Source organism: Pan troglodytes, chromosome 19, assembly GCF_028858775.2.
Source record: "Pan troglodytes isolate AG18354 chromosome 19, NHGRI_mPanTro3-v2.0_pri, whole genome shotgun sequence".
NCBI classification, from domain to species: domain Eukaryota; kingdom Metazoa; phylum Chordata; class Mammalia; order Primates; family Hominidae; genus Pan; species Pan troglodytes.
The window spans coordinates 88,190,961-88,293,940 of record NC_072417.2 but is presented as its reverse complement, the minus strand read 5'-3'; the positions used below and the strand labels follow the sequence as shown (position 1 = coordinate 88,293,940).

The 102,980-nt window shown below is 50.0% G+C and overlaps 6 protein-coding genes across 44 annotated transcripts; 3 read left to right on the top strand and 3 right to left on the bottom strand.

Annotated features, from left to right (window-relative positions):
- Positions 1-9,075: 9,075 nt before the first annotated feature.
- On the top strand, positions 9,076-25,970 carry SLC25A19 (solute carrier family 25 member 19). 17 transcript variants are annotated; one of them, XM_016930549.4, is made up of 9 exons: positions 9,511-9,838; positions 10,470-10,543; positions 11,898-12,016; positions 12,129-12,298; positions 12,472-12,627; positions 15,341-15,511; positions 20,571-20,754; positions 21,424-21,554; positions 25,313-25,970. In XM_016930549.4, the coding sequence occupies exons 4-9, from the start codon at positions 12,167-12,169 to the stop codon at positions 25,499-25,501; spliced, it is 963 nt and encodes a 320-aa protein (XP_016786038.1). In that variant the 5' UTR covers positions 9,511-9,838; positions 10,470-10,543; positions 11,898-12,016; positions 12,129-12,166; the 3' UTR covers positions 25,502-25,970.
- Positions 25,971-26,049: 79 nt separating this feature from the next.
- Positions 26,050-26,906, bottom strand: LOC100608209 (uncharacterized; the record flags this gene model as incomplete). The annotated part of the gene is made up of 1 exon (XM_003315725.6): positions 26,050-26,906. A coding segment is annotated over one exon (714 nt), but the record flags the coding sequence as incomplete, so codon positions are not given.
- Positions 26,907-27,459: 553 nt separating this feature from the next.
- MIF4GD (MIF4G domain containing) lies at positions 27,460-32,775 on the top strand. 15 transcript variants are annotated; one of them, XM_009433257.4, is made up of 7 exons: positions 27,460-27,835; positions 28,732-28,863; positions 29,513-29,635; positions 30,811-30,920; positions 31,102-31,257; positions 31,373-31,552; positions 32,036-32,775. In XM_009433257.4, exons 2-7 carry the CDS (start codon positions 28,782-28,784, stop codon positions 32,261-32,263), a joined length of 879 nt encoding a protein of 292 aa, XP_009431532.1. In that variant the 5' UTR covers positions 27,460-27,835; positions 28,732-28,781; the 3' UTR covers positions 32,264-32,775. The 15 variants fall into 15 exon arrangements, with proteins under 15 accessions (XP_009431532.1, XP_003953233.1, XP_003315772.1 ...); XM_003315724.5 differs by having other exon boundaries at positions 27,740-27,835; positions 29,534-29,635; positions 31,373-31,465; XM_003315723.6 differs by having other exon boundaries at positions 27,740-27,835; positions 31,373-31,465.
- Positions 32,627-37,406, bottom strand: MRPS7 (mitochondrial ribosomal protein S7). 2 transcript variants are annotated; one of them, XM_054670648.2, is made up of 5 exons: positions 37,281-37,406; positions 36,321-36,512; positions 36,142-36,205; positions 35,505-35,672; positions 32,627-33,301 (listed from the first exon to the last, which is right to left on the bottom strand). In XM_054670648.2, the coding sequence occupies exons 1-5, from the start codon at positions 37,361-37,363 to the stop codon at positions 33,080-33,082; spliced, it is 729 nt and encodes a 242-aa protein (XP_054526623.1). In that variant the 5' UTR covers positions 37,364-37,406; the 3' UTR covers positions 32,627-33,079. The 2 variants fall into 2 exon arrangements, with proteins under 2 accessions (XP_054526623.1, XP_523718.1); XM_523718.7 differs by having other exon boundaries at positions 37,024-37,350.
- Positions 37,386-62,552, top strand: GGA3 (golgi associated, gamma adaptin ear containing, ARF binding protein 3). 4 transcript variants are annotated; one of them, XM_016932924.4, is made up of 17 exons: positions 37,386-37,459; positions 52,336-52,420; positions 52,548-52,623; positions 54,421-54,519; positions 55,568-55,691; positions 55,972-56,075; positions 56,227-56,307; positions 56,665-56,802; positions 57,442-57,523; positions 57,622-57,738; positions 58,081-58,326; positions 58,725-58,795; positions 59,030-59,349; positions 59,564-59,760; positions 60,054-60,223; positions 60,374-60,484; positions 60,747-62,552. In XM_016932924.4, the coding sequence occupies exons 1-17, from the start codon at positions 37,420-37,422 to the stop codon at positions 60,855-60,857; spliced, it is 2,172 nt and encodes a 723-aa protein (XP_016788413.2). In that variant the 5' UTR covers positions 37,386-37,419; the 3' UTR covers positions 60,858-62,552. The 4 variants fall into 4 exon arrangements, with proteins under 4 accessions (XP_016788413.2, XP_016788414.2, XP_016788415.2 ...); XM_016932926.4 differs by lacking the exon at positions 37,386-37,459 and adding an exon at positions 50,145-50,313; XM_016932925.4 differs by lacking the exon at positions 54,421-54,519.
- An 839-nt stretch (positions 62,553-63,391) lies between these two features.
- NUP85 (nucleoporin 85) lies at positions 63,392-93,697 on the bottom strand. 5 transcript variants are annotated; one of them, XR_010153076.1, is made up of 19 exons: positions 93,306-93,654; positions 90,482-90,575; positions 89,119-89,281; positions 87,043-87,113; positions 86,015-86,058; positions 83,286-83,355; positions 80,803-80,924; positions 73,884-74,018; positions 73,657-73,779; positions 73,292-73,423; positions 72,962-73,068; positions 67,700-67,783; positions 67,485-67,550; positions 67,144-67,295; positions 66,160-66,277; positions 65,970-66,070; positions 64,361-64,512; positions 63,948-64,214; positions 63,392-63,571 (listed from the first exon to the last, which is right to left on the bottom strand). XR_010153076.1 is itself a non-coding variant. In XM_024350603.3 (19 exons), the coding sequence occupies exons 1-19, from the start codon at positions 93,336-93,338 to the stop codon at positions 63,470-63,472; spliced, it is 1,971 nt and encodes a 656-aa protein (XP_024206371.1). In that variant the 5' UTR covers positions 93,339-93,697; the 3' UTR covers positions 63,392-63,469. The 5 variants fall into 5 exon arrangements, 4 of the variants coding, with proteins under 4 accessions (XP_024206371.1, XP_063655320.1, XP_054526619.1 ...); XM_024350603.3 differs by having other exon boundaries at positions 63,948-64,049; positions 93,306-93,697; XM_063799250.1 differs by having other exon boundaries at positions 63,948-64,049; positions 90,482-90,598; positions 93,306-93,428.
- Between the last annotated feature and the right edge of the window lie 9,283 nt (positions 93,698-102,980).

The window sequence follows — 102,980 nt, the reverse complement described above, 5'->3', positions numbered from 1 at the left end:
CGGTGGATGTGGGACATGTCAACCCTTCCACACACAGACACCTCTACCTTCACGACAGGGCTGCACTCTGTTCTCTGTGTGCATTTGATGGCAGGCAGGGTGAAGATGGGCTTCCCACAGACACAGCAAAAATTCCTTTTTTTTAATTTTTTGAGACAGAGTTTCGCTCTTGTTGCCCAGGCTCGAGTGCAGTGGCGTGATCTTGGCTCACTGCAACCTCTGCCTCCCAGCTTCAAGCGATTCTCCTGCCTCAGCCTCCCGAGTAGCTGGGATTATAGGCACCTTCCACCACGCCTGGCTAATTTTTGTTGTATATTTAGTAGAGAAGGGGTTTCACCATGTTGGCCAGGCTGGTCTTGAACTCCTGACCTCAGGTGATCCACCCACCTCGGCCTCCCAAAGTGCTGGGATTACAGGCGCCCTCCACCACACCTGGCTAATTTTTGTTGTATTTTTAGTAGAAACAGGGTTTCACCATGTTGGCCAGGCTGGTCTTGAACTCCTGACCTCAGGTGATCCACCCGCCTTGGCTTCCCAAAGTGTTATGATTACAGATGTGAGCCACCGCGTCCAGCCAGAAAATTCTTTCTCACAGAAGCTCAGAAACAGGTGATGAGTGAGGAGGCGTGGTCACCCACAACAGTTGATGATCTGGTCAGAGAGAACCAAACGCCGAAAACCACAAAGCTGGAAGCCTTGAGACCCTCCAGCAAACTTGGGAACCCTTCTTCTCTGGCCTGGTATTGACATTTCCTGTAGCCTCTTTTTGGAATTTCCTGTAGCGAAACAACGGAGTTTCGCTCTTGTTGCCCAGGCTGGAGTGCAATGGCGCGATCTCAGCTCACAGCAACCTCCGCCTCCCGGATTCAAGCCATTCTCCTGCCTCAGCCTCCAGAGTAGCTGGGATTACAGGCAGGTGCCACCACGCCCAGATAATTTTTATAGTTTTAGTAGAGACGGGGTTTCACCATGTTGGCAAGGCTGGTTTCAAACTCCTAACCTCAAGTGATCTGCCTGCCTCGGCCTCCCAAAGTGCTGGGATTACAGGCATGAGCCACCTCACCCAGCTAGTTTTTTATTATTAGTAGAGACAGGGTTTCACCACGTTGGCCAGGCTGGTCTCAAACTCCTGACGTCAGATGATCCGCCCGCCTCGGCCTCCTGAAGTGCTGGCATTACAGACGTGAGCCACCACACCCGGCGCCCTGTAGCCTCTTGATGTTTGACTCCCCTGAGAAGAGCAACAGAAGAAAGTCAAAATGCATAAGAAATCAGCTATTGAAAGTTACTGGACAGTGAATCCTCTCTTTCTTTCTTTCTTTCTTTTTTTTTTTTTTTTTAATTTTAGTTTACTGGTGTTTGAGTCATTTGCTGAGTAAATCTGAAAGAACAAAAAAAAAAAGGAACTGTTGCCAAGGTGCCCCCATCTTTGGGGCTTGCAGCCTATCAGAACTTCCTCCAGAATCCTCCAGCAGTGGTTGGCTTCTCATTATTTCCTCAGCCCTTTAGCTCTATTAAGTTTTAAAAAATAAAATGGAGGCCGGCCATAGTGGCTCACGCCTGTAATCTCAGCACTTTGGAAGGCCAAGGTGGGTGGATTGCTTGAGGTCAGGAGTTCAAGACCAGCCTGGGCACACCCCGTCTCATTTAAAAATAAAATAAAATAAAATAAAATGATGGAGATTTATATCCATGCAAAAACCTGCACATGAAGGCTTATGGCAACTTTATTCATAAATGCTAAAGCTTGGAAGCAACTAAGATGTCCTGTTTTTTTGGGTTTTTTGAGACGGAGTCTCGCACTGTCACCTGTGCTGGAGTACAATGGCACGATCTCAGCTCACTGCAACCTCCGCCTCCCAGGTTCAATCAATTCTCCTGCCTTAGCCTCCTAAATAGCTGGGATTACAGGCGCCTACCACCACGTCCAGCTAATTTTTTGTATTTTTAGTAGAGACGGGGGTTTCACTATGTTGGCCAGGCTGGTCTCGAACTCCTAACCTCGTGATATGTCCACCTCGGCCTCCCAAAGTGCTGGGATTACAGGCATGAGCCACTGCGCCCAGCTAAGATATCCTTTAATAGGTGAATGGATAAGCAAACTGTGTGCTGGAACCGCACAATGAAATGTTATTCCGCACCAAAAAGAAACACACTATCAGGCCAGGAGAAATTGTGGAAAAACCTTAGCTGCATATTGCTGAGTGAAAGAAAGTCAGATCCAAGAGGGCAAGAATTCTGATTGGTTCATTGCTGAATCTCCAACATCTAAAACAGTGTCTGGCCAAAACAGGCCCTCAATATTTGATGAGTTTTTTTTTTTTTTTAAGTCCAGGCATATGGTGGCTCAAACCCTTGATCCCAGCACTTTGGGAGGCTGAAGCGAGGTGATTGCTTAAGGCCAGGAGCTCGAGACCAGCCTGGACAACATAGTGAGACTCCATCTCCATTAAAAAAAAAAAAAGGCCGGGCACAGTGGCTCACGCCTGTAATCCCAGCACTTTGGGAGGCTGAGGCAGGTGGATCACGAGGTCAAGAGATCGAGACCATCATGGCTAACACGGTGAAACCCCATCTCTACTAAAAATACAAAAAATTAGCTGGGCGTGGTGGCAGGCGCCTGTAGTCCCAGCTACTCGGGAGGCTGAGGCAGGAGAATGGCAGGAGAATGGCTTGAGCCCGGGAGGCAGAGCTTGCAGTGAGCCGAGATTGCGCCACTGCACTCCAGCCTGGGCAACAGAGCGAGACTCTGTCTCAAAAAAAAAATGCAGATTATATTTTAGAACTGTGGAGGTGCAGAGGCAGCAAGGCTTGACCTACCCTGTAGTCCAACTCCATCTGAACAGATGAAGGAACTGCAGTCCAGAGAAGGAAAGTTACTTGCCAGAGACACACAGCAAGTTGCCTTCTGACTTTCAGGCCTCTTACAGAGAGCTGACCAACTCAGTTAGATGTTAAGAGACTCATTTGCCTCAGAAGCATCAGCTCAAGCAGCTGCTAAATACCAACTCTATTTGGTCAAGGCCAAGGAGATATTTACTCCTTCTTAGGAGGCGGGGGAAGTCCAAAGGAGCTTTTTATAGGCCTCTTCAGGGTAAGTGTTGGTGAAGTCACAGAAGGATTCACTTCCCCAAGCTGACGGGAACCGTTACTTTCTGGTTTCTCTTTTCATATTTACTAAACATATTTAACTTAAAATGAAATGGCCAAATTTGAAATATATAAAAACTACAATCTGGGTCAGCCCAGGAAAACTAGCATCTACCTCCAGTCTCATCTCATCCCAGCCACCAATTTGCCACCTGACCTTGAGGGACTGCAGGCACATCTCCTAGTCCTTCTGGGCCCCGGCCAGATGAAATGACCTCCATGAATCTTTCCAGTTCTGACCATCTGTGGTGCCCTGGGTCTAAGTCACCCTACAATTAGCCTGTAGTCAAAGGTCCTTCCTGGCTTATCTGCTGATTGGCCTTTGAAGAGGCCCATTCTAAAATGTGGGTTTGCTCTAGTTCAGGAAAACAAAGTAGGGCCAAAGATCTCCTTAGCCAAAGAGATGATCTGGAAAGAGGTTAGCAATCAGTTCACAAACTGACCTGGACAACAGAGATAAAACATGAGGGCTGCACTTGCATGGGGAAATAAGGCAATCCCTAAGCAAGGAGACAGAGGGAGTGAGGGAGGACAGTGCAGCCCGGAAGACCACAGTGAGGGATGCTTTCGACTAGAACAGGAAGTCAAATTTCTTTTTTAGGTTCTGCCCGTTATGGGCCAACTTAACATCTTTATTTTAATTTATTTATTTATTTTTGTTTATTTTTGAGATGGAGTCTTGCTGTGTTGTCCAGGCTGGAGTGGAGTGATCTCGGCTCACTGCAACCTCCTCCTCCCAGGTTCAAGTGATTCTCCTGCCTCAGCCTCCTGAGTAGCTGGGATTACAGGTGCCCACCACCACGCCCAGATAATTTTTGTATTTTTAGTAGAGACGGGGTTTCACCATGTTGGCCAGGCTGGTCTCGAACTCCTCACTTCAAGTGATCCACCTGTCTCAGCCTCCCAAAGTGCTGGGATTACAGGCATGAGTCACTGCACCAAGCCCACCTTAACATCTTTTTTTTTTTTGAGATGGAGTCTCACTCTTGCCACCCAGGCTGGAGTGCAGTGGTGTGATCTCAGCTCACTGCAACCTCCGCCTCCTGGTTCAAGTGATTCTCCTGCTTCAGCCTCCTGAGTAGCTGGGATAACAGACACCTGCCACCATGCCCAGCTAATTTTTGTACTTTTAGTAGAGACGGGGTTTCACCATGTTGGCCAGGTTGGTCTTGAACTTCTGACCTTAGGTGACCCATTCACCTCGGCCTCCCAAAGTGCTGGTATTACAGGCATGAGCCATCGTGCCTGGCAACACCTTTAACTATCTTTTTCCTGTGTGGACAATGCTTATCATTACTTGCATTGAGTGAAAAAAGAAAAAAGGTCATCATTTTGTGTACACATGAACTGATTTTCAACAAACATGAACAGAGCAGTTTAGTGGAGAAAGAATAGACTTTTCAACAAAAACAGAGTTCCATGTACTAGAACAATTAAATATCCAAATACAAGAAAAAAACCTTCAATATCTCATACCAAACAAAAAATAACTAAAAATGGATCAGAGACCTAGATGTAAAACCTAAAACTATAAAATTTCTATTAGAAAACATAGGAGAAAATCTTTATAACCTTTGACTAGGCAAAGATTTCTTTGGTAAAGGCCAGGCATGGTGGCTTACACCTGTAATCCCAGGACTTTGGGAGGCCCAGGAGTTCAAGACCAGCCTGAGCAGCATAGGGAGATCCTATGCTGTCTCTACCAAAAATTAAGGCCAGGCACGGTGGCTCATGCCTGTAATCCTAGCACTTTGGGAGGCCGAAGCAGGCAAATCACTTGAGATCAGGGGTTTCACAATGTTGGCCAGGCTGGTCTCAAACTCCTGACCTCAAGATGACCAACCCAGCTTGGCCTCCCAAAGTGCTGGTACAGGTGTGGGCCACCGCATCTGGCCAGGAACCAATTCTTTCTTGAGACACAATGGCTGCAAACATCACAAAATGACAGACAAGCAGGCATTATGGTGTTCCTCATGGAAATACACAACACCATGTAAGTAGTCTCATTAAAAAAAAAAAAAAATGTTGGCCGGGCGCCGTGGCTCATGCCTGTAATCCTAGCACTTTGGGAGGCTGAGGCAGGTGGATCACCTGAGGTCAGGAGTTCGAGACCAGCCTGACCAACATGGTGAAATCCCATCTCTACTAAAAATACAAAAATTAGCCGAGCATGGTGGAGGGCATCTGTAATCCCAGCTACTCAGGAGGCTGAGGCAAGAGAATTGCTTGAACCCAGGAGGCAGAGGTTGCAGTGAACCAAGATTGTGCCACTGCACTCCAGCCTGGGCAACAGAGCGAGACTGTCTTTACAAAAAAAAAAATCAGGCCAGGCACAGTGGCTCATGCCTGTAATCCCAGCACTTTGGAAGGGCAAAGTGGGCAGATCACTTGAGGTCAGGAGTTTGAGACAAGCCTGGCCAATGTGGTGAAACCTCATCTCCACTGAAAGTACAAAAATTAGCCAGGTTTGGTGGCATGTGCCTGTAGTACCAGCTACTCAGGAGGCTGAGGCAGGAGAGTCGCTTGAACCCCGGAGGCGGAGGTTGCAGTGAGCCAAGATCACACTACTGTATGACTGTACTCCAGCCTGGACAACACAGCAAGATTCTGTCTAAAAAAAAAAAAAAAAAAAAAAAAAAAAAAAGGCTGGGCGCAGTGGCTCACGTCTGTAATCCCAGCACTTCGGGAGGCCAAGGCGGGCAGATCATGAGGTCAGGAATTTGAGACCAGCCCAACCAACATGGTGAAACAACCCCGTCTCTACTAAAAATACAAAAATTAGCTGGGCGAGGTGGCACATGCCTGTAATCACGACTACTCAGGAGGCTGAAGCAGGAGAATCGCTTGAACTCAGGAGGCGGAGGTTGCAGCGAGCTGCGATTGCGCCACTGCACTCCAGCCTGGAGGACAGAGTGAGACTCTGTCTCAAAAAATAAAGAAATAAATTTAAAAAATCAGGCCAGGTTCAGTGGCTGACACCTGTAATCCTAGCACTTTGGGAGGCTGAAGCAGACAGATTGCCTGAGCTCAGGAGTTCAAGACTGCCATGGGCAACATGGCAAAACCCCGTCTCTACAAAAAATACAAAAAATTAGCTGGGTGTGGTGGCGCGTGCCTGTAGTCCCAGCTACTAAGGGCTGAGGCAGAAGGATAGCTTGACCCCAAGAGGTAGAGGCTGCAGTGAGCTGAGATCGTGTCACTGCACTCTAGCCTGGGAGACAAAGTGAGACCTTATCTAAAAAAAAAAAAAGTCAAACCCAGTCTAATCAAACCTTTTAGATCTAATTACCAATTAGCAGAGAACACAAGGGACACAGGGGCCAGGTGTGGTGGCTCACGCCTGTAATCCCAGCACTTCAGGAGGCCAAAGCATGCAGATCAGCTGAGGTCAGGAGTTCGAGACCAGCCTGGCCAACATGGTGAAACCTCATCTCTACTAAAAATACAAAAATTAGCTGGACATGATGGCGGGTGCCTGTAATCCCAGCTACTTGGGAGGCTGAGGCTGGAGAATCCCTTGAACCCAGGAGGCACAGGTTGCAGTGAGCCGAGATTGCACCATTGCACTCCAGCCTGGACAACTGAGTGAGACTTTGTCTCAAAAACAGCAACAACAACAAACAAACAAACAAACAAAAAACACAAGGGACACAGGAAGATGTGGAAACAACTCCATGGGGATGCTATCAGCAAAATCCAGACTAGGGAAAATGCCACAGCATAAACCACTTAATTTGTTTCTTTTTAAAAATGTATTATTTAGTTTTTGTAGAGATGGAGTGTCGCTATGTTTCCCAGGCTGGAGCACAGTGGCTATTCACAGGCACTATTTTTGCACACTACAGCTTTGAACTTCTGGGCTCAAGGGATCCTCCTCCCTCAGTCTCCCTAATATTGGGAATACAGGTGTGCACCCCCAGCCTGGCTCTATCTAGTTTCTTAAAAAAAAACAAATATAATAAAATAGAAAGGAAAATGAAAGGAAAAGAAAGAAAACAAATTTCAAGTAAAAAAAAAAGTAAAGTGGAGAAAAACAATAGATTTTTAAAAGGACTTCCAGTTGCAATGTTCAGTTCAGATCTCAAGTCTTTTTCTTTTCTTTGAGACGGAGTCTCACTCTGTTGCCCAGGCTGGAGTGCAGTGGCATGATCTCGGCTCACTGTAACCTCTCCCTCCCAGGTTCAAGTGATCCTCCTGCCTCAGCCTCCCAAGTAGCTGGAATTACAAGCGCCTACCACCATGCCTGGCTAATTTTTGTATTTTTAGTAGAGACGCGGTTTCACATGTTGGTCAGGCTGGTCTTGAACTCCTGACCTCAAGCAATCCACCCACCTCAGCCTCCCAGTGCTGAGATTACAGGCGTGAGCCACTGCACCCAACCAAGATCTCAATTCAGACAAACATTTTTGTTTGTTTTCTGAGCTCTGTCACTTAGAAAAGCAAACTTGTGGCTGGGTATGGTGGCTGACGCTTGTAATCCCAGCACTTTGGGAGGCCGAGGCGGGCGGATCACGAGGTCAGGAGATCGAGACCACGGTGAAACCCCATCTCTACTAAAAATACAAAAAATTAGCCGGGCGTGGTGGCGGGCGCCTGTGGTCCCAGCTACTTGGAGAGGCTGAGGCAGGAGAATGGCGTGAACCCGGGAGGCGGAGCTTGCAGTGAGCCAAGATCGCGCCACTGCACTCCAGCCTGGGGGACAGAGCAAGACTCCGTCTCAAAAAAAAAAAAGAAAGAAAGAAAAGCAAACAACTTGTTTTAAGAAGGACATTTCAGCCAGGCACGGTGGCTCACACCTGTAATCCCAGAACCTTGGGAGGCCGAGCTGGGTGGATCACTTGAGGTCAGGAGTTCAAAACTAGCCTGGCCAACATGGTGAAACCCCGTCTCTACTAAAACTACAAAAATTAGCTGGGTATGGTGGTGCAGGCCTGTAGTCCCAGCTACTCAGGAGGCTGAAGCAGGAGAATCACTTGAACCCGGGAGGTGGAGGTTGCACTGAGCTGAGATCGTGCCACTGCATTCCAGCCTGGGTGACAGAGTGAGACTCTTGTCTCAAAAAAAAAAAAGTTTGAGACCAGACTGACCAACATGGCAAAACCCCATCTCTACTAAAGATACAAAAAATTAGCTGGGCATAGTGGTGCACGCGTGTAATCCCAGCTACTCCGGAGGCTGAGGCAGGAGAATCGTGTGAACCCCAGAGGCAAAGGTTGCAGTGAGCTGAAATAGCACCATTGCACTCCAGCCTGGGCGACAAGAGCAAAACTGTCTCAAAAAAAAAAAAAAAAAAAAAAAAAGGACATTTCTTTCATTCAGAAAAGTGTAAACACTAATTCATATTTGATATTAAAAGTTTTTTTGGGGGGTCGGAGTGACAGTTTTGTGTGTGTATGAAGCATAATGTATACGTATTAAAAAGGGAATGCTTGTCCTTTAAAGACACATACTGAAATATTTACTGGTGAAAACACATGATGGTATTTACTTCAGAATAACGCTGGGCAGCGGGTGCGAGGTAGGTGCAGAAATAGAGGAAACAAGATTGCCCCATGAGTCGCGTAACTGCTGAGGTCGGAGAGCGACTCTACGCGGCTTCATCGGGTTATTCCACTTCTGTGTATCTTGAAATTTTCTACAATAAAAATGTCTTAAAATTGTGCGTCAAAATGATAACACGAATATAAAAATGCAATTAAAACGTCAGGAGGCAATACTGTCGCGCAAAACCGTGACGCTAGTTGTGTGCGGGCGGTAGGATGAGTCATTTCCTCCTTCGTTTCTATATTTTCTGTCTATATACTTTTAATATTACTTTTATAATGAGAAATACTAAAACTCGGGGTGAGGCGGGGGACACTCGTGTTTTTGCCTTCCCCGTCCCCGAGGGGACTGTTCTCATCTATTCTCTCCCCGACGTCCTCCAGCTTTTTGCTAGGCTTCCTGCCATCTTTACCAAGTTGAGATTATCCGGGTTCTGGCATTAACAGAGTTTGAGGAAAGCGGGTCAAGTCTACCGCGCCCTAACCTTGGACCCCGCCTGCAGGCTGACTTTCGAGTCACACGCCAGAGCACGGCGACCCCTAAGGTCGCAGCCCGGCTTCGCAAGCCGCCTCCTTCTAACGCGTCGGTCGAACTCGCGCGCCCGCGAGCAGCCGGACTACATCTCCCAGGAAGCTGTGCGCCGTCCAGCTGTCCTGCCCTTGGTCGCGAAGGACTACATTACCCGGTGATACCTTGCGGGAGGCGGTTGCCAGACCTCAAGCGCACAACCATTGGTCCAGCGTCTGGCGGGGAGCTGCACGGTGATTGGCCCAGGAGCCCGCCAGTTTCGTCCGAGCTCAGTAGAGTTTTGCTGTTAAGACTGCGCGAGGAGCTAGAGAGAGCGGAGCGCGCGGAGCCGGGCCGCACCCGCCGAGCCGTGTGAGTAACCTCTACCTCCGTCCTTCTCGCCGCCCTCTCGGGGACCAGCACCCTCGCTCCTCAGGGTGGTCGGGAGGGAGCACACGCACCCGGGCGCTCACGAGAGGGCGGGGACTGTGTACACACGTGTCACACCAGACCAGAGAAGCATCTCCAGGGACACCGGCGGCCGAGCCCCGCGCACGCCCTTGAGCACCTGAGCTCCAGGGCGTCCCCTCGGACTCAAGGAGAAAAAACACACCCCGAGGCACACGTGGACACCTAGGTACCCACACGGGGACCTCTGCAGATTTGCTCAGCTGAGCCCTTGGGCACATGGGCACCCGAACACCAGGAAGAGCCTGGTATGCTCCGGTCTCCTGACAGCGATCCAGGACACCTGCCACTCGGGCTTGCTCCTCCTTCCTGCCCAGATGGGCGGGAAACTGACGCTGCTCAGTGTGACCTGAGCGGTCCCTGGGTAACCCCTGGAGAGGTTTTGCCTCTCAGTCGCTTGCCGCGTGTTTAAACTTCCTCATGGGCGCCTGGGGAGGAGTTCCAGGGTGGGTGAGAGGAGAAAAGGAATTGATGTCTGGGGTGGAGGCTGCCATCCTGTAGGTAGTATCTCCCCTCCTCCCCCACCCCCACCCCCACTACTACAAGTATTCAAGAACTGGGGTAATTCTGAAGTCTAGTTTTAGGGATATATATATATATTTTTTTTGCCATAACAAATTCAAACAGTATAGAATTATCGACAGGTCTACCTTCCTTTTTCCCTTCCCAGCCCTTCTCCCTGTGATCAATTACCAACTACCTGTTGATATGTGTGGTTACAGACTTCTTTCTATGCTTTGTACAACTCTACAGACCGTATGTAGGTATTACTGTTTTTGTTTTTTGTTTTTACAAAAAAGGAAAAAAGTACATCTCCTGGAAGGGATGCTTGTTAGCTGAGCTCTGGTGGATGAGAGGAGCTAGCCTTGAAAAAGTGAGTAGGGGCTGAGAGTGGGGCTGCATTTCAGACGTAGGGAACTGGAGGAGTAGAGGCAAGGCAATTGATAGGAGTGTTCCCCGAGTTTTCCAGGAACTGGGCAGAAGCAGTCAGACCACTCTGGTTAAATGAGGGAAGGGGAAGAGTGGTCCAGAGTGAGGCTGAAAAGGTCAGTAGGTCTGAGTCAGGGGAGCCCAGGAGCGTCATTTTCTTTTTTGTTTTGTTTTGTTTTTTTGTTTTTGAGACGGAGTCTCACTCTGTAGCCCAGGCTGGAGTGCAATGGCGTGATTTCGGCTCACTGCAACCTCCGCCTCCCAGGCTCACGTGATTCTCCCTCCTCAGCCTCCCAAGTAACTGGGATTACAGGCGCCCACCACGACACCCAGATAATTTTTGTATTTTTATTAGAGACGGGGTTTCACCATGTTGGCCAGACTGGTCTTGAACTCCTGACCTCAGGCGATCCACCCGCCTCGGCCTCCCAAAGTGCTGGGATTACAGGCGTGAGCCACCGCGCCTGGCCAGGAGCATCATTTGCTAGCGTAGCATGGCCCCACTGTGCCGGGGTGGTCTGAGGTGTGTGCAGGAGGGGAAAGGGAAAGGTGAAGGGGCTCAGGGCCTCAGGGCTCTTCCTTTGGACAGTGGGGGATTGTTAAAGAATCCCAATCCCTGTTCTCTAGCCCTGCACGTCCTTCAGTCCCTCAGCGTTACACTTGAGTGGGCTCACTCAGTGAGCAGGAGTTTGCTATAAAGTTGCCAGATGTCTTGGAAAACCAGTTGATCTCTGGGACCAACAATTGCCTATCGAGCCTGTTCATTTGATTCTCAAATATTATTAAGCACTTACCATGATGGGCTCTATTCCAGGAACCGGAAATTTACGAGTGAACAAATGAGACCAAGGTCGTGTTTCCACGGGCTTACATTCTAGTCAGGGAGAGAGACAAGAAACAAATGTACTGTATAAATAACCCATGGCGTGCCGGGCGCTGTGGCTCATGCATGTAATCTCAGCAATTCAGGAGGCTGAGGCAGGAGAATCACTTGAGGCCAGGAGTTCGAGACCAGCCAGGGCAACATTGAGACCTTATCTCTACAAAAATAAAAAACTTAGCCAGGCCTGCACCTGTTATGTGCCAGCTAATTGGGAGGCTGAGGCAAGAGAATCACTTGAGCCCAGGAGTTCAAGGCTATGGTGAGTTATGATGGCACCACTGCATTCCAGCCTGGGCAACAGAGTGAGACCCTGTCTCTAAAAAAGTAAACAAATATGCCATAGTAATAAGTACTGTAAAGAGGTATAAAACAAGTGCTATTTTATTTTATTTTTAAATTTTTGTATTTTTTGTAGAGTTGGGGTTTTGCAGTGTTGCCTAGGCTGGTCTTGAACTCCTGAGCTCAAGCAATCCACCCACCTCGGCCTCCGAAAGTGCTGGGATACAGGCATGAACCGCTGCGCCCAGTCCAAAAGTGAGTGCTATTTTAGACAGTCTAGTCAGGGAGGGCTGCTCTGAGGAGGTGATATTTGAGCAGAGACCATAAGAAACTTGCCTGGTGTTTATTCCGTATCTCTTGCATTTAGCTTGATACTGATGGACATTGTGTGGGCCAGAGGCAGGGATGGTTGGCTATGACCCCAAACCAGATGGCAGGAATAACACCAAGTTCCAGGTGGCAGTGGCTGGGTCTGTGTCTGGACTTGTCACTCGGGCGCTGATCAGTCCCTTCGACGTCATCAAGATCCGTTTCCAGGTACTCTTCCCCTTTTTCCATGCAATGGACTGGAGGACAAGTTCAGTCTTTCTTGCAAAAGCAGTTCCTAAAACTTGGAATTCTATCCAGATGAAGGGCTTGCCTTTTCTGAAAGTTCCCCTTCACATTCCAGCCCACCCCACTGTCCTGACCTTTTTTATTTTGATTCCTAGCTTCAGCATGAGCGCCTGTCTCGCAGTGACCCCAACGCAAAGTACCATGGCATCCTCCAGGCCTCTAGGCAGATTCTGCAGGAGGAGGGGCCGACAGCTTTCTGGAAAGGACATGTCCCAGCTCAGATTCTCTCCATAGGCTATGGAGCTGTCCAAGTAGGTGGCAGGGGACCTGGCCAGACCTCTGGGGTCACGTTGCTCAATGGAGGAGCAGAGGGAGGGTGAGGCAAGCAGGAATACCGCGCAGGGCAGGACGGAAGAGGCAGGCCCCACGCTTCCCACCTGCCTCACCCGGGAGCCTTCCTGACCAGCAGTACCGTAGGCATTGCCCTCCGCCATGTCCCCGCGTCTATCCTGTGTGACTTAGGTGTTGCATCTTGGAGGCCGATTTGATGTCATGCCTTCTGTGAGGCTTGGCGAAGGACAGCACTAATGCATTTCAGTTTTTGAAATACCACCTTCACATATGTGGTTCATCTGAACTTCACCGCACCGTCACGAGGAGGGCAGGGTAGGTGTCACGTGGATCTCAGGGAGGAGAAGTCAGCTGTCCGAGGCCACACAGCCTGCACATGGCGGGGCTAGGGTTAGAACTCACGCTTCGTTCAGTGGAGCACTAGTATAGTCATAGTGCACAGCATGTGATTTTATGCAGTAGATGTGTTTAAGAACCAGCCCTGTACAGTGCAAACCATGGGCCACGCCCCTGTTGGAAGCACTTCACATACACTCTGTCACAGCAGTCCTTAAGGTAGGGGCTGTTGTCCCTCCCATGTCATGCATGAGAAGACTGAGGTGGACAGAGCTTACATAATTAACCCAACCAAAGTCACTGGCTAGAAAATGGCAGAGCCACGACCCCCACCTAGGCAGCTAGTGCCAGAGATGTCCCTTCCTACTCTTCCTGTGACATCACAGTGACCGCCCAAGTCAGGTGCTTACTGGCTGGGCATGCCCTGCGATCCTGTCTCTGCACTTGTCTGCAAACAGATATTGCAGCATGACGAATAAATACAGCAACAGGATAGTCTCAAGAAGCCAGGCGTGGGCCGGACTCAGTGGCTCACACCTGTAATCCCAGCATCTGAGCCCGGGAGGCAGAGGCTGCAGTGAGCCACGATCATGCCACTGCACTTCAGCCTGGGCAACACAGCCAGACCCTGTCTCAAAAAAAGAAAAGAAGCCAGGCCATCTTCAGTTGGCTGAAGGAAGATCTGAGCATAGCCCTGGTATAGTGGCTCACACCTGTAATCCCATCACTTTGGGAGGCTGAGGTGGGAGGATGGCTTGAGCTCAGGAGTTTGAGACCAGCCTGGGCAACATTAGGGAGACCTCCTCTCTACTAAAAATAAAAAATAAATTAGCCAGATATGGTGGTACACACCTGTCGTCCCAGCTATTCCAGAGGCAGGAGAATAATTTGAGCTAGAGAAGTCAAGGCTGCTGTGAACTGTGATCGAGCCACTGCACTCCAGCCTGGGCAACTGAGCGCGACCTTGCCTCAAAAAGCAAAACAGGGCCAAGCTCGGTGGCTCATGTGTGTAATCTCAGCCCTTTGGGAGCCCAAGGCGGGCAGATTGCTTGAGCTCAGGAGTTTGAGACCAGCCTTGGCAACATAGTGAAACCCTGGTTCTACAAAAAATACCAAAATTAGCTGGACATGGTGGCATACGCCTGTAATCCCAGCTACTTGAGGGGCTGAGGTGGGAGGATCACTGGAGCCCAGGAGGTTGAGGCTGCAGTGAGCCGTGTTTGTGCCACTGTACTCCAGCCTGGGTGACAGAGAGACACTCTTGTCTCTAAAAACAAAACAAAAAAAAACAAAAAAAGAAAGATCTGAATGTAAGGGGGTCACCCTGTGGAACATGCTCCCAAAAGAATCTGCCCCAGAAAAGAATGATTCTCCAACAGTGCCGCCACCAGGTGCCGCCGCCAGCTGCACTGAAGGGGTCCCTGCAGGAATCAGAGCATGGCCGTCTTCCCCAGTTCTCAGAAAACTAAGTTAGCCAGTGACATTTTCTGATATACATTGTTCTCATGTATCTTTTCTATTTTTTCTTGAGACAGAGTCTCACTCTGTTGGCCAGGCTGGAGTGCAGTGGCGCAATCTCAGCTCACTGCAACCTCCGCCTCCTGGGTTCAGGCGATTCTTCTGCCTCAGCCTCCCAAGTAGCTGGGGTTACAGGCTCATGCCATCATGCCTGGCTAATTTTTGTATTTTTAGTAGAGACAGGGTTCCACCATATTGGCCAGGCTGGTCTCCAACTCCTGACCTCATGATCTGCCCACCTCGGCCTTCCAAAGTGCTGGGATTACAGGCGTGGGCCACTGCACCCAGTCTTTTTTTTGAGACCGAGTCTTGCTCTGTCGCCCGGGCTGGAGAGCGCAGTGGCATGATCTTGGCTCAGTGCAGCTCTGCCTCCCGGGTTCAAGTGATTCTCCTGCCTCAGCCTCCCGAGTACCTGGGACTACAGGTGCCCACCACCATGCCTGACTAATTTTTGTATTTTTAGTAAAGACAGGGTTTCACTATGTTGACCTGGCTGGTCTCGAACTTGTGACCTTGTGATCTGCCCACCTTGGCCCCCCAGAGTGCTGGGATTACAGGCGTGAGCCACTGCACCTGGCCCCCATATATCTTCTTAACCCTTTGAGTGTCTGACTCTACTCAAGTATCAAATGGCATCTGAGTTTTGCATAGAATGTTATATTTATCATATGCTGTCACTGCTCAAGAAGAACATTTCCTGACCTTTTCCTCGCCCCTCCACCTGGGCCCCAGCCGGGTCACGGGTGATGTATTTGGGGAGTATTTGGTCCTCACCCTCATCCTTTGGGCTGTCAGTGACTTCTTCACTTACTATTGCAGTTCTTGTCATTTGAAATGCTGACGGAGCTGGTCCACAGAGGCAGCGTGTACGACGCCCAGGAATTCTCAGTGCACTTTGTATGTGGTGGCCTGGCTGCCTGTATGGCCACCCTCACTGTGCACCCCGTGGATGTTCTGCGCACCCGCTTTGCAGCTCAGGGTGAGCCCAAGGTGAGTGGCCAGGGGCCAGACCGGGGAAGCTCAAATAAGGAAGGTGTTGTCACAGGGGTAGCATTCTTTATTTTTTATTTATTTATTTTTGTTTTGTTCTGTTTTGTTTTGTTTGAGACAGAATCTCGCTCTGTCATGCAGGCTGGAGTGCAGTGGTGCGATCTTGGCTTACTGCAAGCTCCACCTCCCGAGTTCAAGCGATTCTCCTGCCTCAGCCTCCCGAGTAGCTGGGATTACAGGCACCCGCCACCACGCCTGGCTAATTTTTTTTGTATTTTTAGTAGAGACGGGGTTTCACCATGTTAGCCAGGATGGTCTCGATCTCCTGACCTCACGAACCGCCCGCCTCGGCCTCCCAAAGTGCTAGGATTACAGGCATGAGCCACTGCGCCCAGCCTATTTTTTATTTATTTATTTATTTATTTTGAGACGGAGTCTCGCTCTGTTGCCAGGCTGGAGTGCAGTGGTGCGATCTATTTTTTTCTTTTATTTGATAAGCATGTTTTTTTTAAATATATGATTTTTATTTTTATTTATTTATTTATTTATTTTTAGACAGAGTCTCACTCTGTCGCCCAGGCTGGAGTGCAGTGGCACAGTCTCGGCTACTGCAAGCTCCGCCTCCTGGGTTCACGCCATTCTCCCTCCTCAGCCTCCCGAGTAGCTGGGACTACAGGTGCCCGCCACCACGCCCAGCTAATTTTTTGTATTTTTAGTAGAGACGGGGTTTCACCAGTCACAGGATGGTCTCGATCTCCTGACCTCGTGATCCACCTGCCTCGGCCTCCCAAAGTACTGGGATTACAGGCGTGAGCCACCGTGCCCTACCTATTTTTATTTTTATTTTTTTCAAGAGACGGAGTCTCGCTCTTATTGCCCAGGCTGGAATGCAATGGCCAGATCTCCGCTCACTGCAACCTCTGCCTCCTGATTTCAAGCAGTTCTCCTGCCTCTGCCTCCCAGTAGCTGGGATTACAGGCACCTGCCATCATGCCCAGCTATTTTTTGTACTTTTAGTAGAGACAGAGTTTCGCCATGTTAGCAGGCTGGTCTTGAACTCCTGACCTCAGGTGATCCACCCTCCTCGGCCTCCCAAAGTGCTAGGATTACAGGCGTGAGCCACCGCACCTGGCCTATATATATATTTTTTGAGACAGTGTCTTGTTTTGTTGCCTAGGCTGCAGTGCAGTGGCATGATCACTGCTCACTGAAGCCTCAACCTCCTGGGATCAAGTGATCCTTCTGCCTCAGCCTCCCCGGTAGCTGAGACTACACCTGGCTGAGTTTTGTATTTTTTTAGAGACGGGGTTTCGTCATGTTGCCCAGTCTGGTCTCGAACTCTTGAGCTCAAGCCATCTGCCCGCCTCGGCCTCCCAAAATGCTGGGATTACAGGCATGAGCCACCGCACTCGGCAGAGGTTGAGTTCTTGTCCTTGCAGAAAGCAAAGCTGGGAGAGGTTCGGGTTTTCAGTTTGTCTGGCAGTCAGTTTGTAAAACCCATGACTGTGGGCAGCACTGTGCGGGGTGCTCTATGTCCCTGCCTCAAAGGAGCTCACAGCCTCCCTGGAAGACAGAACCTACTGCTATGAAACAGAACAAATAATTACCCAGCAGTGGGCTGGATCAAGGACTGCCCACTCGAGAATTTATTGCTGGATTATTATGAGAGCGTCTTTGTTTTTTTGTTTGTTTGGTCGGTTGGTTTTTTGAGACAGTCTCACTTTGTTGCTCAGGCTGGAGTGCAGTGGCGCAATCTCAGCTCACTGTAACCTCTGCCTCCTGGGTTCAAGCGATTCTCCTGTCTCAGCCTCCTGAGTAGCTGGGATTACAGGCACGTGATGCCATGTCCGGCTAATTTTTATATTTTTCGTAGAGACAGGGTTTCACCATGTCGGCCAGGCTGGTCTCAAACTCTTGACTTCAGGTGATCCCCTGGCCTCGGTCTCCCAAAGTGCTGGGATTCCAGGCATGAGCCACCACGCCCGGCCAATTGCGAGTGTCTTTGGTTTCCACAAAGAATGGGCTGGTGGAAATGGGATAGACTCGAGGAAGAATTTACTGAGTGAAAACAAGGGATTAAATCCTGAAATAGACCTCCCCACCATGAGCTCTGTTTCCTGGACATATTTAAGAGTAGCATCATATGTGTGTGTGTCTGTGTGTTCTCAACCAAGAAAGAATAATTTTATTGTTATTATTTATATATATTTTTTGAGACAGGGTCTTGATCTGTCACCCAGGTTGGAGTACAATGGCTGCAATAGCTTGCTGCAGCTTCGAACTCCTGGGCTCAAGCAATCTTCCTGCCTCAACCTCTCAAGTAGCTAAGACCACGGGTGTGTGCCACCACACCTGACTAATTTTTTATTTTTTTATTTTTTGTAGGGGCAGGGTCTCATTATGTTGCTCAGGCTCAGGCTGGTCTTGAACTCCTGGTTTTTTTTTTTTTTTTTTTGGTTGTTGTTTGTTTGTTTTTGAGACGGAGTATGGCTCTGTCGCCCAGTCTGGAGGCACAATCTCAGCTCACTGTGACCGCCTCCCAGATTCAAGTGATTCTCATGCCTCAGCCTCCCAAGCAGCTGGGACTACAGGTCCGCTACCATGCCCAGCTAATTTTTTTTTTCAGATGAAGTCTCACTCTGTCGCTGAGGCTGCAAGCTCCACCCCCGGTTTTAAGTGATTCTCCCGCCTCAGCCTCCCAAGTAGTTGGGATTACAGGCGCCCACCACCGCACCTGGCTAATTTTTGTATTTTTAGTAGAGACGGGGTTTTGCCATGTTGGCCAGGCTGGTCTTGAACTCCTGACCTTGTGATCCACCCATCTCTGCCTCCCAAAGTGCTGAGATTACAGGCGTGAGCCACCGTGCCTGGCCATGCCCGGCTAATTTTTATATTTTTAGTAGAGATGGGTTTTTGACATGTTGGCCAGGCTGGTCTGGAACTGCTGGCCTCAAGTGATCCGCCCACCTGAGCCTCCCAAAGTGCTGGGATTACAGGCATGAGTCACCATGCCTGGGCTTTTTTTCTTTATTTTTAAGGCAGAGTCTCACTCTGTCATCCAGGCTGAAGTATAGGGGTATGATTACAGCTCACTGCAGCCTCCACCTCCTGGGGTCAAGCAATCCTCCCACCTCAGCCTCCCAAGTAGCTGGGACTATAGGCACTTGGTACCACACCTGGCTAATTTTTGTGTTTTTTGTAGAGATGGAGTTTCACCATGTTGCCCAGGCTGTTCTCGAACTCCTAGGCTCAAGAGATCCTCCTGCCTTGGCTTCCCAAAGTACTGCGATTACAAGGCTGAGCCACCAGACCTGGCTTAGAAACAATAATTTTTCCACTGTCTCAACTCTGCTTTAGGATACTGTTAGTGGGAAAGGAAGGATACTTTGTTTAAGAGTTTGATGTGGGCAACGTGGCTCTCTACAAAATACAAAAAAATTAGCCAGGCATGGTGGTGTGCACCTGTAGTCCCAGCTGCTTGGAAGATTGAGTTGAGAGGATTGCTTGAGCCTGGGGAGTGAGCCATGATTGCACCATTGCACTCCAGCCCAGGCAACAAAGTGAGATATCCTGTCTCAAAAAAAACAAAGAATTGGGCTGGGCGTGATGGCTCTCGCCTGTAATCCCAGCACTTTGGGAGGCCAAGGCGGGCGGATCACAAGGTCAGGAGATCGAGATCATCCTGGCCAACATGATGAAACCCCGTCTCTACTAAAAATACAAAAATTAGTTGGGCGTGGTGTCAGGTGCCTATAATCACAGCTACTCGGGGGGCTGAGGCAGGACAATCGCTTGAACCTGGGAGGTGGGGGCTGCAGTGAGCCAAGATTGTGCCTAGGCAACTCCAGCCTAGGCAACATAGCAAGACTTCGTCTCAAAAAAAAAAAAAAAAGATAATAGCATATTACCTCTAGCTTCAACTATTGACATGTTGGATTTTAGATTCTAGAATGATCAGAGAATATCTGGTCATGAAAGTGAGGGGAAGAGACCTGGTTAAAACCTACAAGACTCTCCACCTGCCTTAAGACTAGTCACAACCATATTATAAACCTGATCTTGAACGATAAAAAATTTTACAACATATAAGATGTATCAAGGTTACAAAGACAGTTCTTCATGAATTATAATTTTAAAAAATACCCAGCCGCTCCCTGATTCCGATCCCCAGAGGCAACTACTTTTACTACTTACAGTTGTTTCTTTGATTATTTCCTTCCATAATTCTAAGTAACATGCTTGGCCGGGTGCAGTGGCTCATGCCTGTAATCCCAGCACTTTGGGAGGCCAAGGAGGAAGGATCACTTGAGGTTAGGAGTTCGAGACCAGTTTGGGCAACATAGCAAGACCTCCTCTCTACTTTATTTTTATTATTTATTTATTTATTTATTTATTTATTTATTTTTGTTTTTGAGACAGAGTCTCCGCCTGTCACCCAGGTTGGAGTGCCGTGGTACAATCTCAGCTCACTGCAACCTCCGCCTCCCAGGTTCAAGCAATTCTTGTGCCTCAGCCTCCCAAGAAGCTGGGATTACAGGCATGAGCCACCACCCCCAGCTAATTTTTGTATTTTTAGTAGAGATGGGCTTTCGCCATGTTGGCCAGGCTGGTCTCAAACTCCTGGCCTCAAGTGATCTGCCTGCCTCAGCCTCCCCAAAGTGCTGGGATTACAGGCGTGAGCCACCGCGCCCGGCCTCACCTTCCTGTTTTAACAGCTGCACTATGCTCTCGTGAGCTGGTGTCCCATAATTCACGTAACCAGCACCCACAGATGGACATCGCGTCTTTAGCTCTTCCCCAGGACGCTGCAGTGACTCCTGGACACATACTTTTGTGCACACCTGTGGATATAACAGTGGTATACATGTGTAGAAGGGGAAGTTTCTGGAAAATGCCATCCTTCGAATCTCTGTCCAGCATTTCCCTTGACTGTCTTCCTGGCAGGAGGAGTTTCGCTCCTGGTAGCTGGTATTTTAGGCGAGGGGACAGAGCTATGATGGGCTGTTCCAGGGCTAAAACCACTTCACTGAGCTCATTCAAAGTGCGTGTGTGTGTCCAGGTCTATAATACGCTGCGCCACGCCGTGGGGACTATGTATAGGAGCGAAGGCCCCCAGGTTTTCTACAAAGGCTTGGCCCCCACCTTGATCGCCATCTTCCCCTACGCCGGGCTGCAGTTCTCTTGCTACAGCTCCTTGAAGCACCTGTACAAGTGGGCCATACCAGCCGAAGGAAAGAAAAATGGTGAGGCAGCCCTCACACAAGAGGGAACCCTCCCACCCCAGCCGCCAGAACGCCCCCTTCCAAATCACAAAGGAGCTAAAGTTCTCCTGTCCGAATCAAAGACCGCGGGTCTCTGTACCTGGCTCTGTAATGTGGCAAACAAAACAACTGCAGCTGCTTGGAGAGGACTTGATTTCTTCCAGCTTCTGCCACACCCATCACTGGCATTACTGAAATTTACTTCCAGTGATTGGTCATGGTTTTCATTTTTGTCAGAAGTCCAAATTGCAAATTGCTTGTTTTTTGGTTGAGGTTCTTCAGTTGCTTTTTCCAGGCAGGGGGAGTGGGAGATGGGGGCAGGGGGAGGCTGGGGAGGGGTGGGGCATCCTGGTCCCTCTCCAGCCCTGAACTGAGTCATGCTGCAGAGCCTGAGGCCCATGTTGCCTCCAGCTGGGGGACTGCGGCCTCCAACCCTTCCAGCCCGGATCACTCCACCAGAAGTGGCCGTGTCTGGCTCTTCTCCCCCTAGATTACATTCCTTTTTGGAATGGGAGGACCAGTGGAGGTCAGATAGAAGTGCACTTGTGCGGTTTGGTTTGTGGTGGAGGATTAGCCCTGACGCCTTTTAAGTTGTCACCCATAGACTGCATTTCTCTCATCCATTCTCCCAATCCCACTTCTCTGGTTCAGAGAACCTCCAAAACCTGCTTTGTGGCAGTGGAGCTGGTGTCATCAGCAAGACCCTGACATATCCGCTGGACCTCTTCAAGAAGCGGCTACAGGTTGGAGGGTTTGAGCACGCCAGAGCTGCCTTTGGCCAGGTGAGCCGTTCACTCCCAGGCAGACAGCTCTGACCCTTGCCATCACTGGGCACATGAGGGAACCAGTAGTCACCTCCTACCCATTGGGCAACATCACCCCTGGCCATGGCCCCTTCACCTGCGTCCATCCCTTGAGATCCCTAAGCATGTGGGAAAGCTGCATGCAAGCCCTGGGTCCTGAGCACTGTGGAAGGATCTGGGCCAAGGACATACAGTGTCTGCTCTTTTTTTTTTTCTTTAAAATAGAGGCAGGGTCTCACTCTGTTTCCCAGGCTGGTCTTGAACCCTCCTGACTCCACCTCCCAAAGTGCTGGGATTACAGGTGTGAGCCACTGCACCTAGCACAATTTCTGCTCTTAAAACATATCCTGGCCGGGCGTGGTGGCTCACACCTGTAATCCCAGCACTTTGGGAGGCCAAGGCGGGTGGATCACGAGGTCAGGAGATCGAGACCATCCTGGATAACACGGTGAAAGCCCATCTCTACTAAAAAAAAAAAAAATACAAAAAAATTAGCCGGGCGTGGTGGTGGGCACGTGTAGTCCCAGCTACTCGGGAGGCTGAGGCAGGAGAATGGTGTGAACCCGGGAGGTGGAGTTTGCAGTGAGCTGAGATTGCGCCACTGCACTCCAGCCTGGGCAACAGAGCAAGACTCCATCTCAAAAAAAAATATGTCCAGAGGCTGGGCGTGGACGTGGTGGCTCATGCCTGTAATCCCAACATTTTGGGAGGCCGAGATGAGTGGATCACCTGAGGTCAGGAGTTCCAGACCAGCCTGATGAACATGGTGAAACCCCGTTTCTACTAAAAATATAAAAATTAGCTGGGTATGGTGGTGGGCACCTGTAGTCCCAGCTACTCGGGAGGCTGAAACAGGAGAATCGCTTGAACGTGAGAGGTGGATGTTACAGGGAGCCACGATTGCACCACTGCACTCCAGCCTGGGCAACAGAGCAAGGAAGGTCCCCAAATATTAAAGCACACAGAAAAGGGGTTTTGCTGTAGCTGTTCTGGAATTGGGTGTATTTGAGCAACTAGGTTATATATATATGTATTTTTTTGTTTTTGTTTTTGTTTTGAAACGGAGTTTTGCTCTTGTTGCCCAGCCTGGAGTGCAATGGCACGATCTCGGCTCACTGCAACCTCTGCCTCCTGGGTTCAAGCAATTCTCCTGCCTCAGCCTCCCAAGTAGCTGGGATTACAGGCGCGTGCCACCACGCCCAGCTAATTTTTTGTATTTTTAGTAGAGACGGGGTTTCACCATGTTGGCCAGGCTGGTCTCGAACTCCTGACCTCAGGTGATCCACCTGCCTCAGCCTCCCAAAGTGCTGGGATGACAGGCATGAGCCACTGTGCCCAGCCATATATATATATATATATATATATATATATATATTTTTTTTTTTTTTTTTTTTTTTTTTTTTTTTTTTGAGACGGAGTCTCGCTCTTTTGCCCAGGCTGGAGTGCAGTGGCGTGATCTCGGCTCACTGCAGCCTGCGCCTCCCTGGTTCAAGCAATTCTCCTGCCTTAGCCTCCAAGCAGCTGGGATTACAGGCGCCCGCCACCATGTCCTAATTTTTGTATTTTTAGAAGAGACGGGGTTTCACCATATGAGACAGGGTTTCACCACATTGGCCAAGGTGGTCTTGAACTCCTGACCTCAGTTGATCCGTCCGCCTCAGCCTCTCAAAGTGTTGGGATTACAGGCATGAGCCGCCACACCCGGGCCTAAGTTGTATTTTATGTGCACTAGGAGAGTTGGCCATTAAGAGAAGCCCCGTGCTAAGTCATGTTGTAGTCTTAGTAGTCACTCCTCAGTTGCTCAGATTTTTACATACTCCCTTTCTTTTGGTCAGTGGGTAGGGTTAGGGGTAGGCTAAGGATGGGCAATTCCAGGCCTTTCCCCTCTGTATCCTGGGAACCTGAGATGCGGAGGTGTGAAAAAATATGCCTGACAATGTCAGAGGAGAGGGATGGCATGGAATGGGAGGCAAGGTAGGGAGAGAGCATTCCTTCCTTGGGGGAAGAGAAAGAGCTGGGTTTATAGTTATAATGCATTTTCTTTGTAGGAAACTTTAGAAAATTTAAGATAGACGAAAGAAAGACCAAGCCAGCTGCAGTGGATCACGCCTGTGATCCCAGCACTTTGGGAGGCCAAAATGGGAAAATCAGTTGAGGCCAGGAGCTTGAAACCAGCCTGGTCAACATAGCAAGACCCCGTCTCTACAAAATAAAAATTAAAAAATTAGCCGGGCATGGTGGTGTGTGCCTGTAGTTCCAGCTACTAGAGAGGCTGAGGCAGGAGAATTGCTTGAGCCCAGGAGTTCAAGGCTGCAGTGAGCTATGATCACACCACTGCACACCATCTTGGGCGACAGAGTGAGACTCTGTCTCAAAAAAAAAAAAAAAAAAAAAAAAGACCAAAATCCCTTGTAATTTCACTACCACAGATAACCACATGGAACCTTTCAGTGTAGTTTTATTTCTTTTCATAAATACACATGTACATTTTAACAAAAATAGGGATACACTGTATACAAGGTTTGTAACCTCCCTTTTCCACTTACCAACTTGTCCTGAAGGGAGAGTTTGTTTTCTTTTCTTTCTTTCTTTTTTTAAATGGGATATTGCTCTGTTGCCTGGGCTGGTCTCGAACTCCTGGGCTCAAGCGATCCTCCCCTCTCAGCCTCCCAAGTAGCTGGGACTGCAGGCATGCACCACTGCACCCAGCATGAAGGGACAGTTTGAATTTGGACACGGAGCGATGGTGAGAGCCCAGGATGGCAGAGGGAGGCCTTACTGCTAACAAAGACTAGTGTAATCCAGTTTGGCCGGAGGTGGGAAGGGCACATGGGAGGACCAGTGGAGGTCAGATCAGGGAGGGAAATCAAGGCCAAATGGTGCAGTGCCTTGAACGGCAGATCTTGGGGTTTGGACTTGATTTCTCATGATGTCGTCACTAGGAGTTACTGCAGCTTTTGGAGGGAAGCCAGGCTTGAGGAGGGTTGTGCCTGGGGATGAATGTCTGGCAGCAGTGTGTGAGGTCAGCTGGAGAGGGTGAGGCTGGAGGCAGGGAGGCCCGGCTGAGAGCTACTGAGGGCCAGGTTCAGATCTGCTGCCCAAGGGGGATCAGGTGGGATGGGATGAAGGGTCAGAGATGCCTCTGGGAAGAGGTTCTGGAGCCATTGCTGGATCCTTTGGAGCCACAGGCAGCCGTTCTTCCTGGGCAGGAAGGAGCGCTGTCCAGCTGCTGATTTCTAGGCCTGTCATCTGTTCAGTCTTAACCCAATTACAGTAGAAAGAATGAAATTAATTTATTTGCTATTTTGAGCTGGGCATGGTTGTCCATGCCTGTAATCCCAGCACACTGGGAGGCTGAAGCAGGTGGATCACCTGAGGTCAGGAGTTCAAGACCAGCCTGGCCAACATGGCGAAACTGCATCTCTACTAAAAATACAAAAAATTAGCCAGGCGTGGTGTTGTGTGCCTGTAATCCCAGCTACTCAGGAGGCTGAGGCAGGAGAATCACTTGAACCTGGGAGGCAGAGGCTGCAGTGAGCCAAGATTGTGCCACTGCATTCCAGCCTGGGCAACAGAGTGAGACTCTGCCCCTCAACGAAAAAATAAAATAAAATAATTTGCTATTTTGCATTCATTTCTTTGTCCAGCAAGTACTTCTTAAGATCTGTGATGTGCCAGGGGCTGTGCTGATGGGAGCAGAGCGGGCATCCATATTTTCATCCCTTTCCTCTCCCCAGGTACGGAAATACAAGGGCCTCATGGACTGTGCCAAGCAGGTGCTGCAAAAGGAAGGCGCCCTGGGCTTCTTCAAGGGCCTGTCCCCCAGCTTGCTGAAGGCTGCCCTCTCCACAGGCTTCATGTTCTTCTCGTATGAATTCTTCTGTAATGTCTTCCACTGCATGAACAGGACAGCCAGCCAGCGCTGAGCGCAGGAAGGACCCCAGGTCTTCCCTGGAGGCAGCCTCCTGAAGGAAGGAAGATTCAGTCTCCACTGAGAGGTGCCGTCTGGCCCTTCCCTGCAGGCCAGCTGCCCCAAGCGGGGTGGCAGCCTTGAACCCACCCAGCTGGGACACCACCAGAAGGTCCAGGGCTCTCCCCATGAGAGAATCAGAGGGAATGCAGGACGTGGTCTATGGTGAGCCAACACAGTGAGAAGGAGCAGGAAGTTGCTGTTTCTCCTCTGACCAGCCCACACTCCAAAGGAAGCAGACGCCATCCTACACCTATCAGCCCTGCCTGCCAGGAGAACAGAACACACTCCTGGTCTGGATGGGGCTGCTGCTTGAGTGCAGAGGGCTGCGGTAGGCCCTTTGCAGGAGTCAGGTCCCTACACTTGGCCTGTTTTTCCCAACCTATTTAATAGACATTAAAGCTAAACGCACATTCCTTATCTTACTCCATCTCCCCTGGCACATCTGCCTACTCACAAAGTATGAGGGAAAGGACTCCTGCCTTCCTCAAATCCCATGTTCTCCATAGCGGCAGCCCTTGGCAGCTCTGCTTCTAGTGCTGGGGGAGACTCCAGGCTGAGCCAGTCACTTTCTGGGCCCCGTGCCCAGATCTTCGTGTCTGCAGACACACCACCACCCAGGCTGTCCTCTCCCAGGACCGGGCTGGTCATGGCCGTGGGGCTCCGTGGAAAGCAGATCCCAGCGCCCGTGCAGGAAGTGGATGGGCCATGCTGTGGGCAGGCGTGGGTGAAGGTGCAGCCTCTCCCCAGTCTACCTCACTGGCTCCTCTTTCACCCAGAGCTGGGTCAGCCTTGCTGGGTGAGGAGCTGTCAGCAGGACAGGTGGCATCAGCGCCCACTGCCTGCCCCTCAGTGCAGAGTATGCTGTGGGTGCATCCTCCCCTGTAGCCCCAGAAGGGCCGTGGCTCTGAAGCAGCCCACTGATGGGGATAGCAGAAGGAAGGGGCGGGCACGTAGCCTGGTGAGGGCACAGCTGGTGCCTGGGGTGTTACCAGAGCACAGGGACACCCACAGGCGGAGAGGCAGAGGAGAAACCAGTTCCAGGCTGAGGGGAGGTCTCCAGAACATGACCTGCACCCTTCCCTCCATCTGCCCGGCCTGTAGGGTTGCTCCGACCTGGGAAGCCCTCCATTCTGCCTCCCTCTCCAGCCTTGGAAAGAGGCACCCACTGGGAGCCGGCGCTGGCCCTGGCCCTGGCGTGTGGGTCCTGGGGTCCTCCTCGCACCATCCTTCCCTGCCTCTGGTCTGGGATTTTGGGGTCTGTCTGGGCCCTGAATGCTGGGGCTTCCTGGCTCTGGGCTGCTGGTTCCCAAGGTCCAGGCTGCGGCGGGGGCCGCGAGGATGCAGCTGCCTGAATGTATTTTTTATGAAATTCCGTTAAGGTTTCTTCTCTTCATCTTTCCTGCCCATTGGTTTCTTTTGCTGCAGCTGAGCGTTCTCTTCCTCCTCCGTTTTCGGTGACCACTTTGGCGGTTCTTTTAAAAGGAGGCGAGAACGCGGGCAGCGCCGGCAGCGCTCCTCCCGGTCGCGCGGCAGGAGCGGCGGCAGTTCTTCCCCCACTTCTAGGTGCCCTCCTGTCACCCAGGGCAGACGCCGGGCGGTGGGGTCCGCGCCACTTCAGGGGCATTCGCAACAACCGACGGCCGCGAGTTGCCAATGGGGCCCCTTTCTCGGGGCTGCCCCTATGACCTGAAACTCGCTTCGCCCATGTCCTCCTTGGAGCGGGAGAGGGTTGTGGCTGGCCCCGGCCCTGCAGCCCCTGCCTTCTCTACCTGGGTTGGGGGAGCGGGGAAAGTGGTGCGACCAGGGCTGATGCTGTTCCTCCTGCCACCAGGTCCCCACCACGCGCTCTGCAGGCTCTTCCCACGCCGCGCAGCCCAGCGGTGTCTCCCGGCCCAGTGCACCTGAGCTCCGGGGAGGGCTGGGTGCGGGGCCACGCGCAAGATCGAGGGCCCGGCGGGGCCACGCGCAAGATCGAGGGCCCGGCGGGTCCGGCGTGGGCCCGGACACGGCCCAGGCGCACCGGGTGAAGGGGTGACGAGCCAAGCGAGTTCCGCCTGCGGCCGGGTGGCAGCGTCGCAGGGTCCCACGCAGGCGGCGCGGCTTCCGGGGCGGCCTGGAGGCCAGGGCAGTGCCCCGGGGGCCCGGCAGGTGGCGCGGGCGAGCCGACCCTTGCCCGGCGCCGCGCGAGGAGATGAGCTCACGGCGGGCCCCGCAGCGCCGGACGCTGGTTGCGCGCTCCCAGGCGCCGAGCGGCCCCGGGCACGCGCGCGCGCCACCGGCCCGGCAGGTGGGTCCCGGCGCCCACGCCGCCTCTCCCGCCCGCGGGACCCTGGGCCGTGGGCTCCGCAGCCCGCCCTGTGCTTCCGGGAGGGGCGTTCCGGGCGCGGGGGGAACGGCCGAGGGCTGGAGACCCTAAAGGCGCCTCCTACGGCCAGAGGGGAGCCTCCGGCGGGAGCCACCTCTCCGGGGCGCATCATCCTGCCCCCCAGTAAGAGGAAGGCTCCAGAATGGAACTCAGGAATTAGGAGTCTCGAGTGCGTAGGGCCGGGTTACTGCCACTCGGGAGCCGATCCGACAAGCCTGTCCCGGGGAGAAGCTGGCACGGGTCTGGGGAGTTCAGGCTGCTCCCGGCAGGGGCGGCGGACAGGGCGCCTGCGTCCCCACCCACGCAGGCCGGCCCCATCTGGGGGATGCAGCGGCTGGTGTTGAGACCGAAGGACTCGGCGAAAGCCAGAAAGAGAGGGTTGGGGAGAGGGGCTCGGAGACCTGCTGGGGACGGAGTCGCACCGCTTGGAGTTCCCAGCCTGGCCCTCACCCGGCATCTTCCTGGGCCAGCAACGTCAGGCCGCTTTATTTAAGCAACTGTAACGTCCGCCCGCACACACCCTGCCCCAGTCTACTCCTGCCTCCTGCTGGGACTGGAGGGTGGGCGCTTTCCTGCTTCAGCTTCTCGCTCTTGTGTAATCCCACAAGCGAGGGATTTCTAAACTGAGCAGCAGGTGCCTGGCTGATGCCCAGTCCCCACCAGAAGCCAAGCCTGGTGGGCCTTCAGCCAACCACCGCACGCCACGGACCGCCCAGGAGCCCCTGTCCCGAGCGCCGTCAGCCCCGTCCAGGGCCTGCAGGACGGAACCCGCCCTGCGCTCCACACCTGAGGCCGCTCCCTTCGCCTCTTCTCCCCAGGTGCTGTCCTTATTCCCAGCCCAGTCAAGAGCTACCGGGGCTGGCTAGTCATGGGGGAGCCCAGTAGAGAGGAGTATAAAATCCAGTCCTTTGATGCAGAGACCCAGCAGCTGCTGAAGACAGCACTCAAAGGTGAGCACGGGACCCCTCCTGAGCTGGGGTCAGGAGCCACAGAGAAGGGCCCCTGTGGGCAGCACCAGAGGCTGAGCCTGGTGAATGCCTCCACCCCTCCCCTCATTCTCTGACGATAGGAGTCGGCAACGTAATTCTTGAACTGGAAGACAAGCTACATTGAGGCCATTATTTTGGAGTATGAATCACAGTCACCTCTCAGACTGTAAAGACTGTTTTAAAAGTTTAACCATAGGGCTAGGCGCAGTGGCTCATGCCTGTAGTTCCAGCACTTTGGAAAGCCAAGGTGGGCAGATTGCTTGAGTCCAGGAGTTCAAGACCAGTCCCGGAAACATGGTGTAAACCCCATCTCTACAAAAAAAAAATTTTTTTTTTGAAAAATTAGCCGGGCATAGTGGCAGGCACCTGTGGTCCCAGCTACTTAAGATGCTGAGGTGGGAGGATTGATTGAGCCTGGGAGGGTGAGGGTGCCATGAGCCATGATCCTGCCACTGCACTCCAGCCTGGCTACAGAGCGAGACCCTGTCTCAAAAAAAAAAAAAAAAAAAAAAAAAAAAAAAAAAAAAAAAAGTTTAACCATAAAAAAAAGAACACGGCTCCTGCCCTTGAAGCGCTTACATTTGAATTGCTGGTTTCTGTGCTGCCATAGCCCCGTCTCTTGAATGCACAGTTGCCTGCTTTGAGACAGAAGATGGAGAATATTCCGTTTGCCAGAGGAGCTATAGTAATTGCTCTCGCCTGATGCCTTCCCGCTGTAACACGCAGTACAGAGGTTTGTCTTCAACTAATAATTAGCAACACCCATCATGTGTCAAGCCGAGCCTGTTGGGAGGCCCTATGTGGCCCTCTCTTGTCGGGGGTTTGCATGTGTGTAGTATAAGAACACTTTTTCTTGTGAAATTGCTGTTGGAGGCATGTCCTGGTCAGTATTCCTTCCTCAACCTAGTGCCAGGAAAAGATGTGTTTCCTGAGAAACTACATTCTTATTTGATTGGTCCCTACTAGCCACATAACCCTCCCCACTTTCTCTGACTGGGCAACCAGAAGACAAGACAGCTAAAGCTGTTTGTTTGTATGGTTACTGTCCTCTGTATGGTTTCTTTTCCCTTTTTTTTTTTTTTTTTTTTGAGACAGTTTCGCTCTTCTTGCCCAAGCTGGAGTGCAATGGCACGATCTTGGCTCACTGCAACCTCCGCCTCCCAGGTTCAAGCAATTTTCCTGCCTCAGCCTCCCAAGTAGCTGGGGTTACAGGGGCCCGCCACCATGCCCAGCTTATTTTTTGTATTTTTGTAGAGACGGGGTTTCATCATGTTGGCCAGGCTGGTCTTGACCTCCTGATCCTGACCTCAGGTGATCCACCCGCCTCAGCCTCTCAAAGTGCTGGGATTAGCATGAGCCACCACACCAGGCCCTCTGTATGATTTCTTTTATTTTTCTTTTTCTTTTTTCTTTTTTTTTTTTTTTTTTTGAGACGGAGTCTTGCTTTGTCGCCCAGGCTGGAGTGCAATAGCATGATCTCGGCTCACTGCAACCTCCGCCTCCCGGGTCCAAGCGATTCTCCTGCCCTAGCCTCCCAAGTAGCTTGGATGACATGAGATGACGCACGAGCCACCACACCTGGCTAATTTTTGTATTTTTGGTAGAGATGGGGTTTCACCATGTTAGCCAGGCTGGTCTCAAACTCCTGACCCCAGGTGATCCAACCACCTCGGTCTCCCAAAGTGTTGGGATTACAGGCATGAGCCACCGCGCCCGGCCATGATTTCTTATAAGTACCATGTGCTAACCAATTGCACCACTGGAGCCACTGTCCTCTGTATGATTTCTGATCTCTTTCACTTCAAGCATATGAGTGCTCTACTGTAAATATCTCAAATTCTTAGAAGCGGGTGGACGCAAATGTGATAAAGCAGCAGCTCTAGACTCCCCTCCTATCTCTACCCCTAGATCCGGGTGCTGTGGACTTGGAGAAAGTGGCCAATGTGATTGTGGACCATTCTCTGCAGGACTGTGTGTTCAGCAAGGAAGCAGGACGCATGTGCTACGCCATCATTCAGGTTGGGGGTTGGGAGAGGAAAGGAAGCTGCTTTGAGGAAGGTGCTTCAGGAGTGGGCAGAAGGCCTGGCCTGCAGGACAGAGATGCACAGGGTCTAGCTCAAAGACAGAGAGAGGCATAGGATGGGTGGGGTTGCAGGGGCACCGCCCCCCACCCTTCACCTTCCTCTCCCTGGCTCACAGGCAGAGAGTAAACAAGCAGGCCAGAGTGTCTTCCGACGTGGACTCCTCAACCGGCTGCAGCAGGAGTACCAGGCTCGGGAGCAGCTGCGAGCACGCTCCCTGCAGGGCTGGGTCTGCTATGTCACCTTTATCTGCAACATCTTTGACTACCTGAGGGTGAGGCCCCGGCAGCCACCCTGGGAGGCAGACATGGCCTGTTTCCCGAGGCCCAGGTTGGACTGCTCCCCTTGGCCACTAAGCCTGGTGCTCTGACCCCTCCTCTTCCTCACAGGTGAACAACATGCCCATGATGGCCCTGGTGAACCCTGTCTATGACTGCCTCTTCCGGCTGGCCCAGCCAGACAGTTTGAGCAAGGAGGAGGAGGTGGGTGGCCCCAGCCCTGGCACAAGCACAGAAGGCTGCAGGATGGACAGTCCAGCTCAGCTGTGTGTCAGCCCACTGCTCACGGAGGTCTCTGAGGACTGTGTCACTTCTGGGGCAGGACTGTGGGGGTGTTTAAGGCCTGTCAGTTATAGGACAAGCTGCCAGGTCTGGAGTTTATCCAATAGAGAGCAGCCAAAACCTACTGGCTCAGTAGCTTCCTTCTCAGTCAGAAAGCCAACCTATGATGGCAGCTGTGCAAGCCATGGCTAGCTGTGGGTACAGACGGCCCCAAAGCCAAACCAGGGTCAGGCAGTGTGTGGGAGGCAGGAGAGTGGGATGAAGAAGTGGTTTGGAGACAGGCTTGAGTGGAGCCTGGCCAGATGAGGGACCTCAGGCAAGTCCCGGAACTCATTTCTTTCTGTGTAAGATGTGGAAGTACCCACTGGATGGTAAGGAGGGAGCAAGGGAACGAGTGTAAAGGCAAAGCACAGCACCTGGCACTTGGCAAATGCTGTGTGAGAGGCTGGCACTGCCCTAGTTCACTTGTGTTACCCACACTGTCCCCTGCAGGTGGACTGTTTGGTGCTGCAGCTGCACCGGGTTGGGGAGCAGCTGGAGAAAATGAATGGGCAGCGCATGGATGAGCTCTTTGTGCTGATCCGGGATGGCTTCCTGCTCCCAACTGGCCTCAGCTCCCTGGCCCAGCTGCTGCTGCTGGAGATCATTGAGTTCCGGGCGGCCGGCTGGAAGACGACGCCAGCTGCCCACAAGTATTACTACAGCGAAGTCTCCGACTAGGCCTCCAAATCAGGGCTTCCTCGCCAGCACTGGCCTTTCTTCTACCCACCTCTAAAGCTGGCAGTGGAGTCTCTGCCTCACCCAAAGACTTTTCCCTTCCAGACTTTGAGTGTCTTCCCCTCTAGACTTTCCCATCTCCTGGTGAGATGTTTCCCACTTATGCCGTGGTCCTGCCCTGAGCCCCTTTCCCCACCACAACCCACCAGGGCCAGGCAGAGAAGGGCAACTCCCAAGAGCCACTGCACTGTGTAACCATTAGTGCAACTACTACCTTGGTGCCTCAGTTTACCCATCTGTAAAATGGGTAAGCATAGCCACTGGTGGGATACTTTGGGATGTCAAGGGGTGGAGGCAGAGCACAAGTCACACCAGAAACTGCTTTTTATACATTTTGTATAAGGACAACTCTGGAAACAAGCCTATTTCCTCCAGCCAGTTTCACTGAATGCTGCACCACATGCTACACCAGTTCAGCGTGAGAATTTTCTAATAAATCTTTTCTGATACTAAAACTGCTTCCTTTATATATCCAAAGGTCTGCCCCAACCTAAGGGAAGAGAAAACAGCCCTGAGTTTCCTGGAGGAAATTCCCAAGTCAATGTGCTCCCTCTTTATAAGGAAATGGGGGCAGAGAGAGCAAGTTCCAGCCTCAAAGCAAGAAGGATTAACGGATAGTGAATATGCTGCTACATCTTTCTTACGAGGCCTGCCCACCCTTACAAAGGAACTACATCCTTAACCCACAGGTAGTTTTCAGCGTGGCAGCAGCTCACACTGTTTCTTGCGGCAGAGGGCCCTGGGCTCCTCCTGGAGACTCTACCACCAGCGGTAGTGGGCCAGGGCACGGTTGGCCTCTGCCATCTTGTGCAAGTCATGCTTCCTCTTGATCACGGGGCCCTGGTTATGGAAAGCCTCCAGCAGCTTGTGTGACAGCTTCTCCGGCATCAGTGTCCGCTGGTGCTTTTTATCCCGGCACTCAGTGATCATCCACTTCATGGCTAGGAAGCGGCGACGCCGGTCGGGTAGGGGTACAGGGACCTGGGTGAGACAGGACATAGGCAAGTTGGTCCAAGAGTCTGCCAGGGTTTGGGGCCTCCTGCCTCCCTGAATTCTAAGGAGTAGCCACATGTTCCCTCTGGACCAGCCCTGGTCAGGCCTGGGGAGAAGGGCCTGTCTTTTCTTCTTTGAGCTTCCCTCACCTTCAGGTGACCCCAGTGTAGCAGACATAAGAGGCGTTCATTCAGCAAATACTAATTAAGCACTGGCCTCTCCCGGCACTGTGGTTCACACCTGTAATCCCAGCACTTTGGGAGGCTGAGGCAGGAGGATCGCTTAAGCCCAGGAGTTCAAGACCAGCCTGGTCAATACAACAAGACCCTGTCTCCATATATTAAAAAAAAAAGGCCAGGCACGATGGTTCACGCCTGTAATTCCAGCACTTTGGGAGGCTGAGGCAGGTGGATTACCTGAGGTCAGGATTTCGACACCAGCCTGGCCAATGTGGTGAAACCTCGTCTCTACTAAAAATGCAAAAATTAGCTGGGCGTGGTGGCAGGCGCCTGTAATCCCAGCTACTTGGGAGGCTGAGGTAGAAATGCTTGAACCCAGGAGACGGAGGTTGCAGTGAGCCAAGAATGCACCACTGCACTCCAGCCTGGGCAACAGAGCGAGACTTCGTCTCAAAAAAAAAAAAAAGAAAAAGAAAAAGAAGAAAAGCACTGGCCATTTTCCCTCCTAAATGGTAGTCCTACCAAGTTGTTATAAGAACCAAATAGGAAAAGCCCCATTAGCTGGGGTGACTAATCCACCTCAGACCATAGGTACCTAAAAACAAGACCCCTTCAGTCTTCAGACACAGCAAAACCCTGTCTCTACTAAAAATACAAAAAAATTAGCTGGGCATGGTGGCGGCCACCTGTAATCCCAGCTACTTGGGGTGGGCAGGGACTGAGACAGGAGAATCTCTTGAACCCGGGAGGCGGAGGCTGCAGTGAGCCGAGAGCTGAGATTACGGCACTGCACTCCAGTCTGGGCAACAAAAGCGAAACTCCATCTCAAAAAAAAAAAAAAAAAAAAAAGTTAAAAACAAAAAGACCCTATACAAACAGTTAAAGAAAACCAAAAAACAAGACCCCATGTCCAAAAATCATTTGTCAGGCCCTCACTATGCGTCAGTACCATGCCAGACACGAGAGTGCAGACAATAATGAAGAAGTCCCTACCCCATGGAGTTGATATTGAAAAAGGAGAACACAAGAAAACTCAGGACAATAAAATATAATTAAATGCTATGAAAGAGATACCTAGTACTGTTCAGCAAACACTGATGAAGCATCAGTTATCGGTCAAGCACTATGCCAAACACTGGCATACAAAGACAGGATATGAATAGTCCCTCGCCATGAGAATTTTACAGGTTAGGACACACAGGATGCTTGACAGAAGACGGCGAAGGGAGGTGGGCTCCCAGATGTCACTTAGATACTTCTTCACTCTCTTCCACCTTCTGCCTATAATTTTTATGCTACAGGACTCAGACGAGTGGACCGTGACAGTCTCAATTCTTTTTTTTTTTTTTTTTGAGATGGCGTCTTGCTCTATTGCCAGGCTGGAGTGCGGTGGCGTGATCTCGGCTCACTGCACCCTCCGCCTCCTGGGTTCAAGCGATTCTCCTGCTTCAGCCTCCCGAGTAGCTGGGATTACAAGCATGCGCCACCACACCTGGCTAATTTTGTATTTTTAGTAGAAACAGGGTTTCTCCATGTTGATCTCGAACTCCCCACCTCAGGTAATCCACCCGCCTCGGCCTCCCAAAGTGCTGGGATTACAGGTGTGAGCCACCGTGCCCAGCCGTTTTTTTTTTTTTCTGAGACAAGGTTTCTCTCTCTTGCCCAGGCTGGAATGCAGGGGCGCAATCATAACTCACTGCAGCCTTGACCTCCTGGACTCAAGTGATCCTCCTACCTCAGCCTCCTGAGTAGTTGGGAGCACAGGTGCACACCACCACACCTGGCTAATTTTTTTGCTTTTTTTGTAGAGACGGGATCTCCCTATGTTGCCCTGCTGTCTCTTAACTCCTGAGCTCAAGCTATCCTGCGTTAGGCTCCCAAAGTGCTGAGATTACAGGTGCAATCCCACTGCACCAGCTAGAAAGCTATCAATCTTGACCCAACTCCCAAGCACCACCTATCTTGTTTCACATGTGGAGGGCCCTGCTTTCTTGCCCTGGCCATTCATTCACCTGGTAGAAACGGCCTCCCTTGAGGATGGGTACCAGCCCAATCATAGGCTCACAGTTTTTCAGTGCTTGATGGAAGATGGTGTAGGGGTTGCGTTCGATGGTTGCCTGTTCCTCTGCAGAAGCGGCATGGTACTTCTCAAACTGCTTCCGTTTCACAGCTTCCAGAGTCTGCAAAAGAATATGGTGGAAGAGGCTGCCCCAGTCTCCCTAAAGGGTTTACCCAGCCAAGCTAGTACCTTGCCCTTTACTCCCATCCTCTGGTTCTGCGCTGGCAATGCAGCTCCTCTCACAGCACATCCAAAACAAAGTTAAGTGCCTCCCCCTTTGCTAGACTAGGACAGAAAGAGTGGATTGAGATTTGTGGCGTGGAGGGGGTGGGGGGTGAGGTGGGGAATGGCAGTTGTTTTATTTTTCATTTGTTCCTTTTTTTTTAATTGTGTGTTTATTTCCGAAACACCAAGGAATGGCAGTTGTTGACTCCTACAGGGCTTCATTAAAGCCCGTACACATGCAGGGAAGTTAATCTGAATAATAGATACATGAATCCATTTGCTCTTAAGCTACACTGAAAGTACCAAGTACAAGGCTACGGGGTAGGGGGGCAAGAAAGATGACTGAGGAGGGAAGTGCTGTTTACCTGAATCATGAGGGATCTGGCCAGTACTTTGTTTCCTCCTATCATCATCATGTTGGTGAATTTACTTCAAAGAGAAAAGCAACACGTTTAGCTCTCCAAGGCTGTATCACAGAATCCTCACCAGAAACCCTCCCTGGGATAGTCCCAGTCCATGTAACAAGTGTTTGTTTCCATCTAACCTGATGACTGGGTCTTCAAACACAGAACTTGTTTTCCCTGCTGGAGCAGCTTTGATGAGCTGAGTCTTCTTGAGCTCCCGATCATACTTCTCCTCCTCAGTTAGCTCCTCCACAGGCTTGCGATAATACTCCTTGTCAATCAAGGGATCCTTGAATTCAGGACTATAGCGGCTCCATCTCACCTGAGTTAGCCTGGGAGGGGGGGAAAAGGAGGAGGCAGGCAAAAGCTGACTCCACAAGCGAGTAGGTTTGACTTAACAACAGGCATGACTGCCAACGCGCCGACGAGGGAGAGCGGCGCGGAGACCGCGAGCTAAACCTGAGCCACAACAATTCAGGCCCTTGTCCCAAGTAGGAGGACATTCCCCAAGCAGGCGGGTAAAGTCTCCTCCTGGTCAAGTGCTAACGGTAAGGATGGGCTTGGCGCCTACACACCCATCCCAATTCACAGGCGATCCCAGCTCTGAGCTCTTTAGCTGAACCGCACTGTCAGCTCCGCGTTAGAACCCTAGATCGTCCAGACTCCTTAGGCGAGAGGTAGTCACTAAACCTTCGGATTGGCCCAGGGTCACGCAGCTAACTTAGAAGCTTGAATCCAGATACTCCGGCCCCCAGGGCAGTGCTCTCTCTAGGGGCCCACGCGGCCTGCCTGTGGCCCCCTTCCTTCCTCGCAGCGCCCCCCCGCTGCTCGCCACCCTCTCACCCTGGAAGCTGCAAGACAGCCCGCCGCACGCCCAACGCCAGGCCCGACCATCCTCGGGAAACCTTCACTGCGGGGGCAGCCATCTTGGCTGGCCACGAGGACCCCACAAGGACTGCCCTCGGCGCGCCTGAGCGAGTGAAGGGAAACGGGTGAAAAAGACTCCTCAGGGTCCTAAATCTGCGTTTCTCTGCACTGATCTGGACGTTAGAGTTTTTCACTCCGGGGTCCAAAGGGAAGCGCCAAAAGGAAACACTTGCCCTCCCAGTATCCGTCGCAGTCTGGCGCGGCCCTCGGTGACGGCACTCACTCCTCTCAGGACCCCATGCAGGCCCCGCCCCATCTCAGCTCGTGCAGACTCTCGCGAGTTTTGAAGCCGCGGGGCCGGGCGGCTGCAATATGGCGGAGGCGGAAGGGGAAAGCCTGGAGTCCTGGCTCAGTGAGTAGCCGCGGCCGTTTCTGCCTGCCCTCGAGCCGCTGGGCTGCCCCTGTCTTCACCCCCACGTCCCCTCCCCGGGCTCCACGGCGTTGCCTCTTGGCAGCCCACGCCCGGTCTCGCCCTCGCCGCGAGCAGCCTGCGATCACGCCCCTTCCCTATCAGGGCGCCGGGGCCCCAGTCCGGCCCCCGCTTCCCTCGCTGCGGCGCGTCCTCTTGCTCTGGCGCGCGGCGGCGTGAATTCGGGGTCCCGTCGGGCACCGCAGGCTCGGGGAAAGGCGACAGCCAAGATCTTCGGGCTGACATGCTTCGGCGCTTTGGGGAGATTGTGGTGGGGTCGCCGCCTGGCGGTGACTCCAGGAACCCAGCGCCCCAATCCCTGACTAAGGGAGAAGCTTCGGATTGGGGCTGAGTCTCCGGTAGTGGTGGGTGCTGCCGACTGCGTTCAGTCGCCTGGCAGCTTCAGAATTGTGACCATGTGTTGGAGAAGTGACGGCTTCGCTCAGGCAGAATGCTTGAAGTGAGAATAATATTCCAAAGAGAGCGATGATAGAGAACAGAGAGCTCTACCTTTTTCCTGCAGTGACCACAGAAGCATGGTGAAATCGGTGTCGGGAACTCCCCCCCCACACACATACATATACCCCCTTGAACATCCTAACGAGTCAGTGTTGATAGCCTATTCTGAGTAAGGCTGAGGAGCAGTCTGAAGCTGTAGTTATAGAAGCGTATTGCTGTCATTGCACTGTGAATTACAGCGCTACGAAGGAAATGTGTGTTAACCTGGTTAGCAGGTAGTACTCTGCCTGAGGGTTAATAAGTGAACTTTCCTGTAGGCTAGACCTGGAAGCCTCCTTTAAGTGGAGAGAGAAATTGGACTGGTAATGGGATAGGTGAGATACCTAGTATTGCCTTGTTCTGAGGTCTCTTATTTAGTACTGCTTCCGGGATCTTGGAGGTGATAGCTATTTCCTCAAATTGTCTGATTTTTCCTAGTAAGAAACCCCCTTCAGGAGGTTGAGCTTCAGTTTAAAGGGGAGCATATCCCAAAAGAGAGAAAAAGTAAGATCACGTTTGCAAAATCTGCAGTTGCAGGCAGGTCATAAGGCTTCTTTATATATGGAACTGTTCTCCAAGGAGCTCAAAGTACTTTACAGATATTCATTAAATTAGTTTACCAAGTATCCTAGCAAAGCAGGCACTACTGCCATAATTTCACAAAAAGAGGACATCCTGACTCCAGTCAAACCACTTGCCCAGAAATGCCTAACTTGCTATAACCACAGTGGAATTAGTTTGCTTTGAAGGTATTAATATGGGTATTGAATAATTTAAATGACCTAAGCTGAGTTTAATAGGCTACATTTAGAGTTACATTTTGTTTTTGTTACTTGTTTTTGAGACAGAGTCTCGCGCGCTGTTGTCTAGGCTGGAGTGCAGGGGTGCGATCATAGCTCACTGCAGCCTTGAACCCCTGTGCTCAAATAAGTCTTCTACCTCAGCCTCCTGAGTAGCTGGGACTATAGGCACACGCCACCACGCTTGGCTAATTCTTTTGATGTTTAGTAGAGATGAGGTCTTGCTGTGTTGCCCAGGATGGTCTCAAACTCGAGTTCAAGTGATCCTCCCACCTTTCCCTTACAAAGCGCTGGGATTACACACGTGAGCTACCGCACCCAGCCTAGAGTCACATTATGAAATGAGAGGGACCCACTTGGTTGGGGGGGGAGTCACATGGTATCTGTAGAGACATAAGCTTCACAGTTGTTATGACTTAATAATGTGAACTGTACCAGTTGAACAAACCAGCAGTTGGGGTTCAGCATCGTCTCAGTCAGGGTCCTTGTCACCCCACGTTTGCCTGAATTGTTGCAGAAGCCTCTGCTTGGCCCAGAGACCCAGGTCTCTCCCGTCCTCACCTCTCCTCAGTCCATTCTGCTCCCAGAAGCGCACTTGTGTTGAATCAAATCATTCCACTGTTGCCTGTAATCTGGCCTTGGTTGTTCCAGGCCTTTTTCTCTGTGGCTTCTACGTTTTCCTGCTCTACTCAGTCTGATGTTCTTGGTTTACCAATACACGTTGCTCTCCTTACCTGGAAGCCCTGCTCCCGTTTCCTCAACTAAATGCTTGAAAACCCATCTCAGATTCTCTTTTCTCACAAACCATCTCTTGATGCTTCAGTCTTCTTTCAGGTCCCACCATGATCAATCAATCAATGTTTAATGAGTACCTGCTACGTGGGGTGTTATAGGAGTTAGGAGGTTTAAGAAGATTTTGCCTTTAGTTGGATGGAGGTGATGCTGGAGTGGATGAAAAACTCTTAAAAGATAAAGATACAAGGCAGCGCTGGCCGGGCGCGGTGGCTCACACCTGTAATCCCAGCACGTTGGGAGGCCGAGGCGGGCGGATCACGAGGTCAGGAGATCGAGACCATGCTGGCTAACACAGTGAAACCCCGTCTCTACTAAAAAATACAAAAAAATAGCCAGGCGTAGTGGCGGGCGCCTGTAGTCCCAGCTACACGGGAGGCTGAGGCAGGAGAATGGCGTGAACCCGAGAGGTGGAGCTTGCAGTGAGCTGGGATTGTGCCACTGCACTCCAGCCTGGGTGACAGAGCGAGACTCCGTCTCCAAAAAAAAAAAAAAAAAAGATACAAGGCAGTGCTAAAACGCTGGCATTCTCTTTAGGGAACTGGGGATGGGGGAAGAGATGATTCATTGAGGATACTCCAGTTGAGCTAGCCATTAAATAATGGGAAAAGTTGGGAAAAAAAAAAAAAACACTAGATGGTGATGTGGAGAGAGCAAACCTGTTTGGGGCACACAGTAACAGAGGTGTTTGGGAATGAGGGAAGATAAGGCTGGGAAGTTAAGACCAGATTCTACCAAGTCTCCAATTTCCAGCCCAAGAAGTTTATTTTATTTATTTATTTATTTGAGACAGAGTCTTGCTCTGTCACCCAGGCTGGAATGCAGTGGCACAATCTCGGCTCACTGCAACTTCCGTTGCTTGGGTGCAAGCAATTCTCCATCCTCAGCCTCCCAAGTAGCTGGGACTACTGGTATGTGCCACTACACCTGGCTAATTTTTGTATTTTTAGTAGAGCTGGGGTTTCACCATGTTGGCCAGGCTGGTGTCAAACTCTTGACCTCAAGTGAGCCACCTGCCTCAGCTCCCTCCAAAGTGTTGGGATTACAGGCTTGAGCTACCACGCCCAGCCCAGCAGAAGAAGTTTAAATTTCTGCAGTTATCAGGCCCTCATTCCTTCTGTACTAGGTGAAATCGGTGTTTTGGTGTCTTAAGAGGCTTGATTTGCTATAGGTTTCATGCGCGTCCGTGTGAAGAGACTACCAAACAGGCTTTGTGTGAGCAACATGGCTGTTTATTTCACCTGGATGCAGGCGGGCTGAGTCCGAAAAGAGAGTCAGCAAAGGGTGGTGGATTATCGTTAGTTCTTACAGGTTTTGGGATAGGCGGTGAAGTTAAGAGCAATGTTTTGCGGGCAGGGATGGCTCTCACAAAGTACATTCTCAAGGGTGGGGAGAGTTACAAAGAACCTTCTTAAGGGTGGGGGAGATTACAAAGTACATTGATCAGTTAGGGTGGGGCAGAAACAAATCACAATGGTGGAATGTCATCAGTTAAGGCTATTTTTACTGCTTTTGTGGATCTTGTTACTTCAGGCCATCTGGATGTGTACGTGCAAGTCATAGGGGATGCGATGGCTTGGCTTGGGCTCAGGCCTGACATTCCTGCCTTCTTATATTAATAAGAAAAATAAAACAAAATAGTGTTGAAGTGTTGGGGCGGCGAAAATTTTGTGGGGTGGTATGGAGAGAGAATGGGCGATGTTTCTCAGGGCTGCTTCAAGTGGGATTAGGGGCGGCATGGGAACCTAGAGTGGGAGAGATTAAGCTGAAGGGAGATCTTGTGGTAAGGGTTGATATTGTGGGGATGTTAGAAGAAACATTTGTCGTATAGAATGATTGGTGATGGCCTGGATATGGTTTTGTATGAATTGAAAAACTAAATGGAATAAGAGAAGGAGAAAAACAGGTATAAAAGGTCTAAGAATTGGGAGGACCTAGGACATCTGATTAGAGAGTGCCTAAGGAGATTCAGCATAGTCCTGCCAGCAAAGATTATTTATTTACTTCAAGAGTTAAGAGTGGCAGTTTGGGGATAGCACGAGGAGATATCACCTGTGATGGCTTGGAGAAACAGTGTAAACCGGCAGTGTAAACAAGAGCAGGGCATGTATGAGTAGTTGGGAACGTTGAATAGGAGTATGACTAGACAGAAGATAGTAGGGATGATGACAGGTTTTTTTTGGGGGGGGGCACAGTCTAAGTTGGTCTGGTGTCTGGAATGAGACTGGGGCCTAATAAAAAGGAGCATCTATACAGGAGCTTAAATGGGCTGTACCTTGTAGCATTCTGAGGACAGGTCTGACTTCTGAGAAGGGAAAGTGGTGAAAGTATTGTCCAGTCCTTTTTAAGTTGGTGGCTGAGCTTGGTGAAGTGTTTTTAAAAGATCTTTAGTCCGTTCTACTTTTCTTGAAGACGGAGGACCGTAAGGGATATAAAGGTTTCACTGAATACTAAGAGCCTGAGAAACTGCTTGGCTGATTTGACTAATAAGGGCTGGTCTGTTATCAGACTGTATAGAGGTGGGAAGGCTAAACTGAGGAATTGTGTCTGACTGAAGGGAAGAAATGACTGCGGTGGCCTTCTCAGACCCTGTAGGAAAGGCCTCTACTTACCTAGTGAAAGTGTCTACTTAGACTAAGAGGTATTTTAGTTATCTGACTCGGGGCATGTTGAGTAAAGCTAATTTGCCAGTCCTGGGTGGGGGCAAATCTTCAAGCTTGATGTGTAGGGAAGGGAGGGGGCCTGAATAATCCCTGAGGAGTAGTAGAATAGCAGATGGAACACTGAGAAGTTATTTCCTTGAGGATAGATTTCGACAATGGAAAGGAAATGAGGTTCTAAGAGGCGGGCTAGTGGCTTGTACTATAGCATAGCCTGCCTTTGCTGCTGTGTGGCGATTAGGCCTGGTGGAACTGCCATCAATAAATCAAGTGTGATCAGGGTGAGGAACAGGAAAGAAGGAAATATGGGGAAATGGGGTGAATGTCAGGTGGATCAGAGAGATACAGTCATGGGGGTCAGGTGTGGTATCAGGAATAATGTGGGAGGCCAGATTGAGGTCCGGGCCAGGAACAGTGGTAATTGTGGGACTTAACAAAGAGTGAGTACAGCTGAAGGAGCCGGGGAGCAAAAAGTATATGCGTCAGGTATGAGGAAGAAAATAATATTGGAAGTTATGAGAAATGTAGAGAGTGAGTTGAGCATAGTTTGTTATTTTTAGGGCCTCTAAAAGTATTAAAGCAGCGGCAGCCACTGCAAGCAGACATGAGGGCTAGGCTAAAACAGTAAGGTCAAGTTGTTTGGACAGAAAGACTACAGGGTGCAGTCCTGGCTCTTGTGTAAGAATTCTGACACACTAACCATGCCTAGGAAGGAAAGGAGTTGTTGTTTTGTAAGGGATTGAGGTTTGGGAGATTAATCGGACACAATCAGCAGGGAGAGCACGTGTGTTTTTATGAGAATTATGCCGAGATAGGTAACAGATGAGGATGAAATTTGGGCTTGACTGAAGTAATGGGGGCTGTCTGTGAAGCCTTGCGGCAGTATAGCCCAGGTAATTTGCTGAGCCTAATGGATGTCAGGGTCAGTCCAAGTGAAAGCAAAGAGAGGCTGGGATGACGGGTGCAAAGGAATTGTAAAGAAAGCATGTTTGAGATCCAGAACAGAATAATGGGTTGTAGAGGGAGGTATTGAGGATAGGAGAGTATATGGTTTGGCACCATGGGGTGGATAGGCAAAACAATTTGGTTGATAAGGCATAGATCCTGAACTAACTTGTAAGGCTTGTCTGGTTTTAGGACAGGTAAAATGGGAGAATTGTAAGGAGAGTTTATAGGCTTTAAAAGGCCATGCTGTAGCAGGCATGTGATAACAGGCTTTACTCCTTTCAAAGCATACTGTGGGATGGGATATTGGCATTGAGCGGGGTAAGGGTGATTAGGTTTTAATGAGATGGTAAGGGGTGCATGATCGGTCGCCAAGGAGGGAGTAGAGGTATCTTATACTTGTGGGTTAAGGTGGGGGGATACAAGAGGAGGACGCAAAGGAGGCTTTGGATTGGAAAGAAGGGCAGCAATGAGATGCGGCTGTGGTCCAGGAATAGTCAGGGAAGCAGATAATTTAGTTAAAGTGTCTCGGCCTAATAAGGGAACTGGGCAGGTGGGGATAACCAAAAAGGAGTGCTTAAAAGAGTATTGTCTAAGTTGGCACCAGAGTTGGGGAGTTTTAAGAGGTTTAGAAGCCTGGCCGTCAATACCCACAACAGTTATGGAGGCAAGGGAAACAGGCCCTTGAAAAGAAGGTAATGTGGAGTGGGTAGCCTCCGTATTGATTAAGAAGAGGACGGACTTACTCTCCACTGTGAGAGTTACCTAAAGCTCGGCATCTGTGATGGTCTATGGGGCTTCCGAGGCAATCGGGCAGTCTTCAGCCGTTAAGCCGAGAAGATCTGGGAAGGAGTCAGAGAGCCTTGGGCCAGGGTTCCAGGGGCTCTGGGAGTGGCTGTCAGGTGAGTTGAACAGTCCAATTTTCAGTGGGGTCCCACACAGATGGGACTCGCTTAGGAGGAATCCCGGGCTGCGGGCATTCCTTGGCTCGGTGGCCAGATTTCTGGCACTTGTAGCAAGCTCCTGGGGGAGGCAGTTATGGAGGAATGCCTGGCCACTGCGGTTTAGGCGTTTGGAAGTTCTTGTGTGCTGGAGATGTAGCTGGGGTTTGTCTCACAGTGGAGGTAAGGAATTGCAACTCAGAAATATGTTGTTACTTGGCTGCCTCTACTCTATTATTGTACACCTTGAAGGCGAGGTTAATTAAGTCCTGTTGTGGGGTTTGAGGGCCGGAATTTAATTTTTGGAGTTTTATTTAATGTCAGGAGCGGATTGGGTAATAAAATGTATATTGAGAATAAGACGGCCCTTTGACCTTTTAGGGTCTAGGGCTGTAAAGTGTCTCAGGGTTGCTGCCAAATGAGTCATGCACTGGGCTGGATTTTTATATTTGATGAAAAAGAGCCTAAACACTATCTGATTTGGGATAAAGGAAAAGGAGCATTAACCTTGACTATGCCTTTAGCTCCAGCCACCTTTTTAAGAGTAAATTGCTGGGCAGGTGGGGGAGGGCTAGTCACTGAACGAAACTGTAAGCTGGACCAGGTGTGAGGAGGGGAGGTGATAAAAGGATTATAGAGTGGAGGAGCGGAGGCTGAGGAAGAATTGGGACCTAGCTTGGCCTGGCGATGAGCAGCCTGAGGAGGAGGGGAAAGGTCAGATGGGTCTGTAGAAAAGACTGGGAAGACCCAGTGACGCTTGGGGTTGGGACTGAGGGGACAGGCGGGAGGGAAAGAAGGAGGATTTGGGAGGAATCGCATTGGGAACAGAGACTTGAGAGGAACGAAGTGTGAAAAATGCCTGGATGTGAGGCACCTCAGACCATTTGCCCATTTTTTGACAAAAATTATTTAGGTCTTATAGGATGGAGAAATCGAAAGTGCCGTTTTCTGGCCATTTAGAGCCATTGTCAAGTTTGTATTGGGGCCAAGCGGTGTTGCAGAAGAAAATAAGGCATTTAGGTTTTAGGTCAGGTGTGAGTTGACGAGGTTTTAAGTTCTTGAGAACACAGGCTAAGGGAGAAGGAGGAATGGAGGCTGGAAGGTTGCCCATAGTAAAGGAGGCAAGCCCAGAGAAAAGAGAGAGTAGAGACACGGAGGGAAGGGGTTCGGGGGTTCTTACCCTCCAGAAAAGTGGGAAAGGGGTCAGGGTGTGGAAATAAGGGATTGGGGCACAGAGATAAGAGGTCGGGGTGCAGAAATAAGGGATTGGGGATTCTTGCCCCCTAGGAAAGCAGGACTTGCTGCTAAGGGTGAAGGAGAAGGGGCTGAGGGGTACTTACCCCTCCCCCAGAAATGCAGAGAAGGGGTAGAGACACAGAGAGAAGGGGTTGTGGTACTTGCCCCTCCCTCAGAAAAGCAGAGAAGGGGTAGAGACACGGAGAGAAGGGGTTGGGATACTTGCCCCTCCCCCAGAAAAGCAGGACTTGCCGCTAAGGGTGAAGGACCAAGGCAGGCGTCCCTGAGTGGTCTGACACCTTTGAAACGTGAGTGAATAATCAGAGAGGCGTCCCTGCAATGATTAAACACCAAGGAAAGGCTGCCTTCCCAGTCTGTGACCAGCGCCGGAGTTTTGGGTCCACGGATAAAACGTGTCTCATTTGTCTCTACCAGAAAATGAAAGGAATTGAAATTAAGAGAAGGGAGAGATTGAAGAGTGGAAAGGAGGGATAGTGAGAGAGGTTGGAGAAGAGAGTAAGAAGAGGCCGCCTACCTGATTTAAAATTGGTGAGATGTTCCTTGGGTTGGTGGGTCTGAGGACCTGAGGTCGTAGGTGGATCTTTTTCACGGAGCAAAGAACAGGAGGACAGGGGATTGATCTCCCAAGGGAGGTCCCGAGATCCGAGTCATGGCACCAAATTTCATGTGCGTCCGTGTGAAGAGACCACCAAACAGGCTTTGTGTGAGCAACATGGCTGTTTATTTCACCTGGGTGCAGGCAGGCTGAGTCCGAAAAGAGGGTCAGCAAAGGGTGGTGGATTATCATTAGTTCTTATAGGTTTGGGATAGGCGGTGAAGTTAAGAGCAATGTTTTGCGGGCAGGGATGGATCTCACAAAGTACATTCTCAAGGGTGGGGAGAATTACGAAGAACCTTCTTAAGGGTGGGGGAGATTACAAAGTACATTGATCAGTTAGGGTGGGGCAGAAACAAATCACAATGCTGGAATGTCATCAGTTAAGGCTATTTTTACATCTTTTGTGGATCTTCAGTTACTTCAGGCCATCTGGATGTATACGTGCAAGTCATAGGGGATGCCATGGCTTGGCTTGGGCTCAGAGGCCTGACAATAGGGACTTCACATAGGATTAGGATGGATTAGAACAGAAGTTCTAGAAGCAGGTGAGAAGGAGTGGAGGGTAGGGATAAGGAAGGAAGGGATTTAAGAAGACATTGAGAAGGAAAGGACCACAAGACTGAGAGGAATGGATGAGGAGAGAGGGAAGAAGGAGTCAAAAAAGAGGTGGGGGAATAGGGGACTTTTGGAAGGTGCACCATTTATAGGAACAGTGACTTAATAGACCATATGCAGTGGCTCATTCCTGTGGTCCCAGCTACTCAGGAGGCTGAGGTGGGAGCATCGCCTGAGCCCAGGAGTTGGAGGCTACAGTGAGCCATGATCGCCTACTGCAGCCCGGGGCAATAGAGTGAGACCCCCATCTCTAAAAAAAGAACAAGCACACGCCCGTGGGTGGTCCCAGCTACTCAGGAGGTTGAGGTGGGAGGATCACTTGAGCCTGGGAGGCAGAGACTGCAATGAGCTGTAAGAGCCACTGCACTCCAACCTGGGTGACAGAGTGAGACCCCGTCTCAAACAACAAAAAAGGAAAAAAAAAAAAAAAGAAAGATGCCAGGCACTGGGACTCACACCTGTAATCCTAGCACCTTGGGAGTTAAAGGCAGGCAGATTGCTTGAGCCTAGGAGTTCAAGACCAGCCTGAGCAACATGGCAAAATTCTGTCTCTACCAAAAGTACAAAAAATTAGCTAGGTGTGATTTGAGTGTCTGTGGTCTCAGCTAGGCTGAGGTAGAAGAATCATCTGAGCCTGGGAAGTTGAGGCTACAGTGAAGCCATGATCGCACCACTGCACTCTTGCCTGAGTGACAGAGTGAGACCCTGTCTCAAAAAAGAAAAAAAAAAAAAAGGAAGAAGAAAAAGAAATGGGGAAGTCAGGAAAAAGAAGTGATCCTTTTTTTTTTTTTTTTTTTTTGAGGAGTCTCACTCTAGTCGCCCAGGCTAGAATGCAGTGGCACAATCTCAGCTCATTGCAACCTCTGCCACCTGGGTTAAAGCGATTCTCCTGCCTCAGCCTCCCAAGTAGCTGGGATTACAGGCGCCTGCCACTTCGCCTGGCTAATTTTTGTAGTTTTAGTAGAGACAGGGTTTCACTATCTTAGCCAGGCTGGTCTTGAACTCCTGACCTCGCGATCCACCCACCTCAGCCTCTCAAAATACTGGGATTGCGGGTGTGAGCCACCGTGCCTGGGCCATACATTTGTTTTTACACTCATTTCTGTACCAAATTAGCCCAATTATCTACTGTCTTGTTTTTTGAACTGATTTTTTTTTTTTTTTCATGTATTGAACCAGGAGAGCACAGCCTCCTTGAGGGTAAAATCTGTGTCTGGAACTTTTTCTGTAGTCCCTCCAGGGTCTGGCATGCTGACATGCTGTTTACTTCATTGTCTGCGGGTGCTTAACAAAGACTTGGTGATTGACTAAGTTTGTGTTTCCATTCAGGACCCTAGTGAAGGTTGACCTTTATTCCCTTTCCAGCCCAAGTTCTTGCTTCTGCTTGTTTGTAAGTCATTTGTTACGTAGATTTTTCTTTTTGGAGATGGAGCCTCACTCTGTGGCCCAGGCTGGAGTGCAATGGCCTGATCTCAGCTCACTGCAGCCTCTGCCTCCTGGGTTCAAGTGGTTCTCCTGCCTTAGCCTCCTGAGTAGCTGGGATCACAGGTGCGCGGAACCATGCCCAGCTAATTTTGTATTTTTAGTAGAGATGGGGTTTCACCATGTTGGTCAGGCTGGTCTCGAACTCCTAACCGCACTCAGGTGATCTGCCTGCCTCGGCCTCCCAAAGTGCTGGGATTACAGGCGTGAGCCACCGTGCCCAGACCATATGTATATAATTTTTTTTTTTTTTTTTTTTTTTTTTTTTTTTTTTTTTTGGAGATGGAGTCTCACTCTGTTGCCCAGGCTGGAGTGCAGTGGTACAATCATGGCTCACTGCAACCTCTGCCTCCTGGGTTCAAGCAGTTCTCCAGCCTCAGCTTTCAAGTAGCTGAGATTACAGGTGTGTGCTACCGTGCCTAGCTAATTTTAGTATTTTTAGTAGAGACAGGATTTCACCATGTTGAACAGGCTGGTCTTGAACTCCTGACCTCAAATGATCCACCTGCCTTGGCCTCCCAAAGTGCTGAGATTACGGGCGTGAGCCACCGCATCCAGCCTGCTATGTAGATCTTGTTTTCTCTGGAATGTTTGAGCCGTGCTGGAATGGGGTACCCAATGCTGCTGTTTCCATCCCCACATGACGTTTTAAGTCCCATGAGAGTAGGCTAGCGATGGAGTGAAGCTGAAAAATGAAAGCAGGAAATCCAGAGACACAGAAACAGATGAGGCTTTCAACAGAGACTCGAAAATAGACAGAAACCATGAGTCAGAGCAGAGCCCGGAGGGGCGGTTCGGGAAGGCAAGGTCTATAGGGGAAGCTCGGGTGTCACCTCTATGCCAGGTGAAGGAAATGTTGAGTGGGTGGGAGGCTGTGTGCATCTGCTGGGGAGGCAGTAGGCAGATGGAAAGATCAAGTCACCCAGTATTATCCCCAGAGGTTCCTTCCCGTTCCTGTGGGCGGGTGAGCTCTGCTTTCTGAGCTGCCCAGAGAGCTGGAGGAGATAGACATGGAACTGACCATTGCAGAAACTAGGGCTTTTTGTGCCCGTGAGTAGGCAAAGAGCTCCCTGTGGATTTGCCATAAAAAGGTCTATCAAGGTGGAAGAAAGTGAGATTCTAGAGAAATTAATACAAGTGAAAAGTGGGCAGGAGTGTTCTTGGAAGTAGAAATGCTGTTGGAAGTCTAATAGACTTGGGAAGAAGATAACGTATGGTGAATACCAGTTGCTTCGGGGGTTGGGGGGATCCCCAAGTACTTCTGAGTACTCTGTACTCAGAAGATGCTTTTCCCCGTGCAAAAAGTGAAAGTGAGTGGGCCAGTTTTTCTTCTGTCACAAGGTGTATGACTGTTCCCAAAATAATAGCCCTGGGGGATGGGGATTGCTTCTCAGACCATTCAATTTTTGTACCCTGCAGACTTTTGGTGTTATGTGAGAACTTTAAGCACCTGATAGGAATTAGTAACAGAGCTATGCTAATGCCTGAGGAAGTTTCAGACAATTGGTGGGAGAGACTTGGCATTTGGAATGTGATAGCTGGTAGGCTACCATACAGTAATGCAGGATTGCCAGACATTTCTTTCCAAATGGCTACCCTTGATTACATTTAACTCCCCTCCTTTCAAGCTCCAGATTTTGAAGGACCTGTTAATTCTCTTTCAAGATTGAAGACAGACACCTTCTTTTCTTCTAAAGAGGAACCTAGGCGGGGTGCGGTGGCTCCCACCTGTAATCCCAGCACTTTGGGAGGCCCAGGCTGGTCTTGACCTCCTTACCTGAGGTCAGGAGGCCTGGCCACCATGGCGAAACCCCATCTCTACTAAAAATACAAAAAGTAGCCAGGCATAGTGGCGCATGCCTATAATCCCAGCTACTCGGGAGGCTGAGGCAGGAGAATAGCTCGAACCTGGGAGGTGGAGGTTGCAGTGAGCCTAGATCGCGCCACTGCACTCCAGCCTGGGTGACACAGCGAGACTCAATATCAAAATAAATAAATAAATAAATATGAACCTAAACCATCAGAATCTTCCCCTTGCAGCCACAACAGAAACACTGCCGGGGAGGCCGAGCCCCGACCTGGGAAGCAGGGTGATACACTGGGTGCCACGGGCCTTCCCTCTGCCTGGCAGCTGTCGCTACTCAGATCCCTGCAGCCCTGTTGCCAGTGAAGGAGCTGGAGTCTCTGTTATGATGTGTTCATCCAGCTGGTGAGGTTTTTTTTTTTGTTTGTTTTTGTTTTTAGACAGAGTTTTCACTTGTTGCCCAGGCTGGAGTGCAATGGCACGATCTCGGCTCAAGGCAACCTCTGCCTCCCGGGTTCAAGCGATTCTCCTGCCTCAGCCTCCTGAGTAGCTGGGACTACAGGCATGTGCCACCACGCCCAGCTAATTGTGTATTTTTAGTAGTGATGGGGTTTCTCCATGTTGGTCAGGCTGGTCTTGAACTCCTGACCTCAGGTAATCCGCCTGCCTCGGCCTCCCAAAGTGTTGGGATTACAGGCGTGAGCCACTGCACCCGGCCCAGCTGGTGATTTTTTTTTTTTTTTTTTTTTTTTTTTTGAGACGGAGTCTCGCTGTCGCCCAGGCTGGAATGCAGTGGTGAGATCTCAGCTCACTGCAGACTCCGCCCCCCGGGTTCGCGCCATTCTCCTGCCTCAGCCTACCGAGTAGCTGGGACTACAGGCGCCCGCCACCTTGCCCAGCTAACTTTTTGTATTTTTAGTAGAGAGGGGGTTTCACCATGTTAACCAGGATGGTCTCGATCTCCTGACCTTGTGATCCGCCCGCCTCAGCCTCCCAAAGTGCTGAGATTACAGGCGTGAGCCACCACGCCCGGCCCCGTAGCTGGTGATTTTTAAAGTTAACAAAATACAATTATGAGAAATCAGAATTCAGAAAGTAATGACAGAGAGGGCCTTGTCGGGAGGGGCTCTGACACCCTGCTTTGGGCCCTCATAGAGATCTGGGGAGGGAGCAGGAGTGTTTTAAGGGGTGTGCGTCTTCAGCCTTCCATTTGTCTTCGGAACCCAAAGCCCTAAATTTAGCAAACAGCTGGAGAGTGCTTTCTGAAGAGGGAGGCTCTGGATCTGAATCAGAGATGGGAACCCATGTAACCACCCTCAGCTGGGCTCTTCAGTGTAATCACAGGTTTGGGAAGGTAACTGAGGAGAGCCCATGCCAAATATCAGAACTTTGCATTTGGTGCCTGGATTTTAAATCCCAAGGGCCCTCTGAGAACTCTAGTACTTGTGTTTGTGCTTGAACATGGAAGGCCATTAGAGCCTGGGGGTGCTAGATAGTCAAGCTGCAATCCCAGGCAAGTTGCACGGTGACCAGGGCTTAGTAGGGGCTAAGTAAATGTTGTTGGCTTGACAATGATGAGCATTATGTGCAATTTCAAAAACACTTAAAGCATTATGGAAGGCTAGGTCTGGAAAAACCTTTTGACAGGTATGTGGAAAATATTCGCTGGGCGCGGTGACTCACGCCTGTAATCCCAGCACTTTGGGAGGCCAAGGCGGGCCGATCACCTGAGGTCGGGAGTTTGAGACCAGCCTGACCAACATGGAGAAACCCCGTCTCTGCCAAAAATACAAAATTAGTTGGGCATGGTGGTATGCACCTGTAGTCCCAGCTACTTGGGAGGCTGAGGCAGGAGAATCACTTGAACCCAGGAGGCAGAGGCTGCAGTGAGCCGAGATCGTGCCACTGTACTACAGCCTGGGCAACAAGAGCGAGACTCCATGTCAAAAAAAAAAAAAATTTTGTGGTTATAAATATGTATTTTTTTATCTAGTTCAATCTGATTTCAGTTTCCCCAAAAACCCTTCTTGGCCATCTCCACTTGCTCAACACTGAGCTCATTTTTAATAGCTGGAGTTCCCTTTATTATCTTTACATGTTTCATGTAGGCATTTTTTGGGGAATATTTTAATTATTTGTGTTTGTCCTTTTGACCTTGATTCCACTCTAAGCTTCACGAGACAGAATTTGTTTTCTCTTTTATTTGTGACTTTCAAAATACTGGACAGAAAGCAGTATTTGTATTTGCTCTCCGACTGAACTTTTTTTTTTTTCTGTCTCCTTGCTACTGACTGTTCTACTGAGGCTTCTCTATTAGAGAGTAAAGTTGAAAGCAAACTCTTAGTGCCTAAAACTTGCGAAGAAAACCTTCCATTGCATCCTCATTGCTCTTCCTAACACTTGTCCTCTTCTTTGTTGTGTTGCAAGATAAAGCCACCAATCCTTCCAACCGCCAGGAGGACTGGGAATACATAATTGGCTTCTGTGATCAGATCAACAAGGAGCTGGAAGGGTGAGTCTCAGCACTGTGGGGGCAGCTGAGAGGGAGCAGACTGGGAAGGGGAACAACCATGGCCAAGGAGGGCCAGCCAGGTAGCCCCAGGCTTAGTGCACTGGAGTGTGTTCTGCTTGTCCCCCAGGCCACAGATCGCCGTCCGACTGCTGGCCCACAAGATCCAGTCCCCACAGGAATGGGAGGCACTCCAGGCCCTGACGGTAGGTCCTTCACTCTCCGGAGGTGGAAACCGCAGCCCTTCACCTGCCCACGCCATTCCTCATGTCCCCATAGCGGTTCTCAGGGCTCATGCCAAAAGCCAACAGAAAGTCCTTGATACAGACTAGATAGATCTCGAATCTGTTCAGCCAGCTGTTCCACAAATGTGTGTGCATTGTGCCAGGCCCTGAGGCCTCAGAGGTGACTGCAGTGCCATCCGTGCCAGCACGGCCACATGGTTAGTGTGTGAGGCAGAGGGGCTAAGGAAAGCAGCCCAGAGTCAGGGCCCTGAGCCCCATGTGGCGCAAGAGAAGGCTTGGTGAAGAGATGCTGACAGGGCTGTGTTGATAGTTCAGAGCTGGCCAGCTGAAGAAAAGAGGGGTCGGTCCAGTTCATTCTGTAGTTAAACAATGCCAGTCACTAGCGAAGGTGTCGCACTGATGGCTGAGGCCCCTAGGGCAGATCCTGGTGTCTGTTCAGACTGAGGGAATTTAAGGTGTGGAATGGTGCCTGGCCCTCAGTGCCTCCACATGCTCCGAAAACAAAGAGCAGCCGAGATCTGAGGAATCCGGGGCTCTAGCCTGACTGCATTCAGGTCCTGGAAAGAGAAAAGAGGAAATATCATCTGGTTCACATGCACCCCTCAGTCATATTTGCTGTAGAACGAATTCCTTAAAACAGTGATTCTCAGCGGGGCACGGTGGCTTGTACCTATAGTCCCAGCACTCTGTGGGGCCTAGGCCGGGAGGATCGCTTAAGGGAATTGAAGACCAGCCTGGGCAGCGTAGTGAGACATTGTCTCTACAAAAAACAAAAAAATTAGCCGGGCACGGTGGCACACACCTGTGGTCCCAGCTCCTCGGGAGGCTGAGGTTGAAGGATGGCTTGAGCCTGGGAAGTTGAGGCGAAAGTGAGTGGTGATCACACCATTGCACTCTAGCCTGACCAACATAGCGAGATTCTGTGTCCAAAAAAAAAAAAAAAAAAAAACGTAACAAAACCCAGGGATTCTCAACAGGGCCCTCCAGGGAACATTTGGCAGTGTCTGGAAACATTTTTAGTTGTCACACATCGGGGTGGGGGTCCTCCTGGCATCAAGTAGGCAGAGGCCAGGGATTGCTGCTCGACACCCTATAAAGTGCAGAGTGGCCCCCCACAACGAAGAATGACCAGCCCAAAATGTCAGCCAGGCCTCACCTGAGAAACCTTGCTTTAAAATGCAGAAGCCAAGAAAGAGAGCCTGGACAGTGCACTCCCCCTTAGAAACCGCAGTGCCAGGGACCGCAGGCAGCACAGGAAAGCCAAAGCGTGAGTTAGGGAGATAAGCGGAGGGAGGAGAAATATCCTGTCATCTTTCTCACAGATAATAGGATTTAAACATCCCTCCCATTCCCTGCACGATTGTTGGTGAGCTTGTGGAAAAAACCCGGGACACCGAGTCAGAGAAACTTTGTCCCTGGACCTCACCTCCCTCATTGTAAAACACGAGGCCAGAATCTTTAAGGAAGGCACCTTCCAGGACTGGCATCCAGGCCTTCTTGGGGTCGGGGTCTCGGGGTTTCTTGCTTTAGTCCCTGCCCAGCTTCCCCAGCAGAGGTTTGCAGTTGGAGGGACATGGTCTGTGAGTGATCTCGTTGCTTAATTACACTGTCCCCAGGCAGTGCACACCGCTTTTCGTGATGAGCTCCTTCCTGTGGGCGTGTTTATTCAGTACTCTCTGGGTGCCAGGGATCTTGCCAGTGCCAGGTTCCAGCCCCGAGCGCGCCCTCACTGAGCGCCTCTCCTCTGTGCGGCTACAGGTGCTGGAGGCATGCATGAAGAACTGTGGGAGGAGATTTCATAACGAAGTGGGGAAGTTCCGCTTTTTGAATGAGTTAATCAAAGTCGTCTCTCCAAAGGTCAGTCAGCGACAGATTCCTCGCTTTTAGGGACTTCTTTTGTGTTCATTCCCATCTCCCATCATACTGGCTTTCACTGCCCATCCAACATCTCCAGGGAGCTGAGATTATTTGTGTCTTGTCCTTAGAGAGCTAGGCCCCGGAGGTAACGGGATGACCAAACAGGCCACAGGGACTGGCAGCTTTTTCTGCAGCGCCCTCAGCCCAAATCTGACAGGTGATGTGGTAGTGGCTGTGTGTTTGTCCAGGGTGAGGGCCCATGTAGTGTGGGACTCTAGGCGCCTGGCACATGGCAGTTGTGGGTTTTGTGGGTTTTCTTGGCCTGTATCACGTGGATACGGGGAGCTGGCCTCCGTCATTGCTCCGATGCTCAGCTGGCCGTGTTCTGTTGCACGCTGGTGTGGCGCAGCTCTGGGCCCCCACTTAAAGCAGAGGGAATACTTTTCCATGCTAAAGACATTCTCATGAACACCCCCAAGATAAAATGCAGTTGTGTTTCTGGCAACTTGTGCGTGAAAATGCACTTTCCTCAGAACTCAAAATATCCACCCAACCATGGCCTGCACCACATGGGCATCAGGGTCACAAGGAAGCCTGTCTGTCTTGATGACCCCAAGGTAGTAAGGAAAGGGAGAGAGCAGGGGTGAGCACCGAGGGCGTGGTCTCTGGTGTCAGACTCAGGTTTCCATCCGGCCCTTACACCCTGGGCAAGTTAGATGATCCCAGGCGGCAAATGGGGACGCCACCCCTACTGACGTGGCTGCTGTGCAGATGAGTAAGGTCATGAATACACTTACAGGACACTTCCTGGACAGGAGGTGATGACCTCCTGGCCCCCTGCCTATCCACAGACTGTATCCAGATGGACACAGCCACACCACAGGGAGTCCTTCCCCTCCCCACGCTGTCTCACACACACTTGGACACCTGCAGATTTTGAGTAGGACCATAGCTGCCGAGCAGCCACGCCATTGCTGTGGAGGGAGCCTTACACTTTCTCTGCCTCCGAACTGCACTTACTAGGTCCTCATTTTCTTTTGCCATGTAGTACCTGGGGGACAGGGTGTCTGAGAAAGTGAAGACCAAGGTTATTGAGCTGCTGTACAGCTGGACCATGGCCCTGCCAGAAGAAGCAAAGATCAAAGACGCCTACCACATGCTGAAGAGACAGGGTACGTGTCTGCCTGCCCGCAGCCTCCAGGCAGCCCTCGAAGGCTGGCCCAGGCAAGGAGAGAAGGGAAGGTTTGGGATCCCCAGAGTCCCTCCTGAAGAGAACAGCATTTGTCCCCAGGCAAGGCTGAGTCGGAGTTGGATGGGATAAGGTGTAGCAGCCTGCCTTCCACCCTGCTACCCTTTGCAGGTCTTGATCACAGGGACGTGGCCCTTGGTGTATGAGGAGGGGTGACAAGGCAACCACAGCCTGAGTGCACGTGCTGCCATGTCCCCTTTCAGGCATAGTGCAGTCTGACCCACCAATTCCTGTGGATAGGACGCTGATCCCCTCTCCACCACCTCGTCCCAAAAACCCTGTTTTTGATGATGAGGAGAAGTCCAAGGTAAAGGACACCCTGGGCCTGGGATTTTCTCATACGAGAGTGGGTGGCAGCAGGGGAATGTGGTTTGCACTGTGCTGCGGGGAGCCTCTGGGGTTTCCCTGGGGTACGGGTGCTGCCTCTTCCCTTCACCTCTGATTTCCTCCTCTCTCAGCTTTTAGCCAAGCTGCTGAAAAGCAAAAACCCAGATGACCTGCAGGAGGCCAACAAGCTCATCAAGTCCATGGTGAAGGAAGTGAGTGGGCCCCGGTCCTTCAGGCACGGGGTGGAGGAGCCCATGGCCACACAGCAGAAGCCGCTTTGCCCTGGACACGGGCCTGTTTTGTTCTCCCCTGCTGCCAGCTGCCCTACCTGTGCCCCGGTGGCTGAGAGTGGGAGGAGGAGCACAATAGCTTCCGCGGGAGCACGGAAGAGAGGAGTGGGTTGGGAGCAGTGTTGTGAAAGCAGAAGTATAGACTGGGCCCCAGGCACCCCACACTGAAAGGAGCTTCCGAGCCTCTGTACTTGTGTTGTAGGGTAAGGTGTGACCTGGCGGAAGTGGAAAGACAGTCAAGTGACGCTCTCTTTCTCTTGAACTTCTTCACTGGGGCAGGACGAGGCACGGATCCAGAAGGTGACCAAGCGTCTGCACACGTTAGAGGAAGTTAACAACAACGTGAGACTGCTCAGTGAGATGCTGCTTCATTATAGCCAGGAGGACTCTTCGGACGGGGACAGAGAGCTGATGAAGGTGGGACCGCCGACGGCAAAGGCTGCCTCCCAGGGCTGCGCTGTCCTCCAGGAGCTCAGCCAGCATTTGCTGAGCACGTGCCTTGTCAGAGACACGGGCTGTGCACTTGGCAGTGTATTCATGACCTTACTCATCTGCACAGCAGCCATGTCAGTAGAGGGTGGCGTCCCCATTTGCCTCCTAGGATCAGCTGACTTGTCCAGGGTGTAAGGGCCAGATGGAAACCTGAGTCTGACTCCAGAGACCACACCCTCGGTGCTCACCCCTGCTCTCTTCCTTTCCTTACTACCTTGGGGACATCAAGACAGAGAGGCTTCCTTGTAACCCTGATGCCCATGTGGTGCAGGCCATGGTTGGGTGGATATTTTGAGTTCTGAGGAACATGCCAGCCTGGAAGGCAGGAGGGGACTGACTTCCCCTGACCCATCCTGGTGACTGCTACCTAGACAAACATCCTGGGTGATGTGGTGTGGTGGTGGTGGCTGGTGGCAAGAAGATGTGCGCTGTGATCCCAGCTTTGCTGGTAATTGACCGTGGCAATTGGCATATCCCGGTCATTTTCTGGGCATGAACCCTGAATGAATCAGATGATCTCTAAGGGCCTTTGTGGTTTGATTTTTATGTCCGAGTCTCTTTCAGGAGCTGTTTGATCAGTGTGAGAACAAGAGGCGGACTTTATTTAAACTCGCCAGTGAGACTGAGGACAATGATAACAGTTTGGGTGAGTGAAAGAGCGACGGTCAGGGATAAGCCAGGCGTTTGGATATGTGGGTGGGAACTGTCACAACAGGAGTGAGTAGTCTCTCTTTCCTGCTCCAGGGGACATCCTGCAGGCCAGTGACAACCTCTCCCGGGTCATCAACTCTTACAAAACAATTATTGAAGGGCAGGTCATCAATGGCGAGGTGGCTACCTTAACCCTGCCTGACTCGGAAGGTGAGATGCTCTGGTCCCCAACTCTAGGCTCCTCCAGACCAGCCTCAGGCCCCTACCATGAAGCTGCGGGTGTAGGCTGGCCAGCGTGGTGGTGTTGCACAAGGCCCAAGGGAGTTCTTTGCCATTCCAAGCAATCCTCCGGCTTCCCGGAGGCCTGGAGATGTGGGTAGGAATTTCCCCACCTGCTTTCTCGGGCTTGCTTTGCAGCATCCCCTGGCAGAGATGCCATTGGATTAGGCCAGAGGCTGTAGCAGTGACCTCTGTGCCTAGGGTGCTGCCTCCTGCCACACAGCCACTAGAAGACCCCTAATTATTCCTGTTCTGCTCTGTTGACCCATCCAGGAAACAGTCAGTGCAGTAACCAAGGCACGCTCATCGACCTTGCGGAGCTGGACACGACAAACAGTTTGTCCTCCGTGTTGGCCCCAGCACCCACTCCACCCTCCTCAGGCATCCCAATCCTCCCTCCACCACCCCAGGCCTCAGGACCTCCACGGAGCCGCTCCTCTAGCCAGGCCGAGGCCACCCTGGGGCCCAGCAGCACAAGCAACGCCCTCTCCTGGCTGGACGAGGAGCTGCTCTGCTTGGGTGCGGCCCACGGGGGCGTCAGGGGCATCCCCTGACAGGGCTCTGGGAGGAAGGGTGTGTGGAATTAGGAGCCCTGAGCGGGGCCCCAGTGTGACTGTTGGGGTGGGCAAAGAACCCTGAGTTGAAGGTACTCAGTGAAGTTCAGCGACCCTGAGGGCCCCAGGGCCATCCTCCCGGTGAACTCTGCCTCCTGCCCTGCACCCCGCCCCGCAGGCCCCCCGCTTCTGCATCGTGGACTGGAGGGCTCCATTCCCCTCTGGAGGCTGCCTGCAGAACAGCTTCTCCCTGCGCCTTCACCCATTGATGTCACTTGTCACCTGACCCCTCCTCAGGCAAGGCGGGGCTAGGGCTGCCTAGCTTACAGCCTTTTCTCATCCTGTTTTCTTCTCTATTGTCAGGCCTCGCCGACCCAGCCCCTAATGTTCCTCCCAAAGAGTCAGCTGGGAACAGCCAGTGGCACCTGCTCCAGGTAGGGGCACAGGATCGGTGACAGCACTACTGTGCCAAGGACCTCCACTTTCCAGCGTCATGTCTCCTGGGCTGCAGTTAGCTGTCCTTCCCCTCCAGAGCGTGCCAGCTGCAGCGGGGAACAATGAGTGCCTCCGGGGCTGTCTTCCATGCAGTCCTTGGAGGGCTGCGCCCCGTTCCAGCGGCAGGCCCTCCCCACCCACCCCCGGCTCACCACCCTTTCTGTTGCTCATAGAGGGAACAGTCCGACCTGGACTTCTTCAGCCCCAGGCCGGGGACCGCTGCCTGTGGCGCCTCCAACGCTCCTCTGCTCCAGCCCTCAGCCCCCTCCTCAAGCAGCTCCCAAGCTCCACTGCCGCCTCCCTTCCCAGCTCCTGTGGTCCCAGCCAGTGTTCCTGCCCCCAGTGCGGGCTCCTTCTTGTTTTCTACTGGAATGGCCCCAGCCTTGGCCCCAAAAGTTGAGCCCGCAGTCCCTGGGCACCATGGCTTGGCATTGGGCGACAGCGCGCTGCACCACCTGGATGCCCTTGATCAGCTTCTAGAAGAGGCCAAAGTGTAATGAGTGGGAGATGTGGGGTTGCTGAGGGTTGGGCCTGAATGTGTCAGAACCAGAGCTAACTTTGAAGGGGTGGGGGTGCCTTGTAGTTCCATCAGTCAGGCTGGAAGGCAAGGGGTGGGCCTGGGTAAGAGCATGGTCAGGGGCCTTGGGTGAGAGTCCTACAGCCCTGGCTGGCTCTCTGACGTGCTTTCCATCCTTCCCACCTCCCAGGACCTCGGGCTTGGTGAAACCCACTACCTCCCCTCTCATCCCCACCACCACCCCAGCCAGGCCCCTCCTGCCCTTCTCCACGGGGCCCGGCAGCCCGCTCTTCCAGCCACTGAGTTTCCAGTCCCAGGGCAGCCCCCCGAAAGGGCCTGAGCTCTCCCTGGCCAGCATCCACGTGCCCCTGGAATCGATCAAGCCTAGTAGGTGTTGGAGGATTGAGGTGGGTGGGGCGGTGGGGCCTACAGCCACGGAGCTGTAGGACATGCGACAGGGATGGATCCAGGCACTCTTTGCAGGGGGTCCCTTAAAGCCAGGCAGGCCTACCTGCCTGCATTCTCAGTCTTAAGCTCCTCACTGAGCGCCTCTCCCAGATTCCGTTAGGAAACACTGGACTCATCATGACCACGGAGTAGCCCTTTTCTCCTCACCGCCGGGGCTCTGTTGGGTGTCTCTGGTGCTGCTCCTCCCACACTCACATGTCACGTTCTTACAGGCAGTGCCCTTCCTGTGACAGCCTACGATAAAAACGGCTTCCGCATCCTCTTCCACTTTGCCAAGGAGTGTCCCCCAGGACGACCTGACGTGCTGGTGGTGGTGGTGTCCATGCTGAACACGGCTCCCTTACCTGTCAAGAGCATCGTGCTGCAGGCTGCAGTGCCCAAGGTACCAGTGTCTCCCTGGGGCCAAAACGGCTTTATCTTGACCCTGTCGTGTAGAGGCCTTTGCAGCCAGCAGGTGGCAGTGTGTGTGTGCACTGCAGGTTCCATCTGGGGCACCTACCAGTTCTCTTCAAAGGAGTTTCTCTCTCTTTAGTCAATGAAAGTGAAGTTGCAGCCACCTTCTGGGACAGAACTCTCTCCATTTAGCCCCATCCAGCCACCTGCAGCCATCACCCAGGTCATGTTGCTGGCCAATCCACTGAAGGTGAGCAGCAAAGAACCCAGGGGTCCCAGCCTGAGGCCCCAGCTGCCCCAGATTAGGACGTCAGGCCCACCACCTCCCAGCTGGAAGTGTTTTGACTGTAGGATTGACACATCCCTTTGCTGCCTTAGGTTAAGTATCTGAGCATGGTTGGGGGTTGCGGGGAAAAGGGACCATTCCTCTAGCACAGAGAGGGTAGCAGAATAGAGGGCGTCCTGCCGAGGGGCCACCCGGGCTGGATCTCACTTGCTGCCCTCTGTCACAGGAGAAGGTGCGGCTTCGGTATAAGCTGACCTTCGCCCTGGGGGAGCAGCTGAGCACAGAGGTGGGCGAGGTGGACCAGTTCCCTCCTGTGGAACAGTGGGGGAACCTATGACCCCAGAGGACGCTGTGATCTCCACCTTGAAGCCAGGCAGGCTGCCCTGAGACGAGGAGGGCTCTGGTCCCGTCACTCTCCATGCCCTGACAACAGTGCTTGTAGCTTTGATGTGGAACAGGGGCCCTGGGCATTTCTGCTGAGAACCAAACTGCTGCTGTGATAACCTCTCCTTTGGCCCCTAAAAGGACCTGTTTTTATCTACCTATGTGACTTGAAGTGGCCATATGCTGTCAGGGGTGGGGAGTGGCCCCTGACTTCACTGCTGTCCCAGGAACATGGACCCCCAGGCTTGGCGTAGGTGTTTGCTTCCTTCTACTGGCATTCACTGAAGCCACTGGGGTGGGGGGTGGGAGTCTCTAAAGAGAGACTGTCATGGGTCATTCCCCACAAGAGCCACATCCTCACACCTGACAGATGCACGGCCCAAGGGGCTGCAGCCCTGTTGCAATTCCATGCTTCCCCCGCCAACCAGCTCCTGCTGCCATCCCCAGGGAGGTGGCCCAGGAAGGTGCCTGGCCCAGAATAAGGAACTGGCATACTGCAAAGTCCCCAGCCCTGCCTCTGGTGTACAGCATCATCCTGGAATGGCCACGGAGTGATGAGTTGTGTGCTTGTCCCTGGCAGTGGCAGGCTGTGTCCTATGGACATCTTGGCAGGACATGGAATTTGGCCTCATGACAGGCCCAACTAGGGATAGGAAGGAAAATGAAGAGAGCCAGTATTTCCCCTTCTCCAGAAGCAGGTACTCAGCTTTCTGGGAAAAGTGTGCCTCCAGCCGTGGGGACAGGCCATCCTACTGACTACCTCTTGCTTGGCATGAAATAAACTGCTATCCTCCCCTTGGAATCTACCGCCACTCTACATCCTACTGCTTTGGCCTCCCTCTCCTCTCACCAGATGGCATGTGGTGTGGCACCTGTGGCTGGACACAGGAGGCCTCAGGATCACAAATGTTACACTAGACTTATGTCCTAATGTGCTGCCCAGAAACCTCAACTGTTCCCCAGCTACTGAGGGGCACTGTCAGCGAGATGTTGGGTCTGGAGGTGATGAGATCGGGCCACACTTGAGCTGAGTCACCAGACCCTATTGCTTCAACAGTGCTTGGCCCCCGCCAGCTTGTCCCAGCCACTCTAGCTGCTGGATGTGATCCTGGGACATGTACTCCAAGCCTCCGTCACAAAAAAAAAAAAAACACACACACACACACAAAAACACCAGCTGCCATAGACACGGGGGAAGCTTGCGGAGCCCAGGTGAACAAGCTCAGCAATCGGACATCTCTGGGGAAAGGAAGGTGGCACAGACCACATTCCCTGGTTCCTCCCTGCCCCTTGCCAGGCTTCCTTATTCCATACTATGGAAGAGGTCATATCCCTTCCCTGCCCCTCGCTGTCTTTAGCAAGCAGGTTTCACTGCTTCAATAGAAGAGGACAAGTCAAAAGTGAATCATTTTTCACTACTTAAGGAATAAATCCAAGAGCTTTCCAGAGACTGGCTGCTGCAGCCCTGGGAATGTCTATGGAATTACTATGTGGAAATGGAACTTTGTGTTATGCTCTAGACATTACAGTTATTTGAGTGTTACTCGTTACTATTGAGGTCAATGCTTCGTGGCAAATGGCTGTACTGGATATACCAACTCTGCTGCCCTTGTTTTGCTGCATGTTAAATAAAACCATTTTCACTGTACTTGGAATCTTCCTAGTATAGACGCCATTCACCCTGATGGAGGAAAAGGTACCACCTATGAATTCTAGATATACATGAGGACAGCCTATGATAGAACTGCCCAAGCTTTTTGTTAAAAGTGCGGGTTCCTGTATGCTTATATTTTAAGGGAACTAAATAACCAAAATGTTAAGTGTTCCAGAAGAGGTGAGGCAAGATTTCAGAAGCACAAGTATACCACCAAGCGTTCTTGTTCAGACTTCCAAGACACTGCAGTCACCACAACTTTGGGGGTTTCTTTTTTTTTTTTTTAACAGAGATGGAGTCTCCCTATGTTGCCCAGGTTGGTCTCAAACTCCTGGGGTTGAGGGATCCTCCCAAAGTGCTGGGATTACAGGATGTGAGCCACTGCACCCGACCTGGGGGGTGATTTCTTATCTAAGGAGGCACAGGAAGACAGTTGCGTATCAGAACATAAAACAAGGCCGGGTGTGGTGGTTCACGCCTGTAATCCCAGCACTGTGAGAGGCCAAGGCGGGCAGATCACAAGGTCAGGAGTTTGAGATCAGTCTGGCCAACACAGTGAAACCCCATCTCTACTAAAAATACAAAAAAATTAGCTGGGTATGGTGTGCACTTATAATCCCAGCTACTTGGGAGGCTGAGGCAGGAGAATCACGTGAACCCTGGAGGCGGAGGTTGCAGTGAGCTGAGATCGTGCCATTGCACTCCAGGCCAGGCAACAGTGCAAGACTCCGTCTCAAAAAAAAAAAAAACATAAAACAAGCATTTTTTAATCTCTTACCACCTCAGGTTCAGACTAGACAGATAAAAAATTCCCTGGGTGGACTCTAAGAACCTACATTTGCAAAACAACATTTATTCTTTTAAAAAATCTATATACATTGCCATACAAAGATACCACATTGAAGCAGTTCTCAGGAACCTTCCAGTGAGCCTTCTCTTATAATTGCCCGAGCAAGATTTCGTGCCAGAGAAAGTCTCAGCATTTCCACCTTGGTGGTCTCTATGTCATCATCCTGCAAAGCAGAGAGCGCCAGCATGAGCTAAGAGCAGGAAGGAGCCCTTTCACACTCCCGAAGGGTCTAGCTAATCCAAAGGTAGAGGGCACTTAACATTCATAGTAGCTTCCAGCAACTTATCGATGTAAAAGAAAGCAATACCAAAGGGCCATACTGGAAATGATGAACAGCAAAGAACAAAATGTAGAGATCAGAACACTAGAATCCCTGATTTTCTCCTAAAAGAAGGTGGTGTGTGAATTACACAGGTTAAGGGGAACAGAGGCACATGTGTCCATAGGAGCCAGTGTTTCTGGAGGGAAGGGGAAGCCTGAGATAGAGGGAACCTTTTCCCACCTCCATGTGGAACCATCAACCCAAAAGTGAAAATGACCTGGAGCTGCTCGGTATCAGATTCTCCATGCACAGGTCTTCTTGACGTCAAGTCCTCCAGACACCGCATCAACTCATAAGTCTGTTCTGCTGAGAAAATCACCTAGGGAAGAGAGCCTGCCTTGCTTGGCTGCCCCCAGCCCTGGCCTGCACTGGTTGGGGCAGGGGCCCATGTTCGGACGTTCTTCCTTTCATGCCCTTCGCAATAGTGTGCTTTGTATACGAATACCTCATTTCAAATCAAGCAGTGTTTGTTTCCTGTGTGAATCTGGAATTCCAGAGAGGGCGCTAAGGGGAATACACGCGCACAGGCAGAACGACAAAGGAGGAAACACGCACATCGGCAACAGCTATACAACTAAGCTTCAGCAGGGACTGACAAGCAAAGAAAACCACCGCTGCTGCAACCTTCACCTGTTTCTGTTCCAAAAGGGGCAAGGCATCTGTCAGCAGAGTCATCCAGAAAGACCGAGGGGCAATCCGAGACGTCATCAAGGACAGAAGGAGAGAAGCTGCGTCAGCAAAACGCTTCTCCCCGTACATACGGTGGAACTCGCGATACTTTCCTATGGCGAAACAAGAGCACTGAGTAACCTGCATATTCCCCCAAATTGCCCAAGTGACACCTACAAAAGTCACCCTGGCCCTAAACAAGAGAAGAAAAACCTCAGACCAGCCACTCCACAAAGCAGGAGATTTTTTTCTGTCTCCAAACTCATAGGTCCCAATGAGATGCAGACCAAGAGCATTCAAAACAGACTTGGAAGAACTCCGAAGAGCCAAATCTGGGGAAACATCAGAGTCAAAATACATAACAAGAGTCATGGATTAAAAGAGATTGACTAGGCCAAGCGTGGTGGCTCATGCCTATGCCTGTAACCCCAGCACTTTGGGAGGCCGAGTCAAGTGGATCACCTGAGGTCAGGAGTTTGAGACCAACCTGGCCAACATGGTGAAACCCCATTTCTACTAAAAATACAAAAATTAGCCGGGTATGGTGGCATGCACCTGTAGTCCCAGCTACTCAGGAGGCTGAGGAGGAAGAATGGCTTGAACCCGGGAGGTGGAGGTTGCAGTGAGCCAAGATCGTACCACTGCACTCCAGCCTGGGCGACACAGTGAGACTCCGTCTCAAAAAAAAAAAAAAAGAAGAAACATGGAGGCACTGGCCAGGCGCAGTAGCTCACACCTGTAATCCCAGCACTTTGGGAGGCCGAGGCGGGCGGATCACTTGAGGTCAGGAGTTCCAGACCAGCCTGACCAACATGGTGAAACCCCATCTCTACTAAAAATACAAAAATTAGGCGGGGCGCAGTGGCTCACGCCTGTAATCCCAGCACTTTGGGAGGCCGAGGCAGGCAGATCACAAGGTCAGGAGATCAAGACCATCCTGGCTAACACGGTGAAACCCCATCTCTACTAAAAATACAAAAAATTAGCCGGGTGTGGTGGCGTGCGCCTGTAGTCCCAGCTACTTGGGAGGCTGAGGCAGGAGAATTGCTTGGACCCTGGAGGCGGGGGTTGCAGTGAGCCGAGATCACGCCACTGCACTCCAGCCGGGGTGACAGAGTGAGACTCTGTCCCCAAAAAATAAATAAATAAAATACAAAAATTAGCCAGGTGTGGTTCCGCGTGCCTGTAATCCCAGCTACTTGGGAGGCTGAGGCACGAGAATTGCTTGAAGTCAGGAGGTGGAGGTTGCAGTGACCCTGGCAGCCTGGGCCACAGAGCGAGTAAGACTCTGTCTCAAAAAAAAAAAAAAAAAAAGAAAAAGAAGAAAGAAAGAGAAAAAGAGAAAGAGAGAGAGAAAGAAAGAAAAACAAACAAACAAACAAACATGGAGGCACTAAGGAGATGTGACAGCCAAACTCATGACCCTGGACATGACGGAGGATGTTTCTGGGACCACTGATGCAATGGGAATACATGAAGGAAGCGCTGGGAGAAGTCTGACGTGATCCCTCCAACCTCCCCAACTACCCACTTGTGCCCAAAGCACAGGGCACAAAACCCAGAGACTCACCCAGGAATGTCAGTCGGTCACTGAGCATCATGGCTGGCCCCAGGTTGTCAATGAGATCCAAATCAGAAAAGCAGCCTCGCTCACAGTAATCCCTGAGGAACCTGCAGGGCCCGGCCCAGAGATCAGAGCAGCAGTCTCAGGCCCACCTCAACCACCCAGTCCCTGGGAAGCCAACACTAGCGGCACCCACCTGTCTGACACGAGCGTGGCAAAGGCGGCATCCTTAGCACGGATGCTCCAAGAGAGGGCAGAACCCAGGCGATTGTTGCGGACGGCTTTCATGGCTAAGATCTTACAAATGCTGCGAACTTTGCAGGGGAAAAGAAAAGGTAAACGGCTTTCACTCCACAAATCACTCCATTCCTGAGCCCTGTGGGGACCGGAGTGGCCTCACAGCCTCACTCCACCGCAGAGCCACTCTTTGGGCTCTAAATGCAGCTAGATCGGCAGAGCTAGAAACTCGGCTGATTAACAGTGTCTGGGATCTGCTAAGAGTGTAAGTGCCCATCACGGCAAGACTGGCTCTATGAGTGTGTGTGGCTTCAAGGGTAGCAAAACGTTGCTCCCTACATGTCAGCTCTTCTATTTTTTTTCTCCCTACGTGTTTCTCCCTACGTGTCAGCTCTTCTGTTACCTCTCCAGATGCCTCAAATCACATCTTCCTGTGGATCGTGAATACCATATGCTTTCAGAAATGGTCGTGAACATGCAACTGCCTCTCTGCAGGGTAATAACTCATGTTTACATTACTCAACAGTGAGGGGAGAAATGAAGGGGCAGACTTGGTCATCCTCATTCCACTCTCTCTGCTTTTCTGGAGCCACCTCCAGCACTGCTTCCCCATTGAGCCAGGCTGAGCTAGCAATAGCAACCCACCTGGACAGGGAAACAGCGCCAACCCCAGCCCTGACCTCGTGGAATCAAGTGTGTGAGAAAAGGGGCGGCTCAGGCCTTTCCAGATGACGTGTAGATTTTGTCTGGGTTCCAGTGGATCCCTAGCTTTCCTGTCCCTCCCAAATATCCCATCTCTTAGTTTACCTCTTGGCGTCCACAGCCCCAAGTCTCCAGTGTGGCTCGTGAGGAGGAGGATGGCCGGGGTAGGCATAAAGTGTGACCTCAGGATCCCCGACTCCTGCGTCCCACAGACGGTAGGCTGGGAGCAGGGCCAGCTCACCTTGTTCAGTCATCTGCCGCTGCTCACAGACCCGCAGCACCTTCAGGGCTTTCTGCTCGGTGTTCAGAGGTATCCGCTCAATGTGCAGCTCCAGGGAGACTCGGCCCAGCTCGGGGCAGTAATCAAAGTAATCGACCCCCAGCTGCCACAGGCTGCAAAGGTTCGAGGAGGACAGACATGAGGTGCTGCCTCATGGCTCCGAGGCCTGGCACCTGCAGCTCCCTTTCACTGACCCTTCCGAAGCCTTCAGGGAGCCAACTGGGAGAGAACAGTCCAAGCTCCAATGGCACCCGCATGCTGAAGAGCACCCGCATAGCCCACACCCATGGGGTCCTTCCTACCTGGGATGAGCAAACAGTCCCGAGGCGTACTCCAGCAGGAGGAACTCTCTCATGTTGGAACCGAAACTGGAATAAAACATAACAAAAGACCAAGACTCCTGGCCTGCCCTGTTCAGGGCCCCCTTAGCCCACCCTCCCTTTCAGGCATTCAGTTCACACCACCCTCGGGGGCCTGGTGGTAAGAAGAGGAGGATCGGCGCCTCCAGGCCACTTACTAGAGGTTGTGTGACTGGAGGAGCTTGCAGTGGTCCAGCAGGTCTGTCAGGTGGGCCACAAACCACCAGTTGCTCAGGGCGATGCTGCAGATTCAGACACCAAGGCAAGAAGGAAAATCAGGGCACAGGCCGCGTCCCACAAGAGTGGGGGTGAGCAAGAACCCCACATGTCCTGTCCCTCAAAGAGATGGGGCCGGGCGTGATGACAGCTCATGCCCGTGATCCCAGTACTTTGGGAGGCCAAGGCAGGCAGATCACCTGAGTCCAGGAATTTAAGACCAGCCTGGGCAACATGGCAAAACCCCATCTCTACAAATACAAAAATTAGCCAGGCATGGTGGCACACACCTGTAATCCCAGCTACTCGAGAAGCTGGGGTGGGAGTATTGCTTGAGCCTGGGAAGCAGAGGCTGCAATCGGCCGAGATCACGCCACTGCACTCCAACTTGGGTGAGAGAGCACAACCATATCTCAAAAAAAAAAAAAAATCGCTCAGAAAGTAGTTGAGATGGAGTCTTGCTCTGTCACCCAGACGGGAGTGCACTGGTGAGATCTTGACTCACTGCAACCTCTGCCTCCCAGGTTCAAGCAATTCTCATGCCTCAGCCTCTTCAGTAGCTGAGATTACAGGCATGCGCTACCACACCCAGCTAGAAAGTAGCTTTTGAATGTTCTCACCACACGCACACCAAAAGGGTCACTATGTGAGGTGACAGATGTCACTAGCTTAATTTCACAATGTATACATCTATCAAAACATGTTGTTGGCCGGGCGCAGTAGCTCACACCTGTAATCCCAGCACTTTGGGAGGCAGAGGTGGGAGGATCATGAGGTCAGGAAATCAAGACCATCTTCGCTAACACGGTGAAACCCCATCTCTACAAAAAGTACAAAAAATTAGCCGGATGTTGTGGCGGACACCTGTAGTCCCAGCTACTCTGGAGGCTGAGGCAGGAGAATGGCGTGAACCTAGGAGGCGGGGCTTGCAGTGAGACGAGATCACACCATTGTACTCCGGCCTGGGCGACAAAGTGAGACTCCGTCTCAAAAAAAAAACAAACAAAACATGTTGCACACCTTGGCCGGGTGCAGTGGCTCATTCCTGTAATCCCAACACTGAAAGGCCAAGGCGGGTGGATCACTTGAGCTCAGGAGTTCAAGACCAGCCTAGCCAAAATGGCAAAACCCCATCTCCACCCAAAATACAAAAGTTAGCTGGGCGTGGTGGCGTGTGCCTGTGGTCCCAGCTACTCGGAAGGCTGAGGCAGAAGATCGCTTGAGCCCAGGAGGCAGAGGTTGCAGTGAGCTGAGATTGTGCCACTGCACTCCAGCCTGAGTGACAGGGCAAGACTCTGTCTCCAAAAAAAAAAAAAATTTTGTACACCTTAAATACATACTACTTTGTTAATCACACCTCAATAAAGCTGGGGAAAAAAATGGGAGGGAGTGGGCTGGGCCAGGGGAAAGGACACCTCAGCTTCCCAAAACAGCTGTTGCTACCCAGATTTCTAGCTGATGGTTATGTCGAAACCATTGGATAAGCCAGTGAAAAGGCTATAGGGGACCCAGGCTAAGGGAGCCAAAGCCTTAGCCTGCACGAAAGCCACCAACAACTGGAAGGAAGGGCTGAGACAGTGCCCGGTGTCTTCCCAAAGGATCCAGCAGCCTCCAAGGCTGGAAGGCAGCAAGCACTGAGAGCAGAGAACTAACAACACAACTCAAGTGATGGAGACCAGACATAGTGCTGCACAAAGCCACCACGGTCTCCCTACAGGGCCCAGCAGGCCTGAACCACACAGTTTGGTCTTAGATCACACACGCACACACTCCCACTCTCACTCTCTCTGTCTCTCTCTCACTCTGAAGGATTCTGAGTGAGCAGCCGAGACACAGAGCAGGTGGGCATCCTTAACATTCAAGGCGGGAAAGGCCTAATTATCAGCTCCAAAGTAGCCCTCTACTGAAAACCAGAGAACGCTGCGGAGTTGGGAAGACCAGCTACGGTGAAGGTGACCCCTCTAAGCAACTGTAGCCCCAAATGAGCTGTTTGTCCTGTACTAAGGTCACTGTCAACTCCTTACCCAGGCCCCATCTTGCTTGTTGGGGGCTCTGGAGTAATCAAAGCTCCAGTGCCTCTACCTGCTATTCTGGAAATGGGGTGTGAGGTTTGTAAACACTGCTGCACCCTGCATCCAAGATTGTGGGCTGGGCCAAAATACAAGTCAGAAGATTCTAGATTCAGCAGACATTAAGCTGGAACTCTTCTTGGTTATTGAAGGAAGACTTGTCACCTTTTAGCTCGATACTTTTGGAGGACTTGAAGGGCACCAGGAAACTGCCGACATCTTGCCCAACTCCCAGTGAAGTGCACCCCAGCTGTTTCCTCTTGCCAGACAGCAAGGAACTGGCCCGTCTTCAGAGGAAGCTGTAAGCCAGGAGGGAAGAAGGGACCCTGTGGAGGACTCCTGCCATCTCCTTTCAGCTAAGGGGTTAGCAGTCAAGCATGCCCACCCAGGCACTGAGAGACAAACCCCTGGCCCTTTAGCAGGGCTGACGAACTACAGCCTCTGAGTCAGGATCCCCTGGCTGCCTTTTCTGCCCCTTAGGGTCTGGCACGATTAGTGACATAGGAGTAAATCAGGGGCCCACTTAGAAACCTCCCTTCTCCATGTTCATATGAAGGTGGTGTGAACAGGAAAGGAAAAAAAAGAAACCTTTTTTCTAATGCCTTTAAAAAGGCATGCCAACAGCTCACTGGCTCAAGTCCAGAAAGAGACACACTTCCCTGCCGCCCAGAACTGTGCATGGGTCTGACTGATACATCCCATGAGAAAACAAGTGCCCACAAGACCCCAATTCAACCTTTCCCCAGAGCCAGGAGGGCACACTTCCTAAAACTGCTACTGCCTCTGAAGACATTGCAGCCCATTTCACAATTCCTGGGACAAGCTCTGCTTTTCTGTTCCTCTTTCAAAACAGGATAGGAGGTAGCCTCGTGATCAGAGAAATGCAAACTCCAAGATTTCCCACTAACAGAGCTCAGATCCCTTCCTGCTTGTGAGAGTGGAGAGAGGCTGAGACTGGGGGACTGCAAGCCTAATCCTTCCTTGTCTGTGTCTGGCACGAGAGTGATGTTGTTCACCCCTCTTCACTGGTACTTCTCTTTCTCTTCTGCCACTGGAAACAGCAGGATGCTTTCCCCTTTTATACTCCCTGCATCCAACAGACTTCTTCTGCTCAAATCTGTTTTATTCCTAAAAATCCAGATACAGGGCTTATAAATTAGGAAGCCCTGGTGAAACTCACTCACTGTTATAACACAGGAAATTTAGAATACTCAACTATGGGCAGAGACACCAACAAAGCCAAACGATGGTGTGTTTGTGTGTTTTTAAGTTATTCTCACTAATTCTTCCATGCAGGGACTTCTCACAATGTTTACAGGCCTGTGAAAATATTGACACAAAACTTGACTTTCAGGCCGGGCATGGTGGCTTACGCCTGTAATCCTAGCACTGTGGGAGGCCAAGACAGGCAGATCGCTTGAGCTCACAAGTTCAAGAACAGCTTGGGCAACATAGTGAAACCTCATCTCTCCAAAAAAAAAATAATAATTAGCCAGGCATGGTGGCGCACACCTGTAGTCCCAGCTACCTGGAAGGCTGAGGCAAGAGGATCACTTGAACCTAGGAGGTCAAGGCTGCAGTGAGCTGAGATCACTCCACTGCACTCCAGCCCGGGTGACAAAGTGAGACCCTGTTTCAAAAAAAAAAAAACTTGGCAGGGAGCAGTGGCTCACACCTGTAATCCCAGCACTTTGGGAGGCCGAGATGGGCAGATCACCTGAGGTCAGGAGTTCCAGACCAGCCTGCCTAGGCAACATGGTGAAACCCTGTCTCTATTGAAAAACACAAAAATTTGCTGGGCGTGGTGACGGACACCTGTAATCCCAGCTACTTGGGAGACTGAGGCAGTAGAATTGCTGGAACCCAGTAGGCGGAGGTTGCAGTGAGCCAAGATCACGCCACTGCACTCCAGTCTGGGTGACAAGAGCAAAACTCTGTCTCAAAAAAAAAACAAAAAACCCAGAAACAAACACACAAAAAACTTGTTTTTCATTCCCCAAATCTAGTATCATTTTCTTGAAGCCCTGGCATTCTTTTGGCCAAAACAAGAAAAGCAGGTAGGGCGAAGGAAACTCTTCCCATGCGCAGATCTACAAACAGCCAGTTGAGGTCAGTGAATCTGACACCTGATCAAGGCCATCTTCTGCCATTACCCACTTCCTCCCTTCCCAGCACGTCTTCAGTGCAATGCCCACCATCCAGGGTGCAGAAGAAGGAAGGGGACCTTCTTTCTGACTTACCATATATGGAGAGTTCTGGAAAGGTTTACCTTTGATTCATTATGTTTGGCACTCCCTTTCCTGCCTTGCTAAAGATTCAGTGCAATCATAGAACACCCTCTTTTGGATAGAGGGCTGGAAATTCTGAATAATACCCAGCCTGAAGCCCAGTGGTTCGGTAGCTCACGTCACTGGAGTGAGACTCTTGGAACACGCCATCCCATAAGGTGACTATGTGTCCATTAGGTGCCAAGAAACAGGCTTGCTGGCTTTTTCTAGATTTTAAATGTCAAAGTAATTTCCCGCAATGTTATTTTAAATAAACATCCCTGAAATGGAAACAGTTATGTATATGGTAGCCCTCAAGCCTCCAGGAAGTCCCTAAGCTCACCCAGAGAAAAGCCATTATCTACCTGTGGCAAGTCAAGCAGGGGAGCAGATGCTATGGTTTGAAGGGATCCCCTCTAAAACCCCAGTTTTGCCAATGTGATAGTATTAAGAGGTAGGGCCTCTAAGAGGTGATTAGGCCAGGAGGTGATTAGGCCACATCCTCCCTCATGAATGTGATTGGGTGCCCTTATAAAGCGACTTGACGAAGGGAGTTTGTCCTTCTTGCCCTTCCACCACATGAGAACACAGTGTTCAAGGTGCCATGTTGGAAGCAGAGAGCAGCCCTCACCAGCAACATTGCCAGTGCCCTGATCCTGGACTTCCTAGCCTCCAGAACGGTGAGAAAATAATCTTTTTCTTTATAAATTACCTGGTCTCAGGTATTCTGTAATATCAGCGTGAGATGGACTAAGATAGCAGGTCTGAGGGAAGAAGGGTAAGGAAGGAACAGGCCACTCTAGAAACACAAGGTGGTGATATTTGTACACCTAAAAATGGTTACAGTGGGGGGTGGGAGAGATCCTACCTGCACTCTTTGATTACTTGATGGATGTCAAACTCAAAGGCTGCCAACAAGATGTTGTCCAGGGGTTCTGGGCTGCTCTCACCTCCCAGAAACAGGTCCAGGCTGGACTGTGGAAAGGTGATGAGACACTCAATCCCGAGGACGGAAGCAGAGACTCAGGGGGCAGGCAGGGCTGCTGTATAAGGAACCCCAGAGAAGGTGCCTTGTTCTTTCACTAAGGGCCAAAGGAAAGGGTCTTCCTGTTCCTCAGGGAGGAATTCAAAGAGAATGACCCATCAGGGCGCCCCCAGGACTCCTACCCCCACCCTTGCCCACCCCGAGCTCACTCACCTGGGCATAGTAGTGCAGATCAATGGGTTTTACTGTGGGATTGGAGTACAAGAGCCGAGTCACTAGGAAATGATACCAATTACTCAGAAGTTCCTTCTGCTCTAACAAGGCAGCTTCGTCTCCCAGCATAATCTGAGGAGAGACATTTGTGCTGAACTCTGTCCTCCTCTCAGGGGTACCTTCTCCATAATGCTCCTGCTCTCAGCTAAGGGCACTGGATTTCAACTAGTCTGAAAGCTCTCGCCATCAAGGCAGAGCAACAGACAGCCCTATCCAAGGAGGACCAAGCTCCTGCCACTGCTGCACTGGATGCCACAGCCCCCATAGGAAGCCAACATGGATGCAATCTGAACTGCTTCCCAGACCTTCAAGAGAGACTCCAGGTGAGGGCTGGTGGCGAATGTGCTGTCCTGGAGGTACCGCTCACATTCCTCATGCCAGTGCTGCCACTTCAGCTCCAGCTCTGTCAGTGTCTGGGTGTTCCCGGGCTAAGGGAGAGACCAGCCATGAGACGTCATCCCATCCACACCCTTTATATTTAGTGAATCACGCATCTCCTGTGACCCAGCAGAGCAAAGCTACCCCCACGTACACTGAGAATGGGCATTGTCCTCATCAGGTCCCCCATGATTCGGCATATGCCTGCAGAGGCGGGGCTGGCATCGGCTTCCTTGGAGAGCATCTGTCGGGCCTCATCCAGCCGGCCCTGCAGCACCAAGATGGTCACCTGGGAGGAGATCCGGGCCCATAAGCATTGGCAGGAGGCCTGGCCCTGCCGAGGCGTGAGGAGGCCAGTCCCCTCACCCCACACTTTGGCTTTTTAACTCTTCACACACAGGCTTCTTTCTGCCCCTGAGTCTGCCCTGGGAAGAATGATGGCTCTTTCCCTCCAGAAGTAATCTATCACATCCAATCTCATGGCTTTGTCACCTCCACTATGTTTTTCAAACAGCCAGCTGTAGTCCATTATAGCCTGTGACCACCTTTTTTTTTTTTTTTTTTTCAGAGTTCCCCTCTTGTTGCCCAGGCTGGAGTGCAATGGCATAATCTTGGCTCACTGCAACCTCCACTTCCCGGGTTCAAGCGATTCTCCTGTCTCAACCTCCTGAGTAGCTGAGATTACAGGTGCATGCCACCACGCCCAGCTAATTTTTGTGTTTTTAGTAAAGATGGGGTTTCACCATATTGTCCAGGCTGGTCTCGAACTCCTGACCTCAAGTGATTCCCCGCCTCGGCCTCCCAAAGTGTTGGGATTACAGGCGTGAACCACCACGCTCAGCCCCAGCTTTTCAAAAATGAAAGAAACAGAAAAACATGTTCCTCTACCTGCTTCCCCCCACCCCTTCTCCACCATCATGGTGTGTGCTGTTGATTATCTCTCCCACCATCTTCTCACAAAACGTCCAGGATCATGCAATTCCTGGCCAAGAAACAAAAGCAAAATCGTCCCATTCACCAGTGGATTCAGATTAGAACTGGTAATACAGGGCTGGGCATGGTGGCTCACAGCTGTAATCCCAGCACTTTGGGAGGCCAAGATGGGCAGATCACAAAGTCAGAAGATCGAGACCATCCTGGTTAACATGGTGAAACCCCATCTCTACTAAAAATACAAAAAATTAGCCAGGCGTGGTGGCAGGCGCCTGTAGTCCCAGCTACTTGGGAGGCTAAGGCAGGAGAATCGCTTGAATCTGGGCGGCGGAGGTTGCAGTGAGCTGAGATCGTGCCACTGCACTCCAGCCTGGGTGACAGAGTGAGACTCCATCTCAAAAAAACAAAACAAAACAAAATAAAACAAAACTGCTAATACAGTTAGCTACAACCCCAAGAGGAAGGACTGGAGAAGAACCAAGCTGGGTCTGCCAGGAATTACACATGAGATGAGTCTACACGTAAGACTATCATCTTATCACATCAAGCTGAAACTGTCACCACTATCTGGAAAGATGGACATACTTTGTTGAGAAAATGGTTTTTCTCTGATTATAAGCTCTACAATAGTAGGTTGGTTCAATAATAAATATGTGAGAAGTTTTGTTTGGAAAAAAATTAAAATGAAATAATAGAAAATATCAGAATGCATTAAATAAAATGGTTCATAAAAGTTTCAGTTCAAATATAAATATGTAAAATAAATACACTCAGGCCAGGCGTGGTGGCTCACGTCTGTAATTCCAGCACTTTGGGAGGCCGAGACGGGTGGATCACCTGAGGTCAGGAGTTCGAGACCAGCCTGGTCAACATGGTGAAACCCTGTTTCTACTAAAAATACAAAAATTAGCCGGGCGTGATGGTGCATGCCTGTAGTCCCAGCTACTCGGGAGACTGAGGAACAAGAATCATTTGAACCCGGGAGGCAGAGATTGCAGTGAGCCAAGATCACGCCACTGCACCCCAGCCTGGGTGACAGAGTGAGACTCCATCTCAAAAATAACATAACACAACATAACATAACATAAAATATACACTCAATGCAAATAGTCTTCACTGTTCAGTCTTTATCTGTGAATCTGCCTACTCACTAAAATTTATCTGTAACCCCCAAATCAGTATTTGTGGTACTTTCAAATCAAAATTAAGAGTGGCAAGAATATTGAGTTGCTTGACACACACTAAACAAGGCTTTATCGTGATGCAGTCAGTGCCACATTTTTTTCATTTTTGTACATTTTCTTGGGTCCCCACGTGTAGTACTGAAGTGCTTTCTAGTGTTGCTAAGTGCAAGAACTATGGGAGGTGTTAGATAAGCTTCATTCAGACACGAATTATAGTGCTGTTGGCCCTGAGTTCTTTTTTTTTTTTTTTTTTGAGACAGAGTATTGCTGTCGCCCAGGTTGGAGTGCAGTGGCGCAATCTCGGCTCACTGCAAGCTCCGCCTCCTGGGTTCACGCCATTCTCCTGCCTCAGCCTCCCGAGTAGCTGGGACTACAGGCGCCTGCCACCATACCTGGCTAATTTTTTGTATTTTTAGTAGAGACGGGGTTTCACTGTGTTAGCCAGGATGGTCTTGATCTCCTGACTTCATGATCCGCCCGCCTCGGCCTCCCAAAGTGCTGGGATTACAGGCGTGAGCCACTGCGCCTGGCTGACTTCACTGTTAATGATTCAACAATATTATGTCAAGTAAGTTGTCTCTAAACAGATACACACATAAAACAAGTGATTGGTTATATAATGATTGGTTGAACAAAATATGACCAGAGGCTTGCAGGAACCTAACCCTGTATTTCCCCTAGGAGCAATGGTTTGATATTCACTAATTCAGTACTCAAGGCACTGCACTCCAGCCTGGGCAACAAGAGCAAAACTCTATCTCAAAAAAAAAAAAAAAAATCACAAATATATATACATATACATACTGATAACTCCCAACTTTTCCTCTCTAGCCCAAACTTCCTTGTCTGAATTCCAGCTTTGTATATCCAAGTGCCTAGTCAACATCTCCACTTAGATCTTGAACAGGCATCTTAAAACGTAACATGTCGGACAAGCATGGTGCCTCACGCCTGTAATCCCAACACTTTGGGAAGCCAAGGAGGGTGGATTGCTTGGGCCCAGGAGTTTGAGACCAGCCTGGACAACATGGCAAAACCCCGTCTCCACTACAAATACAAAAATTAGCTGGACATGGTGGCACGCCTTTGTAGTCCTGGCTACTTGGGAGGCTGAGGAGGGGAGGATCACCTGAGCTTAGGCGGTCAAGGCTGCAGTGAGCTGTAATCTGACCACTGCACTCCAACATGGGCAACAGAGACTTTGTCTCAAAACAAACAAAAAACAAAACACACACACATGAGAGAAACATGTCTAAAATTAAATACCAGTTTGCCTCCAATTCACCAACCTTATCCTCCCACATTCTTCTATTTCTTGCATGCCCACATCAAATCAATCCATCAGCAAACCCCATCAACTCTCTTCAAACATATCTAGCCTACACCACCACCATCTTTTACCTGGCTTAGTACAGCAGAATCCAGACTGGCCTGTTTCCATCCTTGCTGTAGTCTCAACATGGCAGCCAGGACAGCCTTTGGGAACCTCAGTAAGATCTCGGGCTTCCTCTGCTCAGCTCTCCAATGCCCCCTCACCCCATATGGCTTAGAAGTAAAAGACTAGCTTTTACTGTGCATCAACCATGTCAACTACTTCACCCACATTTATGTCCTTTAACTAATTTAATGATCACAACAGCTCCATGGGACAGGTATTATTATCTCCACTGGACAGATGAGGACCCTTAAGGCCGTTAAGTAGCTCACTCAAGCTCTCACACCTAGTGACCGGGCACAGTGGCTCACACCTGTAATCCCAATACTTTGGGAGGCCAAGGCAACAGGACTGCTTGAGGCCAGGAGTTCAAAAAATAAAAAAATTTGGCTGGGCATGGTGGCTCAAGCCTGTAATCCCAGCACTTTGGGAGGCTGAGGCAGGCGGATCACTTGAGGTCAGGAGTTCGAGACCAGCCTGGCCAAAACAGCAAAACCCCATCTCTACTAAAAATAAAAAAATGAGCCAGGCAAGATGGCGAGAGCCTATAATCCCAGCTGAGATCGCCCCACTGCACTCCGGCCTGGGCAACAGAGTGAGACTCTGCCTCAAAAAATAAATAAATACAAATAAAAAATAATTGGGTTAGCCGGGCGTGGCGGCTCACGCCTGTAAACCCACCACTTTGGGAGGCCAAGGCAGGCAGATCACGAGGTCAGATCGAGACCATCCTGGCTAACATGGTGAAACCCCGTCTCTACTAAACAAAATTAAAAAATTAGCCAGGCGTGGTGGCAGGCGCCCGTGGTCCCAGCTACTCGGGAGGCTGAGGCAGGAGAATGGCATGAACCCGGGAGGCGGAACTTGCAGCGAGCCGAGATCGTGCCACTGCACTCCAGCCTGGGCAATAGAGCGAGACTCCAGCTAAAAAAAAAAAAAAAAAATTGGGATGGTGGGATGGAGGGAGGCAGGCAAATCACTTGAGGTCAGGAGTTCAAGACCAGCCTGACCAACATGATGAAACCCCATCTCTACTAAAAATACAAAAAACAAAACAAAACAAAAACCAGCTGGGCATCATGGCGTATACCTATAATCCCAGCTACTCGGTAGACTGAGACAGAACTGCTTGAACCAGGGAGGCAGAGGTTGCAGTGAGCTGAGATAGCGCCACTGCACTCCCGCCTGGGCAACAGAGAAAGACGCCATCTCAAAAAATAAATAAATAAATAAATAAAAACTTTAGCTGGTGGTGGTAACACATGTCTGTGGTCCCAGCTACTTGGGAGGCTAAAGTAGGAGGACCACTGGAGACCTGGAGGCCAAGGCTACAGTGAGTGGTGATTGTGCACTGCAGCCTGGGGAACACAGTGAAACTGTATTTAAAAAAAAAAAAAAAAAGGCCAGGCATGGTGGCTCATGCTGGTAATCCCAGCACTTTGGGAGGCCAAGGTGGGTGAATCACGAGGTCAGGAGTTTGAGACCAGCCTGGCCAACATGGTAAAACCCCATCCCTACTAAAAATACAAAAATTAGCTGGGCATGGTGACGCGCGCCTGTAGTCCCAGCTACTCAGGAGGCTGAGGCAGAAGAATCACTTGAACCCCGGAGGCAGAGGTCGCAGTGAGCTGAGATGGCGCCACTGCACTCCAGCCTAGGTGACAGAGAGAGACTCTGTCTCAAAAAAGGAAAAAAACCCCACCTCACAGCTAGTAAAAGGCAGAGCTGGAATGCTAACCCAGGCAGTGTGGCACCACAGACCATGTTGTTAGTCACCCTGCTATGTAGGCTGCAAAAAGCTAAAGTCTCAGTGACAGCCCAGGGGGCTGTCTCAGACCTGGCCTGGTATCACTCTGTCTTTATCTCCCCAGCTCATCCCTCCCACCTACCCCTACACAGCACAGCCCCTCCTGCCCCACCCTGGCTCTAGAACACAGCATCTACAGGCCCTGCTATCTGGAATGCTTTCTTCAGCCTAGCTCTCCTCACCTCCTTCAGGTCTCACCTCCAATCTCTCATGAGGGAGGCCTTCTTTGATGCCCCTCCAGCACTTGCAGCCTCCCTCCCTTCTTGGCACCTTGGCAGAGCATTTCACTATGTGCCAGGATACATGGTACTAGCCTATGTGTTGCTGTTCTTTCTCCACACACAGGATATAAACTCCATAAAGGCAGGAATCTTTGCCTGTTTTAGTCATGGTGTCTCCTTGGTGCCTTGCAAATAGTAGGGACTCAATAAATACTCAGTGAATGACCAGGAATGGTGGCTCACACTTGCAGTTCCAACACTTTGGGAGGCCAAGGTGGAAGGATTGCTTGAGCCCAGGAGTTCAAGACCAGCCTGGGTAATACAGTGAAACCTCACCTCTACAAAAAATAAAACTAGCCAGGCGTAGTGGTGTGCGCCTGTAGTCCCAGCCACTCAGGAGGCTGAGGTGGGAGGATTGCTTGAGCCCAGGAAATCAAAGGTGCATTGTGCCATGATCGCGTCACTGCACTCCAGCCCAGGCCGCAAAGCGAAACCCTGTCTCTAAACGACAACAACAAACCTTAGCGAATCAATCAGAGACTCAAACATTTGGCCCACTACTTCCTGTGAGCCACCGTGCCGGGCCGAATTCCAGGTTTTCTTTTCTTTTCTTTTTTTTTGTCCTCACAATCTGTTCCCAATTTCAGGCTTTATAAGTTTAGTTGACTTTCCATTAGCCCAGTCAACTAGCCATCTCCTCCCTGCCACCTCCCAATTGGGTCAGTCAGCAGAGGTGAATGGAAATACCTAACACATAGAAAATACATCCATATACACACATACGACATGCTGACTTCGAAACTGATGATCCAAAGTAACGTGCAAGCTCATTTACATCTAACCCTGTATGCACCCCAGCCCCTGTCAATTGGTTTTATATCATTAGCCAGGCATGGTGGTTGGCACTTGTGGTCCCAGCTACTTGAGAGGCTGAGGTGGTAGGACCGCACAGGAGGCGGAGGTTGCAGTGAGCAAGATCAGGCCACTGCACAACAGCCTGGGGAACTGAGTCGGACTATCTTTTCTCTTTTATATTTTTATTTATTAATTTGTTTTGAGATGGAGGGTCTCACTTTGTTGCCCAGGCTAATCTCAAACTCCTGGGCTCAAGAGATTCCTGACTTGGCCTCCCAAAGTGCTGGATGGAATTACAGGCATGAGCCACTGCACCCAGCCGAGACCCTGTCTCAAAAAAAAAAAAAAAAAACAAACGGTTTTGTATTCCTTTTTGTGTCTTCTCTTCCTTAGATCCACAAAGAAATCAAATTTCCTTTTACCCTGGAAAAGTCTTCAAAGCATTATTTTTCTTACATGGTACCTCGGTTTTAGACTCTCCCATAGAGCAGGGAAGAAAAGATCCAAAAGAGTCTCCATAGTAACAGACTCCAAAAGCCAGCCTACTGCTGGAGGCTCAGTGGGTGTCCTCAGACCCACCCGGCAGCACCAGGGACAGTAGGACACATGGTGGGAGGTGGGGGCCCGGCCTGTCTTACCAAGTTCCAGAAGCTGTCATGTTTGCTTGGATTCTCACTGCCCAGAACATCTGCCGACAAACTGTCCACCTCGCACACATGGAGCCGGACCCAGTCAAGGAGATGGAGGAGGAGAGGGCCAGCTGGGAGGAGAGACTCTCATCACACACAAAAGCCTCAGCTTCATCTGCAGCAAGTTCCTTTATCCAAGGAACAGAGAACTTTAAGGCAGACAAGCTGACTACATAGGTTTATCCCTTTTAAGCAGTCACACACATGGTCCTGAATGAAGGACTGTGCTAGGAAAAAGCAAATGCACTTTCACCAAATATTACTTCTGTGCCAGGCAGCTCCATCTTTAACTGACCCCAGAAAGGGGTGAACATGGAATGCAGACCTCACTACCCCACACTCCAGATTCTTCACAAATACTTAATAGCTACATAAGTGTAATGGCCGTTTAGGAACCAACAATGACTAGCTAGCAAGCAGCCAGGTATGCAATGATAAAAACATAGGGCCAGGGGGCTGGTGGTGCACACCTGGAATCCCAGCACTTTCGGAGGCTAAGGCAGGCGGATCATCTAAGCTCAGGAGTTCAAGACCAGCCTGGACAACATGGTGAAACCCTGTCTCTACTAAAAATACAAAAATTAGCCGGGCGTGGTGGCGCATGCCTGTAATTCCAGCTACTCAGGTGGCTAAGGCAGAATTGCTTGAACCCAGGAGGCAGAGGTTGCAGTGAGCCAAGATCGCACAACTGCACTCCAGCCTGGGTGACGGAGTGAGACTCTGTCTCAAAAAACAAAACAAAACAAAACATATGGCCGGGCATGGTAGTTCATGTCTGTAATCCCAGCACTTTGGGAGGCTGAGGCAGGCAGATCGCTTGAGCCCAGGAGTTTGAGACTAGGCTGGGCAACATAGGGAGACCCCATCTCTACAAAAAAAAATAAAAAATTAGCCGAGCCAGGAATGGTGGCTCACGCCTATAATCCCAGCATTTTGCGAGGCCAAGATGGGCAGACTGCTTGAGCCCAAGAGTTCAAGAACAGCCTGGGCAACATAGCGAAATTTCCTCTCCACAAAAAATACAAAAATTAGCCGGGCGTGGTGGTGCAGGCCTGTGGTCCCAGCTACTTGGGAGGCTGGGAAGGAGGATTGCTTGAGCCCAGGAAGTCGAGGCTGCTGAGCTGTGATCACGCCACTGTACTCCAGCATGGGTGACAGAGCAAGACCCTGTCTCCCCTCCCCCAGCATATACACACAAAAAATTAGCCTAGCATGGTGGCACGTGCCTGTAGTCCCAGCTACTCAGGAGGCTGAGACAGGAGGATCGCTTGAGCCTGGGAGGTCCAGACTGCAATAGCCGTGATTGTACCACCACACTCCAGCCTAAGTGACAGAGTGAGAACTTGTCTCAATCAATCAATAAAAATAAAATGAAATAAAATGGCAGAGTACAGCCAGCACTCTGTATCCATGATGTAGAACCTGCAGATACAAAGAGCCAACTGTAACCTCCTCAAAAATCCACGGGAGAAGGGAGGCCTCTGAACAACCAACTCTAATTTCAAGTGCCTCACTTCTTTAGCGAAAGTATGAATAAAATGCTAGGGCTACACAGAGGTTACTACTCATTTATGGAAAATAACAAACATAAATCCTTAAAAGAAATGCAAAAAAGCTGCAGCAGATCCACAGAGAGCTCATACAGGCCATGACACTATACTGACTACAGTTTAATTCAAGATCAACAGAAGGCTGGGCACGGTGGCTCACACCTGGAATCCCTGCACTTTGGGAGACCGAGGCAGGCAGATCACCTGAGGTTGGGAGTTTGAGACCAGCCTGACCAACATGGAGAAACCTCGTCTCCACTAAAAATACAAAATTAGCCAGGCGTGGCAGCGCATGTCTGTAATCCCAGCTACTCAGGAGGCTGAGGCAGGAGAATCGCTTGAACCCAGGAGGTGGAGGTTGCGGTGAGCTGAGATCACGCCATTGCACTCCAGCCTGGGCAACAAGAGCGAAACTCTGTCTCAAAAAAAAAAAAAAGATCAACAGAAAAATTCCCATTGGCAGAGTTCATACCCATTGGCAGAGTTAACACACAGAGTTGCCCTGTCCCAATGATTCATGACAGAATTCCCAATGTGACTTTGCCTCTCACCACCTAATCCTACCCCACATTCATAAAACTTTCTTAAGCTTGGCCAGTCCATGATGTTAACACTGACACCCCCTTTCACACACTAGTTTAATATTTCTCAGTACTTGTCAGGGTTTAGGTTTCTTGGAGGCACTCTGCATGATTCTTTTTGCAGCACCTGACAAAATGGTCAGGTTTCTTTGGGTGTTTTCTAACGACTTCCCATGGTTATAATGATGGAAAGAACATTCTCAGGAATAAAACACTCATCACCATGCACAGGAAAGATGAGGAAAGAGCAGAAGATGGAAGGGGACACCTATGAGATTATGGTGAGATATTCCATGCCTACCTGGGGCCACTTCAATAAAAAGAATCTCACACAGGTTCCAGATGAGCTCCATTGCTGACAAAATGGAGACCTAAGGAAGAAATGGGGACAGGTTTCACCTGAAATGATTCCTGAGCTTTGCCCTCAGAGCCAAGGGATAAAGCAGACTTTGACTCATATGACAGTCATTCCTTAACCCAAAGGTTACCGCAATCCTACTGGAGGATTTCCCACAGGGGAGCCAGCGTGAGGATGTTAGGTGGTGGGATGGAGACCAACACTATTTTGTTTTAGTGGTTGTGATTTTATTTTACTGTGCATTACAAAAATAACTTGGCCAGGTGCAGTGGCTCACGCCTGTAATCCCAGCACTTTGGGAGGCCAAGGCAGGTGGAATGCTTGAGTCTAGGAGTTTGAGACCAGCTTGAGCAACATGGCAAGATCCTGTCTCAACAAAAAATATAAAAATTGGCCAAGTGTAGTGACATATCCCCGCAGTCTCAGCTACTCAGGAGGCTGAGGTGGGAGCATCACTTGAGCCCAGGAAGTTGAGTCTGAGTGAGCCATAATCGTGCCACTATTCCAGCCTGGGCAAGAGCGAGACCTTGTCTCAAAATTTAAAAAAAGAAAAAAATATAACTTGCATGTCACCAGTTATTATTTATTTATCTTTTGAGATGGAGTTTGGCTCTTGCTGCCCAAGCTAGAGTGCAGTGGCATAATCTTGGCTCACTGCAACTTCCGCCTCCCGGGTTCAAGTGATTCTCCTGCCTCAGCCTCCCCAGTAGCTGGGATTACAGGCGCCTGCCACCACGCCCAGCTAATTTTTTGTATTTTTAGTAGAGACGAGGTTTCACCTTGTTAGCCAGGATGGTCTCGATCTCCTGACCTCGTGATCCACCTGCCTCGGCCTCCCAAAGTGCTGGGATTACAGGCTTGAGCCACCGTGCCCTGCCAACACCCAGTTTTTGTTTTTGTTTTTTTTTTTTTTTTGAGACAGAGTCTCACTCTGTCAGTCAGGCTGGAGTGCAGTGGCATGATCTCGGCTCACTGCAACCTCTGCCTCCAGGGTTCAAGCAATTCTCCTGCCTCAGCCTCCCAAGTGGCTGGGATTACAGGCGCACACCACCATGCCTAGCTAAATATTGTATTTTTAGTAGAGATGGAGTTTCCGTGTTGGCCAGGCTAGTTTCGAACTCCTAACCTCAAGAGATCCACCCACCTCGGCCTCTCAAAGTGCTGGGATTACAGGCGTGAGCCACTGCGCCCAGCCTATCTCGATGAACTGATGCTTTAGCAAGGTGCTTCATTTGAGTAAAAAGAAGAGACAATATTTAGAAGAATATTCAGTAGATGACACGAAACACGTAGACAGAGCAAGAATTGTGAAGCTGGTATTCAAAGGACTGAAGTTTAGGGAACAGTCTATTAACAGGAAAGCCCAATATAAGACCCCGAAATAAATCAGACCTGGACCTTGCCCTTAGGAATACGCAGGCTTCCCTTCCTCACCATCCTTCAGTCCACAGACACCATGATGACTTGTTCATAAGGGTACTTCAGAGACAGTGAATTACTACCTAGTCACTACTGACTTTGAAAAGTATCTAATATGAAGCATCTACTGAGGAAAAAGATACTGTAAGTCATCTTCCAGCTCCAAGTAAAGTAGAGCCACTTGCAACTCAGTAAAAATGTTGAGTTTAGCCGGGCGCAGTGGCTCACAATTGTAATCCCAGCACTTTGGGAGGCTGAGGCAGGCAGATCATGAGGTCAGGAGATCGAGAGCATCCTGGCTAACACGGTGAAACCCCCTCTCTACTAAAAATACAAAAAATTAGCCAGATGTGGTGGCGGGCGCCTGTAGTCCCAGCTACTCGGGAGGCTGAGGCAGGAGAATGGCATGAACCTGGGAGGTGGAGCTTGCAGTGAGCCGAGATTGCGCCACTGCATTCCAGCCTGGGCGACAGAGCGAGACTCCGTCTCAAAAAAAAAAAAACACTTGAGTTTCACCAGGTGTGGCAGCTCACACCTATAATCCCAGCACTTTGGGAGGCCAAGGCAGGAGGATCACTTGAGCCCAAGAGTTCGAGACCAGCTTTGACAACACAGAGAGACCCTGTCTTTCAAAAAAAAAAAAAAATGTTGAGTTCAAGAAGTGAGTAGTGTTTATGAGACCGAGCAGTGATCTCACAAGATTACTTCTCCATTTCAGGTGACAGCCCCTCAACACAATTTGGTCAGGACATATATGTTCCATAAGAACGGAACATTCAGGGCCAGCACGGTGGCTTACACCTGTAATCCCACCACTTTGGGAGGTCGAGGCGGGTGGATCACTTGAGGTCAAAAGTTCAAGACCAGCCTGGCCAACATGGTGAAACCCCATCTCTACTAAAAATGCAAAAAGTAGCTGGGCTTGGTGTGGCATGCACCTATAATCCCAGCTACTCGGGAGGCTGAGACAGGAGAAATGCTTGAACCCAGGGCACTCCAGCCTGGGTGACAGAGCAAGACTCCATCTCAAAAAAAAAAAAAAAGGAACCGAACATTCACTCAAGTATTTAACAAGCACTTCCTTGTGAGCTACACCTTGAAGGGGGCGAGACAATCACTGTCACCCAAAGGAGCTGCCTATCTACCTGAAAAGAAGAGACTTCTGCCATAACAGGAACTGCAAAGCCACCCCAGGTGGGTGCCCAGGACACAGGACACAGTGGTGCTAAAACAATAAAGGTGACTCCCCTTACCTGGCTGCTGAACTGGCGGCCATTGGCTGGATCTTTAGCAGCAACTAACAAAACACAAAACATTTTAAGTGAGCAATGGAACTCTTAGGCTTATTGTCATAGCTGAATATTCCAGGGTCTATGGCTTGAGCCTCTGTTTATTTTAATGAGAAAAATTAAAAGACATTATAATCTCTTTTAATTATGGATTTTTTTGTTGCTGTTAATGCTTCATATCCCTTCAATTCTCAAACCAAAAGCCCTCAAGTTACAAAATGGCACTTTCAACTGCAACACAGCTACCATAGAGGTCTCTGACATGCCAAGCACAGTGGCTCACACCTGTAATCCCGACACCTTGGGAGGCTGATGTCAAAGGACTGCTTGAGCCCAGGAGTTCAAGAACAGCCTGGAAAAATTAGGGAGACACCGTTTCTACAAATAATTTAAAAATTATCAGAACAAAGTTCTCTGAGGAAAAGAGGGGACAAAAACTGTTTAAATTAGCTGGGCATGGTAGTACACACCTGCAGTCCCAACTACTTGGAAGGATGAGGTAGGAAGATCACTTGAGCCCAGGCGGTGAGCTCATGACTGCAGTGAGCCATAATGTTTCTTTGCACTCCAGCCTGGGCAACCTTGTCTCAAAAAAAAAAAAAAAAAAACGTCCAGGCACAGTGGCTGACTCCTGTAATCCCAGAACTCTGGGCTTGGTGGTGTACAACTGTAGTCCCAGCTACTCAGGAGGCTGAGGCTAGAGAATCGTTTGAACCTGGGAGGTGGAGGTTGCAGTGACCTGAGTTCACGCCACAGCACCTCAGCCTGGGCGACAGAGCAACACTCGGTCTCAAAAAAAAAAAAAAAAAAAAAAAAAAAACAAAAAAACTCTAAATGATTACCAAAAAAGTAAGGATTATGAAAGATGGAAAAATAAGTTTTGGACTGGAATATCAATCAAACTTTACCTCACAGTATTTATGCATAGATAAATACTCAAAATACCAACACACACACACACACACACACGCACACGCGCACACAGTCCTTACTTGCAACCTGGTGCATTTCCTCCATACATGCTCTGATGACTGATCGGTAGTTTTTACTCACTCGAACCAATCTACAAAAAAATGAAATAACACACAAGATGAGCCTGAAACATCTTGTAGTGCTACAAAGGAAGGAAACACTCAAATAAATGCAGAAATTTGCTGAAAGAAAGAGGAGAGCCGTTGTGAAGGAGCTCCTAACCTTCTGAAGCTGGAACAACTTGGACCACAAAATAAAACGCCACAAAACAACCCATGGGCTAAAGTTAATATCCACAAACCCATACTGACATTAATTGTTGCAGATGAAATCTACTGGTCAGACCTTGTCTCAAAAAAATAAAAAAGATGCATAAATATATTTACTGGCCGGGCCCGATGGCTCAGGCATGTAATCCCAGCACTTTGGGAGGTGAAAGTGGGCAGATCACCTGAGGTCAAGTGTTTGAGACCAGCCTGGCCAACCTGGTGAAACCCTGTCTCTACTAAAAATACAAAAATCCCAGCTACTCAGGAGGCTGAGGCAGGAGAATCTCTTGAACCCGGCAGGCGGAGGTTGCAGTGAGCCAAGATCATGCCATTGCACTCCAGCCTGGGCGACAGAGTGAGACTCCATCTGAAAAAAAAAAAAAAGAATAAGACAGGGTCCCCTGCCAGCAAGGAATTACAGGACTTTTGACATGTTTTTTTCCTAGAAGTGACAATAGATTTCTCAAACTCACCAATATTCTCCACTAGAGTCCCTTAAATCCAATAATCAGGCCAGGTGCAGTGGCTCACTCCTATAATCCCAGCACTTTGGGACGCTGAGGTGGGCAGATCACTTGAGGTCAGGAGTTCGAGACCAGCCCGGCCAAAATGACGAAACCCCATCTCTACTAAAAATGCAAAAATTAGCCAGGCGTGGTGGCACGCACCTGTAATCCCAGCTACTCAGGAGGCTGAGGCAGGAGAATGGCTTCAACCCAGGAGGCAGAGGTTGCAGTGGGCCAAGATTGCGCCACTGCACTCCAGCCTGGGTGACAGAGTGAAACTCTGTCTCAAAAAAAAAAAAAAAAAAAAAACAGGGCCAGGCACGGTGGCTCACGTCTGTAATCCCAGCACTTTGGGAGGCCGAAGCAGGTGGATCACGAGGTCACGAGATCGAGATCATCCTGGCTAACACGGTGAAACCCCATCTCTACTAAAAATACAAAAAATTAGCCGGATGTGGTGGCGGGCGCCTGTAGTCCCAGCTACTCGGGAGGCTGAGGCAGGAGAATGGCGTGAATCCAGGAGGCGGAGCTTGCAGTGAGCGGAGATCGCGCCACTGCACTCCAGCCTGGGTGACAGAGCGAAACTCTGCCTCGAAAAAAAACAGAAAAACAACCAATAATCACTCTTGCACACACTCACACAGAAGCTGACCTGGGTCTTGTCCAGAATGATTCATTTGTGAAAAGCTTATCAAAGAAGTAACATACCAACACTGCCCATTCCCTAGCCATCCATGTGAAGGGACGCTGACAAAAACCTAACACAGTTCTTAAACTTCAGTGTGCTGGAGATTTTAAGATCCAACCACAGAGATTTTGATTTTGAGGATCTGAGGTGGGTCCCAAAAGTCTACAATTAACAAGTACCACTCTGATAATGATGAAGTTATGAACTACAATTCAAGAAAATCCTAATCTATAAATAGTACGAGAGTTTTCTGGTCTGTTGTCAAATAACGTCTGAACCGTAATTTTTTAGAGACAAAACTGTTAGGTTTATATTAATTTTCAAATCTCCCAACAATGTGACCTCATTCAATGACTCTCACATGCTTGTGTGGCCTAAATTTTCTTTAGAGGGTAAGTAAAATATGAATATAAATAAAGCTTGTCAAGCCAGCCCATCAATAGCATTTGCATATTCCCGCTAAGTCTTCCCATCACTGCTAATGTACACTGTCCAGTACTCATGCCTCAACTAGAACCAGGAGTCTCTTATTTCTTTACGCAACCCATAAAACACACAAAAAGACAACAATGTACTTCATTTGGCTTTCCACAGTGTAGTGTGGGGTTCAACACCAAACAGCAACCAACTTACTGAGATTTTCTGGATTTTCCAGTCAACTCTTCGTCAATTCTCTGGAGGCCCAGAAAGATTCCATGGGATTCATTGAAGAGTTTTCTCAAGATTTGAGAGTAAACATCTACATCCTTACGGATGATATAGATAAAGGGGCAACTTGGCACCATCTCTGATTTTTCTGAAACCAAACAGAAAAAAAAAATTTAACATCTATTATGATCATCTCCAAAAGTGAATCTACTCTAAAAAAATTTTCTGTGGCCGGGCGTGGTGGCTCTTGCCTATAATCCCAGCACTTTGGAAGGCCAAGGCAGGCAGATCACGAGGTCAGGAATTCGAGACCAGGCTGGCCAACATAGCAAAACCCTGTCTCTACTAAAAATACAAAAATTAGCTGGGCGTGGTGGCGCATGCCTTCATTCCCAGCTACTCAGGAGACTGAGGCAGGAGAATTGCTTCAAACCGGGAGGTGGAGGTGGCAGTGAGCCGAGATTGCACCACTGCATTCCAGCCTGGACAGAGCGAGACTCCGTCTCAAAAAAAAAAAAAAAAAGAAAGCAAATCAAATGTCAAGATTCCAGTTTTATCCTTCTACTGGAAGGAGACTGTATCACTGTATCAGGAAAAGAAAAAGATTCACATCCTATCCAATAGCTGATGGAACTTAGGAAAATCAAGCCAAGGACAAGCTATGTCACTCTCCAGCTCCATCTGTGCCTTGGATGCTACGGCTCAGCTCAGCCTACAGAACTATTATTCAGCTGAATCCATGCTGTGGACACAAAAGTGACGGCCAAGCATCTGCAAGGTTCACAATAAGGGAGCTACTGATAGGAATTTGGTCACTTTGGACAAAGAAAAAGGGATAAAAAGCTTGACATTTTAAATATGAAGAAAATTTTTCATGAAAACTATTAATTTTTTTCCGGGATTCAACATCTTCAAGATCTCAAAAATCAATGAAAATCTAAAATAGCTAACATTTCAAAAATAAAAATGCCGAAATGCAACAGGATCGCTTGAGGCCAGGAGTGTGAGACCAGCCTAGGCAACAAAATGAGACTCCCATCTCTACAAAGAAAAAAAAATTAGCTGGGCGTGGTGGCATGGTGACCTGTAGTCTCAGCTACTAGGAAGATTGAGGCAGAGGATCACTTGAGCCCAGGAGGTAGAGGCTGCAGTGAGCCATGATCACACTGTACTCCAGCCCAGGTGACACAACAAAACCCTGTTGTATCTTGAAAACAAAATAGAGAAAATTAAAATAGTACAAAATAAATTCAACTGTTTCAGTCCACAACTAGTAAACTCTGAGGTAATAAACAGAAAAACAACCAAATGTGCCAAGATGGATAATTTGGAAGAAAAAAAACCCTACCTTTTTTGTTGAAGGAGGTTTCACATACCAGCATCTCCCCTGGACCCCAGTCAAAACACATTTGGTTCTTCTTGGAATTCACGCCTGGAATCAACTAGTAAAATAAGGCATAGAAATCTAAAATGAAAAATGTTCTTCTTACTGAAGTTGTTCCATTCTTTTTTTTTTTTTTTTTTTGAGACAAAGACTCACTCTAACAGGCTGGTGTACAGTGGTGTAATCTCAGCTCGCTCCAATCGCCGCCTCCTGGGTTCAAAGGCTTCTCCTGCCTCAACCTCCTGAGTAGCTGGGACTACAGGTGTGTGCAACCACACCCGGCTATTTTTTTTTTTTTTTTTTCATTTTTAGTAGAGACGGAGTTTCACCATATTGCCCAGGCTGGTCACAAACTCCTGAGTTCAGGTGATCTGTCCGCCTCAGCCTCCCAAAGTGCTAGGACTACAGGCGCGAGCCACCGTGCCCGCCCTGCTGAAAAACACTTTAAGTGAAGAGCACAGCTGGTCCTCTAATAACACTGTATCCTTCGATAACATTTCCTTATAACACTGGTAAGAAAAATTCATTTTGGGCCGGCAGCGGGGTGGCTCCTGCCAGCACTTTGGGAGGCTAAGGCGGGCAGATCATCTGAGGTCAGGAGTTCGAACTCTTGTTGCCCAGGCTGGACTGCAGTGACGCAATCTCGGCTCACTGCAACCTCTGCCTGCTGGGTTCAAGTGATTCTCCTGCCTCAGCTTCTTGAGTAGGTGGGATTACAGGCACGCGCCACCAAACCAGGTTAATTTTTGTATTTTTTTAGTAGAGATGGGGTTTCACCATGTTGGCCAGGTTGATCTCGAACTCCTAGCCAAGCGCGGTGGCTCATGCCTGTAATCCCAGCACTTTGGGAGGCCGAGGCAGGCTGATCACGAGGTCAGGCTTTGGAGACCAGCCTGACCAAGATGGTGAAACCCCATCTCTACCAAAAATACAAAAATTAGCTGGGTGTGATGGCACGCACCTGTAATCTCAGCTACTCAGGAGACTGAGGCAGAAGAATCGCTTGAACCCGGGAGCCAGAGGTTGCAGTGAGCTGAGATCACGCCACTGCACTCCACTCTGGGTGACAGAGTGAGAATCCGTCTCAAAAAAAGAATGAGGCCAGGCGCAGTGGCTCACACTTGTAATCCCAGCACTTTGGGAGACTGAGGCCGGCAGATCACCTGAGGTCAGGAGTTCCAGACCAGCCTGACCAACATGGAGAAACCTCGTCTCTACTAAAAAAATACAAAATTAGCCGGGCATGGTGGCACATGCCTGTAATCCCAGCTACTCAGGAGGCTGAGGCAGGAGAATTGCTTGAACCTGGGAGGCGGAGGTTGCAGAGAGCCGAGATCGCACCACTGCACTCTAGCCTGGGCGACAAGAGGGAAACTCCGCCTCAAGAGAAAAAAAAAAGAAGGCCACATATCTCCCCAGAGAGCTTCCCTCACAAATTGCTCACAAGGAAATTCCTTGTGAGCCTCTAAAATTTTCAGGATACACATCGCCCCTATAAACTAGTCCTAAAATCAAGATCTGTTGATTCTGACAATGTCAACTACCAGCTTATCTTCACAAGTAGAAGACCAGAAATCGGCCGGGTGCGGTGGCTCACGCCTGTAATCCCAGCACTTTGGGAGGCCTAGGCGGGCGGATCACGAGGTCAGGAGATTGAGACCATCCTGGCCAACACGGTGAAACCCCGTCTCTACTAAAAATACAAAAAAGTACAAAAAATTAGCCGGGCGTGATGGCGGGCACCTGTAGTCCCAGCTACTCAGGAGGCTGAGGCAGGAGAATGGCGTGAACCCGGGAGGCGGAGGTTACAGTGAGCCGAGACCGCGCCACTGCACTCCAGCCTGGGAGACAGAGCGAGACTCCGTCTAAAAAATAACAGTAATAATAACCATAATCCCTCTACCTACCCTGAGATGAATGCATACATAAAATTTTCCTCTGCTCCCTCTTTTCACAGGTAAAATGCAGATTTACTGAGGCTAATCACCGACTCACAAGAATGTAATCATTTGCCTCCTCACTGCCTAACCTCCCTTTTTTGCCCCTCCTGCTAGCTCCTTCCTCTTTAACTAGTGATGTTCCCAAAACCATCTTTGGAAAAAGCACAGGTCTCAGATCCTCCTGTGACCTGTGCTTTTTCCCGGTTGGATCCTCAACCTTAGCTAATTAAACCTTTATCGGTTGAGACCTGCCTCAGTCACTTCTGGTTAACAAGAGGGAAAACAAGAGCAATCCAACTAGCAGAAACGGTAGGTATCTCGTACATAAAGCGCGTGAATTTTTTTAATACACATCACAGATCATCCACAGTTGACATACTGTCTTCAAAGTTCAAATGGAATTGAATGCACAGCGATAAAACAGGAATAGTCTCCTGAGAGAATACGTTGAATAAACCTTAGGCCACACAGGCAGAAGCTCAATGTGCCGCGATGCAGAGCTTAATACGGCTGGAATAAAAATATAAATTCCTCTGCTTAGGCTGAACCCACTCTAATGCCCAAGAGGAAAAGCAAGGGAAGTAAAAAGGCCAGGAACACAAAGGAAGGAAAGGGACGGAGTGGGACCTTCGAGGCCGGGGTTTGTGACTGGTGGCAGAAACCCCGCGACCACTGCGACCCTAGGGCGGGCACCTCGTTAACACTGCGACCTCCGGAAAGTGGCAACTGAGTCGAGGGAAGGGGACGAGCGCCTCGCGACCACTAGGGAAGCAGACAAGCCTGAAGTAACTAAGCAGACGCAGTTCTCAACCCGCAAGGACGAGCAAGCCTGTTCGGGGTACCCTTACAGTGACTGTTGGCTCGCCATCGAGCTCCTCCATAGCGCCGAACCCCAGGCTCTAGAAGTCGCTCGGACGCCAATGCTTCCCGCTCAGGCCTCCCGCTCAGCGCTAGCTGCGAGACAAGACTCCGCCTGGGGGTCTCCTGCAGCGCCTGCAAGCCCAAACCCTCAGTGCTGCGGCGCTGTCTCCTCTCAGCCACGGCCACCCCTCTGCGGTCCTCTGCACGCGTCTTTCCCTCCTGGCGTCGACAGCAAATCAGAGAAAACAGCGCCGAGGACTGACTGCACTCAGAGTACCGCGCTAACAGGATCAGGCGGCGCGGCGGACACCCTGGTGCCGAGCGGAGAAAAGGCCCCCGGAGACGGCGGGAGGGGCAGGAGGACCCCGGGGCTGGAGACGGGGCAAATGCGCGTGCGTGGGCTGGGGCGGCGGCACTTGGGTGGGAACTCGTGCGGGATTTAGTTCCCAGTAAGTGTACAACGTCTCCCAACTCTGGGAGTCCTTGCTCCATCCCGGTCTCCACCTTAGTGTCGTCGCAGCCACTTGTCCAAACCCCGACAGTCAAACGGGCTTGTGCTGGAAAGCAATCGCCTCCACTTCCACACTAGAACACACACAAGAGGCACGGGAACAAAATCGATACCCCTGAAGGCCCGGCGCTGTGGCTCAAGCTTCTAATCCCAACACTTTGGTAGCCCAAGGTGGGTGGATCACTGGAGTTCAGGAGTTCAAGACCAGTCTGGCCAATATGATGAAACCTCGTCTCTACTAAAAATATAAAAAATTAGACGGGCGTGGTGGCGGACACCTGTAATTCCAGCTACTCGGAAGGCTGAGGCAAGAGAATTGTTCCAACCCGGGAGGTGGAGGTTGCATTGAGCCAAGATCGCACCACTGCACTCCAGCCTGGGAGACAGAGCGAGACTCCGTCTCAAAAAAAAAAAAAAAAAAAAAAAAAAAAAAAAAAAAATTAGCTGTGCTTGGTAGCGCGCGCCTGTAATCCCAGCACTCCGGGACGCCGAGGTGGTTGGATCACCTGAGGTCAGGAGTTCAAGACCAGCCTGGACAACATGGCGAAACCTGGCGAAACCCCGTCTCTACTGAAAATACAAAAATTAGCCGGGAGTGGTGGCGGACACCTGTAATCCCAGCTACTCGTAAGGCTGAGGCAGGAGAATTGTTCCAACCCGGGAGGCGGAGGTTGCAGTGAGCCAAGATCGCGCCACTGCACTCCATCCTGGGCGACAGACTGAGACTCCGTCTCAAAAAAAAAAAAAGAATTATTTTGCTGAGTCTCAAAAAAAAAATTATTTTGCTCTTTTTCTCTTAATAAGTTTCCGTTATACCTCAAGTTGGAGTTATCGCCTGTGTAATTGAAAACTTTTCCAGAGTTAAATACAGTTTGAGAGTTAACCACTCTAGAGAGAGGAAGGGGAAAAGAGAGGGGAAGGAGCCACACTCTTTTAGAGAGAGGAGAGGAAAGAGAAAAATAAGTTGTAAGATAATTGTTTCATTTTTCCAACCGTTTTCCATTAGGATTAACTGAAAAAGAAGGATACATAAACTACTTCATCAAAACCTTATTCTTAGAAATCTATAGAAAGGTTGAGGAAGGAAAAAGTCCATATATAGTATGCATAATCAGTATATAGAACAAGGATAGGCCGGGCGCGGTGGCTCACGCCTGTAATCTCAGCGCTTTGGGAGGCCGAGGCGGGTGGATCACGAGGTCAGGAGATAGAGACCATCCTGGCTAACACGGTGAAACCCCATCTCTACTAAAAATACAAAAAAAAAAAAAAAAAAAATTAGCCGGGCGTGGTGGCGGGTGCCTGTAGTCCCAGCTCCTCGGGAGGCTGAGACAGGAGAATGGCGTGAACCGGGGAGGCGGAGCTTGCGGTGAGCCGAGATGGCACCGCTGCACTCCAGCCTGGGCGACAGAGCGAGACTCCGTCTCGAAAAAAAAAGAACAAGGATAGCTCTATTAGCTGTAGTTTTCCTTTTTCGCCCTTGTATTACTAAGCCTATTTGAATGATTGGGTAAAATGGTTGGTATATAGCAGTATTAGACCAAAGAATATTGCCAATACTTTTTCCTCAATGTTATCTAGCTCTTGGTCGGGCAATTTAACTACTTTTATTATCTTAAATGGCATTTTGTCAGCCTTAAAATAAAAATAATCAAGGAAATATAGCACTAAGATCTAACAAGCTCTCTCTCTTTTTTTTTTTTTTTTTTTTTTTTTTTTTTTTTTTTTTTTTTTTTGTCTTTTTGAGACAGAGTCTTGCTCTGTCGCCAGGCTGGAGTTGGGGTGGGTGGCACGATCTTGGCTTACTGCAACCTCCGTCTCCCGGGTTCAAGCGATTCTGCTGCCTAAGCCTCCCGAGCAGCTGGGACTACAGGCACACGCCACTACGCCGGGCTAATTTTTTATTTTTTAGTAGAGACGGGGTTTCGCCATATTGGTCAGGCTGGACTCGAACTCCTGACCTCAGGTGATCCACCCGCCTCAGCCTCCCAAAGTGCTAGGGTTACAGGCATGAGCCACCGCACCCAGCCTGGTAAAGTCTTAAGTGGATACATTTCATGCAGCGTAATAAAACTAATGCTCCTGAACCGGGCGCAGTGTACATTATTTAACAAAATCTCTGGCCTCAGCCTGGGCAACAGGGCAAGAGCAAGATGCTGTCTCAAAAAATAAAAAATAAAAAAAGGCCGGGCGCGGTGGCTCACGCCTATAATCCCAACACTTCGGGAGGCCGAGGCGGGCGGATTACCTGAACTCAGGAGTTCAAGACCAGCCTGGGCAACAAGATGAAACCCCGTCTCCACTAAAATACAAAAAATTAGCTGGGCATGGCGGTTGTGCGCCTGTAGTCCCAGCTACTGAGGCTGAGGCAGGAGAATCGTTTGAACCCTGGAGGCGGAGGTTGCAGTGAGCCAAGATCATACCACTGCACTCCAGCCCGGACGACAGTGTAAGACTCCCTCTCAAAAAAAAAAAAAAAAAAAAAACTCTAGCTGGAACTAGTGGCTCATACCTGTAGCCCTAGCTACAGCAAGAGGAAGGAGACTGAGGCCAGGGATTTCTTGAGCCCAGGAGTTCAAGTCAAGGCCGCAGTGAACTACGATTGTTATAGCACTATACTCCAGCAAGACCCTGTTTCAAAAGCAACAATATGGCCAGGCGCAGTGGCTCACGCCTGTAAAAATCCCAGCACTTTGGGAGGCCGAGGTGGGCGGATCACGAGGTCAGCAGTTCGAGACCAGCCTGGCCAACATGGTGAAACCCCGTCTCTACTAAAACTACAAAAATTAGGCATGGTGGCAGGCACCTGTAATCCCAGCTACTCCGGAGGCTGGGGCAGGAGAATCACTTGAACCCGGGAGGCGGAGGTTGCAGTGAGCCAAAACCATGCCATTGCATTCCAGCCTGGGTGACAGAGGGAGACTCCGTCTCAGAAAGAAAACAAAAACAAAAACAAAAAAACAGGCTGGGTGCGGTGGCTCACACCTGTAATCCCAGCAGTTTGGGAGGCTGAGGTGGGCAGATCACCTGAGGTCAGGAGTTCGAAACCAGCCTGGACCAACATGGTGAAACACAGTCTCTACTAAAAATACAAAAATCAGCTGGGCTTCGTGGCATCCGCCTGTAATCCCAGCTACTAGGGAGACTGAGGCAAGAGAATCGCTTGAACGCTTGAACCCAGGAGGCAGAGGTTGTGGTGAGATGAGATCACGTCATTGCACTCCAGCCTGGGCAACAAGAGCAAAACTCCGTCTCAAACAAAACAAAACGAAACAAAACAAAACAAAACAAAAAAACACCCCACCAAGAACAAGAACTCCAACTTCTGACCTTTACCTACTAGATGCCAATAACATCCCACAATTGTGAAAACTGAAAATATCTCCATATATTCCCAGTGTCCTCTAGGGGGCAAAATCACCTCTGTTAAGAGCTGCTGGTATATATGTTCAACCGTAGAAGGTAGCTAAATAAATTATATCAGTGAGATGTTACTTTACTCACCTGTTTAAAATAACTATGAAGACTGACAGGACATGAAAAATTATTTCAAAAAGTTTGAAAATGTTCATCTTTTTGTCCTCATAATTACACTTCCAAGAAATAATCAAGAGAGATGTGTTTTATATAAGCACCAAAAAGGAGATTTAAATGAATAAAAGAAGTGCCTCACAAATAATTTTTATGCAGAATTCTTATTAAAAGGTTATTTGGGGCTGGGCACGGTGGCTCATGCTTGTAATCCCAGCACTTTAGGAAGCCAAGGCTGGCAGATCACCTGAGGTAAGGAGTTCAAGACCAGCGTGACCAATATGGTGAAACCCTGTCTCTACTAAAAATACAAAAAATAGCCAGGCATGGTGACCCATGCCTGTAGTCCCAGCTACTCAGGAGGCTGAGGCAGGAGAATCGCTTGAACCCGGGAGGCAAAGGTTGCAGTGAGCTGAGATCATGCCACTGCACTCCAGCCTGGGCGGCAGAGCACGACTCCGTTTCAAAAAAAAAAAAAAAATGCCAGGCACGGTGGCTCACACCTGTAATCCCAGCACTTTGGGAGGCTGAGGCGGACAGATCACCTGAGATCGGGAGTTCAAGACCAGCCTGACCAACGTGGAGAAACCCAGTCTCTACGAAAACTACAAAAATTAGCCAGGCGTGGTGGCGCACACCTATAGTCCCAGCTACTCAGGAGGCTGAGGCAAGAGAATCACTTGAACCTGAGAGGTGGAGGTTGCAATAAGCCGAGGTCATGCCACTGCACTCCAGCCTAGGCGACAGAGGGAGACTCTGTCTCAAAAAACAAACAAACAAACAAACAACAACAACAAAAAAAAATGCTGTAGAGACAAGATCTCATTATGTTGCCCAGGGTGATCTCTAACTCCTGCCCTCAATCGATCCTCCAACCTTGGCCTCCCAAAGTGCTAGGGTTACAGTCAAGAACCACCTCTCCTGGCCTATTTAGAGACAGAGACTTGCTCTGCTGCCCAGGATGGAATTCAGTGGCTCAATCATAGTTCACTGCAGCCTCATACTCCTGGATAGAGTGTGTGTAATCAATTATTGAGAGAAGATAGAAGAGTACAGATAATATCTATATTCACACAAATCTGCAAAATATAGCTTTATTCATATTGTTTCTGTTCATTTTATGAAACAAACAGCTTCAAGTCATTGGGCCTCATTTCAGTGCCCTATGTGAATCCACTAATGTACAGAGAGGTAGGATTTGAGCATTAATCGGCCTAGAACTTGAAATTGTCATATCAGTGTTGAAGCTGTGTAACTGACAGGCATTTGGGAGACCCTGTTTAAGCATTTTTGGCCTTCTCATAAAAAGTACTGGCTGGGTGCGGTGGCTCACACCTGTAATGCCAGAACTTTGGGAGGCCAAGGCGGGCAGATCACTCGAGGTCAGGAGTTTGAGACCAGCTGGCCTACATGGTAAAACCCTGTCTCTACTAAAAATACAAAAAATTAGCTTGATGTGGTGGCAGGTGCCTGTAATCTCAGCTACTAGAGAGGCTGAGGCAGGAGAATCACTTGAACCTGGGAGGCGGAGGTTGCAGTGAGACAAGATGGTGCCACTGCACTCTAGCCTGGGTGACAGAGTCACCAGACTCTTGTCTCAAAAAAAAGAAAAGTACTACACAAAGTTATTGCTGCATCAATAAGTCAATGAACACTTATTGATTACTGGCTCTCAGGACTTTGCTATTTGCTGAGACTACAAAGGTGAAAGGCAATGATACCTGCACACAAAAAGCTTACAGGACTGTTCTCTTAAGTTATGTTTGTACAATATGTATATCAATAGGCAGTGAATATAAAGTATTGTGTATGTCAGTATTCAGTGAATGTATAATATTGTGAAATGTGACACTGTTTCCCTGCATTCAATATCCCAACTGACGTATTAGAAGGACTGTATATATATAATGAGACCTCATCACTATAGAAAACAGCAAAATTATCCAGGTGTGGTAGCACATGCTATAGTTCCAGCTACCCAGGAGGCTGAGGTTGGGGTGATCGCTTGAGCTCAAGAGGCAGAAGTTGCAGTCAGCCGAGATCCTGGCACTCCGATGACAAAGTGAGACCCTGTTTCAAAGAACAAAAAAAGAAAAGAGAGAGAGACAGAAAAGAAAGCAAGAAAGGAAGGAGGGAGGGAGGGAAGGAAAGAGAAAGAAAGCAAAGGTGGACTGGGTGCTGTGGCTCATACCTGTAATCCCAGCACTTTGGGAGACTGAGGTGGGAGGATCGCTTGAGCCCAGGAGCGTGAGACCAGTCTAGGCAACGTAGTGAGACTGTCTCTACCAAAAATAACAAAATTAAGAAAAAAAAAAAAAAGCTGGGCACGGTGGCTCACGCCTGTAATCCCAGCACTTTGGGAGGCCGAGGCGGGTGGATCACGAGGTCAGGAGATCGAGACCATCCTGGCTAACACAGTGAAACTCTGTCTCTACTAAAAATACAAAAAATAATAATAATAATTAGCTGGGCGTGGTGGCAGGCGCCTGTAGTCCCAGCTACTCAGGAGGCTGAGGCAGGAGAATGGCATGCACCTGGGAGGCGGAGCGTGCAGTGAGCTGAGATCTCGCCACTGCACTCCAGCCTGGGCAACAGAGCGAGACTGTCTCAAAAAAAAATTTTTTTAAAGTAAAAAAAAATTTTAAAAATTAAAAAATTAGCCGAGCATGGTGGCACATGCTTGTGGTCCCAGCTGCTTGGGAGGCTGAGGTGGGAGAATCGCTTGAGCCCAGGAGGTTGAGGCTGCAGTGAGCCATGCTGGTGTCACTACATTCCAGCCTGGGCCAAAGAGCGAGACTCTGTCTCAATACAAAATAAAATAAAATTTAATTAAAAAAAAAAAAGCCAGACATGGTGGCTCACACCTATAATCCTAGTACCTTGGGAGGCCAAGAGTTCAAGTCCAACCTGGCCAATATGGTGAAACCCCGTCTCTACTAAAAATACGAAAATTAGCTGGGCGTGGTGGCACGTGCCTGTAGTCCCAGCTACTCGGGAGGCTGAGGCAGGAGGATCATTTGAATCCAGGAGGCGGAGGTTGCAGTGAGCCGAGATCATGCCACTGCACCCCAGCCTAGGCGACAGAGCGAGACTCCATCTCAAAGAAAGAAAGAAACAAAGAGGCCAGGTGCGGTGGCTCACACCTGTAATCCCAGCACTTTGGGAGGCCAAGGCAGGTGGATCATCTGAGGTCAGGAGTTCAAGACCAGCCTGACCAACATGGTGAAACCCTGTCTCTACTAAAAATACAAAAAATTAGCCGGGAGTGGTGGCAGGCGCCTATAATCCCAGCTACTCAGGAGGCTGAGGCAGGAGAATCTCTTGAACCCAGGAGGCAGAGGTTGCAGTGAGGTGAGATTGCGGCATTGTACTCTAGCCTAGGCGACAAGAGCAAAACTCTGTCTCAAAAAAGAAAGAAAGAAAGAAAGCCAAGGTATCAAGTGTGGAATTTTCCACTTGTGGCCTCATGTTAGTACTCAAGAAGTTTTGGAATTTGGAATATTTCCCATTTCAGATTTTCATATTAGAGATACTCAGCCTGTACTAGGTTCTTGGCATTCACTATGAGTACAACCTTGGGTCCCATCATTTTTGCCATGACACGGGTAGAAAGGGTTTCTTTCCTTTTTTTTTTTTTTAATTACTTTATTTATTTTTTGAGATGGAATCTTGCATTGTTGCCCAGGCTGGAGTGCAGTGGCAGGATCTCAGCTCACTGCAGCCTCTTCTTCCCATTTTCAAGCGATTCTCCTGCCTCAGCCTCCTGAGTAGCTGGGACTACAGGCACACATCACCATGTCCAGCTAATGTTTGTGTTTTTAGTAGAGACGAGATTTCACCATGTTGGCCAGGCCAATCTCGAACTCCTGACTTCAAGTGATCTGCCCACCTCGGCCTCCCAAAGTGCTGGGATTACAGGCGTGAGCCCTGAAGCCCAACCGATAGGGTTTCTACAATATCATCACCATTCTGCCTCCAGGCTTCCTGCAGTATTGAGAAATTCATGATTTTTTTTGTTTTTGAGACAGGGTCTCTCTCTGTCACCCAAACTGGAGTGCAGTGGCAGGATCTCAGCTCACCACAACCGCTGCCTCCCAGGCTTAAATGATTCTCCTGCCTCAGCCTCCTGAGTAACTGAGATTACAGGCACATGTCACTATCACCTAGCTAATTTTCGTATTTTTAGTAGAGATGGCATTTGGTCATGTTGGCTAGGATGGTTTCGAACTCTTGACCTCAAGTGATCTGCCTGTCTCAGCCTCCCAAAGTGCTGGGATTACAGGTGTGAGCCACCGCACCCAGCCAGAATTCAGTATTTACATTCATACAGTGTTCACAAACAGCTGAAGTACTCAACTAAACTATGTTATAGAATGAAGGAAATTTGACGGTATAAAGTACACAAGTTTAGTCACCTGTATTATAAATTTGGTATGTGTTTAGGGGTTCTGGCAGGGACTTAAAGCTCTAAACGAACTCTGTGATTCTTGTTCTCCTACCCCTTTTAGATTTTATTTTGTTTATTTTTATTTTATTTTCTTTGAGACAGAGTCTCACTCTCTCACCCGGGCTGGAGTACAGTGGCATGATCTCGGCTCAATGCAACCTCCTCCTCCTGGCTTCAAGCAGTTCTCTTGGCTCAGCCTTTCCAGTAGCTGGGACTACAGGTGTGTGCCACCATGCCTGGCTAATGGTTTTTTTTTTTGTTTTTTTTTTTAGATGGAGTCTCGCTCTGTCGCCCAGGCCGGAGTGCAATGGCACGATCTTGGCTCACTGCAACCTCCGCCTCCCAGGTTCAAGCGAGTCTCCTGCCTCAGCCTCCTGAGTGGCTGGGATTACAGGCATGGGCCACCACACTCGGCTAATTTTTGTATTTTTAACAGAGACGGGATTTCACCGTGTTGGTGAGACTGATCTCAAACTCCTGACCTTGAGATTCTCCTGCTTTGGCCTCCCAAAGTGCTGGGATTACAGGCATGTGTCACCATGCCCGGCCCTCTTACCCCTTTTAGGAATGATGTATTTTTTTTTAATTTTATTATTATTATACTTTAAGTTTTAGGGTACATGTGCACAACGTGCAGGTTTGTTACATATGTATACATGTGCCATGTTGGTGTGCTGCACCCATTAACTTGTCATTTAGCATTAGGTATATCTCCTAATGCTATCCCTCCCCCCTCCCCCCAAGAATGATGTATTTTTCTTTGGCAGCTGATCCTGCGGAATTCTGGCTCGTTCACCCCCCCTTTGTGTGTGTGTGTGTGTGTGTGTGTGTGTGTGTGTGTGTGTGTTTGATGGGGTTTCACTCTGTCACCCAGGCTGGAGTGAAGTGGTGCAATCTTGGCTCACTGCTCTTTTTTTTTTTTTTTTTTTTTTTTTTTTGTAACATACATGGGGTTTTGCTATGTTGCCCAGGCTCGTTTTGAACTCCTTAGCTCAAGAGATTCTCCTGCCTTGGTCTCTCAAAATCCTGGGATTACGGGCATGAGCCACTGCACCCTGACAGTTCATTCTATTCTTACTCTGTATTTCTTTTTCCTTTTTTTTTTTTCTGAGACAAAGTGTCACTCTGTTGCCCAGGCTGGAGTGCAGTGGTGCCATCTCGGCTCACTGTATC

Bases quoted from the DNA above. Each gene is read 5' to 3' on its own strand.
- GGA3 (XM_016932924.4), top strand. From the start codon at position 37,420: ATGGCGGAGGCGGAAGGGGAAAGCCTGGAGTCCTGGCTCA. The intron at 56,308-56,664 runs GTGAGTGGGCCC...TCACTGGGGCAG, and splicing joins TCAAGTCCATGGTGAAGGAA to GACGAGGCACGGATCCAGAA. The intron at 57,524-57,621 runs GTGAGTGAAAGA...TTCCTGCTCCAG, and splicing joins GGACAATGATAACAGTTTGG to GGGACATCCTGCAGGCCAGT.
- MRPS7 (XM_054670648.2), bottom strand. From the start codon at position 37,363: ATGGGGCGGGGCCTGCATGGGGTCCTGAGAGGAGTGAGTGCCGTCACC. The intron at 36,206-36,320 runs GTTAGATGGAAA...TTCTCTTTGAAG, and splicing joins TTTGAAGACCCAGTCATCAG to TAAATTCACCAACATGATGA. The intron at 35,673-36,141 runs GTAAACAGCACT...ATTCTTTTGCAG, and splicing joins CCAGATCCCTCATGATTCAG to ACTCTGGAAGCTGTGAAACG.
- MIF4GD (XM_009433257.4), top strand. From the start codon at position 28,782: ATGGGGGAGCCCAGTAGAGAGGAGTATAAAATCCAGTCCTTTGATGCA. The intron at 29,636-30,810 runs GTTTGTCTTCAA...CTCTACCCCTAG, and splicing joins CTGTAACACGCAGTACAGAG to ATCCGGGTGCTGTGGACTTG. The intron at 31,258-31,372 runs GTGAGGCCCCGG...TCTTCCTCACAG, and splicing joins ACATCTTTGACTACCTGAGG to GTGAACAACATGCCCATGAT.
- SLC25A19 (XM_009433230.5), top strand. From the start codon at position 12,167: ATGGTTGGCTATGACCCCAAACCAGATGGCAGGAATAACACCAAGTTC. The intron at 15,512-20,570 runs GTGAGTGGCCAG...GTGTGTGTCCAG, and splicing joins CAGCTCAGGGTGAGCCCAAG to GTCTATAATACGCTGCGCCA. The intron at 21,555-25,312 runs GTGAGCCGTTCA...TCCTCTCCCCAG, and splicing joins CCAGAGCTGCCTTTGGCCAG to GTACGGAAATACAAGGGCCT.
- NUP85 (XM_024350603.3), bottom strand. From the start codon at position 93,338: ATGGAGGAGCTCGATGGCGAGCCAACAGTCACT. The intron at 73,424-73,656 runs GTCTGGGAAGCA...GTCTCTCCTCAG, and splicing joins ACCTGGAGTCTCTCTTGAAG to ATTATGCTGGGAGACGAAGC. The intron at 73,069-73,291 runs GTGAGTGAGCTC...ACCTTTCCACAG, and splicing joins ATCTGCACTACTATGCCCAG to TCCAGCCTGGACCTGTTTCT.